Below are 144,179 nucleotides of genomic sequence, written 5' to 3'. Positions count from 1 at the left end.
CCTGGCGTCAATACCTATTAAAATGGCCGCCTCAGCTGCGGCGGTGCAGGCAAGACCATTGACTCCCAGCCATTGTCTTTTACGGCTTTCGAACCAGCTTAACGCTCTAATGAAACTCAGTGAATAGCTAGAAGGACAGGGCGAGTTAAACAGCAGAATAGGGGAGAGCGGCCGGGACACAGAAGTGTGTGGACGGCTGCCAGCTCTGCACATAGTGATCTGTGTGCGGACTCGCCACCATATCCTGATTTAGCCTCCTCCACTTCTGATACTCCACCTTTGACTTTATTTATTTAAATCCAACAATGCAGAAATGTTGAATAAAGAAAAACAAGGAAGCAAATCAACGCGCTGCTGGAGAAAACATAAGACGGCAGGTTACGTGTGAAACTTGCCCTTTGATGAAAGTTTTTTTCTATTCGAATTCAACAATAGAGCCACTCCTCATGCCAATTTGCAGCTTTTACACTTCATGCTGACATTAGTGATTGTCAGGTTGACACAGGAGGCTGACATTCACATGGTGACAGCCTTACCCGACCTCTGACAAAAACAGTCTTTCAAACTAAAATCCCGCTACACAATGGGAATGCTTTTTGCTTCAGAAACATACAAAGAAAAAAAAAAACAACAAAAACAAAAAAACAACAACCACGCCCAGTGAATCCTGGCAGAAATGCTACATGACTCGCCACTGTGTGTACTTGTCACATGCTGTAAATACCGGAGGGATCAGACGGAGCGACATGTTGTCAAGAGCCAGGCCATGCATTCATCAGACACTGTAAACTGTTTGGGAAATATGTGTGTGTGTGTGTCAGGGGTTGGGGTGGGGACGTGCCTGTGTGTGTGTGTGTTAGTGTGTGTGTTAATGAGGCCGGATGGCATTTGCTTTGTGTCCTCATGCATACTGCTGTGTGTGTGTGTATGTATGTGTGTGCCCTTATTTATACACTTACTTAGCGTGTCAGTACACCCACTGTATGTGATTGTGTCCTGTATTTGTATATGAATGTGGACAGTGTGTGTGCGTGTGTGTGCGTGTGTGTGAGAAACGTCCGTGTTTACCTTGAGCTAAAGCTGGGGGTGGTGGCTGGGTTTGGGTGACAACATGCCAGTGGTTTTCCAGAGCTGCGCCATCACCTGTGGTCACCAGTCAACTTCCAGGACAGGACAACAGGGCCTCTGGATGAAAACAACCTGACTGAGAGAGAGAGGGAGAGAGAGGGAGAGAGAGGGAGAGAGAGGCACAGATAAAAATAAGAAGCACGGCAAAACCTAAATCAACCATTTCTTCTGTACTGCAGCACAAACCAGATGAAAATAAGTCAATAAGATCCACAGTTACATAATAACAGTATGAGTATAACCTTGAGTATAACCTGTGTAACACTTGTTGTTTCCTCTCTGTTTCGAGACTCACCATTGGCTCTCTCCGGGACAACTCCCACACAGCCACCAATGGCCTGTAATTAGGACTTTAGTTTGATTTACCTCCACTCTGATGATATGGCACAGGCTTAGAAAAACATAGGCTAACTGATGCAACCCAGCGCAAATGTTTAGTCTCTCACCGACAAGGCTCTGCATCTGCACTCCCACTGCTGGAAGGCGAACTGCGATAACCGATGACGGTTCATGAGGGACGCCGGGGCGACTCTTGGGAACATTTGCTTTGTCGGAGCAAATCATAAATTCTTCCGAAAGCAATTGCAACATTTGTGGGAGTTTTTCCTCCTTTCAGAAATATTCTCCACAGCAACGTTTCTCATTTGACAAATCTAATTTCGTCCCATGAAGGGGACTGACCTTCAAGCATTATGATTTTAATCATTTTAAGATAAGATCAGATCAACTTTACTGAGCTCAGGGGGAAATTAGTCCCAGAGTCCCTGCAACTCTTTGTCATCCACCACGGCTTCAAAAGCATGAAGTAGCTTTTATCATCTGAGTGCAAGGGGAAAAAATGTAATGCAAAACAAAGCACTCCTTCACGGTTGTTTTTATCATAGTAAAGACAACTTGGAGCAAAATTTTGTTGCTGAGTCAGACGTTTGTCATAATGCAGCATCCACATATGACCGCGCACTATAAAGAAATTATCTGACGACAGAACATTAATCATTTAAAAAACAAACACGTCAAAGACATTTTGATTACATTACAAAGAAGCATGCAGTGTTCTCTGTGTGAAAATCAGCTACAATCATTCTTTCACTTTCTCATTAGCTACTCAGCAGAGATTAAGGCCTATTATTCATGGGGGTTCACGGGCAATAAAACAAACAAACAAAAAATCAAATGCAATGTATGACAGACATTAAATTAAAAAAGGTCCAAAATGTGTAACCTTGAGCAAAGACAAAAAAAAAAAAAAAAAAAAAAAAAAAAAAAAAACCCTGAATGTTACATGCAATGTTTCATCCACTGTCCGCCGCCTACATTTCATAGTAAGTGTGAATTCTGCTGCGGCGCACGCTGTTTGCTCTGAGATATCTTCCTGCCTGTCACAGCGCGAGATCACCAGAACATCGGTGCTCTACAAATTCATGGATCCTTTTATGAGGTGGGATTGCTTGGCCGTGAGAACTCGGAGGAATTCAATATTTTTCCGTGGGCATAATACACACCGGTGCCTGGCAATAAAAGAAAGAACAACAAAAGCGTCCATTTTCACTAGAAGAAGCAAGCAGGTAGATTATGAGGGAATGGGTCAGAGAGAGGTGGGGGGAGTGTGTGTGTGTGTGTGTGTGTAGGTGAAGAATCGTTCAGTGCTTTAATATGATGACTGCACCAGCCATTATCAACCTTGTAGACTGCTCTGAACAGAGAGAGAGAGAGAGAGAGAGAGAGAGAGAGAGAACCCCCTTCTTTAATAAAACAGGCCCTTTGCAGGAGTCTGATTAGAAATATCATTTCCTGACGCCTGTCTTTTTTCCCTCCATTAAATTGCTTGGTGCGGTGCAGGGATAGACTGTATATAATAAGCTGGAAGGGAAGAGGGGTGTAAAATAACGAAGGTGATAGACAGGGAATGGACGGATTGGCTGCTCCCCACAAACATCCAGGAAAAACACATGTGCACATGGACACACCCATGAGCAGACCATGTTCAGATGGATCCAGGTGCACAAACTCACACATGCGCACACATTGATGCAGATACACACACAGGAGCACACCTGTACGCACACACTCATGCGCTTGCTAAACCTGGTGTGGTGCAGGCGCTTTAATCTAATTCGGCTGCCCCTGCTTTGATTTGCTTCCATGAGTTTAATCTCCTGCCTCTTCAGCCTGTCCCTCAAATAAAACACAGGCATAAATAAACCAGCAGCTTTTTCAGCAGGACACACACACACACACACACAGGCGCGTGCACCAGGTGACCTACATAACAACCATACGCCTGTTCAGTATTTATTAACTACAATATCTTCTTGTGTCATCCTCCAGTGGAAAATAACAATATTATTTATTCATTCACAGTGTTACTGAGATGATTATCATGCAAAATGTATTCCAGTGCAACATATCCATCACACAGTTTTCTTTCATTGCTACTGCTGTGACTGTAAGTACCAATTAGCATCATTATAATTATTCATGAGCCTAATTAGCATGTCATATTTTACATCTATATGTTAGTATTACTGCCACAACAAATGGATAACTATTACTATTATTCGCTGCTTGCTCGGTGTGTGTGTGTGTGTGTGTGTGTGTGTGTGTGTGTGTGTGTCTTTGTATGATTACATTATCATCACGAGGAGAAATGGCCGTTTTGGAATGAAACAGTCAGTGCTTCCCAGCCGAGTGAGGGAGATGGCCTGATAAGTGGGGAGGTAATAAATAGCCTGATCCTGCCGTGAACAGCATGCAGACAGGCGTACACACACACACACACACACACACACACACACACACACACACACACACACACACACACACACACACACACACACACTCATTCCCTCTCTCCCTCTCACTCTCTCCAGCCCCTGTGGCCAAAAAGGCATCTGCTGCTCATGCTGATGTCATCTGGAGATAATAACCAGGCCCAGCATGGCACCAGGCCACAGCCAGCGCCTCGGACCCCCTCCACGCTGCACGGACTATCTGCGATCTGGCAATCCACATCTGGGCAAGTGAGCACCCGGCGGGACACAGCTGGGTGAGAGAGGTGGGAGAGTGGGGTGAGGGGTAGACATGCATGGCTGCTGGGCTCAGGGGCACCGACAGTGAACAGCTCAGAGTTGCTGTGAGGGTGTTTGGGCTCTGGCAGCCCACACCTGGAGCGGAGATTTTCTCCCCTGCGATGAGGCTCGTAGTAGCTGCAGAGCGGAGGGAGCAGCACCGGCTACCGCTGAGGGGGAAAATACTGCAAACAACAGGGACTGGAAACCTGTGGCAAGGCCAAGTGCAACCAATGTGTGCTCATAAACATAACTTGGATGTTTGCCTTTGGGTGCAAAATGTGTATTGTGGTGTCTTTCTACTAGTGTGTGTGTGTATATGTGAGTGTTTATGTGTGTATGTGAGTGTGTGTGTTGGGGAGAGGACTTCACAGATCAGGTGACTGTGTAAAGGGGTATGTTCAAATAGCCTGGGCAAGTCTACCCTATCTTTCATCGAATATCTCCATACCAACAATGTGACAATATTTTGAGGATGAATATTTGTGTTTTCAAGAAATGAATGCATAAGACAACAAAGAGAACACTAATGCATTATCACGATATCCAAAATCCCAGACGATATCTAGACTAATCTTGTCTAACACGATATGGATATAATATTGCTTTATCACCCAGGCCTCATATAAGGTTGTTTGTATTGTTTATGTTTAGGATAATGTGGATTCAAGTGTAAGACCCTGGCTTAACAAGGTTCCCCACTGTACTAATGCAGCTCAACAGCATTACTGCACTCTCCACTTTGAATCTCATATTCTGCTATACTCATACATGTACAGTATACACACACACACACACACACACACAAACAAATACACATGCATTCACACATGTTTAAATGTACACATGCACATTGACACATGGGCAAAATTAATGCTGTACACATATGTAAACACACATGTGCACAGACACACACAACACAGCCACCCACACACACACACACAGACACACACAACTCAAATTGACATTACATTACCACAGGGTCAGCCACTCTCACCATAATTCACCTTCTCAAAGTCCTTGGTGGGTTAGTAAATCTATCTGTGCTCATGAACGCTGGGTGTGTGTGTGTGTGTGTGTGTGTGTGTGTGTGTGTGCGTGCATAGTATCTCCTCATGGCCCTGCTGTGCTGAAAGGAGCTGAAACGAGAGAACAGAACCGAGGAATTGAGTTACTTTGGACAGGACGGCTCCCTCTCCTGCCGCCCACCTAAACCGTGGTCCATTATAGGAGCTATTAAAGGAGCTAACAGGCGTCAATCTGTCCATTTGGACAGCAGCGAGTGGGTGGACTGTTAAGTGGCCGCCTGGATGGCCTCTCCTATTGTCTTCCTCCTCTGTTTTTCTCCAACTGACATGCTCAACCTTTCACTCGCTCCTTTATTTTCTCTCTGGTCACTTATATTCTTTGGTGTTCTCTTTTTTTTTGTGCCAGTCTTAATTACTGCCACCTTTTTTCTCGGGTGTGCTTCTAATTGCCTCCTTTAATTCCTTCTTTCACTTGCACTTTCCATCTCTGTGCTTATCATTTTTTTCTGTCCTTTTCTATCTCTCAATTTTCAGACCTGCTTGTCTCCTATCTGCAAGCATCATACCTTTGCTGCAGCCTCTCTCTGTGTGTAGGAGAGAAGGAAGCCTTGTAGACGAAGAAATCAAATTGTCTGCTGCCGTCTAATTCCCCTCGACATCCACTTCAGGCTGGTTGTCTTTACCCACATCCTGGAGGGAAGAGAGGGGAAGAGGAGAGGAGGGGGCAGGGTTAGGAGGAGGATGCGGGGGTTGGGGGGGTAGGAGCTGTGGAGGTAGTAACCAAAGGAGCAGAGGTGTGTGTGTATGTTTGTGTGTGTGAGTGCGCCAGAGAAAGTGCATGTAGAGCAGTTGGCTGCAGGCAGATTCTCTGACTCCCTGTGTTTCTTGTCAGATCGACCGTGGATCAACCAAAGGCTCAGGCCTCACCTCAGCATGAATTTACAACACACCCGCACACACAGCACTGCTGTATTTCTTCAAGAGTAGATGGTGTCAGGCCTACACACCGGCATTGGAAGCAAAACATACCCATTTCTATTCTTGTGCAATAACTGCAGATGAATCCTAACAAAATTAATAGATCTGCATTGTTTTTTTCCTTATTTTTGTAATGTCCTATAGTTGTGCAAGTCATACAAATCAGTTCAATCAATCAAAAATGAATGTTGTCATATATCAGCTGAAAGAACATAATCACCGCTTGTCTGGGATAAAAAAAAAAATTGGCAACTCTACTCAAAACCGATAACACACATTATATTACAGTATATGGCTCTTTGTCTGACAGCTTCAATTAAAAATTATTCTAATAACGAATGTGAAGTGGTCTTGCACAACAAGTCATGCCAGCATTGAAACAAAGCCTTTGAAATGAGGTAATAACAGGAGACCTTTAGTCTCATCATTATCTGGGGTTTACTGTGAGTAAATGACATCATTATCACAGGGTATTGATTGTCTCCTGGCTGGGTAACAGCAGTGCGGCTAATAGATGGTGGTTATTCCAGCCAAGGCTACCTTTATAGACTGAAGAGGGCTTTAGGAACACATTACAGGCTTCAAACTGCAAGGCGTGATTACTTTTTTTATATCATGCAGCATCAAAATGATACTGACTTGAAGATATCACTTAATGGAGGACCCAAAGATTTTCTGAAGCTATAACATCATTGATGGCTACATTACAGTGTTCTATGTAATTCCCTTATTTCTCTAAACTCACATCCTGCATGTGCGCACACATGCCTGCATTGATCCATGCAGGTCTACACTCTTATATACACATACATGTACACACAAGCATGTACACACAAGCATACCCACATGCCCACACGCAGGCACAAACATTTGAAAACGAGCCCACTTTACCAAAGAACAGGCCACTCTAACCACATTTCACCTTCCTGGAGTCCCTTGAGTGGGAAGGAGAACCAAGACAAAAGATTTCTGTGTGAATAAATGGCAATAACAGAATGAAGAAATGAAAAGCGGCACGACTAACACAAGTGTCCTATTCATTTTTGCTAATCAAATCTCATGAATTTTCATTAACTATTCAGCATGCACTTTATATTCTTTTATTTCATATTCATTTTATATCCTTTTTATCGACAGCACCTTATGCGGATGATGCCTGTACGTTGCCTGTACAGTGGCCGTAGGCTAACATATACATGCTGGCACTGTCATTTCTGTATATTGTACACTATATGTATATTCACTGCCACTGTGTTTTTTTATACGACACTGTGTATTGTTGTGTGTTGTGTAGTGTGGCGTATGCAGCTGTTTATCAGCACCTGCTCAAGGAGCTCAAGACAAATGTCCTGTAAGGACAATATAGTTTATTTGATTTGACTGATTTAATATATAGTCCTCTCCCTCACGACTATCCCTTTTTAATAAAGAAAGTTGTTCACTGGTGTTATATTCCTTCTTCTATACATAACCAGTTGAAAATATAAAATTTCCAAGACATGTCCAAAATTTTCTGCATGTGTATCATGCTCCATAAGTTTTCCAAGCCCAACACACTTCATCATTTCCCTGATTTTTCCATGTATAGAATCCTTGAATCCTACATTTTTAAAATATTTGTGTCTACAACTTTGGGATTACAGTCATTTTTTTTTTTTTTTTAAAGATTTTTGCTAACCTTACATTGTTGTCTTCTCTTTTCTATCCTTAAATTCCTATATCATCTATTTTGTTTTTTTCTTTAAATAATAATGCCTTGTCACGCTTCTTGTGCCTCTTGTCTCACTGCTCCACTGTTTAAATGGGAATTAAACTGAAACTGTATTTCAGACTATCATTCTGCAGACCACTTTGTCATGGTTTGAGAAATAATAAATCAAAACAGACAAAACAGCAACGAAAATGCCATCTTTTACAGAACAAGAACCCAAAAGTGTATTTTCTCATTAAATCCAAAACACCATGAATTGCTGCTTCCTGTATTTACTGATTCTCCTTGCTCTCACTCATGTTCTTTTCCCTCATTTTTTCTTCCCTCTGTCTTCCCTTGAATCCTCCTTTTTCCCCAGAGTGTCTGCTTTGCCAGCGCGGGGGTCCGCTGCTTCTGCCAAACGGCCCGGCCCTTGCCAGAGTGGCTCTGACCCTGGCATTGTGTGTCTCTGACTCTCCCTGACCTTCTGCCTCAATGGCTCCTCACACAGCCTCACAGCCAGCCTCAGCCCTCCCTGCACCCTCTGTATCAGCTAAGAATGGGAGCGAGCCACAGGGAGAAAAAGAAAGTGGGGGGTGATGGGGGTGAACGCATGTGAGTGTTAAACTGAATGAAACAGTGATGACTGCCATTCTAGTGCTTCTACTGTACAACAGAAATCTTTTTAAGAAGCAAAGCGCCCAACATCGGCCTTCTGCTTTATAGGCAGAGGTGGAAAGAGTACTAGAAATGACTACTTGTTACTGTGCTGACAAGTAAAAGTACTCTGGTAAAAGTTGACTTAAGTAAAAGTAAAACGCAGCTCATTTGAAATGCACCTAGAGTAAAAGTTACAGAGTTACATTATTAGAAACAATAACTTTGTTAGATATGATCTTTTCCATGCAGTTCCAAAAGGATGAGAGTACAAAGTTCAGGCTGCATTCTTTTAAGAAAATTTGAAAATTATAAAAAAAGTATACAAACAAACTAAAAGCAGATAACTTTTCATCATTGCTGACTGACCATTTACTGTGTAAGGCTCTGCAATTTGTCAATTTACATTGGTCCAGTTTGTGATGCTTGAAGAGATCTTGTAAAATTTGTACTCTGTAGTGGATGAGGTTGAAAATGTAGCTGAGTACAATACTGTTACAAAAAATGTACTTGAGTTAGAGTAAAATTAGTAATTTAAAAAATACTTGAACATACAAGCACACAAAAAGCTAATCAATTACAGTGAGATGAATAAATGTAATTAGTTATTTTCACCCATTTATACTGTAGGTATCTGTAAAATCTCTTTTCCCTTAGAAAAAAAAGAGATGACTTTTTGATTTTGTTTTAAATCTCTTAACCACAAATTAAATGGAAGAGAAATCTTATTCCAAAGATTTACTTTAGATTTTAAAATGCTATTATTTATTCATTTATTTTTTAAAAATAAAATACTGGTGTTGTCGGATGAGTCCTTGGGTGATCATGCTGGATGTCAATAAAAACATTTATTGCTAACAATGCATGCAGTTTTGTAACCATGGTGAAGGCCGTACTTGTTTTTAATTCGGATGCCAGGAATAATTGTTTGCATTCCTTTGGTACTTGATAATGTGTGGCATGCAATGACTCAACGACAATCAATACTGAAACTGGCTGAACGGTATCTGCATGGAACAGGTCACAGTTCTGCTACATTGGCTCTGAGGCACCATCTTGTTTTTTTTTGTTTTTTTTTAAATCTCAGAACAATGCTGATTACGCATCTAAGCCACATATGACTGTCCAGGGTAGCACCCATGGATTCATGCACTATGCAGGAGTTTCAAGGTTGTTATAGAATTTCTTCCAGTGCACAGTCCAGCAGGAATATATTTACAAGTGCACAGAAGTTGCTATGGAGTACCAGCAATATCTCAATAAAATGAAAATACAATGAATCCATTTACATGTATCTGTAAAGTCACACCTGCTTTAATAATCCGGTTTACACGTGACATGTGCAGATTGTGAGGACATGACAAAAATAACATTCTTGTTCACCAGTTACACATACACAGCTTAAGCACACAGGTGTGTCTGAAGTGATTACATGTTTAAAATGGTTTCCATTCATGTAAGTTAAACAGTTCTACTACACTGTATACTATTGTTAGTCTGACTACAGACTAGGAGCACACTCTTTACATGGGTTCTGGCTTCCTTCTACGATTGCCTTGATCAAAAGGCACATTTTTGCATGCATTGTTACTGCATTGTCACATAAGATAAGAGATAAGATACTTTTATTGTCATTATACACATATGTACAATGAAATTAAGGTGCACAGTCAGGATGTGGACTAAAATAAAAGAATAACTGCATTGTCACATTTGGGCTTTGATAACATTTACATTTAAAAATGACACATTACCTAACATGAGGGCCCACATATTATGAGCTGGACAGCACAAGATGCAATGTCTTGTAGCTTCAAACGGCGACCTGTCATAAAAGCTGCTGGATTGGTTGTTGATACGGTGGTTGTGTGTGGAGAAACTGTTGACTGAGCAGAATTACCATGTGGGCTTAATCCATGCTGGTGCACAGGGAGATACAGGAGTGTGCTCAAGGTGAGCACTGCGTGTGTGTGTGTGTGTGTGTGTGTGTGTGTGAGAGAGAGAGAGAGAGACAGACAGACAGATGACTGCCTGGAGAGACTTACACGTGTGGTTGCAGACACTCCTATCTCACGTGCTTCACACCATGCCAGGTCAACGGTGGGTCAACTCTGTGGGTGGGTGAGAGAAAGAAAGAAAGAAAGAAAGAAAGAAAGAAAGAGAGAGAGAGAGAGAGAGAGAGAGAGAGAGAGAGAGAGAGAGAGAGAGAGAGAGAGAGAGAGAGAGAGAGAGAGAGAGAGAGAGAGAGAGAGAGAGAGAGAGAGAGAGAGATTTCTATTTCAGTTATAAATCCCATCAAAGCAGGCCACAAAGCAGCAAGGAAAACTAACAACAGAAAAAGCATTCAATCATCACAGTGTGCACTGGTTATGGTTGCTGCTAATCAACAAATCATCAAAATACCATTATTGTTATCTGCATCAGGCAGTAGCCAGGTGGAGATATTGCGTTTGGTAGTGTGTGTGTCTGTCCACAGCCTATCCCGCATAACACGCTGCCTATCAGCCTAATACTTCTTTGTGCACAGTTATGAGGGTAAGATAAAGGGCCTCTCATGGTTACAGTGATTCAAAACCTTTGAAAAACCTATTTTATATAACAACTGATTGCTAACTCCTCAACTATTTTACTATTTTTTCACCAGCCTAAGCACTGGAGAAGGGGGCACTCGCAGGCAGTGCCTCTGTGTTTTCCTTTCTCCTGGTAAATGAAAAGGCGTGGTTTGTCACCAAGTCCGAGCACTGAGAAGTGATATGCCTTGCGGAGATCTGCATGCCACTGGGTGAACTCTTATTTTATTTTTATGAAAGGGAAAGATGTTACAAATGGCCTCCTGACTGATCTTTTTCTGGTGCTGTGTGAAATCCCTGGTGAACAAATTAAGCTGAACGGTATGAAAAACCATTCAGTATATTCATAATGAAATAATCCAAAGCATTACCATCACAATTTACAGCTTTTTTGTCAGCATTTTCACTGTTGAAAATTACACGTGTCTATTCTTACATTGTTTTTGAAAAATTGGCATATCACTCTGCCTTGAACTTTGAGTGGAAGACAGTGAGTGTTTATTGCTTGACATCAGCAAATACATTTTTGATGGCATAGGGACAACATGAAATCCTTGTGTTTGTTTAATGTTAGATACTATTATGAAAATGTTGTAAAAAGGCCTACCATACTGTAAATGTGTTTCTAAATATCAGCCTGCAGCCTCATTCCTACAACTGCAGCTCACCAGTGTTACCAGTCATGATATAGGACTCTCTATTGTATGTGTTGTATGGTATAAGTGAGTAAATTCTGTTTAAAAATAACTTACATCGACATGTATGGCCATTAATCCCACAGCTACTACAAAACTGCTAGAGAATGCCAGCAATCTTAGCTCTGTTGCTGAGTAAATAACTGTATAGTGTATAGGAGAGCTCAAGAAAGGCCCTGTTGTTTTTAATTAAACTGACAGTTTTATTCTCACATCTAGAAGAGGGGAATTTGGCAGCAAAACGTGTTTCTGTGATGGACTGTGCGAGAAACTGTGGTATAAAACCATACACACATACGCCCAGGCACGGCTCACGGCTGTAAATTTCACACACACAGACACAACAAATCACACACATATGGACACAGACAGACACACACACTCAAATGCACAGACGCGGACTTCGAATAATTGCAAATAGCAGGCCTGCTGCACTGACATCCAACCTCTGTCAATAAACATCAAATATTATTCTCCCCAACAGTTTTGCTGCCAAATACATTCTTCATTCCTTTAATCCCAAAAGCTGAAACTCAGCCCAGTTAAAAAGTCAGTGGAGAGAGAGAGAGAATGAGAGAGAGAGAGAGAGAGAGGAATCAAAGGACATTAATCTAGCTTCATAGTGCTGCAATTGAGACAGTGTGGTGTGTGTGTGTGTATGTGTGTGAAAGACGGAGACACTGCAAGATAGAAAGCAAGGCAGAGACAGTGTTGATGTAGATGTAGTCATTTTCCACCGTGTACCCCCCCCTCTCTCTCTATGTCACTGTCTATAATGCACTCTGACAACACACAAATCACTGGAGTGGTTTCCCAGCAACAGGGGAGGAGGTGCTGGTGGTAGTGGTGATGGGGTTGCTTTGGGGGGGTGTATCCTCACGGAGCCAAAAACGTCTTCCAAGAGAGGAAATTGATTCAGTGGAAATCTTAAAAAAAAAAAAAAAAAAAAAAAAAAAAAACAGACCAAGTCAATAATCACCACCAGAGCAATGAAAAAAGGGAAAAGAAAAGGAGAGGTGGAGCATTGATTATCCTTGTCTTCTGCTGCCCAGTAAACAGAGGCAGTGAAATGAGGAGTTGGGCAATAGCCAGAGAAACAGCACGACAGGCTGATGAAACACAGCGGTGCTTACTCGCTGTGCCGAGAAATCAAAGTGTCCCCTCATCCCTTTTTGCTCTTCCTCCCCTCAGCGGGAACCATGTTTTCTTCTCCTCCCAACCACTCCCTCTGTCTGCCATTCACTTCTCTCTGCCGCCTCCGTGTGGCCACGCAACATTATGGCAGCCCCTTTCTTTTCTTTCAAATCTGCAGCCTGGAACATAAATATAATGCAAAACGCATAGAATAGGCCTATAGCTGGATGCTTATTATCAACTGGTTGTGATTAGCTCGCAGGTGTAAGGGGAATATCACCGAATTCAAAATGAAAATACAGTCTAAGCAGAATACAAATGTAACATTGTTATGCAGGTACGCCTTTCAAAAAAAAAAAAAAAAAAAAAAAAAATCACTGTAATAGTGCTACAATGTTCCTATGAGGTCTTGTTGATTGTCTTAAGCTTTACTGACCTGCTGCGGGACATTTTGCTGTGTTATTTGTTGGCTGTAGCGGGCCTATGTATTTTTCTAAAATGTGTATAGGGGTTGCTACAGTTTGGTTTGACTACATGCCAGCCACTTCCTCAGGCAGCCAAAACACAAGAGCTTAAGACTCTGTAATGTCGTCAAGCCACACATTCTGGACCAGCTCCAATGAAACAGAACAGGATATAAATAAAAAGCCTAACTGTAGACTTAAGGGGGAAATAGGGTGTTGTGCAATTTGTCTCAGGACTCTGCGGGCCAACGTGGGATTTCTACTCACATCTCAGTGAATGAATACAAATTTTATATATATCTGTATCTATATTTATCTCTATATATATCTATCTATATACACACACACACACTCATATACATACATACACACACACACACACACACATACAGATAGATATTTTTATGTATACACATATATGTATATATAAAAGTAGGCATATCATTCAAATTTAACTACACCTTTGGGCTCGTCTTACATTGAGTGTTATCCTCGGAATGGGTTAATTTGCTCACACAGTTTCAGTTTCCTACTGTAGCTGAAGCTTTCAGACGTCACATGTAGAGATTTCCGGGGCAAAATGTCAGCTAACGGTGAAGTTGAAGTGTCAGGACAGGAAAACCACTCAGGCCACCTTCAGCTAGGCTCCAGTGAGCTCAGGATATTCATGCCCGCTCAGTTGGCTAAGTCATTATCGGGTTAGGGTTAGGGTTACATTTGCCCAAAATACAAAATATAGTTTTAAAAATCGCCAAATGCTGAGCAGAAACCGAAGGAAGCCAGTTTTTTCCGGCTCATGACGTCTTGTCCAGCTCTCACCGCTGAACAACAAAAAGCAGAAACTGCTGCAGGTCAAATGTATGAGAGACACGGGCCTATGCTAAACACGGCGCATTCACCTCAGTAAAAAGAAAAAAAAAATCCCAGTAACAGCAATATAAAGTTATGTAGGGTTGGGCTGCAGGGTTTTCCCTGGCCTGACATTACCTGTCCGTCGTGCGCCCTCTGCTGGGGGCGCGGCTGGGAGAGCCAGGAGAGCTGATCCTTTGCGCATGCGCCCTGAGCTCTGCTCGTTAAAGCCTGAATTAGTCCCACCTGGGAGATGATGGAAATCTGGAAATCTGTCCCTTTAAAACTGTCCGTTTATCGTAGCTTTCTATCTATCTATCTATCTATCTATCTATCTATCTATCTATCTATCTATCTATCTATCTATCATTATTTAAAAATTACATAAAATAGCAGGCAAGCACTGGACTGCTTCAGCTAGTCCACAGCCTACTCTTTCTGACTAATTAAGCTTTTTTTTAATCTCTCAAGCTGAACCTGATTGTGAAGCTGAACAAATTATAGCATGTTACTGCACAGAGGGACCTTGGAAATAATGCAAACATGCCATTAAAAAAAAAAATCACAGATTTATTAATAAGTTGAAGACCCATGAGAGGCATACAAATGGAAATAATTTAGGCAAATAATATAAAAGATGCTCTGGAGAAACAGAACTGAAACCTCATGTCTTCTCAGTTTCTTTCAAACCACACTGCACAGAAAGACACAGGTACATATGTAACAAGAGCTGTCTAATGTTTTTTTCCATGACAGTAAAGTCGTGGGTGGTGAATGTTTATGCCTGGCGTGGCTACGTATGAAGAAGAAGAACAGGGTAGATGAGATAAGGAGGAGGAAAGGAGGAACTGTTTGTATAGATGTGGGAGGAGGGAGGAGCTGATTGTAAAAACCTCGGTCAATCCACAATCACCTGTTAACGGACAATGACACCTGAATCTGAGGTAACCAACAGTAACCTACCTATAACCTACAACTTCATTCCAAAATGCCATGCATCTATTTTAGGAAAGAAACTCTCCCTTAAGAAGTACATTCTTTAGGCTGTAAATAAGGAGAACATGTGTCACATTTTTCAAATGGTGGATATCTCATCCCGCCATTTTGCACATGGCACAATTGTGTCCCACCATTTAATCCTAATGTCTTGACAAAATACTGTCTCAAATGCATTCTGTCTCAATCAGACCATCAAGTATTCACCCCTTGTGAAAGAGACACAGGCTTGTTATGTGAGAACCCCTCCTAGTTGGAGCATGTTCATTATTGAACTACAACATATTGTGGAGACAAAGTCCATACGAGTCACAATACACAGCATTAAGTGATAGGTTTTCATCATAAGTGCCTTGAAATCAAAACCCCTGTAATGCCTCACATAGAGAGGCAAACATAATGTAGATAAAATTTCTGAATCAGACATGTTATGGCACAATAAAAGCATCATACCACTAATTCCTTCATTTTTCAGTTACTTAAACAGTACGTATCATAGACACATACTCAAGTTTAGAAAAAAGTGCTTTGTAATGCTTATGTATTCTAATCTCATCTATTCATATTCAACAAATCCTAAAATGCTCTTTGTGAAATAATTTATATTCTGTGAGTCTATCATCTGTGGTTTCTCATATTTCTTATTCTATAGTATTCTATCCTCCTTTTCACCAAAGGTCAGGCTCCACCCAGACGATCTTCTTCTGCTCCTCCCAGATAATTGTGTGGAGGCTGTTGACGAGGGCGTTGCTGTCGCACCAGGAGTCTGAGGCCACACTGCGATACAGACATGGCAGCTTGTCCAGTAAGGGCTCCTCGCTCTGGGAACACGCCAGCAGCTGCTCCTCAGACTGACCGTGGCGGTGCAGCTTTGACCTGCAGGTGTTGCAAGAATGAGCGGAACAAAGCAGAATCCAAATTAAGCGCACGTTTAAGATGGAAACTGTCCTTGACCTCGTCTTGGGATACAAGGCAAACAGCAGTTCACGTGTTACACACATGAAAACATAATGCATGTATTCCTGGAAGACAGAGGGAACGCAGGAAGAGTGAGAAGTAAATTACAAAGCTATAGCACAAAATGGCCTTGAAATGCACTGATCATCACAGATTGATGTTATATAACCATGCAAGGGTGTCCAAGGAAGGAATTTTTCCACAAAGCATGTATTAATAGATCATTTAAAGGTGTGAGCAGGGGAAAAAAAAGAGGCTGAGAGAAAACAAAGAGATCATGACAGTTTTATACATGATTCATAATGCTTAAATGTTTGGCATGCTGTCTATTGTATGTCTTGCATTCTTCATTTGTACTGTGAGGCTGACTTTGTAAATGTATGTCAGTATGTATTCACATTTTAAGTGGTAAGATGTCAACTTAAAGGGATGAGAAACACTAAAACATTTTTTTTTTTTTTTTCCAGATGTTAACATGCAATGCACTCTCCACCCAGTGTGTTGCATTTTTCAGATCAGTGAGATTGGCATGGAGGAACTGAAACCGGGCATTTCATCACACTTTATCTGAAGTTGTCAACAGTTTCTGCACCAGTGAAACCAGCACAACGAGGTCAGCGATTTCACAAAGCAAGAACTGCTGTCCTTATACTGTGAGTTTACCTGAGTTTACGGGCGCTCCGTGCAGACTGGGCGATGAAGATGATGATGGGGAAGATCTCAGCCCTGTGCAGCCGACGCACGCAGTCCAGCCCCAAAGGAAGCACACAGTGAATCCCCTAAATGATGAAGGAAATTTAATTCTTTAATAAGTAAGATACCAAATGTGTCCTGCTGAATTCCAGGGAATTTTTCCAAAAATGATGAATAAGACATTTTCTCTATTTGATGTAATGCTGCAGCTATAAAGCAGTGGCACCTTTCGGTTTAAAATATGTCACTCAATATAAGCGTGATGTAGCTTCAATGAAGCACTGCAACCAGCAGATACAGAATATGTATGTGCCACTGTTGTACAATATGGAAAAAAATACTTGAGGGAAAAGTTAAAGAAAAATCAGAAATTATGGTTTTAGGAGTAAAGGAGCATGATCTGTAAAAATAACATACATTGCGCATTGCCAGTCATTTTTTTTAAAACTAGGTTGTTTAGTGTTGAGTACTGTCATATCTGTAACCATAGTTCACTGAGCCATGTCCTCCTCAGCTTTCCAGTGACAAATTGACAACGTTGCAACCTTGCAACATCACTGGTGTGTCAGCACCATGTTCTTACCTTCTGCATAACTTTCTCTACGCTCTGCAGAGTGTAACAGCGGTTTCCTCCCTGCTCACACTCCTCCAGGACCTCAGACCTCTGCAGCCGGGCTGCATGCTCACTGGGGCTCAGTTCCTCTGCAGGAAGGGTGTGGGTCGAAGTAGAGAGAGAGAGAGGAAGGGGAGAAAGAACATCACGATCACGAGTTCATCACATTCATCATCATCCCTATCTTCTGAGCCAGCAGCATTCTGTGCTACCATGAAGACACTGTATCTTTATCTTCAATACACTCTAGTTGTAGTTTTATCTTCAGTATGCTGTGTTGTATTACCTTAAATATGCTTTGATTTTTTTCTTTATACCCTGTTCTTTTTTCTTCTCCATAACCTATTATTTTGCTGCCGCCGCACCCCAGTTTCGCCCCCGAGATCACTGAAATTTTCATTTTATCTCATCATTTCATCTTTGCAGAATCCAACCACATCAATCCACCCTCTCTGCTTTTTGTTCTTCATTATTATGCATTCACAAAGTTTAGGTCTTCTTGGCTCACAGTAAAAATATCTAGCGATGTATGAGTTTGATGGATGTGGATTTGGGGGGGTAGGCAGTGTTCACCTGAAATGGTTATGAGGAACAAACGCATGGCTCATACAGGTGTCATTTCAGATGAGAACAATCAAGTATTTTCAGATCTCATTACCAGGTTGACAGAGCTGGAAGCCCTGCCACGCTGCCAGCTTCTTGTCCAGGATGCGTCCCAGAACGGTTGGCAGCAGCAGGATGGGCCTACAAATGGGTGGGTAGTGGGGGGTGACCAGGGTGTAGGGCATGAGGGTAACACAGCTCCTGGGTGCAGATGTATCAACTGGAGGGGACAAAAATATACACTGTAAGTGTAGTTGCAGCATTACTGTGTGTTGTGCCTGTGTGCTTTATTTTTTTCTTTTTCTCCTGATCCCCTCTCAATAAAGCAGGAATAAAAAATACTAAAGTCCTTCAGTGGTTTATTCATAAAAGCACTTTAGATTAAGTGCCAGCATAGAAAAAAAGCAAATATAAGAGATCTCTAAAGTAAAGTAGGAATGTACTTGTGGGTTCTTGTACCTGGTTCTGTGCTCTTGGCCTCTCTGTCCTCCACGCTGACCCACAGCGGGTTCCTGCCCTGCCGGCCGGTGCTAACAATTCTCACTGCCTTCTGCTTCTCCTTGGCCACCACACGCTCCACCTGGAGGGGGGAGATGAATATAAGAATCATGTAAGAATAAGTTTCGGAATCTCTGCAGCACAATTTTGGATGACTTGACATGGATTAATGATGTGATTGTTTTTACTTTTCGGCAGGTTTTGGTTTGGAAGCTCATGTCTTCAATCGCTCTGATCAGCAGACGCTGTGCCCTGCAACATCAGAAATAAGGATCAAATTATATTTCAGACGTGACATGGAAGCATCATATTGCTGAAGGAGGTCAGTGTTAAAGAGGAGGAACACAGGCTGTTGCACGTCACACTTTGTCGCACCAAGTCAGTTCAGCTGAATTCAGTTTTAATTCACTACATTTGAAAATGGAATGAATAGAAGAGCAGTCCCAGTCATGTCAGTTTTTCCCATTTATTTTATTTGTATACTGAATATTTTAAAACTGAGTCATTTTATTTGAGCATTGTAGGGGCTACAGTAAACTTATGAGAAAGAAAAAACAAAATAGACAGCATTTTGCCTCTTGTGTATGATGACTCAGTCTTCCTTCCTCTGTTTACAAAAACCCTGGGGAATCTATGGGAACGGTTTAATGCGGTGTGTATTGCTAATAAAGATTATTATGGCACACCCACATGTCCAGGTTCCTCATCAGTACATCAGTCGCAGATTCCATCTATGTAAAATAGCTGTCTGACCTGTAGTAGTTGGGCACTGTGCCACTCTGGAGGTCCAGTTGCTGACTGGTGTGGACGTGGCTGGCGCACCAAGAGCCCTCAGTGCCAGCAGGCCATGTGTTGGTCACATGCAGGATGTCGTTGCAGGACACTGCCAGGGCTCCCCCGGGGCCACCAGGGAGCGACATGTTGACACGCACATAGAAAGAGTCTCCAGATGACAACTCACTGCTCTGCAGCTGCTGCAGGAGGCTCTCATAGGCTGAGGACAGAGAACAGAGGTACAGGACCCCTTGTTAGCAAAATGACCATAAACAGGGGCAGAGGGGCTGTTTAGTTGTGTTAGTCTAGTCAGAGTGGTCGCGAGAGGATCATACAGACACACTGCAGCCTGTAGTGTTCCTATGATTTTCCTTTAATGTTTCTATGGTCATTCTGTAGCGTCTGCGCTGCTGAAAATACACCCCAGACTAACCCTAAACTCACCATGTTGTATTGTAACTGTCTGGTCAAATAGTTAAAATAACCAAATACTCTGACCCTGTTTTATATTATCAGTGTGGGTTCAATTAATTCCAGGAGTTATTTTGTGAGTGTTTATCTTTAATTAAATTAAATTAATTAATTAATTAAATTACTACAAATGTTATTTTTGTTATTTTTGACAGAACTGTGACTGTGCACTGTGAACTCATTTGCAAGCGCTTCATAATTGGTTCGGATTTGATACAACACATTACATGCAGTGCAGCTTTTCCTCTCTAATAGAACCTGCCTTAGTGCATGGTAGGAAATTAGGTGTTGCGTCACACACCAAATACAGGTTTGTAACTGGTTAAAAGAGGCCTCATACCTTCAGGAACAGGCTCGTCAACGTTATTTCCTGTCCTGATTTAACACTGTGCAACGTGAGAGGCAAATCAGTGGATGGATATCTCCACAACCTCAAAAGGACCAGACTTACCTCCATAACATCATGGCCTCATTTCAGCGAAGTGCACACCTCTCAAGCAATTTGTGATTTGTTGCAACATATAGTGCAGTGATGCCTTTGGACTTTCTCCTTGCATGGGTGTGTACATGTGAGATAACATTTTTTTTCCCCAAAGATACTAAATATACCCTGCTGAACTTCATGGACGTCTATAACATGATGCACAAAACATGTAGATGTTCTCTATTTGATGTAATGCGGCAGACATAAAACAATGGTGTTTTGGGTTTTCAATATTTCACTCAAAAGATGTGTGAAGTAGCTTCAGTGAGGTTTCACTGAACCATCAATCTATAGAATATGTATCTTCGTCATACAACAGGGAAAAAGCTTTTTCTAACTTTGAAGCTACTTAATGGGAAATTTAAGGGAAAATTGGAGTTTGTGGGGTTAAGCATGGAGAGATGTTGACCAGCCAGATGTAGGCCTATCATCTTACTCATGAGAATGCAAAAATGTTTTGTAATGAGATGTACAACTTTGGTTAGGAGGATGGAGGAGTTTGTGATTGTGAGCATAGAAATAATTCATAAGGAGATGAATATCTTTGTAAAAAAAAGATGTGGAATGCTTTACTGTGGGACGTACCATCTTGTCTGGGTCGCAGGGAGAGGTGGCAGAAGCCGCTGACCTGGTTGAGAGCCCACAGAGCCTCCTCTAACGTGGAGTCTGCCAGCACCATCCTCAGAGCCTGGTGGTTGTGCTCGTACTTCACCTGCACGAGCAGCAGGACAGTGAGAAACACTCCCAGCACCCGACACACGTGCAGCTCTCTGAACAACCGCTCTCACCTCCACTATCTGTGCCCCCGGGCTTATGCCAACAGAGTGGGCAGCCGTCCCCTCTGTCACCTGGTGCACGAACACACCCGTCCTGTTGCCCCCGACCACTGTCAGCTGGCTGAGCAGCGCCTCCCCCTGGAAGGAGATGGTGACGACGCGGCCGGTGATGCGGATGGCCTTGGGGCGAGAGCGCATCAGGAAGGGAGGGGCCGATGTTCTCGACAGACTGAGGACAGAGGAATGACACATGAATGTTTCATCAATCATTTTAACTATTGTGAGGATGACAGTTTCCTGTAATGACACACAAAAATGTTCCTCCACACTGAGCACAGATAAAGGCCATTGAAATCTGCGGTCTGAATTCTCGTATCACACCATATCATAAAATATAATATAATATATATATATATATATATATTTTTTTTTAATCTAAATTGAGTTCTTATATTTAAGGAGAGATAGATTGCTGGTACATGGATTGAGGGTCGGTATGTTAGTCAAACACATTTAGAGGGACCAAACCAGTGATTTTGAATGTTTGGCGAATTTTCTATAATATAATCACATTTTACATTTTTTCAGTAAACCATTTTGCAAATCATTAGGGCTGCTAATCAAAATCTCTTGATTTTTAAACATGAATTTTGAGTTAAAAACCTTATAGTCCCCTGCTTTTGGAGCTAACAAAGTCATCTCCATTCATAAACCACAGACATGATAATAGCAAACGTTTCCCCAGGGGCTATTTTCCAGTGGAGAGACTGTTTCACTCTATACAAATGTCAAGTCATCAAAACTCAATCGTGCTGCTGCTTTTGGGGAAACTAATGAGGACGACTTTATTACAGTGATGGAATACTGGTGTGAAGAACGTTTGAAGTCTCTGAAAGTTCATTTTCATATCATAGTGGAATGGATGAAAGCCAATGGCTGGATAAAAGAGAGGAAAAGTATATCTATATTTTACTCTTAACATGTAGAGTCACTGGTTTGGTGCTTTAAGAACTGATATCTGTCCTACATTTAATACACTTATTATCAAAGGCATAATGTTATAAAATGATTTCCATGTGCAATAATCTGATAACTAAATTGAAGTGCCTCACCAATCAGAGCTTTTGCCACAGGAAGAAGCTTGCCTGGGTGACTGCTTGACTTTCCCCTCTGCAAAACAAAAGAGAGATTGTCTGTTGATTTGGCACCAAGCAGCTCCCCCTACCTCCCAAAAAACGTCCCAGAGTTAATGTGTCACTTCACATTCCAGGCAAACATCCAAAATTATGCAGTGACTAATGCAGAGCCTGGAAGCCAAATGCACGACTTTGTGTTTTGTTTAGGAAGCGCTTTTTAATATGGGTTTTCCCTCTCACACTCACACACCCAAACACATACCGTATAGGCTATACACACACATCTTTCAACATCTTTCAAAGAACACTCATAAGCCTGTGATGTATGTATGCATGTATGGATATATACCACAGGGGAGGAACACAAAGTCGTCCAGCGTGGAGTCAGTTTCACCCATGTCCACGCTGAAACCAAGACAGAAAAAAGAGAGAACACTTTTATAAACACTTCTCGCTATCTCAATCAGATTTCTGTCTCTTCCTGTCTCCACGCACTTGCTAGTGTCTTGAGGGAAGTGCTCTAATGCAGATGTTACTGTGATAACTAAGTCTGTGGCTGTTGTGCGGCACGCTGCGACTCAGAAACTGGTTTAGCGGGTGGCTGCATGATGACAAAGCAGTATTTTTTTGTCCAGACTGTAAACATGAAACTACAACAGAGCAACAGCAGCCGCCTCGGGAGAAGAGCCTAGAATTAGCTCCAAATAAAATGTGAAGCCGTGCAAAGACTCGTGAAATCTGTTCATTTACTCTAACGGCGTGCTGCTCACTGCGGGTCGTCCAGATCATTGAAACAAAACCATATGTGATTAACAGTCTCGAGGTGTTCTATTAAACTGTGTTTAATTACATTTTGTTGTGCTCGCTTGTGTCTTGCTCGGTATAATTTGATCCCAGTTAATCCCAGTAATTACCCCTGTAAATGATAGTCTATGTGAGGCCCCGTGGGAGATGAATGTCATCATGTCACAACAACAAAGACTGAGGTCAGTCAGACCTTGAGATAAAGCTTCTCCTGGCAAATTGTCCATGCGACCTTGCTGGTTGGATACCAGCTTAAAGTATGAAGCCTGGCACATGAAAAACAAGTTCAACATGGTAAAAAAAAAACGAAAAAAAAAACATGTATCATATTTCATATGCCAGGCTTTCGAGTTTTTTTTCTTCCATTTACAGCTCTCACAATGGGACATTTTTAATTGTTGTTCAACAGCAGTTTAAGCATTTCATTTGTCATTCTCTTCCACAGTATGAAGTTTCTTCAGTAAATTGCCAGAAAATAGTGAAATTAATACATACCGGTACATCTGTTGTATATATTGGTATTTCTTTTACCATTTTCTCTTGACATTTCTAAGATGGCAACATCTTTTTTTCTATTATTGAGACGATAAGGAGGCATCCATGTCATGATTGAGCAAAAATTCATGTTTATTTTTCACAACCATTACAACCACCCACCGCTAAATCTTGGCATTTTGTGCATCCTGAAATCATTTTAAATTCTTGCCATGAAAATGCTCACCGAATTTTACTTAAGCGACACCAAATGCAGCCTCCCTGTTTATTATGGCAACAACACACACCTCTGGGGCAACACAGGATGATGATGCTGAGCTCAGCCGAGAGCTGTGCATCAGCAGGTGGACACAGAGGCAGGAAGCTCTGGTTACTTGTGATATTAAATATTTAATTTTAATTTAATACGTTCATTTGACCACCCAATGAATTTTCTCTGAAATACATGGGATCAAGGAAGTGGCATATTTTTGCCTCTAAAGCCTGGCATTTCAAATTGGATGCACATTATTTCAGTGGCATTGCAGTTTGGCTAAAACATAAACAGTTTGAAACAACAATGAGCGAGCCATGTGGCACAACCGCTTGCTGGAAGCTCAATGCGCATCTACACCCAGCAAGCGGCCATCTTTACTGCCCAGTAAACACGTGTTGAGTTCTTGTGATGGTGATAACAGATCTAACAAAATGTTTACAACAGGGATTCAGGCCATCGCAGTTTAACAGAGTGAAATGTGACCCTTGAAATGTGCATATATTATGTCATTTTATGGTGATGAAATGGTGCCAGCACTTCAATCGGTACAAATACTGCACTTTCATTTGCACGCACACAGGCACACACACACTCGCACGTGCACACATACACACACACCTGCTGTCTGCATAGAGCGCCTCCTCCCGCCTGCGGAGAGACTCTGGACAAGGCGGCTCTGCAACTCGTGATCGTATACTGCTTGGTACAGCATCTTCACACTAGACACACACACACACATGAAAACACAAAATTATAAAATTAAGATGTCATTTTGTATTTTTTCACTTTCATTTTCATTTATTTTTTTCATGCACACACACACAGATGCACACACCTCTGAATTACAGGAACTTAGAGATGCAGGATTGATTGCCTGCATGCGGCGCAGTCTGGGTCGAGGTGGGGTGCTGCATTCTTCACTGCTGGAGCCCTGGCTCTCCCAGCTTAGCTGCTTATCACATGTGCATACACACACACACACACACACACACACACATGCATACATGCAGACAGAGAGAGCAGGGCATGAACCTCATTAGTTGCCTGCCACATGTGTGCTGTGTGTGGAGACAGGTGTAGGTAGGTGTGTGTGTGTGCTCACCTCAGACGTGTCTATGCGCTCTCGGTGACCTCCTCTGGTTCGCAGGGTGAAGACCTTCTCCTGCAGCTCCACAAGCTGGCACCTCAGGATGTCCTTCTCAGCCAAGCTCCGAGCTATCTGGGCCTGGGCTTCGTCCCTGGAGAGGTACGCCTGCAGGCACAGTTTCACACCTTCACTTAACGTCCAGTGGACTGTCTACACACGTGTGTGGGGTTTTTCAGACACTCCTCGTCTCACATTCGCACCGCCACACACACTCATCCCGGCTCATACCTCCCATGAAAACAAAGACAGCTGAGTGCATGTGATAACTGTGGCTCAGACAGCTGGGTGTGTTGGCTGCACTGCTAACAAACCACCTGAAACCTGAAACAGCCCAGAGCTAGATGAGCCTCCGTCCAGGATTGATTGAACAAAGATGAACCGGAGCCAGTTGCTGATGCTGGTGGTGCCCCAACACCGGGGTACATGACATTTTAATGCTGTGTGTCTGTCTGCCTCTCTGTGTGCAGACACACACCAGGACACCAATAATGTTACATACAGCATATTGTCAGAAAGTTGCTGGGGGATGGTTGGAGTGTTTCCCAGTCCAGTCACCACATTACGGCTATAATCAACAAAGCAAGCGTCAGCGGGATGTCAACCTGTCCTTCTCTTCACATGCTCTCCAACATATGGAAACATGCGCTATTGATCAGCCTGTTAAAATGGTAATCCTTGAGATTCTTGTTTTTCTTGATTTTGGGTGTCACCAGGCGCTGGCCCAACATGCTGTGATAATAAAGTCACTATGTTGCTCTGTTTATCTGTTTATACATATTCCAAATATAGCTTAAAGATAACACATCACTTCCCGCACTGCAGATGATTTTTCCTTAGAAAGAGGAAACCCCCAGCCCCCCTCTCCTCCTCCCCCATGAGCTTGTACCCGTTGATTCACTTGTATGCTGTCATTCAACAATATTGCATTACAGAGACATTCATTTATGTAAAATATTCCAAATTATTACTTTAAGTGCACTCTTAAGTAAGACAGAACAGTATCTCCAGTAGGAATGAGTTTAGCCAACCCTGTCTCACAGCAGATTATGCAGTAGTCACAAAATTTAATCTACAGATTGATGTCCAAGGACACGAATTGTCCATTTTTTTCATGCACATTGTGTCCAGGACCATGAATTTGCCTGTTCATGCGCCACAATTTTTCCTTTAATGGAAGTGGCTAAATTCTTGTAGCTTTAGTCAATATCACAGCTTGGTTAAGGTTAGCGAAAGGAAATGGTTAAGGTTGAGAAAATGTCATGGTTAAAGTTACAAAATGTTAACCCTATATGATGTAATGGGAATCGAACAATGAGCACGAGACTTGAAGTCCAAAAATCGCATTGACTGACATCCACCACCCCACATTACCTCAGGTATGTGGTACAGGCACCAAGCATGTCCCAGTTGAAACACATTACTTTCAACGCTGTGCTGATTGTCACAAAACAAAACAAAAACTGACAATTCACACCCATGTACATGAATCTATTGATTTCATATTAATTTAATTGATTTTCATATTAATTTACATTAATTTCATTACTGTATCGCAAACTGCCATGACACTGGTTTGGTTTAGCAGATGTGTTCAACTTCATCAAGTGACATAAATAACAATAAGTGCACAATATGACAAAGACAAGCAAGTCAGTAAAAATTTAGACAGCTGGCTGACACCCGTCACTCTCAACAATGCAGCACTTTGTAATCCAGTGATGGCTGACTGACATTCAGACAGGTAGGAGAGACATGAAGCAACGGAAAATTAATTCAAAGCAAGCTGAGAAAACACAGTGACAAAAAAAAAAATGCTGCAAAATCTGAATTACTGTTCACTTGAAACATGACGCATCAGAGGTGTAATTGTTCTCAGCCGCTTACCTGGTCTCTCTCTGCCTGCAGATCTCTCATCTGGCTCTGGATCACGGTGCTCTTCTGCTGGTACATGTCACAGTCCAGAGTCAGCTTCTCCACCTGCAGACTTAGACACTCCTTCTGATCCAGCAGCTGAAAGTAAATACAAATATCAACCTGACAAGGCTGCAGAAATTTCATGAATGTCTTATCAATGCACAGGATCTGACAAACGATGTTTACGGGAAGAAGAGGGGGGGGGGGGAGTAATGTTGAGTGGGCACTTCCTGTGACTGATGTGATGCTAAATTAGACACATGACAAGACATTATCGGTGTTGACTGGGGAAACCCACGCACCTCTTCTTTCTCCCTGAGCAGCCGTTCATTCTCCTCTCTGTAACGCCTGAGCTGCTCCCCGAGCTCCCTCTGGCCCTCCTTCGCCTCCATCAGGTCCTGGACCAGGATGTCCTCATTGGCCTGACAATGCGAGGGCAGACATAGTAGATGTTTTCAGGAAACTAAGAAAAACACAATAGTAATCTTACGCCACTGCGTTCTCGGCTCACCGGTTTGAACTTTTCGGCCTGCAGCAGTTGGCAGCGCAGACTTCTGACTTCCTCTCGGAGCTGCTGTGTTTCGGCTGGAGAGGCGCACCTGAGCGAACGTCGCTTCTGGAAGTCAGTCTCAGTTTGGGCCTTCCGCAGCTCTGTCTGTAGCTGGTACACCTGCTCAGAAAAGTAAAATCACTCTGTTTTCACCGTGGAAAAACACGGCATCAGTTTGTACTCAATTAATCTCAAATTTGGAATTCTGACCTGCAGGTTGAGGTCACGGCAGCGGATGTTCACCGCTGATTTCTCCTCGATGGCTGCCGTGTAACGCACAAAAAAGTCGCACTTTTCGTCTTTCAGCTTGTTGACTTCTCGATGCGCAGCAGCCAGGTGTCTTCTCATGCGCTCGCAGTCTGTCTGGAGACATCTGGACTTCTCCTCCTGCTCCATGACCTGGCTGATCTCCGACTCCAGAGTGACGCAGCGTAACTTGAATCTCTGGGCCTCTTGTCGGGCCTCGTGGAGCTCCTTCTGCATCCCTGTCACTGCTCTGACCAGATACTCTGTCAGCTCGGAGTACTTTATCAGGCCTGACAGGAGAGCATTTCAAAGCAGACATGAGTTAAACAAAGCGGATCACAAGTTTTCCCGTAAAATTGAGGAAGACCTAATAAAGCCACAGACCGCTGAATCTGGAGGGCTCGGCGCTCGGCTTGCGTCCTGTGACCTGGGTGTACAGGTTGGGGTAGTGGATCATCAGGCTCTCCAGAAGGGCCACAGCACCGTTTCTCCCCTGGGTCCTCAGCAGGTCCAGCATGTGGCCTGGGAAGGGCAGAGGATTAGGACTGAACACCCAAACACCTTTGAATCAAAGCCTCTAAAGCCAGGAATTTCTAAGCCAAGCCAAACAGTATAAACATATGTTTGTCAGATTTCATTTACAAAAGCCATGCAACAACAGTTTCCTTCAGAGAGAAAAAACTGATAATGAGCAGGACATTCTCACCAGCCAGTGTAAACAAGGCTGAGGCTGTTTACCACCTGAGCAGATTCATCATTTCAAACAGAATTTGGACTTTTCCATGCCAATATGTGCACGTTTCAGACAAGTTTCAAGAGCTTTCTTAAAGGACCAACATCACAAAAGCAATAAATCAAAGCAAGACACTCACTGGTTCTCATGGAGCGGTTGGCGAGGCTGGGGCATGTGAGGATCTCATCCTCATCCACCTCGCTGAGCACCCTGGCCTGCCTCAGGTAGGGGATCAACATGCACGGCTGGACCCCCAGACAGATCCGGTGCCGGTTATCATTGATCAGTTCCCACAGCTCTTCCTCATCCATTTCCTTCACATCTCGACCCTCAGGAACACACTCTCCTGCCATGATGAGTGTGCGTGTGTGTGTGTGTGTGTGGGAGACAGCAATGGTTTCCTCTTGCTGAGACAGCTGGCAGAGCTAAAGCGTGTCAAGGAAACATGCAAACACACACTTGGTTGCACCCGCGATCACAGTGTCATTTCTGAAAGAGGAACAGCAGACTGACTGGAAGAGTCAGAAATGCTCCAACCTTATAAAAGGGCCAGGTTTTTCCACGCCCTGTGGGTGTCAAAGCATGTGTTTGTACCTAGGGGGAGGAAACCTGAAAGACAAGACCTTTGCAGTGCAGGGCAGAGGACTAAAACAATATGAGGGGACAAACAAACACTGCTGCAAAAAGGACAGAGGCACACACCCACCCTCTCTTTTTCTCTCCCACACACACAAAATCACACATCCGGTACGCATACAGATGCCACACAAAATAAAACCACACAAGTCTGTTCCATTCACACTCTTGGTGGCTTTGTTACGTATATTTGCTTTCAAGCACTCATTCAATATGTGCTTGAGGCACAAGCCTCTGACTCGCTCCTGCAATTACTTATGAATGAGGCCATATTCTACTGTTTGCTGAATGGAGTTAAACCACAGCCAAGGCACAAAGGCTCTCTCAACCCAGAAACATTAGATGACATGCAAGCTCACCTTAATAATTCCTAATCACAGACAAGCAAACAGAAAGAGCCGACCACTGACAGGAGCAAACACTGAGCGCTTAAGTTCAAAGTCCTTTAAAGGAGGAAATAAAGTGTGAGGCATAGTTGACCAAGGTTGTCAGCGGAAGGTCAAAGGGTTTTACTCATACTGTCACCCTTATTATATAGAGGCTATTGTTTACTGCACCATAAATGGTTTAGAGATGCAATAAAGGCCATATGATACAAAAGACAAACTAGCAAGATGTATGAATATGGCCATTGGGGTTTTCCATGGATTCAAGGTGGCTCAAGACCACATTTTTCAGCATATTATTTAAGGCTGACAGTGACAGGCCTTCCACATGTAAGCAACAAATCTAAGTGTAAAAGTGTAAAACACAGCAAAATATAAAACACAGCAACAGACACAAAGCTATTTTGAGTGTTCCGATGAATAGGGGTGGGTGAAAGATTAAAAGGAAACTGCGCTGCTCATCTGAGTTACCATAGTGAAAGACTTGACCCAAATAATGATTCACACATGATGTCATCTTCCTCAATAGTTGACTAAAAAGCACTCAGTGGAGTGCATACCTCTGCCATCACTATGCCAGTGTTGAGATATGCCAGTTCCAGTTCCAGTTTGAATATTCATGAAAAGTTAAGCACACCCACTGCCGCACCCCCCATTGGCCAATTGGGGTTTAAAGTGAGTCACTTCTCCTTTGCCAAATGACCAGCCTTTCCATAAAGTTTCATTAGCTTTTTGAGATATCCTGCTATCAAACAGACAGACAAAATGAGTGGGACAATAAAATAATCCCAGTCCAGCTTTATTGGCGGAGGTAACAAGTAATCACATTTTGATGTGAACTTTTCCATTCATACGGTGGATTTTAGTTGGGGTGAACCCGACAGAAGACCTCAAGACTGTTTCAAAGTTGCAGTCAAACAGCATGACTGTGCTGTTTCACAGCAAAATATATGACAGTACAATAGCGTGTCCTGATTCTATCAAAGAGGATTTAAAGCAGCAACACAGCATGATCCTCTTTCCCTGGCACAGCATCTAAAGAGCTGAAAATGTGTTGTTTTCTGTATGATCTGGCATTCTCAAAACTGACTCTCTAAATTATCTACATGCCTGCATACTTGGCTGCAGATGAAGCAGAACTCCATACAAAGACCAGTGATGCAGGCAGTCTAATGACATTGACTGGATTAGGTTATGCACCAGGGAACTGGGGAATTCTGCAGGAGAAGTTGTTAGATACCAAAGCACCCTAGAGTGAGGGGGTGAGCTCCCCCCTTGTGCTCATAGAAGATGCATGGATTTGATATGCAGCGATGTAATGGTTTTTTAAAGTAAATTATTAAAAAATTCTACCTGCAAGAGAAAGGGTAAGGGCGAGGCAATTTATTTAACACCAATAACCAAGCTCAAACAGTTCAGCTTTATAAAAGATTGTTGGGGGTTGGTTGCTGGACTGAGTTTCAGAGGGATTATTGTGTATTAATCATGTTTAAGTGCATTAATCATAGCACATAAACTTGCAGGTGACAGGGAATAATGGAACAGGCTAAACATGTAATGAATCTAAGTTAACAATTTCAGAGCATATGGATAGCAAGGTTTATTGGGCAAAACAGCAGCTGGGAAATCTATTAAGTGAATGTGACTGTAAAATGATAGTAAAATATGATTTAATTCCAGTCATGAGCACAGTATAGGGCCACTGACCAGAGTGTTTCCATATTGCCTCCAACTCTCAGCAGTGAAAGAAACCTCTGGGGATGGACTATAGATCTATGATTTTATGCATACACACCGCACAGCCTCACCAGCCTCAACACCAATCACTGAAGTTGCATGATGGGATTATGATTTATTAATATGTACATTTCTCATGGTAGAAAAAAGTGCTACCCCAGCTGGAGTCATTTCCATAAACAAAAGGTTGCCTATAAATAGTACAAAGATAAAGGGAGGCACCTGTTCTCTGTGGTCTCCAGTGTGAGAGCTGGTCCAGCCTGACTGCTGGGACTTTTCTATGAATGTTAATATCAAAACCAGTCAAGGCACATTTTGTCTGCTTTTTGGCTTTCAATCAACATCCTTTCACACGTAAGAGAAGGCTGTGTAGACCATAAATACTACTGTTGTTTATCTAAACAAATAAATGGGTGTGGTTCGAAGGTGAATGGAAATTTGTAATGCCCCTGCCAATTCTGATTCAAAAAATTATTATGCATTTCACCATTATTTGCCTTGGCAAATGACAACAGATTTATTTATTTGTTTATTTATTTATTTTTACATCCTAACCTTTAATTCAGAGCTGTACAAATTATAACCTCACTGTTTTACTACTACTCACTGGGCATCAACACAATCCAATGCAACAACAAAACAACAACAACAACAAAAAGAAAACAAGATGCTGTATATCTTCATTTTAAAAAAAACAGGAAGCTCACAGTTCAGTCAGGCTTTTTTGTGTCTTCTACTGAAAAAGTAGTTGCAATCCATGCTTTATCATGTTGTATTGATTTATTTTGCACACCTGTTCTCCTGGCTCCATCCTTGTCCCAATTTGGGTTTGTATGGGTTTTTCACGTGCAACCGAAATGTGAGGTTCCCATTTTCAAAAAGGATATATCAAGTATCGTACAGTACTGTTGTGAAGGCCCCACTGGACTCCTTTAAGGACCTGTGATGAAATGTATCACCACCGAACCTGAATGGGGTAGAATGGACACTGAGCTGTTTGCTGCTGTCATTTGGCTGGTTCAGAATAAAATGTCTGTTGCGATCATTGATAACACACACATGACAACGCACGTGTAGGGCAATTCCCCTCTGAACTGAGAGGATATGCTGTGCTGTGGGTGCTTGCTAAAAATAGTAAATAAGTGTCAACATTTACCACCAACTGGAACATGGAGGTTAGCCTGTTCTTTGCAATGGCAACCATGCACAGCTGGATGGCTGCCCATCAGACAGTCCTGCCATAGTGGTTTGAAAGGAGAAGTGCGTTCCACTCCAGTTCAAATTCTGCGTACAGCTCAGTCCTAGGTTCCTCAGTATCAGCCTTGGCGTAAAATACATGGAAAAGCCCACTTACACTGTATAATACTGTCAGGGACCAAGCAGTAAGGCAACGAGGAAACAGGAGTTTCAAATGAAAATGGGGTTTTATTCACCCAAAAGCAAACTTAAATCACAAGCAAATGTTACAAAATAGGCCTATAAAGGAGGTCAAAGAAATATAACTGAACTCAGTATAATAGCAACTAAACCAAATGTGAACCAAACAAACTGACCTACCACAATGACACACAAGGGAACTTATATACTGGCTTGGCCAAACCAAATAACACACAAGGGGTCAACACAATTAACACAAACTATACTAAACACAAAGAAACCTAACTAAACCCTGAAACCCCCCCCATGACATCTGCAGCAGTGGTTGCATCCAATCAGCTGGCTCCAGTATTTAAGGGCTCCTCACCCACAGCCACACCTTTTTCCTCAGCAGCCAGCAGACCTTCCAAGCAGCACGGTAACTCAAACAAAAACAGATTAATAGAACAAATGATTGCTAACTAACTATACACTGTAAAAATGTGTGCACTCCATTTAAACAATGTAAAGCTAAAGCAAATAAACAAATTCTAAATCAGACAGTGTGATGTGAATTATTTAAGTATGTTTGACTGCAAATGAAATAAACCTGTGCAGATAACAAAGTAATGAAACTAAACTGAACTAATATGGTGAAAAAGTGTGGTGTTGTGGGGCAATGTTACCCTGTGTGGCCGTGGCCATCACACACTCCCCCCCTTCAAGGACCCTCGCTGGAACAGCGAGAGAGATAGTCAGCTGTCAGGTTGTCCCTGCCTGGGATGTGCTGAATGCTGAAGCGGAATGGCTGCAGGGCCAGGTACCACCGGGTGATTCTTCCGTTGGTGTCCTTCATCCTTTCCATCCACTGAAGCGCTTTGTGGTCCGTCTCCAGGGTAAACTCTCTACCCAAGAGGTAGTACCGGAAAGAGTCCAAGGCCCACTTGATAGCCAGTGCCTCCTTCTCCACCGTTGAATACCGAACCTCTCTGGGGAACAGCTTCCGGCTGATGTAGGCGACTGGATGGCGATTGTCTTGTGGTCCTTGGAGAAGCACTGCTCCCAGTCCCCTGTCGGAAGCATCAGTTTGCAGAATAAAATGTTCATCAAAATTTGGACTATACAAAACAGGTTTCTTACTCAGTGACTGCTGGATGTCATGGAAAGCCGCCACTGACTCCTCTGTCCACTGGACCTGATTGGGACACCGAGATCCGGTCAGGTCTGTGAGTAGGGCTGCCCTGGCAGAGAACCGTGGAATGAAGCGGTGATAGAAGCCCGCCATGCCCAGGAAGGATTTGAGCTGCTTCCTTGTTTGTGGTAGGGGACATGACTCGATGGCCTGGATCTTGTTGACCTGTGGCTGTATCACCCCATTCCCGATGACATGGCCAAGGTACTCCGTCTCTGCGGCTGCAAAGACACACTTTGATGGGTTCACAGTCAGCCCGGTAGAGTGGAGACAATCCAACACAGTGTGGAGATGTTCCAGGTGCTCCTCCCAGGTGGCGCTGTAAATGACAATGTCATCCAGATATGCTGCGGCAAAACCAGAGAGACTCCGAAGTACCTCATCCATGAGCCTCTGGAAGGTCGCCGGAGCACCGTGCAGCCCAAATGGTAGGACCCTGAACTGGAAGAGCCCCCATGGTGTCCTGAAGGCTGTCAGCTCCCTTGACCGCTCAGTGAGTGGAACCTGCCAGTAACCCTTGCACAAATCTAGTGTGGTCAAGTATTTTGCCTTTCCCAACCGTTCAAGCAGGTCATCAATTCTTGGTGTTGGGTAGGAATCAAACAGAGAAATTGAGTTCAGGTACCTGAAGTCGATGCAGAACCTGATGCTGCCATCCGTCTTTGGCACCAGGACCACTGGGTTACACCATTCGCTTCTCGACGTCTCAATGATCCCCAGGGACAGCATCAGGTCCACCTCCTTTCTCAGAGAGACCAGCAGTCGCTCCGGAATCCTGTAACTGAGCCGTCTCACAGAAGCACCTTCTCTCACAACAATGTCATGTTCAACAATATTTGTTCTCCCAGGATTCTCTGAAAATACTTCAGAATTGCAGATTGATCTCACCTGAAGCTGTTTGTCCTCAGAGAGATGGCTGAGGTCAAAATCCACTGGAGTACCAGCAGGAGGTAAGTACTGCTCTTCCACTTCTTCTTCCTCTAGCACCTCTCTGATGAGCATCACTTCTGCCTTCCTGTCAGGTCGCTGCACCCACTCCTTCAGGAGATTTATATGCAGAACTCTACTGGAGCGTGGTTGCCCTGGGGTTGACACCTGGTATGTGGTAGGCCCAAACTTCTTCATGATCTCAAATGGTCCTTGCCACTGTGCCAACAGCTTGTTGTTATCACTGGGGAGGAGCACCAGCACTTTTTGTCCGGGGTTGAAAGATCTCTGCCGGGCTGCCTGATCATACCAGGCCTTCTGCTGTTGCTGTGCCTCCGCCATGTGTACTTGGGCAAGCTCACCCATTCTCTCCAATTGGTCTCTCATCTGGACAACATAAGATACAATATTAACAGACTGCCCCCTCCCCCTGTCTCCCTCCCAGATCTCTCTCAGCAGTGAGAGAGGCCCTCGTACTTCATACCCATACAAAAGTTCGAAGGGCGAGAAACCAGTGGAGGCTTGGGGTACTTCCCTATATGCAAAGAGGAGATATGGCAGCCACTGATCCCAGTCTGTACCACTGTTGTTCACAAACTTCCGAAGCATCTGCTTCAGGGTCTGATTGAAGCGCTCCGTCAGTCCATCAGTTTGGGGATGATAGGGTGTGGTCCTCAAGCTCCTAATGCCAAGCAACTGGTACACCTGTTTCAGCAGAGTGGACATAAAGTTAGTTCCTTGATCTGTCAATATTTCACGAGGGAAGCCTACTCTGGCAAAGAACTGTACCAAACAGAAAGCAACTGATTTTGCTTTTATGGATTTCAGCGGAAAGACCTCTGGGTACTTTGTGGCATAATCTGTTATAACAAGCATGTAACGGTTCCCTGCCTTGCTTCTCTCAACCGGCCCAACAATGTCCATCCCAAGCCGTTCAAATGGGGTGCCAATGATGGGTAGTGGTTGGAGTGGAGCTCTGGAGGGTATTCTGGCAGATGTCATTTGGCACTGAGGGCAACTTCGACAGAACTGAGCAACATCTCTGCGCAGACCAGGCCAGTGGAAATGCTGTCTAATGCGAGCTGTGGTTTTATGCTTACCCAGGTGGCCAGCCCAGGGAACTGAGTGCCCCAAGGTGAGTATGGTGTCTCTAGCTCCTTGGGGAACCACTAGCTGCAACACTGACCCCTGTTGACGATACAGCATGCCATTTTGCAGAATGTACTCCTCTCCATTGAAGTCCAGCTCAGCTCCTGGCTCCTTCCCCTTTGCCCTCTGGAAAAGAGAAGCTAAAGACGGATCAGTTTTCTGCATATCAGAGATATTGGCAGGCATTTGAAAACCTAAAGGTAACTCTGGCTCAGCATTGGTTGGTGGTCTCACAATTGTATGTCGGAATTTTTCCTGCTTCCTCTGTCGGCGAGTTTTCCGAGACTTCCCGGGTTTAGTCTCCAACTCTGCATTATAGAAGGGCAGGGCACTGAGGGTCTCAGAGTACTCACTGGGTTGTTTGGCCTGCGCTCTGGTTACAGCAGCATTACATTTGCTGCCTTGTTCTGGCTCCAACAAATCAAAGAGCACTGGGAGGTCACGCCCCAGTATGGCTGGGTAAGGCAAGTTATCAGCAACCCCAACATTCACAAGGTAAGTTTGCCCCTCCACTTTTATGTACACGTCAGCTGTTGAATAACTCTTCTCATCTCCATGTACACAGCAGATTGGGATGGTGTCTCTGATATTGACAACGTTGGGTGGTATAAACTTCCTGTGCACAAGAGTCTGATCACTCCCAGTATCAATTAGAGCCTTGAGACTAATTCCATTAACTTCAATTTGTGCAGTTCTAGTTGGCTGGTCATTCTTAAGCTCTGGCTCAACATGAGGGCGTGGTACAAAGCACATCTGTGTTATCTTAGCTGAATTTTTAGGACACATAGGTTTTGTATGGCCTTCTACTCCACACAGATAGCAAATAGGCTTTTTACCAGAAGGTTTTGATGGCATACTGGCTGGCTGGCTTTCCCACATGGGTGGCTTACCCTCACCGGCCGCTGGTCTCTGATGGGGCTGTTGAGCTGGTTTACGGCTGTCCTTGATGGTTTTCCACAAGTTGTAGCTCCAGGGTTGTCCCCTCTTCCGAGCAGCCACAAAGACGTCAGCCAGCTTAGCAGCCTCCATTGCTGAACCTGGATCATGCTCTCGGATCCACACCTGAAGCTCAGGGGAAAGCATTCTCAAATATTGCTCCAATATGATCATTTCCCCAATTTCATGGGTGGTTTTACCTTTTGGCTGGATCCACTTCCCATAAAGCTCCTTGAGCCTTGCATACAACTCCTTGGGGCTTTCATCAGGATTGACCTCTAGGGAGCGGAATCTCTGCCTGTAGGTCTCAGTGTTAATGTCATACTTGGAAAGAATGGCGGTTTTTACCTGGTCATAATCAAGAGAGTCATCACTGTCCATATGCACATAAGCACTTCTAGCCTTGCCAGTCAGCAATGGTATTAAATGAAAAACCCAGTCTGATTTCTGCCACTGGCATGCTACAGCAATGCGTTCAAAGGTAACAAGAAAATGTTCAATGTCATCATTATCAGTTAATTTTTCTAATTTGGGCTCATAATGTGAGCGAAACCGACCTGCTGAGGCCATGGCTGGACTTGCAGTAATGGTGATGGGCTCAGCTTGGGCCTGAGGTTGGTGCATAGCCGGTAGACCTTCCAAGTCAGACGGTTCAGAATCTGCCAGCAGAGGATCTGGTTGTGGAGAGGTTCGGGCCTGTACCTCTAACTGCAACAGCTGAAACTGGTGTTGAAGTGCTTTGAACCGTTGTTCCTGTCTCGCAGTTTCCTCCTCCCTCTTTGCCTCCCTGGCCTCCTGCTGCCCCATATGACTCTGGAGGATGTCAACCAGCTGTGACAGGGTCGGCTCCTTACCTTCACCCTCAGTGCTTTTTACCCCTCCAAGAGCTCCATCGCCTTGCTCCTCATCACTGGCTTGCGCCTCCTGGGCTGTCTGCAAGCTTGCAGGCCCTCCTGCCTTCCTTACACTTTTTCCTCCACGCTGCATTTTTTTTTTTTTTTTTTTTTTTTTTGTTGTTGCTGTTGTTGTTGGGGGAGCAACAAAGAGAAAAAACCACAGAAAAATCCCAAAATTTAAGAAAAAAAAATCCTGTCCTCTACTGAAAGATCCCACCACTGCCACCAATTGTCAGGGACCAAGCAGTAAGGCAACGAGGAAACAGGAGTTTCAAATGAAAATGGGGTTTTATTCACCCAAAAGCAAACTTAAATCACAAGCAAATGTTACAAAATAGGCCTATAAAAGAGGTCAAAGAAATATAACTGAACTCAGTATAATAGCAACTAAACCAAATGTGAACCAAACAAACTGACCTACCACAATGACACACAAGGGAACTTATATACTGGCTTGGCCAAACCAAATAACACACAAGGGGTCAACACAATTAACACAAACTATACTAAACACAAAGAAACCTAACTAAACCCTGAAACCCCCCCCATGACATCTGCAGCCAAGGGCGCGGGAAGGGTGGTGCTGAGGGTGCTGCAGCACCCCCTGCTGAGGAGGGGTGGAATAAATGTCAAATTAATTTTACCACATTTCAAAGTCATTTTCTTTTGAAAATGACTTGATTGTGGCAGTCACTTAGGGTGTGGACAGGGGGAGAAAGTAAAACGTGTATTAATCTACTGCACCTAATGCAAGGAAAACGAAAAACATGTAAAACTGCAGAGGGGCAATCACACCGAGACACATCAGGCGGCACCATCAGTCGGCATCAGGCGAGCCGGCCGCGGCACCGGCCAGCATGAGGCAACTCACCTGTCAGATCCGGCAGACCTGACCGGGTGGGCGCGGTATCGGACGGTGCCGCGGCCGGCCATCCTGATGCCGACTGATGGTGCCGCGGCATGTGCGGGTCAATACGGTAGTCTAGAAAACTGGAGATTTTTTTCTTCCCCCCCCCCCCACCATACGCAGCACCCCCTGGCAAAAAGTAGTTCCCGCGCGCATGTCTGCAGCAGTGGTTGCATCCAATCAGCTGGCTCCAGTATTTAAGGGCTCCTCACCCACAGCCACACCTTTTTCCTCAGCAGCCAGCAGACCTTCCAAGCAGCACGGTAACTCAAACAAAAACAGATTAATAGAACAAATGATTGCTAACTAACTATACACTGTAAAAATGTGTGCACTCCATTTAAACAATGTAAAGCTAAAGCAAATAAACAAATTCTAAATCAGACAGTGTGATGTGAATTATTTAAGTATGTTTGACTGCAAATGAAATAAACCTGTGCAGATAACAAAGTAATGAAACTAAACTGAACTAATATGGTGAAAAAGTGTGGTGTTGTGGGGCAATGTTACCCTGTGTGGCCGTGGCCATCACAAATACCATGATAAAATCCTATTTAGAGCATGGTAGTAATGCACATAATTAATATAGAATTTGTCTCATGGTTTTACAGCAGCAGTGCCATGGCAGTACAATTACCACTGTAGCCAGTCAAATTACCATGGCAGACCCATGTTAGAGGTCACGATCGTTGTGACTGTCCATGGCCTGACTAATGGGTCACGGTCCAGCCCAAACTTTACACAGGAATCTCTTCCCGTCCTCTGGTTATTTGTGTAAAGCTGATGAGCCAACAGAGCCTAGACCCAGAACTGAGTCCGGTTCAGTCGAGGACCCGTCTTTGCTAAACAAACGTTCACCAAAGGCTGGAACATTCCCAAGAAGCTGGTAGCAGCCTTGCAATCCACAATGGCTGGCACCTGTTTTTGCTCTGTCCAGACCCACTCAGTGTTATCTGCTGCTGAGGAGGATGATCACATGCCAGTGTTGGACTCTGGCTTGATGCGAATGTACAGAGAAGCAACAATCTACATCCAGACATTCAGGGCAAGCAAACACCCGTGGAAGCTGATGAAGACAAACATGCAGATCTGAAAGGTTATGGCAAATCTTTTATCCAAAATCCACAGATGGGAAAACTCGTCTTCTCCTTTGCCCACACACTTTTTGAAGGTTTTAACCAAGCACTTAGTTTACTCAATGGTCATGAGCGTTACAATATTTATGTTCATATCATCAAGGGATTAATTGAAGCGGTGAAGGTGTGTATAGTTTTACAGTTAGAGTAAGGGTAGGCTCCTGTGGGTTGCTGAGAAAATGAATAGAAATGATTCTAAATGTATTTTTGTCTAAGTCGGATTTTTACTTGACTTTGGCAACTGGATTTTGTGCAGTTCCAATCTATGCTTTAATCTGATGCCAAACTCTCCCAATGAGCACCGCTCTGCAGAGGGAGAGTTTGGAAGCAGCTGTTTCAGATTCCATCCAACAAAGTGACTGAACTCAGCTGATGAGCAACAAAAACTCCGATGAAGAAGAGGAACAACACTCCTTTTGTTTTTCACTACCATGCCAGCACTGCAGATAAACACTTTCAAAGATAGTTACTGTACAATTTGTTTCTTTTTTCTTTTTTTCTCTCTTTTTTTTTTTTTTTTTTTTTTTTTTAAAACAAAAGCAGTTCTGTTATATTTGGGGTACTTTCACATTATAAACAATAATATATTGTGTCAGAGGTATTATTGTATAATTTGTGTAATATCTTTGCCCGCAGTACTATTTTTTCCCCTAGTTTCTGAAACTGGATTGTTATGGCAACCTGAAAAGAAAGGGAATGTAGAAAATAAGGGAAATACCAATACCATTATATTTCTTTTGCAGTATTGCTGCGGTACTTCTTTGAAGGTACAAACAAGTTTTGTTATTACAGTTTTAGTCTTAGTAGAAAGGTCAACAACAGCCCTATGTATTGCGTGTAACACCATTTGAACCACAACTTTCTGCATTGGCATTTCCACACAGGCCACTGACTTGAAGAAACCAAATACTAAGGGAAATTCCATTTTTGTTTCATGTACCGCTTTTATTGATTTTTCCACACTCAGTATTTCACATCATAGCCAGATGCATGCATTCAAACAAACTGGAGACCTCATTTTTCCTCTCATGACTCCACTAATCTCTTCATTCCCAATAGCCTTCACCTCTCCTTTACTCCCTTCACTTTCCATCAGCATCAACAGCAGCCACTTTTCATTGCTCTCACCCCACAAGCCCCAATATTTGACTCTACATCTCCTCCCTCTGTTCTCAGCCTCAGGATGTCTCTTACTACAGCGTCTGTGTGCGTGCTGCCAATGCTAGTGACGTCCTGCGGAGCGCCCCCTGGTGCTGGGGGAACTCTTGGCAGAGCTGGTACGAGATGGTGCTGAGGGAGTGCACGTGCTCCTTCTGGCGCTGAAGGGTGGATTCCACAGCCTCACTGGTGGATAGAGCGGCGTAGCGGCCTTCGAGCACCGCCTGCAGCTGCTTGGCTCGGTTCTGTAAAGCCACCAGGCGGTCCAGGTTCTAGAAAGGTTGAGGGAAAGGTGAGGAAAGGTAGGAAGGTGGGAAGGAGAGGATAAGAACTGATAAGAACTAAGTTTAAATGCCACGCTTCCAAGGGATTTTAGGACTAAGGACAATCATGCAAGGTAAGTCAGTGGCCTTACACATGTCAGAATATTTAAAGCTATTGTGTTAATTTAGTTACTTGTGGTGGACTGCAAAACAGTGCAAAATCGACACCCTTCTATTTGAGTTCAAAATTAAATGAATGGGTGAGGTTTAATGATCATTGCAAAGGGTGATGTCCTGCCAGTAAACTGCAGCTGTCATAACCTAAAAATGTACCACACCTTGACAAATTATGCCATGACAAATGATCACCACAACAGTCAACATGTAGGAAGAAAAAGAGTGCAGATTACAGTTTTGGGTGGAGAACGTGCTGACAGCTACCAAATTTTACTTTTTATCCAGCAGGGTCATTATTATGTACATCAAGAAGTCATGAATGAGTCACTTTTCTCACACTGGTAACACACCATTGTAATAACAAGGAACGTTGTTGTCGTGTATTAAAGCTAAAATCCCTTTCTAATTAAAGGTGCACTGTTCAAAAATGGAGGGATGATGGAAGATGACATTGTTCAGACACAATGGACAAAAAATAAATAAATAAATAAAAACAGGTTAATCAACCGTAGATGCAAGCAGTTTCAATGGCAGATGCATATAGAAACATTAGTTAGTGCTACAAGGAATATAATCTTAGAACAACAGACAAATATAAAGAGCTGTACATATAAGTTACTGTGAAGCTACTGCCCATGCCATTTTAATTTCACATTTTGACATGTCTGTAAATAATCCATCCAAGTTCATGCCACCTGGTCAGTCAGTGACATTTTTACTTTGCTACACATCAGATGCTCCTCCCACCTTTGCTGTAGTTCACCACCGATGTGCAGAAAGTTACATATTGCAGCTTTAACGCTCCTTACCCTGTCTTGGGTTTCCTGGAGATTAAGGAGGTCAGAGTCGAGGACAGAGCTGGTCTCGTGCAGCTCGGTCAGCTGCAGCTTCATCTGCGCCAGGCTGCTGCCCAGACTCACCTGGCCCTCCTGTAGCTCCCGCATCACCTGCTCACTCTCCACCATTTGCTGGGGACACATATGCATCTATGTGAACACACCAATGCACGCACAAACACAGACACAAGCGCAAACAGGCATCATCTGATCAACCTGCGTCCCACTACCTTGTGTGTGTCCTGGATCTTGTGCCTGAGGCCTTGGACGAGGCGGTTCAGCTCGCTGTGTGTGGTTTGTTTCTGGGAGTTGCGGGCCTGCGCCTCCCTGCGCAGGACGATGGTCTCCCTCCTGGCCACGGTGGCTTCACTCTCCTTCAGCAGCCGCTCCTGCTGCTTCAGCAGCTGGTTGTGGCGCACCTGTATAGACACACACATTGTGCAGAGTGTGCAACATGAACATGATGGATGCACACACGCACACACAACATAGATAAAAGCATATAAATCATGTTAACCATTACCAGTAGGGATGTGAATCTTTGGCTTAACAGCAGTGCAGTTTGATTTATGATTCACTAGTTGGGAATTCATAACTTTCAGCCCAAATTTCATACTCATTTGAGAAATGTGCAATAATGCAACAGTCTCCTTTTTCTTCTGGAATGTGGGAGAAAATTTGACAAAATAATTATTTAAACATTATTTGCTGTTAAAAAAAAAAAAAACTGTTGACAAAAATTTGCAATTCATAGTAGTTTGCTGCATCAGTAAAATGCAAAATCCTTATTTCTTTTAGCAGACTAATGCAGTGACTCTGCAGAATTTATTATTTTTTGGCATTTCTGCTTCATTTGACAGTCACAGTAGAGAGAGGGACAGGAAGGGCAGGGGAAAGAGAAGGGATGACATGCAGTAAATGGCCTGAGGTCAGATTCGAGCCCAGGACACCGCGGTCAGGACTCAGGCTTAGCACATGGTACAAGTTCCTATCCGGTGAGCTAACGGGGCGCCTGACTCTCTGAGTAAATCGTTTCACCTCTAATTACCAGGTTCTAGTGCCTTACTGATTTCAGCAACTGAATGTGCTTCCGAAACCCAGACGTTGACTGTTGTCAGCTCTAGACAGCACTTGCTTCTCCCTGCCTGCATCCTGTTGTAGTTCAAAGATACATTTCAGTGATATTACATCAGGGGGCACAGGACCACGACAACTTCCTCTTCCAGGCTTTACAATACCACATACATTCCAATTTAGACATTATTCTGCCTTTGTTATCGCATGTGAAAATCTTAGAAACAGTTCAATTCCGCTTTTAGAGATGTGTATCTACCCTTACACTAAATATAATACCATGTGTACACTGCGGTGGATGGTAGGATTTACTGTTGTTGTTTTTTTGAATACTTGTTACACCAAAACTTGTAGGAGCCGGCTCACAGAAAGAATTTTAATGAGATTTGTTGAGGAGATGCAGGCATAGACCTGTCAGGTGAAGAAGTTCCAAAAGTGTTTGAACAAGATGAAGAACTATAGAGCTCAAAGGATGAGGTATCACCTGGGGAGGCACAGCATGCTGAAGCTGTCTGGCATCCCGTGCAGACAGAGAGTGAAAGCATGCTTTGATTATGCAGCCAGCATTGCATTTCTTCAGATTTGGACTTGATGTTTGAAATGTCCATAATTATGAGGGCCAGTGATTTGTCTTGATGATATAATGTATGAAACACAGAGATAATTTCCGTATTTAACTAGTCTTTACGTCTGCTACAGTACGCATAATAACTTTCTAATAAAATATGGTTTAGCCCTTCTAACTCCTATTTTGCCTTAACTTTCCCTTAAGTGGCTTCAAAGTTAGAAAAACATGTTAAATATTGTATGACAGTGTCCCATACATATTCTATATCTGCTAGTTGCCTCATTGACATCCACTTGCAATGAGTGAAATATTAAAACCCAAGATGCCATTGGTGTATTGCTGCACCATGACATCAAATAGAAAAATTCTCTAAATATCCTTTTTTTTTTTTTTTTTAATGTAGAAACATTTTTTTTCTGTGTCTATGTCAGGAAAAAGTGATGAAGATGATTGTGAAGGTTAAAGCAGGATCTTCAAGTCTTAAGACAGACTGTTCAAAAAGAAGAAGGTGGAATTTGGAGTACGGGAATGGTGACCTAATTTTCGGTGCACTCAGCGTCCATGCACATGCAAATGCACACACATACATAGGGACAAAGATGCATAAAAAGAGAAATCCAGCTGTTTATTTGACAGACCTGAGAGTCCGTAGCGGCACTGTGTTTACCTCCATACGGTGTATCTCAGCCTTCATCATTTGGATGTCTCCCTGGCCCACGTCAGAGTCCACAGCTGAGCGAGTCTCCTTTGCAAGCTGGATCTTCTTCTCCCACAGCATGATCTGACGCCTGGCATATGCATACAGGAGCCGCACATAAATACATGTTCAAAGAGACCAAAAAAAAAAAAAAAAAAAAACTCATGGTATGTGAGGTGCAACAGTTGTTAAAGGAAAATCCCAGCCTAAAAACAAGAATTGGTGACTATTCTACTGCTGCTTTGCTGTTTAATTCTGTTTTTAGTGTGTTAACTGCCCCTCTGCTAACCTGGATTCTTTTCTCTTATCAAACACCACTGTAGCTATACTCAAGATATCTTCCATATCTTCCACCAAACACAATGTAAATCAGCAATGTAGGTTTTTAAATAGTGTTAATGGGTTTGACCTGGAATTTCCCTTTAATGTTGAGGCCTAAATACAAAGACAGTGAAAACATGAGAGAAACTAGACTGAACTAGATTGATAGTTTCATCCCCAAACGATACATAAGGTATTTAAACTTGAAAAACAAGTTTCCTGATATTAATTCATTAGTTGCCCATTTCAGAAAAAATAGCCTTTAAATTGTCTCACATGTTCCTGTTTGCTTGGCAGTGGTCTAAAGTCAGCAAACAACTTCAATAACTTGCCATCATCCATTTTACCATCAAGCCCACAGCAGTTTTGTCACATTTTCCAGAGAATATCTTATTTTGGAAAAAGCAGAAAAAGCAGAAAAGGAATATGTGACTGACTCAGCCTCAATCAGACTGTTGAGGAGTCTCTCCTTCTCCTCCAGGGTCTTCTCCAGTTTCATCTGCATCTCTATAGACTCCTTCTCTGCCTCCTAGACACATTATATACATGACAATGATGATATACCAAAGGGCATACAGCGACGTTCATTTTTAAATGAGCACAAAGAAAGTAAAATTAGACATGAATATGCAGTGAGGTCTTGCCTTGAGTCTGTGAACGAAGTCCGTCTCCATCAGGGTGTTTTCCTGCTCCAGCGCCTGGCTGAGCTGCCCGTTCTTGCTCAGCAGGGTGTTGAGCTTCACCGTGTCTCCCCTCAGCAGCTTCATGTGCCGCTCCAGCTCTGCCTGCTCACGCTGCTCCACCTCGATATGACCTGGCGTGTGTGGAGTAGGAGGGATCTGACACTGTTATTTACATCTTCGTTTGATGAACATGGATTGTTTCACCACAAAATGCAAGATTGTACATTTTGGAGAGGGACCCGAAGGCCTAGTTTCTGTCTGTGCACGTGCATGCTGCTGGCTGTGTGTGCTCATGGACATGACATACCCTCTGTGCGTAATTTCCTCTGCTGATAGACAATGTGCTGTGTCTGTAGTTTGAGCATGTCCTTGCTGTTGGCCTGTCTCTCCTGGGTCAGTTGCACTTGTACCCACATCTGCTGCATCCAGCGCGCCTGGTCACTATTGATCTTTGCTGCCAGCTCCTCCAGCTGCTTGCTCAGTGACTCGGCCTGGATCTGCAGTGGACTCAGGTCCGCGTGCTGGGGGATGGACACACACACACACATTTTTCAGCGTACAATCTAATGTCATGTCATCACAAAGGAATTTTTTTTCCAGGGAGTTGTTTCTTATCTGAAACGAGGGTCTAAGGACAGAGGATGTTGTATTGCTGTAAAGCTCCTTGAGGCTAATTTACAATATATAAATAAAACGGACTTGACATCTCTTTTGTCCATGTCTTGCCTGAAAATGTCCTCTGCTGCTTCTCTGTAATTCTGTCCCGAATTAAAATTCTTTTTAAAAATTCCCTTTATAGATAGCATTCTGAAAATATGGAGGTTTCATCTATTTAGGCGACAGTTTAAAAAAATCACATGAAGGCACCCAGTAAGCATCAATTTACATCAATATCAATTTATATCAGTTTAATTTGTCTATTTCTCTACATGGAAATGCAGTTTTAGAAAGAAAGAAAGAAAGAAAGAAAAAAAAGAATACCTAGGTATACAAATGATAGCAGCAGCAGAGTTGGCCAGCCCCTAATTATTCCTTTGACTCTGTGTATAATGGCAGACTATTACATAATACAGTGAATGCCAAGAGGCGTAGGCAATCACATACAAGTATTTGACTATAACTACAGTGCACTATTATCTATTATACATTATAGTTTCCAACGCCCCAGGTGTAATGTTGTAATATACATTATATTACATTTCTCATGTGGATAAAAACAAATGTCAGAAGCTGCCAGAGCTATACATCCTTTGGAGATCACCAGCTGAGTGCTGCTTCTGACTTTTAAACCAGATAAAGAACCATTTGCATCAAATCAATAACTAGTAGCTACACAGGGACCTCAAACTGTCTTAATTCCATTCATAACTGTCCATATTAAACACCCAGAGATTTGCTCATGTGCAGATATCCACTGACTCCCTGTTCTCTCTCACCCCAGTGCTGGCTGCTATTTGCTGGATCTTCTTGTTGTAGACGATGATGGTGGCCTGGTTGCGCTCGATAAGAGTGACACTGTTGCTGTTCTTTGCCTGGCAGACATTGAGCAACTTGTTGTGCTCGGTGATCTCCTTCTCCAGGGCGTCCTGGGTGAGGGCGAGGCTGGCCAGATGTTGGCTGATCTTGGTGCTGTCCAGCTCCACTTGCGCTACATCGTGCTCGATCTGCCACAGCTGGGAGATCTGATGGGCAGAGGCAAACAACGACACTGTCACTTTGGCTTCAGTCTGTTACATCTTGTGTTGTGTTGTGTTGTGGCAGTTTAATGCTTTCTAAGACCTTTTAAAATCCAATGTCAATGAAACTTAAGGCCGATTTTTTGACAAATCAAGATGCATGCTGGCAAAACATTATTTGAAAAAAATCTGAACATTCATTTAAATTCAGAACCCAATAATCTCAAATTTAAGACTATTTAATGACTTTTAAGGCCTAATATTTGTAAAATTCAGTTTAAGACTTTTTAAGGATATGCGTGTGTTACATTCCTGGTGGTGTATTGTATATCTACATTGCATTATGTATTTTACAGCATGTGGTCTGCTGTTAAATTTTTATTTATGTTTAGTATGGAAAGAGTACAATGCATAAATAAACTGTCAATACAATATTTAAAAAAAAAAAACTCCTAAGCTTTATGTTTGTGTCATGTTTATGTCACATTATGCTACAGGCTATGTTATGCTTTGTTATGTTATGTTATGAGTCTTGCTATTTAATCTAGGAAACAGCGCTAAAAATGATCTGTACTTTCATTTAAGGAGACTGAAAGTGTTAGTCTTGCTTTTATTTCATCCTGGCTTGACTTCTGCAATGCTCGGTACACATGGAAAACTCCCGATGGTGCAAAATGCTGCAGCAAGACTGCATACCGGAGCAGTCAGGTCACATATTGATTTTAAAATGATCTTTATCACACATACAGCTTGTTGTACCTTATGAACCCCGGAAACCCCTCAGATCTGCTGATAAAGCTCTGTTAGGAGTTCCGAAGTCCAGGCTGAAAACAAAAGGTGACAGAGCCTTTGCAGTTAGAGCCTCTAGACTTTGGAGCAGCCTTCCTGTCCATTTAAAAACAGTTGAATCCGTCTCCAGTTAAAAATCCTGTTTAAAAACACTCTTTTACAGATTTGGTTTTACTTATTATCAGTTTTATCACAGCCTTTTACATGTATGTTTAACCCGGGTTGTTCAATTTGCTTCTTATATGTATAATTTTATTTTATTTTATTTTATTAACTTAATTTTTCATTTCTTTTAATCTGTTTTATTACTCTTTGTATGGTTTTATTGTCTGTCCTCAGTTCTTTTGTACAGCACTTGGAGCTCTGTTGCTTGAACAGCGCTATGTAAATAAACTTTTTATTAAATGTATTACGTTACGTAAGGCTTGATGGGAATGGCATGGATGATGAATAGACAAATGCAATCAGCTTGAGGGCAAAAACTGGGAGTCTGAGATTTAACGTCCATATTTAGTAATTAAGCCGATACCTGGTAAATAACAGTATGCTTCCTTGTAGCGATCAATAAAATCTCTAGGGAAATTCCCTTTTCCTTTGCCCGCTCCGCAGAGGGTTACCTACAGTGTATCAGTGTGCTGGAGCTGTGAGGGATTCAGCTTTGTGGTTGCTGTCAGAATAGCCTGAACCTGGGCTCTCTGTTTTTACCTTGTCCTTCTTGAATGCGGCCATCTTGCTGCTGAGCTGTTGGTAATACTTGGCAGTCTTGTCATGGGTGAGCTCTTCCTGCATCTGTGCCATGATCTTGTCCTCCAACTCCAGACGAATGCTGCTCTCCTTCTCCAACTGCCTCCTCAGGTTGTTCACTTCCACCTGATGGGCACTGCTCTCCTGTGGCCATGAAGGAGAGAAATGGAGCAAAAGAAAAGAAGCGGGAGGGTGAAAGGTGGAGGAAACGGAGGATGGGGAAAAGGTGAGTGGATGTCATCACCATCAATGTCAGTATTTGCCTATGAGATTCCTAGGCCTATTTCAGTTTAAACTTGTAAAGACATCGGCTATATAGAGCATGTACTGTATATATGCATATGCATTTGCTAATTTCGATCCATTATCCAGAGCTGCTGGGTAAAACAGTTTCAGAGCTGCTAGCGCTGGCTGCTCTCTGGCTACCGTGGTGAGCCTGGCCAGCGTGCGCTCCGTCTCCTGCAGGGTGCGGAGGCAGGTGCTGTGGTGGGCCTGCAGAGCGTCCTGCTGGGCCTGGCTCTGGTTGATCATCTTCTTGAAGGTGGCGTTATTCAGCTGGGCCCTGTTCAGCTGCATGGTCAGTGTCTCGTTTTGCTCCTCCTCTTTGGTGATGGATTTCTTATAGCCCTCAGTCTCCCTGTCCAGCAAGATCACCTGGTTTTCAGTTAACCTGCGGGAAGGAGAGAGGGACAATGGAATGAATGCATGCATATAAACAGATTTATTCTCCACAACAAAGGGCACCTCATATTTGAATGTGTCTCTCTAAAGTTTATTATTGCATGTGCTACATTATTGCAGCCAGAAATCACATTCACTCATGCTAATTTTTCATGAAAAGATGAAGTACGAGAGAAAAAGTCATTGCAGAGAGATAATATTTTAGGATGGCCTTTGTGAAAGATGTAGGAGCATATCCCACACTGAGAGAGGCAGGCAGCACAATGTGGCCTTTCACTTTGATCCCCGTTGCCCTGGAGATTACTTTTGTTTCTGTCAGGCCACTTCTCATTTCCCCGTTTGGTGAGTAATCAAGGAACGCTGCTCTCTCAAGTCTTCTGACCAAATGGTGACCTTTAACTCTCCCCTCCATCTCCGCGCCCAATAGGCAAAAATTTGTCGAGGTCTGCATATTACACTTAGAATGAACAACGCTGCATATCAGCAGTAAACTCTGCTGGCTGACAAGCAGAACAATTCACATTCTTAAAAACACACACACATACACTGACACACACGGACAGGGAGCACAGGCCTCGACCTCTGCTATTAGCGCACCCTCCAAATAAGCAGACCTAAGAACTATTCTATGTCATGAAAAAACAGCTGTTCCGCCTTTTTCTCTCTACAGAGGAATTCCACACCTAATGCTGGACTGTAGAGCACAACAGCAAACACGACACACAGGTTAACGCCATAAAATGGTCTTTTGGTTTGGTGTTTTTTTAGAATGACTTTACAAATCTGATAAAGATCGGGACAATTATACAGAGCTGTTTTTTGTCTGGCACGTCTTTCCCATTTCATTTATCTATCCTGCTGTTTGTATTTGTGTTGTTTTGGTAATAAAGTGTGTCTAACCCACTTTTGTCTAATCCATTATGCTTGCAAATCAATCACTTGACCAGTGTAGATCTGATGCATTGCTTAAAACTACTGAATTTAAGGTCATAATAATAATTAGGGCAATATCTGCTATCTTAAAATATTGTTCTTGTTTGGCCAGCAAGAAATGGAGTCTTTTCTCCATTGTTATATGGAGTCTCACTGGGTGCAAAGTGACATGCGCCTCTAGTGTGCATCGACACAGTTAAAGCCGATCAGCAGCATGGTAACGTTCAGCCTCCACTTGCCCACACCCTCACCGCAAAGCGTGCTGCATGGCAGTGAAGGCCTCGTCTTGCTTCCTCATACCCAACAGGCTGCTGTCCCACTGCTGGAGCAGCTGTTTGCGCTCCATAGACAGGGAGTCCATCTCCATCTGGGCCTGCACACACACACAAACACGATAAGAAGTATACCACCTCTGTACTTACACACTCTCTGAGGTACATGCACAGGAAGTAAAATATATAATTGTGAAAAATAAACTATAACAAATGTTAATGGTTATTGTGGTGACAAAGCAATTTCAAAGGTTTAAAGCATTTCAAAAAAAATATGATTTTTTTTTTTTTTTTTTTTAAATAGTTTCATTAGATACTGAATGTTATATTGCCAATAATTTGGCAGCCCACTTGCAGTACCCTTGAGGAATACTAGGCACACAGGTTGGAAAATACTTCAATAGAAGGATATATAATTATCATGTGTTTTTAATATTCTAACACATATATGCAGTATATTCATATATACCTCTACATATAAGTGCGCGTATACTATAAAAGTCGTAATACCTGTTTTCTTTACTGTGATTGTCAGTGCTTTAATGATGCCAGCAGTACTTGGCTGTGTCTTGTAGCGTATTTCATCACTATAGTTTCCATAATAATACACCATAAAGAATACCTTTAGTATTATTATCGTAGCATATAGAATCCATGTACTTGAAAGTCTCCTTTTTTGCCATTTGGCATTACAGAGGTATTATTTTTCACTATCTGAGTCTACTAACAGCAGCGTCTACCTAGCTAGTGAGTTTTTTTCCACATGAGCTCAAGTCTGTATGTACTGACTGATGAGAGTCCAGCAAAGCCAGTAAACTCTCAGTAGATAGTGATAGAGGCCTTGCTGTTGTCCACTATACATCTGCACTGTCCTGTTGTGCCTGGGCCATGTGCATCAGCATGTGCATCAGTAGCTGTGAGAAAACACTGTGAGGGACTGTGATTCTGTTTTCTCCAGTGATGTTCTTTGTCATGCTGCAAATACCTCTGACAGGGCCTCCATGGCAGCCTGGGTCTCCTTTGCTTGGGCAATAGTCTGGGCCTCGTACATGGCAATCTGCTCCGTCAGCCTCTCCCTGTCCTTCGTTAGACGCTCCACGTACAAATCCTGTTGGCAAAGGAACATTTTCAACCAACGGCAGTTAAAGGCAGACATCAAAACATAAGATTCAAGACAGACATTTAAAAGTGTTACATTAATTCTATGGGTTATTAGTCTGTGCATGAACCTGACGGGTTTTATCCTTCCTCAGCCTCATCCTTAATATCAGTAAATAAAGTGGTGTGTTCTCCAATCACAAACTGCATAGTGTGCATTTATCCTAATAAAGTAGAAACTGGGAAAGTTCTGACTTTTTTTTTTTTTTTAAGTGCAACTAAAGCCTTCTCACCTGCTTGTACTTCTGTTCCTCAGCCTGGGTTTTCTTGGCCCCTGCTTTGCGTGTAGCGTTCTTCATGGCGCTGATGTCAGAGCTCAGGCCTGCGCTGCTGCTTTGCATGTAGTGGAGACATAGCATCAGGTTATCAATCTCCGCCTGGAGTTTGGACACTGTGGAGAAGACACACACAGGGGAGAGGATCATCGGAATGCCTCTGTCCTGCTGTTTGGTAAGATGGAGAACTTGGACTGCCGCTAAGATGTTAATGGTCATCCGCTGGACGAAGCCAGTGAGTAACAGGCTCACCTTGTATTCTCTGTTTGTTGGCTTGGCTAGTACTACTGTGATACTGGTGCCTCATTGCCTCCAACTGCTCCTGTGCCCGCTGACGTTCAGCTGCCACCTGGGCAGCGGTCTGATGAGTGTCATCCAGTCTGTCCTGGCGTCTGGCCAGCAGCTCCTGTACTGTGTACAGCTCCCGACCCAGCTCGATCTGGTGGCTGCTCTCTGCCTTCTCCATTGCCAACTAGGGCAGTGGGACACAGATTCATCAAGACAGTATTAGTTTTCTGCAAGTCTAGTTGTCTTGAGGAGTCTTAAATTTGATTTCTGTCTTTGTCACAGATGTATACATTCCAGGGTTTTGGAAGTTGGGTGATTTGAGCAGGTTTTTGCTGCGGCTGGGCTTGTTTTACTATATGCCCTATATCTAAGAAGCAGCATAGTAATGAACTGCAAGTGAACTTTCTATGCAAGACAATGGCGCCATCTCCTGGACAAAAGGGGACCCCAAACAAGTAATGGGAATCCTAAGTGGAAACTGTGTGCTGCTGTGTGCAAGCTTTGATTTTAAAATACACATTCTTGCATCAGATGAAAAAGCAACGGCAGATAAGAGAGCAAAGACAGAAAAGAGCAGAAAAAAGAAGAATTATTATTTGGTCTTGACATTCAAGAAGCCGACCTTTTCCCTGAGGCCAGCGTTGAGTCTCTCCAGCTGCTTCCTGAGGAGGTTGCTGAGAGCGGCCTGGAGCCTCCTGGCCAGCGGCTGCCAGCACATGAAACATGACATCAGACCACAAGACATCCAGCAGCACATTTAACATAACATTGTCTCTGGGTCTTTGCTCAACTCAAATTTGTTTGCATAACTATTGAAGAAGCTGCTAACATGGTCAGAGTCGAGGATGATCAACTCCTCCTCCTCTTCCTCATCGTCTTCCTCCGGCTGTGGCCCCTCATCCTCCCTGTCCTCTGACATGTTGAGATACGAGAGGTCAGGCGTCACCGCCAGCAGGTCAACACCTTCCTGCACTGAGATCCACAACAAACACAATTTGGTCTTCAATTAATCAACAACTTAGAAGGCATGTATCACAACCAGTAGCACTACCAGACCAAATGTTGATTTTTTTTTTTTTTTCATATGTTGTCTTATACTTTTAATGTTCTTTTATACACTTTATTCCATACAAATATCCTCTGGATAAATCTTTCATAAATTCATTTTTAATTAACTAAAGATAGTATTTAAGTTTGTTTTTCCATGAAGCCATGGGCCATGTTCTCTAAGTGAGAACCTGCACTATATAGCTTGAATTAAATGTAATTTGCACTATTTTCTGAGCTGGACTTGTAAACTGAATTTCCTGCGACACTGTATCCCTCCCACTTTTGTGCAGTTTTGTGTCATGTTATGTGTGATATTGTAGCATATCATATTGTGTTGTTCTCTACTGAGTTTTAAATTCACAGCATGGTTAGCGTGTGACTCACCTGAGTTTATGGCTGCAGGCTCGGCTTCATCAGCGTCACTGTGGTCAGAGTGAGACTGGGGGGCTGGGCTGTCAGTCTCTTGATCCGGCTGCACTCTGTCAGGCTGATCCACTGAGCCACCCTGGACACACACAGAAAGTAGTGCCAACACACTTTCGGTGTCAAAATTGCACACTTCTCCAGAATTGAATTTTGAAAGCGTTGTAAGTAGGAAAACTGAAGAAATCCCTAAGAAACCGGACTACGAAAATATTGAGGAACTTTCTCAAGAATTTTCTTAAATTTCTTCCCATGTTATTTCTTAAGATTTATCGTAATTACACTTTGCCCTCAGTTCAAACTCTTGCATACAGGCCTATGTAACTTACAGACTGAATAATGAAGGGAAGCAAAACGATGAATACTGTCAGGCAAGTTTCTTGTGGTGAATGAATGAATGAATAGTTTATTTTCGGTCATTATAAAGAACAATACACTTTGTGTGAATTTACAACAAAATATTATCACACCTGTTCACACTGATCTGTTACACACAACAAATTTCTCACATCAGTGACGGAAAAATGGAACAGGCTGAAGCCCTAAGGCTTATTTTTGCCTGTCCGGTACAATCCATAAAATAACCCAGAGCACCATTATAACAGAAAGAAATATGAAAGAAAATTGACTCTAATTTATAATCCTTAATCATTTTACACTTTAAGGCTTTTGTTATATAGATTAAGTTAGCTCTTCCTCGGCGTTTGTTGTCAGACAAATTGCACTTCTAGATTTTCAGCCTCTAGCTGACGATGTTGTCCTGATCAGTTTACTTCAAGTGCAACAATATAACAAGCTTGTTCACTCAGATTATAGCACCTGATAGGAAGACGTGCAATGAGTAGCACTTAAGCACCGTGAGGAAAGATTCCTGCATCTATGATCATGTATGATACAAAGTGCAGTTAAACTGACAGGCTCTTCTTGGTGGTTAGGATGTACAGTGCATTATGGATTTCATCCCCCAGATACTGAATTGTACCTCTTCTGCATGTAGGGCAGCCCCACCAAATTCTTCTGCTGCCGTATCACATTCATCCTGCAGCCTGCTGTCGTTCTCTTCCTGGGTGTGGGCTTCCTCCCTTCCTTCCTCACCTCCTTCATCACTTCCACCTCTCTCCATTGGACCTGGGATGGGAAGCTGCCTGGTTTTCTAGGCTATTTGTTCTTCAGTCCTGAAAGAAAAGCAAAGGGAGCAAGCCTAAGATAATGTTAACAGTTTCCAAACTCTTATGCTTTATTATTAACACACAAACAAGTTCAAAAAGGCATAGCAGTGCATAAAGTAATGGCCTTTCAACCTCTGCAATGTAAGGCTGGGGACTATTTTTTTTTTCACTGTTGAGACGCGAGGCAGCGTCGACACCACTGTGAAGTTAACGCTAAAGCTAAGGTCAGCTGCCAGTGGAGGAGCTATAGACACCAAGCCAGTGTTGACAGGTTGGATAATGTATGACCATTCCGCTCCATTAAATGATCAATTCAGGAGCCGCACACATGCACAGCTTATTGACTATTGATATTAAAAATAAATCTGAAAATCCAGCAGAAACTTACCACCGTCGATTAGAATATGAAACTCGCCTCCACGTGTTGCTAGGCAACCGTAAACTTCCGACTCAGAAGGGGCAGGGCTCACCTCATGTTGCCTTTGGGTGCTCTGCGGGCTGCTCGGACATCTCAGAGCGCATGTTCCTCAAACATGATAACCACATGGAGCCTGTACAAGAAGCAGTGTTTTGGTGGCTGGTGCTTTACATAAGACATCCAGAGGTACAGTGCTGTTATGCTGTGGTGGCAGACGTGAGGCATAGAGTTGACACCTTAATTTATTAAACACAAAAAGGCATGATAAATAAAGACAAGGAGTGGAAATAAAAATACAAGCCAGTACCAAGCTGTTTACATGTGATGCAAAAGATGCAACCTGAACAATTATGGTGATATCATCAGTTTTTTTTCGCCACAGCTTGCCCCATTCCAACACCTTTACATATCAGCTGCAGTTCTATTAATTTGTTGGGTCCATGGAAAATGGTTATAGAAACTGAACATGGGTTTCAGTTGCTGTGGTTGGACCAGTCATTTGCACACAACCCAACAAATAAAGGAAAGATTACTGGTGGTCTAGGAGTAAAATAGGAATTGACTGTCAAGACTTGTGCAATTAGACAGATTAAAAAAAGACTGCCTGAAAAGGTTCACTAGAAAAGAAAATCTTTATTTCAATCAAGGGCAAATAATTATAAAGCAAGCAAGTTTTTTTTTTTTTTTTAAATCCATTTGTACCACATTTTTGCATTACAATTCAGAATACAAAATGTATAAGAGATTTGTCTCCATGAGAGAAAAAGGCCTATGAAATAAACATTTGCAAAAGCAAAAACAGATTTATTAAACAGATTTATTTTGCTCTATAAATAAGAGGCAGATATACATAATCACTGGATTTGGCCTTAAAATTACATGGCAATATTAAAAAAATCATCGACATTTCACAAATACAAATCACAACATGATCTTCATATATCCTCAAAAATCTTATTTCATTTCTGTTTATTCCAGAGAAGCAGACAAAAACACATCCTTAATCCACCTGATGTAGTCTTTCACAAAGAAATACTAAAAGAAACCAAAGAACCTGGGTGAAAAAGGAAAGATAAGCATTGAGATAAATCAGTGGTGCCTTACAGTGCTTTAGTTTCCTAAGAAGAAAGCAGTAAATGAAAACAACATATGAATTCCTGTAAACAATGCCACTGCAGATATTGTGCATTTGCAAAAAAATATCTCACAAGGCTTTCAATATGGGATATGTACTTTAAAGCAGAGAGAGAGAGATCCGGCACTTTAGGCCTTGTCCAAAGATTTTGGTTAGAATTATAAATATGGTACAGCTAAAAGCTATTCTCAGTAAAGAACCACTTGATGGGCCAAAGCATTTTTGGTGATGAACTACACATTATGTACCATAACTTCATCTAAGTGTCGTTAAATCACATTTAAGTGTTACAGTAGACTCCTTTCAAAGCTTTGACAAATATTCAAATTGGTCATTAAAATTGACAGCCTACATTATTCATGAGCATCGGAGACTGATGCATAAATAAATACACCACCTGGTACTCCACAAATAGAGCCAAAACAATGATTGAATAGCACATCTGCAAAACATACCTGTTAGATGAGATAGTGTTTATTACAAGAAATCAAACCAAAAACAAAAACTTCTTTCATTTGTGTCTGTGCAATAATTTGCATACCCCAGTCAAAAGGTGGCTGGGTAAAAACTGTTTTCATACGTAAAAAATGGACCAAAAACATCCATCCATACATTCAACAGAGGTGTTAGAGGCGTCAAACATATTTCTTCTTAGATATATATTTATATATTTCAATATAGTGTCTTTACAAGACCACGCTACCACCTATATAGCACTTCTATCATTGCACTTATTGTGTCCATGTTATTGTAATTAGCATGGAATTTACATGGTGAACTGAAGACACTTAGCCTAGATAAAATAGGTATATTCTTTAGCCTTGGCTTCCAGCGTCCCTCCACACAGACATGGATAAGGTTGTCACTGGCATGAAAAGGCGGGTCTTAGCAAGTCACAGGGTTTAGGGTGTGTGGTCCCAGCGCAAGTGAATACTGTTAGTTTACACCTGATCACAGACCGCCAACAATGTCATCTGCAAGTGTTGTGTTTCATATGGCAAATAGCATCAAGTATCTGAGCTTTTCCAAATACACTTTTCTATTACACTTAAACGGAACCTAGTTCTTTAGAATACTAACTCCTTCTACACACACGCACGCCAGTCAGCCAATTGCTAAGATACACCCCTAATTTCAACATACTACCAAAACTCTCAATTCACAGCATTTCTATAATAAAAGAAGACTTCACTATCCCCATGACATTCTGCTACAACAGTGCAGGCTGCCAATCACTCGTTTGTCAGATAAGTGTGCCAGTCTACGTGCTGTTTCATCTCATTCTCTACTTATTTCTTGCAAGCTCAACAGAAACTCTGATTTCTGCAAGCTGTAAGGTAACTGGTGAATGCTTCCATATTAATATGTTCATAGGACATTATGCAGTTTCTATATATATATATCCTCATACCCACCCTCCATTCTAGGTCAAGTGTATTTGTCCCTAGTAAAAAGGCTGTTACAGTTATATGACTCCTTTAAAGAAAAATCTTTTAATCTGATGTGATAAAAAAGTACTGAACAGAGCAGCAAGCAACAGTTTGTCTTTAGTGTTTCCTTGGTTAACGCTACCTTTCTCCTTTAAAATTCATATGGCCTCCACTATGGCAACTGAGATACCTCTCTTGCTATGGGAATGTGTTTGCATTATGGTAGCGTCTGACCCATCGGCTTTGGCTCCAGTCCCCGTTTTGAGACTTCACAAGCTCTAAGAAATACTGTAAACAATTCTTCACGGCTGGCTGGTGGCACCCCTCTCCTGCTGGGAAGGCTCCGGCTCATCTAAGGAGCCAGTCAAGGGTCCTCCGGCAGTGCGCGGGTCCATGGCCGAATGCATGATGGTCAGCCACACGTCATCCATGTTTGGCATTACAAAGACTTTCTAATGCAAGAGAATAGGAAGGAATTAGGGGGCTTGACATTGCACTTTTTAGAAATCTTGACAAATATAACAGCTTGGGATTAGAACCAAAAGCAGTAACACAGTAATTAAACAAATCTACATTTACTAGGATCTTGCCAAATCCATTCAAACTCCAACTTTATTTCTCTTCCTTGCAATTATCTCTGATGTGATAATTTTAAGATCATAGGACTACACATTTGTTAAGATACTATGGCTCAAACCTTAACACATTTTTACCACTGGATACTTAGTATTGTTGGCAGTTTGGATACTGAATTTTACTCGACTATTTAATTCACTGCACGTAGATATATTTAAAAAATGTAAAAGAAATGGGTTACATTTATTATCTATATGGATGAGTATACATGCTGTTTCATTTCTTTCTTTCCTCCTCTTTTCAGCTCAATAGAAACTCTGATATCTGCAAGGTGTAAAGGTAACTCATGAATGTTTACATGGTTATATGCTCATAGGACATTATGTACTTTATATATCCTCATACCTGGAATTCCTGGTCCAGTTTTTTCTCTATCCAGTCTGTGACGTGAGCCAGAGTCACTTCTCGTTCTCCCAGTTTAGGTCGTGCCTTCAGTTCCAGGTGAGGCGGAGTCCTAAAGCCATACCTGCCAGAGAAGAAGGCTCAGTAAATTACTGACAATTATTATCAGTATACAGCTTCAAAGAGTATGCCTAGTCACCAGCAGGGGGCATCTGCACAATTGCACAAGGGCACAAATGGCCATAAAAAGAGCTCTGCATGTTACTGAAAACACACGCAGACCACAAGATCATTTACAGCACAGCCCATTTTCTTGAACTCATGCTTCTTCGAATTATATCAGCAAAGCATCGAATTATAACACAAAGTTATCTTTCGCTGCTGTGCACACAAATATCCTAATTTTATGGTTCATTCAAAAATGCGTCAAGATAGGAAAGTACATCGTGGATTACCAGTAAGGTCATGAGTCATTTTATGTATCTATGACTTTAAGGACAGAGTCAGTTCTGGGAAAATACAAGCTTTGAGGAAGACAAATTGCACATCATATCCTGATGAGGGGAACTCCATATACCATATCCTGTCGGTGGGGGGAGGGGGAATGTTGACAGCCAGCGTCCCTTGCAGCTCCTGGACCTCCACTGTGAGCAAGAGGGGTGTGTTGGACACTTCCTCCATCTTCTTTTTGATGAACTCTGTCTCTGTGGCCTTCTGGAAGTATTTGGACTTGGTGATCTTGTCCACAAACCGCATGATCTTGCTGGGTTTGTGGCCCCCAACCAAGCTATAGATTTAATGAAAGAAGGGTTAAAGACAAGGATATGGATTTATTTAGTTGAGATAAGAATAATAAATCTGCATTAACATATTCTCACCCCTCTGCTCCAGGAGAGTCATTTGTGAGCTCTGAGGTGTCCTCCTCGTCTGATGAGCCCGCGCTGGATGACTCCTCGTCACTATCGGCCAGGCAGTAGGACCGTGGCCTGTATCTGCACACACACACGCACACATCAGTATGAGCACACAAAAGTAAATGGCTCAGTGGGGCTTTACTGCTATTGTACAGTACATATAAAACCGTACCCACAGATGATCAGTCAATACACAGAAACACATACGTCTGCACACACAAACTAGAGAGCCGCAGACATCTGACAACCTAATTTGTTTTGAGAAACAATTCAGTTCTCATGAGACGCAGTCCTCATTAGAGCACCAGACGGTGGCGAAATGGAAATCAGGACGAAGATTAGCAGATCGTGAATGGACACTGTTTGGACTCCTCAAATATGTTTTGACGTGAGGCTGGGTCTCATGAGGACAAACACATGAGGACAGGCACGCGCACAACCACAGGCCAAGTCAGCAAAGACAGTTCATTTATGTAGTCCTTTGTTATAAGCCTGTCTCAAAGGGCTTTGAATACCATGTCGTATACATGTTATAGACCATACTACATCACTATATGCTATACACCATATACTACACATGCACACACACAGTAATGACATGCTTTTGAGAGCACTGCAGTCACTTAGATATGTTTAAACTGTTAACCCTTAATAGCTGCATACAGAAACCTCAAACTAAACCCTAATTTAACTCTTACTTTAACCTGCGATTATATAATAAATAGGGATGCACCAACATAGTTTTCTGAGGTCGAGCTTATCTTCCAATCTAAAATGGCCAATGCAGACATGCAATTTTGTAAGAAATACAGTTCAAATGTAGGTGCAGAACAGCTTACAGCTTAAGCTTTTCAGACAAGCCTGTCTTCATATAATTATGTGTTGTTCAGACAAAACATCATGCTGCTAATTTGACAGTGGTATTAAATGAGACATTATGAGGAAAAAAGGTCACACAAGTGCCAATTTCACAAGTGACTGTAAAAATGATGCTGGACTGATAGCGGTGTTGCTTTTGTATTGCTTTTTAAAGATCAGCCAATACTGATATATATGCTTATGCATATTCTACTGATATACTGGCCAGTTCCTAAAATTTCATTCATTTTGTGGAGAATGGCTTAACTACTCAATCTGGTAACAATACTATCCTTGAGAGGTATCTCAACACACACACACACACACACACACACACACACACACACACACACACACACTGGAGTAAACATATTCTGACCCTCTTTACTTTTGTGAATGAGTTCAGCAGTGAGTTCAGGAGATGCAACATCCAAAGACACTGAGCCAAGCACTGATGCAGACACTGAACACATTGAAAAAAACAAAATAGTTAATGAAATGGAAGCACTGGGTGGGGGAATGAAAACCTGACAAACCCCAAAAATAATGACACACAAAGATGGAGATTAAGAGCAAAACAGAAGAAATGAATGTGGAAAGTCAAGCAGCACTCACCAAGGGCAAAAACACATCCGATTAACATCCGCATAAAGGTAGAATCCAGAGGGCAGAGCGGGAGTGGGAAGAGAATAGAAAGGAAATCAAAAAAGAAGAAGATATAGAAAACAGAGGAGAGGTGGCAGACTTTTTTTTGTCAGACAGAGGTTAATACACTTTAGTGCCAAGAGGAAAGGAAACAAAAAGTCTTTTCAATTAAATATTCAAACGAGGCACATCCTGTTTTTTTTCTGATAAGCGTATGTGGTAGAATGTAGTTTGGTTGTTTTACCCTTCTTTGCCGATGTCTCCTATGCGGAAGCCCTCGCCCTCCTTGCCCAAGCGGATGAGGTTCATCTTGGTTTCCAGAGTCATCAGGAAGGAGCCGCTGTAGGAAATCTCGAGGTCAAACCACAGACCTGATAGACACACAGGGAGAGGAAACAAAGATGTTACTGCAACATATATTTGAGAGAAAATGAGATGATATTACAGGTTGGAGGGTCAGGGGGTAGGAGCTGAAAAACAGATTTTCCAAAGTCAAAGCACTAAGGCACACATGCACATCCATGATACGTAGCAGGACTGTGTATTGGCGATATATATTGCTATATGGTCACAATATAATTTGTATCATGACACAGTAATACAGAACTGACTGAGGATGTATAAAACTACTTAAAAAACAACCTGCTACATAACACCTAGGTAGATTAAAGGTAGGCTAAAATCGGGTGACATGATGACTCAACACAATTCAAGATTTCAGGCCAGTCTCCTTCATAGACAGAGCCCTTTGAGGCCACAGCCCTCCTCGCTGCCTGTAAAGCCTGTTTTTGTTTTTCTGCCCCTCCCTATTTTTGCCACCTCTTCACTTCTCCCTTCGCTCTGCTGCCCTCTCTGTGGCACCAATGCCTCTCTCTCTCTCTGTCTCTTCCCCAAAGAATCTCAGATGCGGAGTCCCCAGCAGATTTTACTTTCTTGATCTCTCAGTTTATGTGAGAGAGACACACAGCGAAAGACCCGGTGAAGTGAGAGGGGAGAAAGAGGGAGAGATCACAGGGCCCTTTGAACGGAGGAGAAACAGTTGGACAGCGTGCAATCCTCCCCCTAGCCCTCGTTTGATATCAGCAGGGGGCGACTGGCTGCATAAACAGGGTTCTCTCCCTCCCTCTATTCCTCTAGCTCTTTTTTCACCAAACCTACTGTAATCTGGATTATATAAACCTCACCAAAGCCTTTCTCCAAAAGCCTGGCTTGCATGGGGCAAACTGTGTGTTGTCTAACAATGGGCTTCTCTTTTTATTTTGCTCTCTTTCCAGCACACACACACACACACACACACACACACAGGATCACATTTTCTCATGAGCACTTGAGCCAAATGTAACCTAAAACCTAGGGTATATTTTTCCTAAAACCACTGGGGGGCAGCGAAAGTTGACAGATGATGCAGGAATGAGTGAACTGAAGACAGTGTCAGAGAAAGAAAAAAGGAACCTGTGAGAGATTTTCCCCAACACACACATTCCTTTACAACAATTATGGCACAGGTGTTTGCACATACTGGTATATAGTATGTTCAGAAACATGTTGTGCCATGTGCATTCCTGCACATGCACATACAGACACACACCAAACCAGTCTTTACACAATAGTGCTGATTCATTATCATATAATATTCCTTATTTGATATCACAATGTCACATGGAAAAGTAAATTCACTACTGTACTGATGGGTTGTCTGTCATAACCCCAATTACCAGTTTACATGTTATTAATTTGGAAATTAGCAACTGTATCGATCAACCATTTTTACAAAACAACTACAAAATAAGCAAAAGATGTGCAATACACATGCAATAACACAGCAAATGAACCATCAAGAAATTTCAGCAGCATATTGCACATTTATGTCCTGGCCCAGGAACATGAATGGACAAGGTTTGAAAAATAAAATAAAAATGTAAAAAGTTGCTCAGATAGGAGCAGATGATGCAGTGTGGAAAGAAGAGTCCAAGTGTACCCCAGACAGACACTGCAGAGAGGAAGGGTGGGTCACTGAAACTGGATGACCTCCTTCAGCCCTGTGGACCGGACGCCAGCTAGCTGTGCTGAGCGACATGATAATGCAACGAACCTGGTGGACTGGTGTGAACAAACCAGAGGGCGAGTGGGAGCCAGCGCATTCTGATGAATGATGGATGACGAAAGGCAGAAAAAGAAGGTGGAGCAAAAGAAAGAAAAGAAGGTTAGAAAGTCAGATAAGGTTTGTTAAAGCTCAGAGGAAAAACGGGTGGTTAGGCAGTGAGACAGACAGGGAGAATGAGCTTGCTGGATATGCTGAAGCACAGTTGGCCTTCCTTCGCCCGCTGGCCCTGGGAATCATGGTGGATAATGAGGCTGTGTATGGCTGGGCCAGGGTTTATGCAGGGCACTGAGCTCTGCTAGTATGGGGGAGAGCAGAGAGGAGCCCTGGTGCAAGCTGCTGGATCAGGACAGTGCTTCTTTAATTGGGGTGAAGCTGCATGGTGAGGAGTCAGAGGAGTGTGCATCACGCATAGGAAAGTGTACTTGTCCATGCAGTGGGCAGAGGGGAAGGTGAGTGCTTGTGTTCCTTATGTTTATGGCACCCAGCATGAAACAGACTAAGACACAATGCACAATAATCAAAATCATATCAAAATAATATATGGGTGATCACAACATCCAAATCGCAAACACATCCTCATTTTTCTAGTTTTTTTTTTTTTTTTTTGTCCAGTTAAAGAGAGAATTATGATGCAAAAAATGCAATCACCATATCTGTCAAAATAATCACAATGATTTTTTTTTTTTTTTTTTTGCTATATCGTGCAGCCCAAAACAGAGCATATAATCAAAAACAAACATGAACAAGGTCATGAACGCACAAGCATGCGCACATAAATATTCCTGTAGACATGCACGCAAGACACAGCCGGAGAGGTTCATCGATCTGCAGCACTCAGTGTGCTTGTTCCAGGAAGGAGCAGGGGAAGGCAGAAAACTCGAGATGCCTTGAGGATACAGTCTAGTGTCTGAGACAACACACTAATACTTATGAAAGTTTCCAGTGGAAAACTAAACTGAACTGTTCCACTAGAGGTTTTTGGTTAATAACCACTTCAACATAGACTATTGATAATGGAAAATCACTCTTTTTTCATACAGTCAGCAGTACAAAAACCTGCATGGGGTCAACTGAAGCTAATCCTCTTCTATTAGTCAATAATAAATCTTTTACCTGAGAAAGTATCAACCCCTTTCCTGCTTACAGGGATCTCTACTGATAGCAAGTTCAATATGACTTCATTTCAATTTCAAGACATATTTGTAAAAATGAGGCACTTTGCTTATTTGGCTTGTCAGTGAGCAATCTGGATCAATTCACAGGAAATCTGCTATAAAACACTCAAAACATTTGGCAGCTGATTTCTGTTTCTCAATGTGAGTGCTATTAAAGCTGACAACTTATCACTAACAACAGCAAAATGGTGGCCTGTGGAAAGTGATTGTGCTTGGAGTGGCTACTGAGGTGTGTTTTGCCTGGAACCGTTCCAAGAGTTGCTGTTCCCATCTCAGTTGGACGCGCAATCAATTTCTACTCTTATTACAGGGTTATGGAGTTATAGGGGTGATAAAAATGAAACAGCATCTATGAGTCATAGAACAGCATGGTGGTAGAAATAGGCAGACGAGAGAGTGAGAAAAAATGACACAAAAGAGGAAGATGAAATGAAAGGGAATGCAGGGGGAAGAGGAAACCAGGAAGAGACTGAAAACTGTACATATGAAACAGAGACATGAAGACCTAGAGAAATGCCATGTGTGAACAGTGACAGAATGTAAGGGAAAGTGACAAATGTAAAGCGATGGGGCACAAAGGAATGGAGAGCTGAATTGTGACGTGTTTCTGAGTGATCGTGGAAAAAGTCCTTTCTGAAAATGACACACAAGGCTCCTTTTGATCAAAACTAGAGCACAGTTAACTGCTTGAGCTGACGTAGTTGTGCAACTGCAGCAACCAAGTCTATGTGGCCTCACAAAGCTGAGACCTCACATAGCTAAGCCACAACTTATCCGATCCACAGATAACCTTAGACCTACTTAAGTGTTTGGGCCTTGACTGTACTGTACTCAGCCAAGAGTTTACTACCCAACCAAATTCCATATCACTTGCATAAACAAGGCTGTCATTTATGTATTATTAGTCCTTCACATGGCACATGTTGAGATATTGAGGAAAGCTTGTTTATTGTTTTGCTTTTTTTATTTTTACGATATATCGTAAAAATAAAAAAAGCTTGCATGTGTAACTGCGTATATGCAGTTACACATGCAACCTTTGGTAGACCACATCATCAGCAATTCCATGATCTATACGCCTTACACAAAGGATTTCTTTTTACCTTTATTTGCTCAGGTGAATAAGCACACATACTCTTTCCCCTACACATTTACATAGATACACACTTTCATAGCTGCAGCAGTTATAGATGGCAGGAGCAGCTTTGCATTTCACTTTCCCCAGCTGAAGTCAAAAACATATCTAACCTTAAAGCTACCACCTCCATCAAAGCTGTGAATGTACAAAGTCTATTATGCTCCAAACAGTGTGGTCTAAAGTAAACCTCATTTTGCCTGTGCTTGCTGATAGTAGTAGCTGTTGCTGTAACTGTCTGTTCACTGGAACTGTAGCCATATGTTTGTGGTGTTCGCATTGCTGTTAAATTCAACTAGTTGCCCATGGCCACCCACCCCAGCCACAGCCTGTTCACCCTGCTGCCGTCAGGAAAAAGATACAGAAGTATCCGCTGCTGTACCACCAGACTACAGAGCAGCTTCTTCCCACAGGCTGTGAGACTACTAAATGCACCATCTGCACTCCTCCATGTTTAATAATTTTATTTTTTATACAATCAATTAATCAATCAAGAGGGAACCACATTTTAATTTCATTATACAACCTGTTGTATAATGACCAATAAACTTCCTTGTTTCCTTGTATCCTTGTATATCTACCAGAAATATTTTTACACGTCCAAACTTTTAGAGCTGATTAATGACGTTATGTGTGTCATGTGGTTGTTGAGTGCATGAACCTCCTACCACAACTTCCTGTTTCAGCTAAGAATCAGTAACGAAATGACAACATGTGACTCACACTATCATTATTGTTCCGGTTGATGTTTTTAGTGTTAGTGCTTACTGCTGTTCCTGCTGCCATGGTATGTTGTTATCAGCACTGAAATCCATTTTTAGCACTGAGAGCCTTGTTAGCATTGCTAGCATCTCATTTGGCACCATCAGTTTGTGTTGTTTTCAATGTAGACTTGATGCTGTTGTAGCCAGTGGTGCTGTCCTCAGAGCCAGCCACTCACACTGTCAGTATTGCAATCTTATTAGTCACAGCTAGGAGACTTGAGTAAGAATTGGGGAGAAGGCCAGTCATAAGACATATTGCCACTTCTGTCTAAGCTCAAAAGTGCATAAGTGTGCTGTGTATTTATTTACTGTGCACAATATGAAGGAAATGAATAGAGTTCTGGCCTGCACAATATGGAAAAAAATCAAAGAATGTAAATCTGCACTAACAGTAACTGTGTAGGAGATAAACTGGTCATGATTAGATGGTTTGGCTTACTCTGATGTGCCTCCTCATGTATTAAATAAGAGGTAGAGCAATGTTGACTTATACATGCACACACCAGTTGGAAATCTAACCGGAAATTTAACAGCATCTATGTCAAATGATAATTTATACTGAAACTACTACTGAAACTACACTAGTACTTTAGGTTAGAGGCCTGCAGGGATCATTTTGGGACAAAGTAAAAATATGAATTCATACTGCAATGACAAACTCAGTTCATTACAGGAACACAAATGTTCATTCATGACTGATAATGATGTAATCACTATGAACGCATGTGATAATTATTTATAAACCATCCATCAATTTTCCATATAAGCCTATTGCTTTTCAGGGTGACAGAGGTGTGAAGCCTATCCCAGCGTACATTGGGTGCAGGCAAGGAAACACAATGGAAAGGTTGCTGGTTCACAGGGTGAGCACAGCGTCAGACAAACAAATTCACACTGAAATACACAAATATAACCAATAAAGCAGCGTAGCCGGGCTACATGTCCTTGGACTGCGGGAGGAAAGCCACACAAACACACAACGTGCAAACTCTACACAGAGGGGAACAGGACTGAGACTAGAGCACAGGACCTTCAAAACCAGGACCTCAACCATGCATTTATTCTTTCACATGCATCACACCTCTCAAAACAACAATGAAAATTAAAATGATAAAAATCTGTGTGTAAGGCAAGAGAGGGACTCCAAGTGAGGGTGTGAATGTACGAGGGCCCATGAGTGCACGACAAATACAACTGTACACTTGGATTTGTATGCAAACATGTTTATCAGATCCTCTAGGTGGCATACTGATTGTAGCAATGCAGCAACAACATATACACAGTATGTGTGTGTGTGTGTGTGTGTGTGTGTGTACATATATGAATGCACACATATATATCTATGTGTATCATCGTGGAAGCCACTGTGTATGTGTTCATGATTATAAAATACTTTGGCCCTTGCCTTGATGGTCAATGGAAGGTTCGGAGGCCCCGAGGATTGTGGGAGTGGCCACACCCATATCCAGTTCTGTCAGTGTCAGCTCATTCATGAAGTAAGGCAACTGAAACAGAAAGGCAAGCATATTGTCAAGCTGACAATCTGTATATTAAAGAATAAAATACAACCAATCCAGAAAAACAAAACATTAACTAAGTTCATAAATGTACATTTTTCAAGGAGGATATAGAGGATCAAGTCTACTAAAGACTTACATTTTGAAGTTCTTTTTAACTGTACCATAATTTGATTGATTTTGCACTCTTTTTAAAATGTATAAAATGTTTAAAACTGGCTCTAATTCCTAAACTGTTAATGCCATATTTTTGTTCAATCCCTTAAATGTGAAAGTCTGCACTTCAATCACATCTCAATTACTCCATTTCAAATCCACTGTGGTGGTGTACAAGGACAAAATTATAAATATTGTACCACTGTCCAAATACTTATGGACCTAACTGTATAGTAACGTGCAAATACAGAAACAAACATGAATACATTCTCACTCACTTGTGCAAGTATGACATACTCTGCCCTTGGCCACACCTTATAATCTACTGCCACTCTCTGGTCCTTATGGATTTAACTGTGTTGAATCTTTTTCAGCCACAAAGCTGAGACTCAGTGTTACCAGCAACGAGCACCACAGGACACTGTGGACAGTCACAGTGACTGGAAAGCCAGACCAAAACCCAAGATAAAACAGTGAAGATTGCTGAGGGGTAGGATCAGAAAGAAATGGCAGGATGAAGGGAGAGAAGCGAGAGATGAGGTGTTTTCTCCCTCCCTCTGTCCCTCAGCCCAGTGTGAGCTCACTGGGTTCTTTTATAGAGCCGCAAAGTGCTAGAGGCTGACATTTAGCAAGCATGTCTATGTATGTGTGCGCACACACATGTGCACTGTTTCTTCAAGGCAGCAAGCATGACTCCCTTAATTTTGCTTCTCTGTCTCACAATACCTTTCCTTTTTCTTTTCATCTTTCTTTCATTCTCTAACCCTTGACAGCTGCTTCCCAAAATCCACTAAACTAGAGGTGTCTGAAATGTATCTGACAACTACTTAGGCAGCTGAGTGCCACTATTTCATATATATCGTCAAGCAGTTTCCCGCCTGAAACAGTCCTAAAGTGAAAGACAAGAGGTCACCAGGGGGTCACAGTCCACTTACCCGGATCTTGCTGAGCTTCATCTGTATCTTCTTGGAGACCAGTTCAGCCCAGTAGGGCTCTTTCAGGAAGTCCCAGAACACCCGACCCACAGCCGCATTCACCCAGGCAACTGACTCCTCCTCCCTGGGCTGCACCACGGGGCTGCTGGTGAGCTGACAGCAATAATCATGGCCACATTCATATCAGCAAGGAATTATGACTAATGTTTACATGATCAACATCTAATACCTCATAGTATAAACTAACTTATTTAACTGATCTTTTCCAAGGACATAAAATCATGCTACCGCTCCTTGTTGGAGCTGCTTGTAAGGCAGTGAGGTTGTAATGTTGGAGACAAGAGCAGCCATTTTGCCACTAATAAAAAAAGTACTGTAATTAGCGAGGAAATTAAGTAGTGTAAAATGGAGGTTTGGAGTGTATGATACCTTCTTGTTGGCCCCAGGGCTGCTCTGTGGACTCTGGAGGACTGGGCTGGCAGCAGTGGGGCTGACCGCCTGCTTTGGCACCAGAGTGGCCATGTAGACACTGTAGTCCAGCAGGGGCTTGGTTCTGGTGCTGCCTGCTGCCACTGAGGAGACTGAGGAGTCCTTTGACCTGGGCTGACATGCTAGTGCCTCGTCCAGACTGCCGCGGCTGCTGCTGCGACTGTGAGTGTTTAGGGCTGTAGGCAACAGCCAAAGAAGAGTAAGGAATGAGATGCTACTTTCACAATTTCTGGTGTTGTCAAACCCTCAGGACCTTACACAAGAGTGGAGGTATACTACAGTGAAACTATCATTAGGCTTATGGACAGTCTAGAAACATATTCTCATTAAAAATCAAGCCTGGGCAATATGAACAGAATTAAAAGGTATATTATGGGAAACTGAGGCTCAACTGAAAGTCCAATTAGACTCAACAGACAAAAAACACAGAATAAATACAATCTATTGGTGAATCTGGCAGACAGTGAGAATCATATAGACTCAACCATCAAATGTTGTGCTTATTGCACATTTTCTATTAGTTGACTAATACTAATACTAATACTTTAGATGTCTTGTCTTTGACCAAATACCTTGATATGGTATTGTGACAGTATTGCAGGATGATGATTTAGGATGTCTAGTGAAGCAAGATGTTTACAGACGAGAGATTTTTGATGATCGTAATAAGGTATGTAGACATGATTACCAACCAGTTAGAGGCAAACAACAGAAAAGCTACAGGTACACAACAGTCTTGTAAATTCAGAAAACTGTATGCAATTACTTTCATGCGGGCTTTAAAACCAAGAAGAACCAATATTTATCATGATATTACAATACCCAAATTCCTGGACAATATCTAGTCTCATATCACCATATCGATATACTACTACATTATCCACCATATCGATATACTACTACATTATCCACCATATCGATATACTACTACATTATCCAGCTCTGTTAAAAATACAGCTGAATACATAAGTTATTTTATCCTGGAATTGTGAATTAAAAGACATGAAATTTGCAGTGCTGCACTTGCTAGAGCTAGCATTTGCTCACCATTTTTACTTCCCACAGCACTGGCAGCTTTCTTCAAATCCATCTTCAGCTTGGAGGCTAGCAGAATCCGCCGGAACCACTCTTCCTTCTCCCTCCCAGTCCTCCCAAACAGATAGAGGGTCAGGTCTCTACTGGAAGATGATGACCAACCTCGCTCCTGTGCTCCCCCAGCCCCTTCCCATCCATCCCCTTTGACTGTGGTAGCGGCTGTCCGGCCCTCTGTGGTTTCCAGCCGGTCAGCCTCAGCCTTGGACATGAAGTCGTCCTGTTTGCCAAGTTCAATGCATATAGGGTATTTTTTGTTCCATATACGCTTCCTGGCCAGGCTCTGAGGCACTAGATATACCTAGGGGAGGATTTGGGAAGAGAGCCATAAGTCTCAGAAAAGGTGGGTTGAAAAATATATTTTACTGGGTTAGCTCTTAATTTAACTAGATACAAGAGTTAAGTCATCTGGAAATGTATTTGTGTTATTATTCCTTCAAAGGTAACCAATTAAAAGGCTGACATTATGCACTTGACCTGTTGGCAAGAAGAATATGAACAAATTCCAATTCAATTTCCAAAAGCTTTTTTATGAATGTCATTTCACAGCTCCTGTAGGTCTGAAAAACACTTTTCAAATTCCATGTTTATTCTATTTCTGTCTATGATGATAGGAAAAGTTGAATGAGCAAATGATAAACTTTTTAAAACAGACAACTAGAATCACATACTTTGCTGTCGGTAAGGTCATAGATCTTCTGACTGATGTAGGTGACATCAGCTTTGGGCTCATTGTGTGCAGCACGGCGGGCAATGTTGCGGTTGGGTTTGGACAGACGAAGGATGGAGCCCTCCAGGCGAACATAGACAGTGTGTGTCAGCGTGGCATGGTACGTCTCTGGGTCATAGTTCGCTATCTCATTCATCCACCCCTAGAAAGAAGACATTTAGTTAGACTACATTTGAAGGCCTTCAGTCTCAAACACTCACACTAGACAAAGGTTGCTCTCTTAAATTCAATAACTCAGTGCCCCCAAAACACACATCATTCAATCAATTCAAAAATCAATTTGTAAGCTAAGGTCTAAAGATGGCTCATATGTATAGTAATCCATAAGGTGTTTCAGTTTAATGTCAGCAGTTATTTTGTAAGATCAGCTTTCAATTTAATCAAATGGTGGATATTTCCATTTAGAACAAAATTCTTCATTTTACAGCATACAAAACAACAGCACTATATGTTGGATATCAAATTCGGGAGGAGACTGAATTTTAAAGACAGTATGGAGGACAACAGTCCTTCATAGTGCACTGTGCCAACTTTAAGAAAGAAAAAAAAATAAAAATAAACCAACAAATGGGCATTAGCAATCCAGTGTATCAGCTTATAAGTTGTTTGGCTTCACCAAAGTAAGATGGCTCTACTTTGATGGAAAGGTCATCTTATGTTGTGTCTCTTGTTAGGAACTTCACTCTGATAACAGAGATTTACTATACTTGCATTTGCCATTAAAGTGGACTGAGAAACAATTTGTTTTTATTGGTAGACTTTAAAGTTCCTGGCTGTATTCAGCTTAAGGTTCCATATAGCCTGTTTATAGCTTTGTCATTTCAGCGCACATGCTGTTAAGGTAATATACATCTTAGACTGCTTGTTTGAGTTGAAAAAAAAAAACAAAACAAAAAAAACAAAACAAAAAAAAAAACTGCTGTCCAGATATCACATTTTACATATAGCTGAGCTACATACACTCAGTGGCCACTTTATTAGGTACACCCGCTCAATCCAATACAATCCAATGCAAATCTTCTGCCACAAAGTTTACATTTATAGATAGATAGATAGATTTACTTTATTGATCCCACATTGGGAAATTCTTAATTTATGATGCCTATAATACTCAGGTTTTCTTTTCATCAGAGTAATAGAGGTGTTAATTCAATTATATGTTTGGCATTGAGGTCCTAGTTAGAGGTGCTGTTGTACTGGACTGTATTTTATTGAGAGGTCTAATATTCTGTCCCCCACATGTATATAAATAGGGAGGAAAAAAATTGTATTCTGCATTAAGGTCTCAGTTTCATTTCTGAACCCATTTTTCTGTGATTGTGTCAATCATTTCCATAAAACAGAAAATACACAGCCCTATAGTTTGCACTGGATATGAACAGGTTTCGATTTTAGATTTTGTCTGACACATTAGCTATGAAGTTTGTTTTTTGCCAAAGACAATTCAGACAGCAGTCTAAAAAATCTCTCTCTGACATCCTGTCTTACCTTTCTTCAGACCAGAACAGCTACTCTTATTTATTTATTTTTTTAAAAAATATTTTTTATTTTTATTAAATATTATTATTTTCATCTGCATCAGAAAAACATGGATCAGTTGCATGGTCTTTGTGTCCATGAGATGTCTATATATTGAACCAGCAAAGTTATCAGTGCAAGGGGTCAAACTAGATATCCGACCTATTCCATTATGCCTCCTGTTCTTTGCCATCAATACAAAGGTGACATCATCTGGAAGGCGTCCATGGACTGTGGGGTGACCAGACTACACAGCCCACTGCTTGTCTCTGGGGGTCAGACTGGCAGGCTAATCCTTGGGATGAGCATTAGCAACAGACAAAAAGTAGACAAACAGGCTTTGCCCCTAAAATACGACCCACATGGGCTAGAATCCATTTGAGCTGTAATGTAACTAAATGAGCTCACTGGCTGGTTTCTGGATTTCTCAGTTAATTTATTGGCCATTCATACCGACAGTACAATCAATCACAGCACTTCGGGAGAATCACAGGCCCCTTCCCCAAAAAAGGTTGAGATCAAAGTAGGGGGAAACCTGAAGGAGAGATTACCTTATTAGATGCCCATAACAGATGTGTTTCTTCACTGAATTATGTTTCTTTATCAGTCACAGTGCTGTACTTTTAAGCTCTGGCAGAGAGGGCCTTTATATTAATGTCAACATGAATCAGGGTTAGTAGCATAAGCTGGAATTATGAGACAGTCACTGATAGGGATGTCACTTAAATCAATTTTCATAAAATGGGTCTACTCTATTATGTATTGCTCCTGATAACATTAAACATGTTTCTTTTCACCACTGAATTAAAGTATTAACACATTAAAAGTCTGAAGTCAAGACTAATCAATTGGCAGTACTTTTGGGCAGCTAAAGACATTTCTATCATGGCATGATACAATGAATTCAAAGAAATTTGAGAATTTAACTAAGAAGGGGGAAAAAAGACTCACTGACCTTAAAGATTTCTGGCTCCTTAATGTCCAACTGGGACAAGTTCCACATCTTCCCATGACGCCTGGAATGTCTCAAACTATGGCCAGAAGGTTTTGGTCCTGCCAACCACACCACAGCTATGGCTAAAAGGAATCCCAGCCCAATCCCAAGCATCATTCCTCCAATGTAAGTTGGCAATGGTAGCACAAAGTACCCATATACCAATGCAGTTAGGATCACAAGAGTATAATGTGGAATACTGGGTGCCAGCTCGATACTCTCTGATTCATCTTCACTGTATGGTTCAGTACTACCACTCAGTGGCACTTTAGTTCGACTACCACTTACAGTATTGTCAGTTCTATCACCACCATCACCGTCTGTTTCAATACAAGTCTCAAAGTCATCACTGTACAGGATGCAAAAGTCCTCATCCTCCTGTTTGGCTAAAGCAGACATAGAACACTTGTCCAATGACATGGAACCTAAAGATCTGTTGGGGCTTTTAATGTCAGTAGAGTTGAGGGCAGGTGATTCAACCTGACTGGAGGCCCCACTATTGAGGCCCTCATCCTCCCAATCACCTCCTTCCTCCTCCTTGATGGAGTAGTTGTTGTTGCTCTCAAGGTGGCCGTTAATGGAGGCCATGTTAGAGAGTTCTGAGGCACTGGCAGAGAGGGCCTTGGGCCGGTAAATGCTGCTGCTGTTAACTACACTGCCACTCTTTTCGTCCATGATCTTACTCAGCAGCTGAAGCGGCTCATAGATGACCTCAGAAAGACGCCGCTTAGTGTCCTCAATACGTGCCTCAACTTCTGAGACCTTGAAGAAGCTACGGCTATCTGGGGAGGTTAGTGGAGAGGAAGGGGCAGTTTTAGAATCACTGGCAGATGACATGGTAGCAGCAGACATCCGAGATTGTGTAAATTGCTTGAAGACTTGAAGATTGAGGCGGGATTCTGGGAGACGATAGGGTGACGATGAAGAGGATGATGAGTCCTGGGAGGTATCCGAAGATAAGGATTTGACCAGGGTCTTCATCAGATGCCTATGCCTTACTGAAGGATGGGCAACAGGAGAGACACCATCACGAGGCTCAATATCAGAAGAGAGAGACTTCACCAAGCTGAGGAAGGGTTTGTCACTGGAGGGAAAACTCAAAGATTTAGTGGGAGATGAATTTACACTTTTCTGCTCAGCAGGAGGCAACGATGGACTTTGTGCGGGAGAACTGTTATTCTGATGTCCAGGAACTGCAGAAAGTCTGGATGATGGAGGAACCATGGGAACCTCAGCTGTAGAATCTGACGACACTCCTTCAAACATTTCCTCACTTGCCTCTAAGGCTGTCACAACATTTGAGTCATCCTGAGCAGCAGAGGTAGTTGAGACATTTGTCCCATATAGTTCTTCTTCCTCCTCCTCTTCCTCCTTGCCAAGAGCTGAGAAGTGGATTGTGATGGTCTCCTTAGACAGCGAGCGCTGGACTTGGAGCTTGGGGGCCACGCCAGCCGGCCGTGGGGCTGTGGAGTGAGCTCTCTCTGCATGGCTATTATGCCGGCTGGTCATCGCAGTGCTCCTGCTGAGTCACAGTCTGTGGAGAAGGAAAAAAAGGAAATGCATGGCGATTGATATTGTTTATACACACACACACACACACACACACACACACACACACACACACACACACACACACACATATATGTATATATATATATATATATATATATATATACACACATCTATGAATCCAAAATGGAATGCAAGATAATTTCATAACAATATGCCATGATAAATGAAATTCCCAAATGACAATTTTTGCCCTCCAAGAGGACACCAAATTGCCAAGGGGGCATGAAAGCATGCAAGGAATATGATTCAAAAGTCATGCTTCCTATTCTCAGAAAATAAGTGTGTGGCTGCATGTGAGACTGTGTGTGGGTGCTGACAAAATGCCATCCTGTGGCTCTCCAGCTTGTTCTGCGTCAGTCTTCAGATCTGCAGTTCCATAGCAATACGGCATCTTAAGTCATCACACACCTAGTGATTATAATCCCCAGTACCCACTCACCACCTGCTGACACACTTGTGTGAACACCTACCCCCAACCACGCTCAAATGTCTGGAAAAATAAACACATAATACTTTCTGACTGTTATTTCTCTTTATCATACATTTCTTTATTTTTTCTTTTTATATAAAATACTCCATCTCCAATAACTGGTTCTCTTACTTTGCCTCATTTATAATATTATAGCAATCTGAGGAGTAAACAGAAACAAATGCAGCAGGGGGCAAATACGCTAAAATGAAACAGGAATAGAGACCTAGGCTTAAATCCTACAGCTGCTTCTTGAAAACATGCAATAGATTTGACAGAACTAGAATTTGGACATGACACTAGTTGATTCATAGTGGTGCTGAGCACACTCTTATCACATTACACAGCCTTGTCTTGTGACTATGACTATTTCTCTCTCAAACCTTGGCCAACAAACACTCGACTATTGCTGTAATTTTCCTCTAGTCATAGGTTTTTATTACTGAATTACACTGTTTTGGCATATATTCTGGCCTGAAAAGCAGATTATAACAAAGGCTTCAAGGGCACCTGTCCAAAGGTTCAAGAGATCAGCTAGAATCCAGATAATGAACTGAGGTTGCAATGATGTAACACAGCATAATGATGTAACAAGTCATGCCAGCAATACAAGGCTTATAACAAAGTATAGACTGCATAACAATGCATTTGTAATTTAAGGTACAGTATAGGCTTTTGGTATTGGACTATTCTAAGGATCCAGTATTATATCAATATATAACATAAACAAAACGAACAGACAGACAAACAAGCCGGTGTCAATGAGGTATAAAGAATAGACAGTTTGAATGGGAGAGAAACCTCTGTGAAATAACTGGTATTTTTCTCAGGGGGAAAATTAACGTGAGACCAGTAACACACTGTCAAAAATAAAAGCACTACTATAAATTGACATGTCACCTATATAAGCCCAATCTATCAGTCTATCAACTCATAATATGGTGCAACATATTGACTTAACCAACATGTGAGTTTATGAGAGCTGGTGAGGCAGCCAATAAATGCTCAACCACTTAATTAAGTAATTACACTTCAAGTTTGGTCTACAAGCTTATAGCTATTGTGTCACCACAGAATCAACTCTATAGCTTTAAGCTGCTAGGCTAGTTGGCAAACAAACTTTTTGGAGCCATCTTATTATAGCTTTCCCTCATCATTACAGTAACTGAGTTATAAATAAATAAATAAATGCTAACACTCAGCGGTAGTGTTAGCTCCCGATTCTTTTGTTGAAAGCCCAAGGACAGACCGGAGTCAGTCTTCAATTTTCTGATGCAATATTTATTATGGTCACATATAAAGCAAAGCAGCGCTGGTCTCAGTGTGACAGAGCTCCCGCAGGATCTCAGTCAGAAAGCGCCTCGATATTAGGAAATGGTACACATTTATGTTCTTGGGCTTGGGCCTGCCCCATACAAAGGTTGGACTTAAACGCAACCGAGAATAATTGGCCAGTTACCCGGACATGGACAGGCCAACCACTGTCCATGCCTGGTTTCTGGAATGTGCTATGCTATGTGTGTGAATGTTGACTGGGCGTGTATCTAATGCAACAGACCTAACTAACAAGATAGAGAAAGTACATCTGGCTCCTGCTGTGTCTATCCTCTGCTTAGCAGCCAAGCTGTCCTGAACTATGTAATACATTGGATAATGCAAGAAACATTGAACTATATGGCCAATTGTAACAGTAGCTACAACATTACTAAGCAGTCAAGCAAAGTGACCTACTTTTGAGAATGAGAGCATGCCCAAGAATTCAAAACAGACTGGTTGAAGGTTTCATTTAAAAAACACTGAGTGTGTCTGCAACCTATTCAAAGTCACATCATATGGCAACAGGACCTTTTACAATACACTAGAAAAGCTATTACCACTTCTTAGCTAACCATTGTCAATGACTGTCCTCCATGGTCATTTGAAGACAGCATGAAACGTCTGTGCGCTGGTTATTGCATAAGGCCTAATTTAGGAATCAAGCTGGCTTCAAAGAGGCTTTCACATAAGGCTCTACAAAATATCTCTACATAATGATCTACTGGTGTGTAATGGTGGTTAATCAGCATTTGATTAGCACAGGCCCCATGCACAGTTGATGGTGCTCAGAAGAATGATCTAGTAAACTAGAAGAATTTGAAACTGAATACAACCAGTTTTAAATATTTTTGAATATTTTTCTGCAATCTACAAAAAAACAAACAAACAAACAAAGAAAAAAAATACAACTACTGCTAGCCCTTCACCGCTGGTGTCCCACTGGATAGGTGCATGTCGGGGGGAATGCAAGTAGGCTAGTGGGAGTATAGGGTTTTTGCATTTTGGTCTGATGGTGGCACTAGAGAAGAGGTAATGAGGTCGCCAAAGTTTATAGGTTCCATCGAGTAGCATAAATAGACCCAATTTCATGTCAACATGCCATGATTAGCACTAAAACCATTCAAAAATGCAACGCATTTCTCATACAAATCAATTGAACATCCATGCAAACGACAAAAAAAGTCATCCCACAGTGGGGGAAAAAAAAAAATAATTGCACCGACTGCCCACATATGCGAAGGTCAGAGTTCATGTTTGCACATGCAACCAATAAAAACACATCTCTCATTGGTGGTCAAAACAATGTAGGACTCTGATTTTGCCTGTGTCCCATTACGTGTTTCTGCTATATAATACAGCCTTCCCAGATTCTAATTATATATTACACAGCTACTACTACTACCGCTACTCCTATTACTACTGTTACTACTACTTTGGTGTGATGAGTGAAAAATATCCATGGACTGAATTTAGATATGACCATGACCATCTCCTCATCAGATATGAGTCTACTCCATTGAAGTTGCATGAGTTTCCTGGTGGGCCCACTCCAGAAAAGAATGTATTGGATATAAGTCCATACTTATAATAGTGGGAATAAAGCCAGATAATGAAGTTACATCCCTTGTAACTCTGGTTTGATTAAATTTTAATTGTAAAATTATGCCTCAAGACTAACACGCTGTGGATTTACCCATTTATAATGCCCAATGACTTGAGGACAGACAGATAAATATGGAGTAGCTCTACAAACAAGCTGCTCACTGTATTGTAGAACAATGCTCTTATGATAGAAAGGCATTAATTTCAAATCTGCTTTTTCTTTGGATATATACACGGTGCTGGCTATTCCCTGACATAATGCTACCTTGTTTCTCCCATTGGTATTTGACATTTTAAAAGATCAGTTTATGAAAAGCCTAAAGAAGTCTTTGTAGAGGACAAAATGAATGCCTTATTTCTTGTTTATATTTAATGGTCACCATTCATAGTTATATCCAGATTAACAAGAGCTAGAATAGAAGTGGAAACTTTTTTTCCACACCAACAGAAAAGAGATCATAGTAATGGAAGGACATATTTGACAGCACAATCTGATTTAACTGTTGCCTCTTTTTGCCTCTGTGGGCAATCAACTGGGAATGACAACAGAATTATGATAATAGCTTGTTGATGGACATCTGGCAATAGTGGCCTTGTACCTTGTCCTGACAGAGGTAGCATGAGGTCATAGCTGGCTTGCTCAAATACAGGCCCAACTTGACCACTCATTGTCACATGGGTCACGAGTGAGCTAGTTACCCAGCCAGGCAGTCTGCCAGCCACCTCCGTCTCTAGCTGGCCAGCTCTAAGGGTCAGCAGCAACACAATGAGACCACTGTAGCGGATTACAAGCTGGACTGATAGACTTCATTTGAAAATACAGGACCCATTACAGACCTAGCACTATTTGCTAGCACCAGATCTATCTTTCCCTGATAGATCAACTTTCGGGGCAAAAAAAGTATCATGTGCAGATACTGTGGTTGAAATCTCCAGTAAAGCTAGTTTGTTGTTGGGAAATGTTATCTTCAGTTCAGTAGAATCTTGAACTCTGACCAAACTATTTGAGTTGGTGGAATCAAAAAAAATCTGATTAGAAAAATATGTTATAATCTGTTGATGCTGATTACTGTTAACTGATAGATGGCGTCATTTGTAAAACTATTGTATAAAATCAATGCCACACGAGAGGGAGTGCTGTTATAGTGAATATCAGCACAGCTGTGATTTTGCTGTAGGCACGAGGGCGCAGGAACTGTATTAGTAAACAACAATGCTTGGAACAGTTTCAAACATAATACATGTGGATACATTATGTTGTGTGTGGACTAATTTCACCGTAGTTCAAATGCTGAGACACCATCATAGTGAGCAAATGGCTGCCAGCCAGCTAGCTGTCAAATATAGCAGCTTCTCCATGACTCTGCAGACAACTACTGGTTCAGCTGCACACATCATCTTGTGTCTAACTGCTAAATGGTTTTACTAGCATGGCTATAACTCAGGCAACCTTTTTTTTTTTTTTTTTTTTTAAAGATCTTTTTTTTTTTTAAATTTCTGCTTTATTTGACAATCACAGTAGAAAGAGAGACAGGAAAGGCAAGGGAGAGAAAGAGAGGATGACATGCAGCAAATGGCCTTAAGTCAGATTGGAACCCAGGACACTGTGATCAGGACTCAGCCTTAACAAGTGATACATGCTCTTCTCCAGTGCTCTGGCAATCTTTAAACTTTAAAATCGATTTTAAGGTTTTTGCTCATTATGTTTTTTAAGGCATGTATCATATGACCATTACTTCCATCTTTGATGTTTTAACCTCCTACCCTTTGAGGAAATGCAGAGCCTTTCTGTCACTATGGCTGTACTTTTGTCAAAATGATACAGTCCCACTGCCAAAGAGGTAAAAACCTGTATGCTACTTTCCAGGGTGCAGCCTGAGATCCTCAGCCTAGTTCTGTTCCAAAATCTGCGGGTTGAAAACTAAGGGTTACTTGATCTTTGCCATTAGGTTCCTAAGCTTCGAAATTATGTGATCATGAAAGTCTTGAGCCTCTTTAAAATGACTTCTTACAATTAATTTTCCAGAATTGATGTTTTTGTAACATTTTATTTTTAATCAGTAATTCATTGATGTTCCATAATTTAGCCAATCATTATTATCATTATTATTATCTCTGTGTTCATGTTTGCCTGTACATGTGTCAAAAGCTGTATATTTACACGCTGACACTTGTGTCTTCGGTCTGTGAGGGAGTTTGTCTGAGCCAGTGGACAGACTGAGACACTGTGGGATGAAGTCAAGTCGCTGATGCTGATGACACTAATTACAGAAGCAACTCAGCCTCATTAGTCCCCCTGTTATGCGCTCATTAGGGACATGTTCACAGCTCACTCCCTCTGTATCAAACACTCACTGGTAATGAGAAGAGACTCGCAGAGCTATTACACACACTGCTGACATCCATGGACATGCATGGATGGGATAGTCAGACAGTAAACATATAAATTGGCATGTGTTTGATGTGCCAGTTCAGCGTGATGATCCTCTCCATTTTGAGTCATTGTGACTTACCAAAACATAATAGCTCGACACTGAAATGCAAAAAATTGGACAATCAAGGACACATTGCATCATGTTATAGGCTTTGCGAATGTCATAGCCATCAGCTGTATGCATCAAGGTTCAGATATTGCAAGTACAAATGTGTGGGAAAAAAACAACTATCCATGAACATTCAATTGGTATGTCATGCAAACATGGTTATTATGAATGTTTAAACAAAGATTGGATGCACAGAGCAACTGAACTGAAGAAAACAACTGTCATTTAAAACCACCACCACCAGCAACAACAACAACAACCACAACTTATGTTAAATTAAATAAAAAAATAATAATTGATGTGCAAAAATGTAAAATCTGAATCATGTCAGGTGACTTGACTTTACAGGACAGATCAAAGCAGGGAGATACAGTAACAACTGAAGAGAAAGGACAATGATATCACATTGTCCTTTCTCTTCTTCTTTCCTATCATATCACAACCCAGATATCACATATCTTAGCCAAGCAGGTTAATTTTCTCCATTTTGTCCCTCACTTTGGTAGTATACTAAGTAAATTTTATTACTGCTACAAGATCAAGTGTAAACATATCAACATATCAAGGCAACAAATGTGGAAAAACTATATTGGAGCAACTGTGGGGAAAAAAGAAAAATGAGAAAACGCATTAGAAAAATTTGAAAATGATTCTCACAGACAAAAAAATTATTGGCAAAAAGGGCCAAACTAAGACTGCAGAATGTAGACTACAGACTGTTAATTGAGAAAGCTACAGTGTTTGTTATGAAGGCCAAGACTTGAATCAGTAATCTCACTTGGCTTCCCAACTGTGATGGTGCAGATAATGAGTGATTTGGAAAGTAGACTGACCTAATTTGCTGACCCAACATTCTCTCAATATGTCTACACCACTGACTTTGGACTTGTTGTCTGGTCAACAAAACACATCTTGAAATGTAAACAGGACTTCATTACTTCAGTAGGGTCAAAGGTCAAACTGCAGTTTTTACAATGACTACTTAATTTAATCTGAGTGAGGTGGTGGAATAGTTTTTGTTTTTGATAGCGTGCATTAAAATCTAATGAACTTTGCTTGGGGAAATGTTCTCCATTTCCACTTGTGTGTTTGACTCCTAACCAGAAGACACTGCCTTGGACCAGTAAGAAAACAAATATCAGTCAATGGCTCTATTCACAGCTCACTCGGGAATGGGCCCTGAACCATAATAAACAGAACTGTTGTGGGAAATTGCTGCTATGGGTCTCAGGGAAAGAAGATGCCATCTGGGGAACACCACAACACATTAACTCTTCAACAATAGACAATGATCAAGGCTAACGCTTTTTACTTTGTTTTTTGGAGCTGAAAAATCTTGCTTGTCTGCATAAAACCAGGAAATTCTTTTATTTATCGTTTGTGGTTGTTCTTTTGCTTAAAATATGAACAATGAGTTAAGAGTCAACCTGCCCAAAGTCTGGGACTCCACTATCTCCTAATTGTATGTAGGGCCTAAAATGTCAGTAGATCTGGCTGACAGCATTTCCTTTGCAGCTCATTAACTACCCAGTGAGGGCATTTTTGCAAGTCATCCTGCCCATTGCTTTCTGCCAGTGCAATACCACATGCCGGCCCCCTCGGAGCATCTCAAATGTCAAACACTGCTGTTTCAGATGACATCACTGGGATTATTCTAGAGGCACTCAGAGGAAATTTGTAAGTACAGAAACAATAAGATGAGACACAAACTATGAGACAGACGGCTTGCAAAAGGACAGCTTTGTTGTTTTGGGGATTATTTGACAGTAAAGATCATAAAGATTCACAGAATTGTGACTCAGCATATCCCATGGCTTTATCAGTGTTTGACAGACGAAAAATTTACAGTTGTGCTTCCTTCAAGAATTCAACAACACCGACCCTGTGTTCTCCCTGCTATTATGTATGACTAACACAGCATACACAATTCCCTGGGGGAAGATAATATGAAATCCCAGACCACTATACCTGATCCAGGTTGTCAAGCCAGGGATTAAAGGCAATCCCAGTCTATACTCTGCTGTTTATGTACAGAAGTAATGGCTTTCTATGCTGACAATGTAGCTAATGACCCCCACCCCTCTTCATCTGGCTTGTTATCAAGAAGTAAATTTACTACATTGTTTAAGATATTTCCATGTCATATAAAGGTGCTGGTGGGGGGGATCTTTCTCATTACACAAGATTGTGAATGGAAGTCGGCTATGTAACCTGCCCTTGTCTTAAAGTGAAAAAGTAATCCTATGGCTTTGGCACAGTATGTTTAATTTTTGTAACTTTAGAATAAAATTCAAATAAATTGGGGAAAAAAATCTTAATTTATTAGTCTGAAAGATTTTGGTTATGCTTCCAGGTTTTAGGGTTACAGAATCATAAACACTCAAATAACCATAATCCGCTACACACCTCGGTTTGACTCTATCCACCTCCTTTTTCCACCCTGCTGAAGGTTGATTGGTGAATGTAGATGTGTACTGCCAGAAAGGACAAGACACCTGTTTGCCCATAAACACTTCCTGGAATTCATATGATGCGGTAAATGCTGAAAATTCTTACTCCATAGATTACATGCTTTTTACATTGACCTTGGTGGTTAAAAACTACCTGCATGACCTATAATCTTAGGGCCAAGATGTTTTTGGGTCAAATGTTATATGCACACACACACACACACACACACACACACACACACACACACACACACACACACACACACACACACACACACACACACACACACACAAGACAAAAGAAGAAGATAGCAGCTGACTGAAGTGAGCAGAGCAGTGTGTTAGTGCTGACTGAGACTAACTGCATTAGCTGAGACCAATATGTGAGTGTCTGTGTGTTTTTGTGCGCTCGTGTTTGCGTGATGGAGCATTTGTGTGACTGAGAAGCAGTTAGGCTAGTTTATGCATTTCTCAAATCCCTTCCTGATGATGGGTTCTAGGGTAAGAAAACAACAGCCACACAATAGAACAGAAACTGTTCTCAGGTATGCAGAACTGGCGGGACAGGCGGGGAGAGGAATGTGGAGCAGTGAGATCATCATCAGTATCAACTGTCTCCAAGTCCTCCTAGACTTTGTCACAGAAACAAGATAATTGCATTTTATTGATGCACTACATAGATTAAGTTATTGCCTGCAAAACGACAATGTGCCAGTTTTATTTTGTATGGCTGCTGTTGAAAATGCTATTCCGCTTTTCTCAGGCTTCTTTCTGTCTGGTTAAAGCTCATGGGTCTTTTTGTTGCTGTCGTTTTTCTTACTCGATTTGAACTTTTACATACTTTTAAATCTGATGAATGACTCCTGTTACTCTTGGGCCCCAATTAAAAGCACTTCCTATGATTAATTCTTTAATTCTGAAAGGAAATAACAAGACTTTCCTAAATCAATTAATCAACAACAATAATAATAATTTAAGATACAAGCTTTCTATACGATAACAGCATTATGTTAGGGCAAGTCTGTTCTCTCAAACTAGGACTGTGCGTGAAAAGAGCGCCAACAAAGAGACCAGCAAGTGATCATAAAATGTGTGGTGGAGTAGCACCTTACTGTACAAAGCTGTTTGAAACTAACAGTTTTACCCCAGTGTGAAAATATATGCCTCTAGTGACAAAAGTGTGGGTATATGTGAAAAAACAGTGTACACACACTCTCCTGTGTGTAAGAGGCTTCTTAGTGAACACTGAAGTCATCGCTGTTTGTGCGGTTGTTAATAGAACAGGGTGTGTGGTTTTCGGTAACTGCCCTCAGAATAATACCCTGTGAAAGGTGTGTGTGCGTGTGTGCATTTCAACACATAAGCAACTGTAAAAACTGGAGAACTAACTGACAGGATAAAAATAACCTGTGAAGGTGACAGGATCAGAGCAGAGTAAGACCATGATGAATGTCAAGCCACAATTGATGGTAGTTGTGCTTGTTTTACATCTAGTAAAATATATTTCTGAAATGCTACACCTGGCTTTGAAAAAAAAAAACAAAAACCTCAATGTTTACCTTTCTGCTTTTAAAATGTAGAATAGCCGGCTTGTAAAAGTGTTTTTTTTTTTTTTTTTTTTTTGCCAACCAAGCATTCATGATGTTCACTTCCTTTGTGAAGCGACATAAATTCGTTTTCATTTTATGCTACCAGCCTGCAACGAGAGGTGAATACCTGTTTTCTAAACAAACTCTAAAATACAGGATAAACAAGACCTTTTCACAGAGACAAAAATCTATGATGGGAAGTCTCCACTTGACAACCGAAATGTAAAACTCACTGTCATCCACCGACAACATCTGCAACATCCAAGCCATGTGTTGATGTCGATGCTTGCTTGGAAGAGCAACAGGGCCATTTGAATCACATTCTATCTACTGCAAAATGCTAATAAGAAGTAGATAACGCAGCCCTATCTTTTGCCTAAATAATTCTCATCAGAGGATTACCCAATTATTGGTATAGGAAATTAATGGACACAATTCCTCTTTTTGACACATATTTAAGCACTCTGATGAAAAGGCCTTGGATAAAACAGCACTTGTTTTCAAATGGCTTACCAGAAGAGTCAGATTACTCAGTTACTGTGAGTGATGGTTCAGTTGTTGTGAATCACAACAGTGAGACAGGACTTGTGGAAATCATGTGACAGTGTGCCCACCAAGACAAGGGCACTTGTTGCAGGACACCACGATGAGCAAGAGACAGTGCTTTCATACAAGATAGAGCCTAGTTTAACAACCCCAACTCAGAAGTTAATAAGGCCAATATAAAATCCACTCCTGTAACTTGCTAGGATGTTTCTGCAGATAGAAGCCTTGTGTTGCTGAATACCTTGTGAGGTTATATCTGCTTCAGACCAAGTGAGTTCACTGACCCCAACCTTGTTCATGTTAAATAATGCACTTCTCACTTAACTGCTTAAACCCACCAACAAGGCCTCATTATATTTGAATGAACTGCAGCAGTGGCAAAACTGTGACACGGATTAAGCACTGGGATACGCCTCTCTGCTCCAGTTACTGACACAGGCCCATTCAGCCATAACACCAGCAGCTACCAGAGAGACATGTCTGCAGCAGGGTTATCATACTTTTGCTAGTTCTTACTTTATTCTCAAATTTGATTTCCATTTAGTATACAGTGGTCCCTCGTTTATCGCGGGAGTTACATTCTAAAAATAACCCGCAATAGACGAAATCCGCTAAGTAGTCAGCTTTATTTTTTTACAATTATTATAGATGTTTTAAGGCTGTAAAACACCTCACTACACACCTTATACACTTTTCTCAGACAGGCATTTACATTTTCTCACTTTTCTCTCTTGTTTAAAAACTCTCAAAGTTCAAACCTTCGTAGAAAAATAAGTCCAGTATTATAGAATGAACGCATTCTGTACTGTACAGGAGACACAGCACGGAGGAGATTGATTGACTATGGTCTATAGTCCCTTAGCCAATCAGGACGCAGAACACAATGCGTTGTAAAAAAAAAACAAAAAAAAACAAACAAACAAAAAAAAACATGCAAAATTGCACTAAAAAAATCCGCGAAACTGCGAGGCCGCAAAAGGTGAACCGCGTTATAGCGAGGGACAACTGTAGTCTGTTAATTCTCAGCTCATTTTTAGCTTGTTCTCGATTAGCTTTGATTTCTCATAGATGATCAGTTTTACTTAGTTTTCTAATACTTGTGCCTTTAGTATATGGAGTGTGGCGCTAGTACCTGATTTTGTTTGGCCAAATATAACAGCTGATGAATTTAGATTATTTGGCTGAATTTGAGTTACTTTTGCAAGCAGACATTTTAGTTCCTATTGTCTATCTTTGCATTGTTTAGTTTTTGTTGCATTTCATTTTTCTAAAATATCTGTCCTAGCCCTTAAAAATAGCTACAAAATACGAACCCTGAAGGGGTGTGGCTATTCATAAGGATTTCCTATTAGAACAAGTCACAGGTTGAAGGAACAAAGGAGAGTTTTAGATTCACTCAGTGTTGTCAATAAACAAAGGAGGTGTAGGTTTCTTTTGATAAAGCCATGGCATATGCTTCTGACAGGTTGGTTTGATTATGTTCTGATTTGTGGAGGAATTTCTTTAAAAAAAAAATTGTAGTTTTAATTTTATATTGGTTTACATCTTCTAATGGTAGGATATTACATCTGTAAGAAGCACATTAAATATTAAATAGCAGGGGGAAAATCTATTGGATGAATCACACAAACATTTTGGAGGCATATACCTTTGCTCTCGTTACACTCTACTGACCTTTATTAACACAGAGGGGAAAGAAAGATGGGGAAAGAAACTCAGCAGCAAGACCATTTCTGGTGCAATTCGGGGCAATGGAAAACCCCTGGCAGATAGCCCAGTAGGCTTGTAGGTAACAAAAGATTTATTCCATCTATTTACAAAAACAAGCCTTCCAGCCAACATGTGAATGCTATGCAAAGCTGCAGTCTTTATCCAGGCCTTTGGGGCGGCAATCTGTCCTAGCTAGCCACATCTGGTAGCACCCAGGGGAGCAATTGACTCTGACTCCCTGCTATCTCTCTAAATAGACTCTTCTGTTTCCTAAAATCAGTCCTAATTCTAGACAAATGTCACCATATTACAACACACACTGCATTACTGCCGCAAATACACAATGACATGTAGAGCCTCTGTGGGGAGATGGAGAGAGACACACAATTACATACACTTTACTGCTGCCACAGCAGAATGAAGCTGTAGTTCTTTTCTCTGTAGAAATCAGTCCTTGTTTTTTTTTTTTTGTTTTTTTTTTTCCCTTTTCTTTAGTTGGCTGACGACATGCACCACATGTCTGACTGGCTGCCTTATCTGTCTGGAGTAATTAAATTTTCCTGCCACTCAATACAGTTCCACAACAGCAGACTTCCAAGGCAACCATGAGACCTCGAACACTGATGAAAAGCTACCTCGCAAAGGGAAAAAGAATGAAACAAAATCCAGGAATACTGTATTGAAGGTCTGCAGTTATTTTTCTGTAATTCCATAGTGCTGTTTTAGTTTCCATGATTAATGACAGGCACATATAATTGAGAAGATCTGATGTAAATTGAAATCATCAAAGTGTTGATATAAGATGCCAAAAGTTCTACAAAAAGTGCTTCTGTTTCATCACAAGTAATTACTGAAATTAATTTTGATCAGCAAATCTAGTGAAACAATTAGCATTCTAATTTTAGTGACAGCTGTGCAGCCCTGCAACAACAGTAAAGACAAATATAAACATAATTGAGAATGAGCAGAGTCTAGAGTACTGTGAGTTTAGCATGCATGTACTGTTTAAAATACTGTACAAAAAAAATCAACTGGGCAAGACATAGCTCAACCAAATCACAGTGACTATAGACTACACTGTGATCAATAGCGAGGGTGACTAATGAGAGACTGAGTTACATCGTTCTAGTCCAGACTTATCATGTAGCCCACGGTGAAGGCCTGCTTGAATTTCTAAAGGAATGGCTAATCTTTGATAAAAGACAGCTGCACTGCGCCTCCAGGATGAAATTAAAACAAAAGCTGAATTCTCTGATGCTGAAACATCTCTATTTTTGCCAGATTTTTTTCCCTCTCAACTGAAATGCCGCCTGTGAACATACTGTAGCTTTGTGAGCACTGTCTCAGTTTCAAATGAGAAATGGTAACTCTGAAGTAATATTTATAGACAGGCTATATTTATATGTCTTCCCACCACCTCTACTCTGTCTGCTTCCTCTATAAACAAGTGATTATTATGACAGTGGTAGCAAGATGAATGGTACTGCCAGCAAACAATGGAGACACAGTACCTGAGACAGGCCTGTAATCGCTGCTGGCTGGTGGGCTGACGCGTTCTCCTGATGCCTCAGTAATGGTCATTATTTCAGTAGTGGGATGGGAGTGGGAGCAGCACCTGTCTGCATGAACACTGATGTCCTCTGACAACTGAACAGATGAAGAGGAATCTCAGAAGAAGCAATGCTTAGGTAAAAAGCAAAAGACTTACAAATGTCTTCAACCTTGAATGGCAGCTTTGGTGCCCTTGTTACAGTCATGGCAAACTGATGAAGATAACAACAGCACAGCCACAACACTATAGTGATTTATCAGTGAAAAATATTGTGGCTTTGTAGGTGTCACACTGGCCTGTGAGCAATAAGTGTCTTTCTGATGAGGCAGTGGCTGTTCCCCTCTCAGAGCTGAGAAAAGATCCACTGGCAGAAATCCACAAAGACACACCCCGGTGTGGAATTCTGGAAAGATCACACGTCCTTTAAAACCCTGGACATTGCTCTGATAAACATTACAGTTTGTGACGCCTCCGTAATGCACACTCATGTGACAGTGGGCTAGGCTTAATGTTTTTGCACTGCTTTACACCACTGCTTAGCTAAACCTCTGATGCATCAAGTTGGGCCAGCTTTTATGGAGAAAGACCATCACTTGTCTAGCAAGGCCATCACCTCAGAAAAGAAGCATTTCAGATTTCAGAAGAAATGTACATTTCTTATAGGAAATCAGATTTCTAAAAGCTAAAACAGAGATGTGAAACAAAGCAAATGCCTCAATCAAGGCTGTGCAGACATATAAAGCAGAAAGCTTGCCATAGGGTGCATGACAGGAAAGATGAGTTGCAATGAAACAGTGTTAATTTTGACAGCCATTTTAATTTTAGTTTTAGTCTTCTTGATGAAAATGCTTAGTAGTCTTAGTAACATTTTAGTCATTACTGTCCTTAATAGTTTTAGTGGTCTTAGTCGACGAAAATTAAAAAGATTTTAGTCTTAGTCTTAAGTCTTTTAGACATACACACACACACACACACACACACACACACACACACACACACACACACACACACACACAGATACACATACACACACACGTCTTTAACGTTTAAACTAATTGAATCATGCCAATACAGGTAGATTCTCCCATCAGTGGAGATGAAATGCAACCATGCAGTACTTAATGATAATGATGGGACCCCCTCGAAAACGAGTTTGTGACAACTCAACAGGTTTATCATACGAATAAACTTTAAAAAAATAAAATAAAATAAAATAAAAAATGATATACTCAGGATTGTACATTACACACATGTGAAATTGATAACAGTGGAATGAATTGTCATTACACAAAGACAGACAAGAAACAAAACATTCTTTCTTTTCGATCGTGGCTTTATTTCTAAGAACCAGACCCTGACTGTACTGTGCCACTATAATTTAGAAGATGCATTTGACTATTAGGATGTAAAACTTAACAGACATCAAAATATACAACCCCAGTCTATATTTACATGTTTGTTTTAGGTCAGGCAAATTTGCTGACTTGTAAGTGCAAGTCCATCACCATCACCCGTGTGTTACCGTGCTTGTGTGCGCAGGCTGCCTGGTAGCCTCATTTATACTGTGTCATAGGACGGATATGCACGGTGAACACGACTGCGATTGCTGTGGGCTCACTGTACGTCTCTGGTGTACACCACAGTGTAAATGAGGCTGTATGTGCGGATGCACACATTCTCAACCAAACAAGCCACAGGATGCGTTCCTTATATTTTGAGCTTTTGGCAGACAGATTGCACGCACAATTGGAGGAAATAATGCATTTTGAAAGTCCACTACACCACCTACTAACATTTTTGTCCCGTCTCGTCTCGTCATGACGAAAATACACACACATCTCGTTATGTTTCCATCATCGAAGAGCTATTTTTAGCTTGTCTTCGTCCCATCTTCGTCATGAAAAAAGGGTCGTAAATATTTTGTCATCATAATGGTTGACGAAAGTAAAACTGCAATGAAAGTAAGTGCCATTACTTTTACTTACTGGAGAACAGTGTGTCTTAAATAGTGATCTCATGCTACACCAGTAGGTGTGAATAAAAATCAATTTAAAAAAGCCATGTTGAGGCGCAATGGTGGCTCAGTTTGGCCAAGGTGTTTGGGTACAAGGTTGAATACAACCTTGACCTTAATCACATATCATCTCACACGTTCTTCTCCCTTCATGTCTATCTCCACTGTACTATCCAACAAGGAGGCTGTGCTATACAAATATCAGCCAAGTAGGTAAGAGGAGAAGTCTGTCTTCAACTGAATCCAGGTCTGTGTCAGCAGCCTGAAAACAATGATGAATAAAAATATTTAAGAGCACAGGCGTCATCATGTAGGCATATAACAAAACAGGAAGTGAATTAGGCAGGACAGGGAGTTTCTTATCTCACAGATCTGGATGACATTCCAGAGTCACAATGGAAAAACAGCAAAAACTTACAGCCTGTTTTTTTTTTTTTTTTTTTAATCATTTCATTTATTTTTCTTATTAAGTAGACTTAATGGCCTTATGTGGTGAACTGGAATTATAGTGAACCATAAAGAAAAAGATAAAAGCTCAGCCAGGAAAATGCATGGCCATGATTGCAAGATAGACCTAACATCAAGTTGAGGCTACAATGGATGCAGACTCAGTCTCTTTAGAGGTGATTGCTGTGCTGGGCCAAAATAACTAATTATACACTTGCAGTTGTATAAAAATAGGCTAGAACTGACAAGAACCTGAGAGGCCAAGAAGTGAGTCAGGGCTATGAACAGGTGCACAGTCAACAGGGTGTAGGCCGATTCTTATGCAGAGCATGATAAGCAGCACATGTTTCTTGTGTCAGCGTGCTCACTGAGCATGACACACTTCATCTGAGTATTGAATTCTTTAGAAAAACCTCTGAGGGGGTAGGGCTGAAGAGTACTACCAACACAGATTTACTGCAGTGCACAAATGGTTGACAAAATGATTTGGCTCCCAGGGCAAAATGACAAGGTGCCATAGCTTGAGCTCAAATCAGTCAAAATGTCATGTAGGCAGCGAGTGCACCTTTTCTTGTGTGAAGTCTCAAGCTTTTCAATCTACATTGATGTGAGATCCACTCAAGACTTCAACCACTGCATGTTTCATGTGGTCATGGTTAACAGTCACCGTGTACACCACAGGCTAGCCACACATTTATTTTTAACAGAGTCTCACAGAGAGGAAATGAAGGCTTGATCCTCTCCAAATCAGTTTGATATGCTACCGGCTATGCTGCCGAGAGACACAAAAGTGTGACATCTCCCTTCACTGCACCTGCTGTTCAAATCCTAAGCTTCCTTGAGTCTGTTACAGGTGTTGGAATTCTGTTTTGCGTTTCATTTCTCTATCAAACCCACACCTTTCTCTTGTACTAAACCTTTCCAGTATGACACCTCAGCACAGAGGATGTCATGGTACAGTGAAAAATGTCTGTGGCACTTTTTTTTTTTTTTTTTTTAGCATACTTAACTAGACCTGAGTCCATGATGACCACATGATGGCCTGTCTATTCACAGCCTCCCTACCAGTAGTCAACTTTACATCATTTTCTTTCCAATATGTGGAGACTTCATAGCTTTCAGGGAGTTATGAATCTGCAGCATGGATCCATTTGTTAAATTAGGGGACAAGCAATTTCAAGTTTAATTTAACTGATGACTTAAATTTTCAAACTGTGTGAGGCTGCAATTATTTTATCATCATTGTGGGTGCACAAAATAACACACTTAAAAACAGAGAAATTCCCAGCCAACGATTAAGGCTAGCTTTTTTTTTTTTAAATTGAAAAAGTTTCTTGTTTACTGAAAAATATAAAATATTGAAACATCACTTTCCAGATAGGTGATTTGAATGTAGGCATATTAGGGGTGTGTGGTATATATCCTCTACAGTAATGTCTTAATTGTTGTTTTAACAATGTGCGAAATGACAAACTATGACTGACTATGATACTAATTTTGCAAAAAACAATCAAAACATGTTTTCAAAGTCCACATGCATTCACTGCATATGACCAAGCCAAGTATGACGGACTACTGCGCATGCCCATTAAGAACACATGCTGTCTTAATGCATCACAATAAGCTAAGCTAGTGTAGCTGCCTGCATGGCTGAAGTTAAAAATGAGTGACCAAACCGCACCAGGAGACTAAACACAAACACCACCAGCTTTGGAATCGACGTGATTAGATTTCATTACTAGATGTGGATCATCCTCACTCGCATGGAGGTCGTTTGGCTTCAAAAAGGCAAATGTTCCTCAAAAGACATGAGACTGCAGACTATGCCTGGAGGTGGCTGCCGTTAAAGGCAGCTCCACAACTAACTTGTTTCACTGTCTGCAAATTAACCACTGCACAGAATATGAAGAATATGCAAAGCTTCAGGAGTCAGCGATCGACCACGACTGACCAGCTGAGGTCTCAGCAAAACAGAAACACACTCAGCAAAGTTTGGCAGAGTGACTCTGCAAAAAAGTGCCTTACAACAAGAAGGGTCAACAGATAGCAAGAAATAACAAACGCTGTCACCAGTTACATTGCACGGTGCCAATTCAAGCGGCTAAGAGAGATGTTTTCAAACAACTTTTGACTACTTTGGATACTCTGCCTAGCAAGAAATATTTCAGTCACATAGCTCTGCCTAAATTGTGTGATTCATGCCGTCCAACTCTGGAGCATAAACTGCAGAGGGTTTCATATTTTGCCACAACAATGGATTTGATAATATCACTAACAGCATTTAACATACTATTAACAAGAGTGAGCTAGTACAATTCAATACATTTACACACATTTTTGAGGGATGCAAAATATCATCAATTATCGTTGACGGCAAAAATAACAAAAAATATGAAGATATTATTTTTGTCAATATCACACATGTCTAAGGCATATGGAAGAATGCTGCATTCATAAACAGAAACAAAGAAAATCTTATAAACTAGAATAATGTTGCCCATTCATGCCTGGCTAAGAATGCATAATTCAGTGCAGATCTAATGTATCATCAGAAATGTACAAGTACCGATCGCACTTTATAGTATTTAAACAAGCCTCTCTTTCCCTTCCCTTCCCTTCCCTCACAGCTTTTATGGCCCCCACCACATTCGCACTGTGCACTGGGGGAAACCGACGGGGCCCTTACAAAAATAGGAATATTGTTTATTTTCCTAAATGAAAATACTGCAAAGAATGAGTGCCTATAATGATCTTTTTAAAGAAAGAAATAAGAACATACTACCATACAGATCATGCTTCACAGAATACAAAAAGGCCTCTGAAATTACGATTTATGCAAATCCCAAACTTTCTCCACCATTAACTGTTGATCATTAACTCACTAATTTACAAAGGTGAGAGAAAACACACCTGAATCAGCTAAGACTCTCCAACCATCATATCATGCAATTTAGGCATTTAGCTGGTGGTCCTATCCAAAGCACAGTGCGATCATGATAGCAAAACTGCAATGCAAGGATCACAGCTGACATGCCTTGGATATATATATACATATATATGTATATATATATACATATATGTATATATATATATATATATACATATATATATTTACACATATATATGTGTGTGTGTGTGTGAAAATGTAAAAAATGATTGCAAAAATAAAGAATGAGAGATAGAAGGATTTTTAGGGTGCAATTAAAATGGGTAGTGAAGAATAAAAATGATTCAGTGAGAGCAGTCATGAGTTGATTTTGTAGAAGATGGGAAGTGACTGTGGTGGAAAGGTCATTCTACCAGAGCCAGGATGGCAAAGATTTGAGGCCGGCTGCAGAATGTAAAACAAGGGCTGACATACATGGCTGGGCCATGGCCTGAAGGTATAGGGGATATGGATCTCTTCACACCCCATAACAGATTTAGCGATCAATAAATCATCATCACATAACTTAGGCCCCAGGGATATCATGGCTGTTAGTGGGTCCAAAGACCCTAAGTTTGAGATCTGTCTGGCTCAACAGAAGTTTCTCTGGGGCAGCAGGGTGGCCTGATGGGTAGAGACATGGCCCTAAATCAACTTGTAGGTTTGGTCCCTGAAACAGCCACATGATCTGTTGAAAAGCCCCTAAGCAAGACACTGAACACTTAAGTAAACATGTATCGTGAGCTTCTCTACATAAGAGTATCAGCTAAAGGCCAAAACATGTTACATAAAAAAAGTGGAGAACTGTCCCACACCTTACAAGACCAATGGGAAGAGACTCTTATGCATAACAACCTGGTACAGCAAGTTAATCAGCATTTTAAATCTACCTTGGGGTCAGTTTGTACAAAGACCTGTAAAACACCACATTACATTATTTACTTTTGCCTCCCACATGCCAGGGGATAGACAACACCGATACTAAAAATTTGAGCACAAAACGACACTCTACACTCACTCAAGGTTTTGAATTTAATGATATTCCTGAATGGCACTGGGCAGTCTCCCATCTAATGCCAGAGATGATCACAGATCCACAGAGAACCATCTGCAATGGCTTGAAGTCCAGTGCCACTGCAAGTTAGTTTTGCTGCAGGTATCACTTAACCTAGACATACATCTCATATTCTTAAATAATTTACATGACAGCATCACTGATATGTTGACTAATTATACAGACTGCAAACTAACATTCTACACTCATGATCACCATTTGACATCCATCATCATGACTAACCTGAGAAGTATGACTTGATGCGGACGAGCAGGTCCTTGAGTTTTCTTGGGGTGCCTGAGTGCCAGCTGCACATCGATCTCTGTGTATTCTTACTTTGATCTATATTATCCTGGGCTGTGTTTGCCTTCCTTCTCTCCCCCTCTCTCTGGTCTTTACCCTCACTAAGGTCATTTGTAGCTCAGGAAACGGATCAATAATGAGTTCAAATTTACTGGCAAAGTGCTTACCTCGTAGCATCAGTGCCATTCAATCCAGCCTGGGACTTGCATCTGCCTTTGGCAAAGTACTGCAGGGTCGAGTTTCACATGCACATCGTGATCAGAGGGGCGTCTGAGAAGAGCACATCAGCAACACACAGGCAGATTCGTTGGCGTCAAGGCAAACAATGTTCATATGTAAATGTGTAACAGTCATATATTTGCTTGTGGGCGGACCACAGGACTAATAGCCTAAAAGAAAGCTGTGTACCGCGACAACAATACATTTAACATCTATTCCGTTAAAGTCAGGTGTCGTTCTGTACACATCAATATAAACATGCTAACTTGTCTGGTAGGTCTTGTGTACTAAACTTAAAGTGGTGAAACAAGCCTGTCTTGTGTTGATAAGCTGAAACGTTAACCGCCAACTCATTCTAGACTTTTCTGCCTTTATTTTTCCGTCTTACTTCATATTTTGAAGAAAAATGTTGATGTAAAAACAGCACAACTGACCGAAACACGAGACTCCGAAAAAAAAAAAACGGTCGGTTCAAAGTCGGAGAGAAAAAGCTTACCGTGTCCGGGAGACTTCATTTTTGCTGTGTGCGGGCCGACAGGACTGACCGTCCGGTAAACGAAGACGGGTTCTTAACGACACGGTAACGTAACGGCGTGTTATCAGCTCCACGTACGAGGCTGTTTCTACGCTTGGTTTCCTCGCTCAGCCTGTTGACAACTGACTAACTGAATTCACAGTTCCTGAAAGAAAAAACGCTGGAGTGTCTCCTAAGGCCAAAGTAATCGAAGCCGATCAGTGGGATAAGTGACTCACCGTGCGGGCACGCTCTGGCGATCGATTTTTCATTAAGATTGCTTAGTAGGCCTGGGCAGATGTGGGATGGTAAACAATGTAAAAATGTAAATAAGATATTACCATGCAGCGCTATGTTCTCGATGCAACATAACAATTATAAAAAGTAACAAAAGGAAAAGTTGTGTATTTTTTTAATCACTTTTCCAAAATCACTTGTTTCAAAAAGTGACGGAGAGGCTCACCCAACAGCGTGTCTTCAGTGAAAACAACGAGAGGAAATTAAAGGGTGCTTTTCTTTTCGGATTTGGTGATCATTTGATCACAGTCATGCACTATAAATAGAGACCACAATCAGTTAGCTTTACTTCCACTTGATTAGGTTGTCTTTATTCAAAAACGGTATCTACAATAAACCACTGATCATAAGACCAAGTGTGTTTTCAGCTGTACAAAACATTCATTATACTCTGCATTTGAAGTCCAGTCCTGTGACGTGAATAAAGTTGCATGGTAATAAAAGCGTTGCCATCTAGTGTAAATGAATGGTAACTGTTACTCTCCATGATTTTTTTTTTTTTTTTTTGGTCATAATGACTCAGTGTGCTCGCCTCCACTGGCAGTATTTGAAGTGTATGAAACATGTAAAATTAGACTCAAAGTGATTAGGAATTTGTTGTGATAGCACTAAAACATTTTTTCTTCATTATTTCGCACCTCAGCTTTCAACTATGAAGTACATCAAAGAGTTTGACATTCTTAACATCATCAATTAATACTTATGAATATGAACCATATTGTTGTGATATTTGCTTATAGCTACACAGGCTGCTGTTTCTTATGGTTCAATACAGTCACCCCCTAAAGGTCTGGTGGTTATATGCCATAATATGATGTACTGCACCATAAATGTCACTTGTGGCACTTTTACAATTATCATAACAAATCCCTCTTGTGGAACACCAGTTACCATAAGCGCAATATGCCATAATCAGCATGATCAATTTAACACTTTACATTACTATTAGTTTAGCATGGACAAATCTGTTTGGTCCTCATAGATTGTGTCAGCATTTCACAGCTAAGGCAAGCATGTCTACTTGAGTTTGTCTACACATGAGTGATTTCTACCAAAACATCTATTCAAATCACACGTTTACATACTTGGCATACAAGACATGTTTTTCCTATTAACATTTCAGGACTGCATATGATGAGTTTGAACCTCACATGCCATCAACTTGTTGTGCTAGCTCATGCGTGGCTCCTGTCACACAGTAGCTTAATAGAGCAGGCAAGGTCCACTGTATAAGCTAAAAGTGTTATGCTGGCAACCACTGTTTCCAGGACAACCAGCTCTGGATCAGCGTTTGTGGAGTTATGTCTGAGCCGCGTTACCTTGGTAAAACAAATCACTGTGGCAACCATGTAGAGCAACACCCCAGACAGACTGAAGGTGGCCAAAATTCTGTCAAAAGGTATGAGACATCGTCCAGTACAGTCACCCAGTATGACCACCACAGTAACAAGGGACATGAGGACACAGAGACAATATGACATCCCTGATACCCACAGTTGCCAGCCCTCCACTCCACTGGCAGACCTTCCATTTTCTGTTGATGAGAACCCATGGACCGCCTCCACAAGCAGAGGTATCATCTGACAGCCTCCCCAGAATTGGAGTATCTTGAGGAGGCCAGGCATGCTGGCCATGTAGCCCCTTTGCTCTTGAGCCTGGCTGCGAATCACGTACGATTCAGAGGTGTAAGCCAGGGAGGTGAGGCAGGAAGCCACTGCAGCCACCACAGCATGTGGCGAGGCCCGGTCATGATCCATGACAATCCAAGGGAAAACCACAGAAGCACTGAGGCACATCAGCGCACCTAAGACTGCCACTGTCACGGTCAGGTTCTTCCAGGATATGGGGATGAGGCTGTGAAACTGGATGATGTTGAGAACATGGATGAGGAGGGTAAAGATGAAGAAGAAACACCACGTAAACATGCAGGAAATCCTGAAGGTGGTCATCTGGTGAAGTCCAGACGGCGTTCCATTTAATTCCGAGGCTTCCAGGGATGCCACGAGGCTGAAAGTGAGACAGCCAGATAAGAGAGCCCATGTCCGCACCAGAAAGAGAGGACTGGCAAAGTCTCTGGCCTCTAGCACAATCACAGGCATTGTCACTTCGTCGAATTTAAGTGATTCAGCTCCCAAGAGACAGGATTTTTGTAGGTGTCTCACCTAAGAAACTGTCTTGGTTCCTCTAATTCATCGAAAAAAAGTTCTGTGCTTTAAAATCTTTATCATCCAGCTGCAAAAACGTTCCTAAAAAATCCCTGTAATTTTAAGTTTTGGAGATTTACTCCAGGCCACGCTCCAGGATAAAAACCACCAAAAGCATCCAAAAAAGACAAAATCATTTGAACGCCACGCTCATGAAAAATCACATATCAACTCGTGTCTCTCTCTGCGTTGCCCCTATGCATGAGTCAAAACTCTACATTACACAATCTCTCGTCGCACCGTCGCTGCCAGAACAGGCCTCACCTACTTCCTTTTTGAGGCTGCAGCAGTGCACTTTCAGTCTCACTGTGGAGGCAGGTGCAGGTGACCACAATAAAAAATGCATGCAAACAAAGTTATCTTCTTCCTACTCTTGATTCTCATGAAATGTTGTTCCTTCTTTCTGTGGTAGTGGCAATATACTGTACTAATATGGCAAGAGGTTCCTGTCAGCCTCAGTCTTGATCCCTTCATTCTCACTGATGGAGGCATGAAATGTGGTCGCTGGGAGTTCTCTGAATAGTTGTTTACATGGTGTCTGAAGCGGCCCATGGAGCATTTGTGTGAGGGCATGATCTGTTGATGTGTTGAATGGTGTAGATCATCTGATTGAAGTGTTTTTTAGAAGAGCTCGTTGTGGAGCATGGATCTGCTCTACCCTCAGGGGAGACGAATCTGATATTGTGAAGAACATCTCGCCTCCCTTTGCAATTGACAACACTTGGAAGTGTGTTTGAGATGTCTGCATGAAAATGAGTGTTTGTGTATCTGTGACTGTGTGGGTGCCAACAGCAAGCTGTAAATCTTTCATTCTGTATTGTCTGAGTGTATGTACATTCATGCACGTATGCGATGTTATATACATATAGATGTATTTTTTTGGTCTTTGTGCATGTATTTGTGTATATATATGTGTGCGCCTACAGACACACTTGAAAGCCTTCATGTATGTAGGATCAATGTGTAAGTTTATGCTTATGTGCCGGCATCTTCCCAGAGTGCATATGCATGTATGTTCACTGTGTGTATCTGCGTGTTTACACAGGCACAAAGAGCCCTCTGAAGATCCCACACAATCACTTTGCCTCCGTGTATCGGCTCACCTGCTCTCTGTGTTATAAATAGACACTGGATACATCAATTCCCCCGTGTCACACAGCTCAAGTTCAAAAACTCTTGTTTTGACAGAGGGGAGAAGACACACTCCACAAAGACAGACGATAGCTGATAAACAACAATAACCTGCCAATGGAGGAACATGTCTGTGAAGTGTGTATTGGGGTTATGCATTCATTCCTTGTCAAATCAATAAAAGCCATAACCTCATCAGTTCAACAGTGATAAGATTTAGTCAAATAATATGAAATATGCCATTTCCCTGCAGCTGTTTCCCCTGATCTTATTACTCACTTTCTCTATGAAATGATTTAGTCCACTGAATGATTTTGCATAAGAGGATATCCTGGGTTTCTTACTCATCAGAGAATCAACTTATTCAGTGACAAGTTCATGTGATCATGCTCTTATAGATACCAGTCTCTCTTGCATGCTGGGAAACAGTGTCTCTCTGTGGTGGAAAAGCAGATTACAACTTTTCTTGGTGCCTCAGAGTGCTGTAGAGCAGATGAAAGAAGGATGCCACATTTGTGTTCTTTTTTTTTTTTTTTTTTTTTTTTCTTATTGCAATGGCAGGATGTGAACCATTGAACTACTACAATGGAGGGTAAATCCACCTAAACATACTTTACAGATGAATGTGATGGAAGTTTCAAGAGGAAAATCTGCAAAGAATTTTGCATTTCATGTTTTATCTTCAGTTAAAGGCTCACATAAAATCCTACAACATTTGGGATGATAAAAGTCTTTCACAACCAATAGGATAAACTCCAGAAACAAATGTCTGCCAAGCTAAAAATCAAGCTTCCTGATGAAATCAACATTTCAAATAAAAGGGACTGCCCACACAAGACACCGTGTGAAACATCTGACATGAACAGAAAATAAACTGTGACCACATGTGTGATGTTTAGGGCTCTGTGGTGTGGGAACAGGGCAAGCAGAGCTGCTTTTGTAGAGCATTATAGTTATAAAAGAAGAAGAAGAAGAAGAAGAAGAAGAAGAAGAAGAAGAAGAAAGCATATACCAGTCTACCAACCCTGCTGCAAACAAACAAAATTCACTGAGAACAATTTGAACTCTTCCACAATTTTTCGTCATTGTTCAGAATTTTGTTTGATGCTGTTTGTTGTGTTTAACAGTGTTTCATCAAGTGACACAGGAGGTCATGTATGCATCTGTTGAGTATGACTGTGTCCAGTTCACATTGCCTCCCTCTACTTGTTATAACACATGCATTACAAGCTGGAGACGGATACTGCAAGATACTGGAGGAGTATAATTTTTATTGTGAAAATTCAAATGATTGTCTTGTGAATAAAATTTGAAATAATTTGGCCACTCCTTGCTTGGGTATATTAGTTTCATTTTGTCCTGTAAATACCTTTAAATCATCCTGAATATGTTCCATAAAAGGTTGCACTATACCCTCTCAGCACACTGCATGTGGGCAGGCAGCTGCGTCCCTTTAAAGCCACTACAACGTGGATCTCATCCCATCAGTTGCTTTAAAGCCAAGGTAAAATTTTTGGCTAAAGGCTTCCCATTTCTGTAATCACTGATGCTGCATTTAAGTTGATCTCTGCACTCTTACACACCAAATGGTTTTTAAATGTGGACAGCTTTCCCACTGTGATATTGTCTATTGTTGTATGTGATGCAGGATTTTAGTACTGCATGTTTCAAACTGTGATGGTTTTTACTTTTATGTATGTGACATGAGTCTTAGTAATATTTGCATGCATTAGCACTGTTGTTTGTTTCATCTGTCACTGTTACTGTGTTTGCATGTTTCTCACTGTGATAGTGGGAGTGATTTAATGTAATATCTACTTTTATGTCTCCAGTATTTGCTCTAGTGTTTGTCATTTGCGTTTATAATGTTCTTAACCATGACCTGCCAAAGAGTCTGCAGATGAAAATGAGCTCTTAGCTAACTCTGGTGCAGTGCATCAAATAGCAGCATGTATTTTAAATATGATGTATGATCCCTTAAGAAAAAACTAGGGATGCATGTTAATATAGGCATGTCATATTGGCCGATAAAGACTTGAATATCGACATATCAGATATCAGCAAAAAATCCAATATCGTACATCCCTGATAAAGATAAATATAGCATGTTTTACATAACCTAAGTTGAAGTATTTTTCTTAGGTTGCACAGTGATGTGCACATTTTGAAAAGCACTGTATATTTTGTGTGTATCTGCCGGTGGGCCTTCACATTAAGAGCATGCATAATAATGTTAATTCCACTACAGGAGAGACTTGATGTTCTATGCAATCATGTGGAAAAATATGTGCATATCAGTGTTGGCATCAACAATTAGCCAAAAAAGTTGGAAAATATTGGCATTTCGGATATCTGCAAAAAATACAATATCATGCATCTATAAAATATACAAAACTAAAAAATAATAGTAAATTAATTAAAAAGGCACAGTGCTATTAGCCACCAGGCATATAGAAACACACCTGAAACCAGCTCCTGAAACCAGCCTGGTTGCCGATCCTCATCATGTGACCAGCACCCATGCCCACTTTGCATCTGTGAACTGTTCTTGCTATATATTTGATATAAATATTTCTTGCTGTCACAGTTGGTCATTCGTGCAACACACTTGCTCAGCCAGAGATGACCACAACTTCAAAATATTTTCTGATCTTTGACAAGGCATTGCTCTGTGATCGGAAGTAGGGGGGAGGTGGCGGTTGTGAGAGTGTGGTGTGAAGTGTTGCAGTCTGGCTCTGCACTTCTTGTTTCTTTTAATACACCTCACTACAAAACAGTTAAGACTTTATTCACTCGTTGCAATCTGAACCACTCTGAGAAGTTGGGATAAAAGAAAGCAAGACCCAGAGACCTTGCTGGAGCTGGAATAATAATCCATGTAGTGATGACATTATTCTCCTGCACACTGAAAGGTTTCATGCCTGTTCTGTACATTTCCTGTGTCTCTCCAAATATACACAAAACTGTATCTCTCTTCAATAGTACTTCTCTGAGGTCTTAGTATGAGGATTAAAATTCTTTAATTCTTTTTTTTTATTATTTGACTTTTCATTTCTTTGTCATCTGACCACTATTTTATTCTCTTACTTCTGTTGTTGTTATCCCACTTTGATAGTACTTCTGTTTTTTCAGTCTGCCTATCTTGTACTACTTTGTTTTTTCACATTTTTCATTAGATTTTCATGATTTTTACATGCGATTGTATATAATTACACCTACCAGTCAAAAGTTTGGACACACCTTCTCATTTCATGTTTTTTCTTTATTTTCATGACTATTTACATTGTAGATTCTCACTGAAGGCATCAAAACTATGAATGAACACATATGGAATCATGTAGTAAACAAAAAAGTATGAGATAACTCAAAACATGTTTTATATTTTAGATTCTTCAAAATATAGCACCCTTTGCTCTGATTACTGCTTTGCACACTCTTGGCATTCTCTTGATGAGCTTCATGGGGTAGTCACCTGAAATGCTTTTCCAACAGTCTTGAAGGAGTTCCCAGAGATGCTGAGCACTTGTTGGCCCCTTTGCCTTCACTCTGCGGTCCATCTCATCCCAAACCATCTGGACTGGGTTTAGGTCCGGTGACTGTGGAGGCCAGGTCATCTGGTGCAGCACTCCATCTCTCTCCTTCTTGGTCAAATAGCCGTTGCACAGCCTGGAGGTGTGTTTGGGGTCATTGTCCTGTTGAAAAATAAATGATCGTCCAACTAAACGCAAACTGGATGGGATGACATGTTGCTGCAGGATGCTGTGGTAGCCATGCTGGTTCAGTGTGCCTTCAATTTTGAATAAATCCCCAACAGTATCACCAGCAAAGCACCCCCACACCATCACACCTCCTCCTCCATGCTTCACGGTGGGAACCAGGCATGTGGAATCCATACGTTCACCTTTTCTGTGTCGCACAAAGACACGATGGGTGGAACCAAAGATCTCAAATTTGGACTCATCAGACCAAAGCACAGATTTCCACTGGTCTAATGTCCATTCCTTGTGTTTCTTGGCCCAAACAAATCTCTTCTGCTTGTTGCCTCTCCTTAGCAGTGGTTTCTTAGCAGCTATTTGACCATAAATGCCTGATTGGCGCAGTCTCCTCTGCACAGTTGATGTAGAGATGTGTCTGCCACCAGAAAATTTGTGTGGCATTTATCTGGGCTCTAATCTGTGGTGCTGTTAACCTATGATTTCTGAGGCTGGTGACTCGGATGAACTTGTCCTCAGAAGCAGAGGTGACTCTTGGTCTTCCTTTCCTGGGTCGGTCCTCATGTGAGCCAGTTTCGTCGTATTACTTGATGGTTTTTGCGACTGCACTTGGGGATACATTCAAAGTTTTTTGCAATTTTCCGGACTGACTGACCTTCAGTTCTTAAATGATGGGCTGTCGTTTCTCTTTACTTAGCTTTGGTTCTTTGCATAATATCAATTCTAACAGTTGTCCAATAGGGCTGTCGGCTGTGTACCAACCTGACTTCTGCACAACACAGCTGATGGTCCCAACCCCCTTAAGAAGGCAAGAAACTCCACAAATGAACCCTGACAAGGCACACCTGTGAAGTGAAAACCAAGGGTTTGCAGCGCTGTCAACAAAGCAAAGGCTGGCTACTTTGAGGAATCTAAAATATAAAACATGTTTAGAGTTATTTAACAATTTTTTCTTTGCTACATAATTCCATATATCTTGCTTCATATATCTGATGTCTTCAGCATGTATCTACAATGTAGAAAGTAGTAAAAATAAAGAAAAAACATTGAATGAGAAGGTGTGTCCAAACTTTTGACTGGTAGTGTATAATTTTGTTGGCATGGTTCCTCTTTTTAGTGTTGTCATTTTTTATTATGTGCCATATGTTATTTGACAATCTGGATGTTAAGCATGTTGTACTGCACTTGTTCTCATGATAATAATTCATAATTGACTGACTGATTGACTATGAAGTGATAACTGAATGACTGATTGACTGATTGATATAATTACCCATTCACTTATGACTATGATAACACATATACACTATACTAGTATACTGGGCCACACCTCTTAATCATTGAATTCAGGTGTTTCATTCAATCCCGCTGCCACAGGTGTATAAAATCCAGCAGCTAGCCATGCATGAGTTTGGTGTGCAAGAACTTGACTGGCCCACGCAGAGCCTTGACCTCAACCCCATCAAACACCTTTGGGATGAACTAGAACAGAGATTGTGAGCCAGGACCTCTTGCCCAACATCAATGTGTGACCTCACAAATGCTCCTCTGGATGAACAGGCCAAAATTCCCACAAACACACTCCAAAATCTTGTAGAAAGCCTTCCAAGAAGAGTGGGAGCTGTTAAAGCTGTAGAGGAAGGGACCAACTCCATATTAATGCCTATGGATTTAGAATGGGAGGTCAGAAAAGCTCCTGCAGGTGTCCATATAGTGTACTTAGTTGATGAGGATGCTGGTCAGAAATTATTAGCAGTACATTCAAGGAGAGAAAATCCCAGGAATATATGGGCAACAACAGAATATAATCTGGATCTATGCTGAGCACAATTCAAAGTGACTTTCACATTGTTACAACTCTCAGGCGCTCATTGTATATTGTCAAATCCTACCAAGATGACGCATAGGAACGTCTATCTTTTCTGCTGTGTGTTTCTCACAGCTTTTCTTGTGTCTAAATGTAGGCAAAAACAAATTATGCGGTGATTACTTTATCCATTTCCCAAAAAAAATACTTGCTGTTTAATTTCGAAGCCAAAGGCCCTGATGGCAAAACAGTGCAAAAAGAGATAAAAATGTAACCGTTGCAACAGGTAGAAGTGCTCTACACCTCAGCTACTGGACAAAAACTTGAATAAGTCAAATGTTTTCATCTAAATAAGCTCCACTGTCATAAATAAGTTACAGTTTCTGCTTTACATCTCTCTTTATTTATTTCTCTTTTTTATCTTACCATATTTGAGTGTGAAGGAAGTTAAAAAAAAAAAAAAAAGTGCAGTCATATACATCTATTAGACCACAAAAAAAAAAAAAGCCTTGCCATGTGATGTGTGTCATACGCCCCACCTCCAACACAACGGTGCTAATATAGGTCACACAAGGTAAGAAACTGGACACAGCTACAGTTGACTGTGGAGGTAAGACACTTGATAGAAGGATGGTTTGTATTTAATAATTTTTCATATCAAATTCATCTAAAATAAAATAAATAATCCATATATCTATAAATAATCTATTTAAAATAATATTTTTTATGTTGAAGCTGTGTATTTAAAGAATGCATTCTGTAACTGACTTGATTCTATAGCCATTCTGTTTTTCCTTCTGTCACTGTTCATTCTTTCACCAAGATGGCAAGGCTGTGGCTGCTCATTCTCCTGGGCTCGGCGTGGAGTCCTCCATGTCTGCCGTCGAGTGAGTTCACAGAACGCCTCCTCGGTACGCCGCAAGAGTGTAAAGATGCCGAATTTGTCCCAGGTCACAATCTAGGAGGAGAGGGCTTTGACATTGTCAAGATGGAGCGCAAAGGTGCCTATGTCATCGACACTGAGAAATGGGAGCGTGACAATGGCACTTGCATACTGTACAGAAATAGCTACCTGAACAACATCAAGCAGAAGATTCCAGTTGCTATGGCGGACTGGAGAGCCCTCAGCCAGTGTAAGATGCAGGTGTCCAGCACTTTTTACGAATCTGCCGAATCTCTTGTCAAGGACTCCACATCGACTGTGACCAATGATTGGAAAGTTGGCCTTGACATCCCTGCAGGCCCTGCCAGTGTTGGGGTGGCCTTTGGAGGGTCCCACTCTAATGCAGCCACCTTTGCAATGCAGAAGTCTAAACAGGACATGTATACCTTTTTTCACCATGCCGTCAACTGTGGCTTCTACAGGTGAGTACAGTCATAACTATGTGGGCATTTGATAAGGTGAATGACATTACCTATTGATTTAGTGCACAGCTGCTGAATAAAGTAAGAAATGTTCGATTTTAGGGCCATTTGGCTTATAATGAGCATAATGAACATCAACATACAAATATAATGACATTTAATGACATTTATATATATATTTATATACTGATATCATGGACTGTAACCTTATTTTATGCTCCCTGTGCTTTGCAGCTACAGAATGGTAACAGATCCTCCACATAGTCATGAATTTGATAAGGCCATCAATTCCCTTCCTTCAGTTTACTCAAAGAAAACCAAGCCGGCATATTATCATGTGATTGACACATATGGTACACATTATATCATGCATGTGATCCTGGGAGGGGCACTGAGCTCACTCACTTCCATCAAGACTTGCCAGGCCACCATGAATGGACTGACAGAGACAGAAGTCAAGGACTGTTTGACAGTTGAAGCCTCGGCTACATTTCCAGCCACTGCCAGGCTGAGTGCAATGTACAAACACTGTCAGGAAAAGAAGAAGAAGATGGGCTCTAACGAAAGTTTCAACAGCAGGTTCAGTGAGCGGACCACAGAAATCACTGGTGGAAAAGTCAGTGATGCTGATCTCCTCTTTAATGCACAAGCAAACCGCGAAGCCTACTCCAGCTGGTTGGACTCACTGAAAACCATCCCTGATGTGATCCGCTACAAACTGAAGCCCCTGCACACAATCCTGAGAAAAAATCATCCTGCCCGTGCTGGACTGAAGAACGCACTGAAGCAGTACATTATAAGCAATGCACTAGTAAAAAAATGCTCAAGAACCTGTAAGGTGGGACACAGGTCCAGCGCAAGGGACCGTTGTGCTTGTGTCTGCAACAGTGACCAGGTCATCAAGTCCAACTGCTGTCCTGCCGAGAAAGGCCTCGCAAGATTGAAGGTGTTCAGGCTGTCTGCGGAGAAGCTGTACGGTGACAGATGGAGTAAGACAGATGGTATAGTGATGGTCAAATTTGGAAATCAGGAAAAGCGTACCTCCATGATATTAAATAATGATAATCCTAAATGGCCAGAGATGTTTGACTTCGGACCCATCAAAATAGACCAGACAACCAAACTTGAGTTCAGTGTTTATGATGCAGACAAATACTGGAACAGCGATCTCCTTGGCAAGTGCTCATTTTATCTGCACCGTGGGAAAAGGAGCGACAGCTGCATGTTTAAACACGGTACCTTCTTCTTCACCTACATGGTGGTGTGTGCGCCAAGTCTCGGAGGTTCGCAATGTAGAGACCACATCCCCTCTCCCATGGAGCCCTCGCTGGCCAAGGTCTTCTACACCAGAAATGGAGTCCTTGCTGGAGAGAGTGGGCTGCAGCAGTTTAAGTGGTTTAAGCAGTCAGGCTGATTGCAGAATGCTTCGTTAAGATTGGAAGGAAAGAAAAAATGGGTTATTACTCTGTTTCTGTATGAATATTTTGCTATTACTTAATTGAGTATATTTGCCATCTGATCTTTTTTGATTTCTATGTGCAAACCCTTAGTTTCCATCCTTATATTTTTTTTCCAATATTATCAAAAATGTCTGTAACAATCTCCATCTTGATAAATCACTTCTTGCATCTCTTTCTTTGTAACATCAATGCTGCAAACTGCCAGTAAAGCATCAGCAAAGACAACACAGCTGTCTGTCCATTTTTTTTTTTTTAAATACAAAAACACTGTAAATTTGGGGTTCACATGTAACACTCAAGTGCATACAGAAGAAATGCTCAAGCATGCAAACACTGGCCAAAGTTTTTTGTTTTAATCTGTAGTGTGTTGTTTTACAAGCAAATTTATATTTGATTGTAAAAATCAATAACTTTTACAGACAGTGACAGCTGGAGAAAGAGAGACAGGTTGGTAATGGAAAGACAGGGGACTGAGGAAGACGAATGTAAGGATAGATGCATGGATGGATGGATAGATGGATGGCAGGTAGCTCCAGCAACATTCCAGCAGCCAAGACTGGCCTCATTGTCCTGAGTGTGTGTTGCTGCTGCTCTCTTCCTCCATGGGAGGGTTAGGGTTAGGGTTAGTGAGGGTGAGTGTTGCTCAAACACTCGGTATGTAGTGTTAGTATATGTTTATGAGTTGTAGAACATAATAAATTATCTTGAAGGAGCAAATGTTTACCAGTAAGTTTGACTCAAATAATTTAACAATATGTTAAATTATTATTTGAAATGCTGAGATTGTATTTCTGTTGTTGCCCATTTTATGTGGATATACTTTGCCCTTTGTGCCCAATAATGTTTATATTGGTTCTTGATTTCATGTTTCACTGAAACATGAAATATCTGTGTATCACAATATTAACAGTAAAAGGAAGTCAAAATAATAGACTATCATTAAATGAAGTTATTATTATAACTAAGTTCAGGAACAGGACCACGCCTCACTCCTTCTCACTAATTCACAACACCCGTGCCTTGTTAACCCAAATCACCTGTGCCACTCCCAGCCACATACCTGCACGCACATATAAGCATGCCTAACCTCCACCTCTCCCGTTTGTCTCAGTTCTCTCAGACGACTCAAAAAAAAAAAAAAAAAAATTAAAGAGTAAATTAAGATCGCTCATCAAAAAATGGATTACGAGTTGATCCTCGACGCTTCGGACAGTGACCTGTTCGATGACCATTCCGTGGTCACCGAATCTCCTCCACCTCTGGTCAATCCCGTCCTGATGCAGTCAACTCTCCAACCATCTGGACCGTGCTCCATAGTCCGCATTCCGCGGCACAACATTGTCCACTACTCATCATCGAGTAGCTCCGACCGGTCTCCATCTCCACCTCCACCTCCACCTCCGCCTCCACCCCCGCCCCAGAGCAGAGGCCGCAGTCGCCATCGCCACCGTTCCGGAGACAGTCGCTCGTCGAAATGGAGGTCGCCCGACCGACCCGTCTCCCCGCCATCGACCTGCCGTCGCAGCGCGGCCCCCGCACATATCCCGGTATCGGCTCCTTCCCATCCTGTCATCTCGGATTGGACAGTCGCTTGTCTCCAGCGTGCCCTCAAGGACAGACACGTTCCGTTTCGCCGAACCGACAACAAGGCAAAGCTTTTCCAACTTCTCTCTGCTTCCACCTCCACTACCGCTCCGGATGGCCGCTCACTTCTGGGTTCCCCGCCCAGCGTCACCTGTACGCGAGACGCCGATGACGTCACGACGCAGCCGACCGCTCCAGCCCTCTCGCAGGGCCAGGTCGTATCTCCCCCTGTGCCTGCTCCGTCTGTGTCTGATCTGTCTTGTATATTTTCGTCCTTTCTTTCATCCCTGTGTCCACAGGCTGCACATTCGACCCTTGCACATGCATCCCCTCATCCCCACATCCTTTCCTCTTCCCTTCCTTCAGCTGCAGCTACCTCCACACTTCCAGCTCCAACCGCTCCAGCAGCTTTTTCCTCTCTCTCTGGCTCCACAACCACCTCCGGTTCCGCCGTTAACTCGGCCACAGCCATTCAGAGCCATGGTGCTCCTTCTAATGGACCCAGCCAATTTCCCACTGTTCTATCCCTGTTCCCCTCCCTTCACCCTCCCTCCCCCTCCCTTCCCCAACACCCAAATGTTTTTTCTGTGTCCTCAGCTCTCCCCGTCGCCGGTCCTCTCGCTCCGCCCGTCTCTAACACTGCACCCGCAAGCACCTTCACTCTGGCCTCCGCCATTCCACCTGCTCACCCCCTTCCACCGGCACGCCCCTCCCCTGTTTCACCCTCCCTCCGCCAACAGATTCTGTCAGGTAACTACGTCGACCTCGCTCAGCTCCTTCAGCCTTCCGCCTCTAACTTCGCTAATCCCAGAGTGCTTTCCACATCTCTCGGTGCAGCCTAGCTCAGGCACCCTTCTCCATCCTGCGCCAAGGAACTCACGGCAGCAGAATTCGCCTTCGCATTCTCCTTATACCGAGACACCATCTGTTCTGTCTTCCCCGACCGCAGGGCCGAGCTCGACGACTATCTGTCCATCATCTTGGATCTGGCCCTGCGGTTTGGTGGCACTGGTTTCTACACATACCACTTTCTCTTCGTATCCCAGGCTGCAGGTCGCCTCCAGCAATTTAACCAGGGCACTTACTGGGGCGTCCTCGACACCAAACTGTACTGTCGCATCTTTGCCGCCCGCTCTTGCCTGTCTTGTGATTTGTGCGGGGCACCTTCACATCCAGCTTCTGAATGCGTAGTAGCCGCTCCATTTCCCCGCCCTCCCGCCCCGCCCCCACGTCCTCCTTCAGTTTTTTCAAGACTCAGCCCCACTGCACCTCCACCCCCCATCACTCCCAAACCTCCCATCCCTCCTCCTGCCGCCATGCCACTACTAGGCGTTAGTTCGATTCCCCGCGGAGTCGACAGGAAGGGAAGGCCCGTCCTCTACCAGGGCATCAGGATGATTTGCAATAATTTCAATGACCTGGGCTGCAACTCATCCGGCTGCCGCTTTCTCCATACATGCTCCTTTTGCGGTGGCGCCCACGCCAGGCATACCTGCCCTCATAACCCCACTTCACACACCTCCTGACTACGCCAGTATCTCAAAACTCCCATACATATCCACACGCCAGAGTCTGCCCTGAAGGACCACCCTGACCGTCAGTTCGTCCATTTCCTCATCCATGATCTCACTTTTGGCTTCCACCCTGGCATGGAAACCCTCCCCGAATCGTCCTTCACTTGCCATAACCTCCAATCTGCCCTCACAGAACCCGCCACAGTTGACAAGCTCTTAGCCAAAGAAGTCTCAGATGGCTTCATGATTGGTCCATTTTCCAGCCCTCCTTTTCCCATCCACTGCATTAGCCCTCTTGGCATTGCCACAAGAAAATACTCCAGAAAAAAGAGACTCATTATTGATCTTTCTTCTCCTCACGGTACCGCTACCCCTAGCATCAACAGCCTCATCCCCAGCCCGGACTTTTCCATGCACTACTCAACCATCACACACGCCACCAATCTCATCCGTCGCGCCGGCCGTGGCGCCTGGCTGGCCAAGGCAGACATCACTAGTGCATTCAAAGTGCTACCCATCCGCCCAGATTATTGGGGATTCTTCGGAGTCCACTGGAAAGGCCGGTACTACTTCGCTGCCCGTCTAACTTTCGGGTGCAAGAGCAGCCCCAAAATATTCGATTCCCTTTCTGAGGCACTCTGCTGGATCCTGCTGAATAACTACAAACTCCCATACGTCATCCACCTTCTAGACGACTTCCTCACAGTTACCCCACCAGCCTCACCCCCGTCACACGGCCTCTCCACCCTCAAGTCAGCCTTCCACCAGCTCGGTGTCCCCCTTTCCCCAGAGAAAACGGCAGGACCCAGTACATCCCTTGAGTTTCTCGGTATCTCACTCGATTCACTCACCTTCCAAGCCGCCCTGCCAACTGAGAAACTACATATCTAACTACCTCCTAGCCTCCTGTACAAAGCGCCAGCTTCTCTCCCTCCTGGGCCACCTTAACTTTGCCATCCGCATCATTCCCCAAGAGCGCTCCTTCCTTTCCCATCTTTTAGCCATATCTGCCACCATTCCTTCACTCCACAATTTTGTCACCCTGGACGCCGCCTGTAAGATGGAGCTCCACATGTGGCGGGACTTCCTCTCTTCTTGGAACGGCGTGTCCTTTTTCTATGACGACCACCTGACCCAACCCGAAGACATTCAGTTATACACGGACGCCGCTCCCTCCATCGGTTTTGGCGGTTACTACGGCGGTAAATGGTTCGCCTCCAAGTGGCCGCCGGAAATGTCCTCACTTTCTTACTCTTCAGCCCTCTACGAGCTGTACCCCGTTGTCATCGCACACACTTCTTTGGGGGCATGAGTGGTCTTCTAAGGTCATCCTCATTCACTCAGACAACCAACCCACCGTTGACATCATAAACAAAGGCCACTCCCAATCTCTGGACGTCATGAAATTCGTACGCAGACTGACCCTAACTTCCGCCCAACATCAATTCATCATCCGCGCCGCCCACATTCCCGGTTATAAAAACTCTATTGCTGACTCCCTTTCTCGTTTTTCTTTTCAGAAATCCAGAGCCTTGGCACCCAATTCGGACCTTCATCCAACGCCAGTCCCTCCATTTTCAACCACAATCTTCCCCTAAACCATCAGTTTCGCCACCTGGTCAATACATCACAACAAACAATCCTAAACAGCCTAGCCCCCAGCACTCTCTCATCTTATTACTCAGGATGGAGCTGTTTCAAATCTTTCCATAATGTACACAGGCTACCATTTCCATCCATCGACATCGTAACCATAACCAGCTTCATCACTTACTCCCATTCCGTTCTCAAGATCAGAGCATCCACCATCCAAACATACCTTAGTGGTATAAACTTTTTCGTGAAATTAATTTCCGGAGCTCCAGCCCCTTCCATTACTCATACCCACGTCAACATGCTAATAAAAGGCTTAAAAAAGACAGAGTGTCCATTAGCACCGAAACATCTGCCCCTGACTGCAGACCTCCTCACCCGATGCATCCAAACCCTCCGTGCAGGTTATCTATCCCCAACCATTGACTCAACCCTCGAAGCCATGTTCCTCCTTGCCTTTTTCGGCTTTCTTCGCTGCTCTGAATTCACCACCTCCACATCCAATTACGACCCTTCACGGCATGCCAGCCTCTCCGACATTTCCATCCACTCATCGAACATCCTCAGGTTCAACCTCAAACGAAGCAAAACCGACCAGCTCGGTCTCTCTCACCCCATTTTTCTATTCCGATTAAACTCGTACCTGAGCCCTTTTGAACCCATCCAAACATACATTAACCATAGATTAGCACACCATGCCTCACCCCAAGACCCACTCTTCATCACTGAATCCCGCCGAGTCGCCACACGCTTCTGGTTTCACCACCACCTTCGTCAAGTTCTTTTAAAGTCAGGCATTTCGCCCTATCTCTACTCCGGTCACTCCTTTCGCATGGGAGCCGCTTCAACTGCATCCAGTCAGGGAATCCCGGACCATACCATTAAAATCCTCGGCCGCTGGTCTTCTCAAGCATACCAGAGTTACATCCATAGCCACCTCCAAGATATCCACAGAGCGCATGCACGCTTAGTCCAGTGAAGTACTTTTGGGGATGATGAAGCAGAAAAAATTGCTCATCGAGACGTGCCCCCACCCTGAGTCTCCTCCCCTGGGTTCCCAGACGCTCCAGCCTCGACTTCTTCATCTCTCCGCACACGCCATCCACCCTCATCAAGATTCCATCACCCCCCCCCCGACGCTAACATCCATCGTCATCGACCCTCATTTTATCCCTTCCTGAATCTTCTTGTTGATCAAATAAACTATTTAAACTATACACAATGGCGTGGTCCTAGTTAGTGAAATGAAGTTATTATTATAACTAAGTTCAGGAACAGGACCACGCCTCACTCCTTCTCACTAATTCACAACACCCGTGCCTTGTTAACCCAAATCACCTGTGCCACTCCCAGCCACATAGGGAGACTGGGGTAAGATGAGCCATTTTTCATATTTAGGATCACTACATCAAGGCAATCATAGTTTTGTCGCTAACATATCTGCATATATTTCAGGATGTTGTGCATCTCTTCAAACAAACAGAATGAGTGTAAACATAACTGTTTCCATAATATAGCATTTCCAAAAAAAGTGGTCTCGTGGCACAACTTACCCCGTGTATGGGGTAAGTTGAGCATAGGAGCGGGGTAAGTTGAGCCGTATCCCTACTCACCCCCCACCTTCCTCCCCACCTCCATCCCACCCCTCCCTCACCTTCTCCCTCCCTAAATAACAGTCACTTCTTCACATTCATATGTATTTTTTTTTATTAAACACAATTCAGCAGGTACAATAAACAGCTGTTTTAACATGCCTTAAAATGCGCTTGGGAAGAGAAAATTAACAGCTGTGTTTTTGGAAAGAAAACACTAGAACACTAGTTTCTTGGTGTCCTTGCTGACAGTAAGGTCAGTTATGAGCATATGAACGTAAAACATTTGGTGGCAACAGCCACACTGGCCGTGGCCCCATGCCCCCATGCCCACCGGGGGCATGGGGGCATGGGGGAGGGTTAATATTTATTTAATATTTTAGACATATAGGCTACAGCCAAAATACACTTACCCTATACACTTAATAAGTAATTGATATTTATTATTTTATTTATTATTTAATATTTAAGACATTTAGGCTACAGACAAAATACACTTATTAAGTGTATGGGCCTCCGGCTCAACTTACCCCTGGCCAAATGGCTCAACTTACCCCAGAGCTACCATTTTGACTTTTTTAGGCCCCACACCTAAAATGGTGCACTTTTATGCTAGGTTTATGACCTCATGTTGTAGCTCATAGATACCACAATTGATGTATAAAACAAATTTAAAAAGTTCTATTTTGGTCTTAACACAATTCTCATGAAACTGATGATAGACTAAATTCACTTTTAAGAGTAAAAAATGTTTTTTTGGAAATAAATGTCTAACCACTTTACCCATGTGGTTCTTACCTTCACAGACTCCATGAAATGATGCCTTCCTCCTAAACATTTGGTCACATGATCAATATTTTTTATCGTTTCCTAGCAACAGGGGTGGCTCAACTTACCCTTTGGCTCAACTTACCCCAGTCTCCCCTACCTGCACGCACATATAAGCACGCCTAACCTCCACCTCTCCCGTTTGTCTCAGTTCTCTCAAACCCCACCCCCCCCAAACCCTCAGTAATTCTACTCTCTCCCTCATCATAGGAACCACCGGGGGATGATGAAGCAGAAAAAATTGCTCATCGAGACGTGCCCCCACCCTGAGTCTCCTCCCCCGGGTTCCCAGACGCTCCAGCCTCGACTTCTTCATCTCTCCGCACACGCCATCCACCCTCATCAAGATTCCACCCCCACCCCCACCCCCCCACCACCACCACCACGCTAACATCCATCGTCATCGACCCTCATCTTATCCCTTCCTGAATCTTCTTGTTGATCAAATAAACTATTTAAACTATACACAATGGCGTGGTCCTAGTTAGTGAAAACAGCACTTATCACTTCAACCACAAGTGTTAATGTGATATTAGGACCCCACCAAAAAGGGCTAATCTGATAACACTTGGGTGAACCATTTTTAAATTATGTGCAAATGTTTAAAGCAACACTAAGTGCTTCAGATCATCTGATGAGCTACTGTTCTGAGTAATATCCAGTAAAGCTACTCTCACTCTGACTTGAACAAAACTGAACAAAAGGAGACAAATATCAAGATAACTCAGCAGCATGTCAGAAGGAGAGAGACAAGGACACACACTCATGCATACATTTGTTTGTAATAAAGCGTGGCTTTTTTTGTAACCTTTCATGAAATCAAAGATATAATAGCACAAGTTTGAATATGGGTGTGGGCATGATGCATGTATGTGTGTGTGTGTGTGTGTGTGTGTGTGTGTGTAAAGGACATTATACTAGAGGTGGGACCTCAGGAAAATATGTCTGGTTGGGGTCAGCAGATATGGATGATATTCCGGTCAAAGAATATTCCAGAGAGGATGATCAGGTTTATGGATTTATTTAGATGAATTATGGGTTTGTGTGTGTCTGTGTGTGGTCTGAGAAAAGAAAGCTAAAATGGATAAATTAGGATATAGATCTAAACACACGCGCATACACACACACACACACACACACACACACACACACACAAACAAACACATATACATATATCCATCCATCCATTGTCCAAACCACTTATCCTCACGAGGGTCATGGTGGGTTGCTGGAGCCTATCCCAGCGCTCATTGGGAGGAAGGCAGGGAAACACCCTGGACAGGTCATGTATATATACACACACACACACACACACACACACACAGATACATATATATATATATATATATATATAGAGAGAGAGAGAGAGAGAGAGAGAGAGAGAGAGAGATAAACTTGGAGCGGGCTGGTTGGTTTGGGCTATTGGTGAGGAGCAACATGCTGTATTTCTCTTTCTGACAAGTTGGCAGATGCTCTCTTTTCCCTGCCTTGGGAATGTCAGTTTGGTACAAGGCTGCAGCTCGATTGGATATGCGCTTGGCTTGGGATTTAGCCTGCAACCAAGCTGCCAGATCTGGTAGGGTATATGTCCTGACAGTGCCTGAAGAATTCCATGACTGATGCAGTATTCCGCAAAGCCATCCTTATAGCTAGGTGGTAGCTTGCCCAAGAGTCAATGTGAGACCCACAACGAAGCTCATAGCCTTTTTGGCCCTCCAGTGTTCTCAACATGTCTACCAAGCAGTGCACAGACAAAGAGAAGGCATCAATTGCATTGGCATCTCCCATCTTGATGGCAGGGGTGTTCAATATAGCTCCTGACTCCCTCTGAGAGCTGTCTGGGCTGACCATATTTGTCTTGCAAAGCCTGGAGAGCAGTTGTGTATGGCCTGGGATCATGCATGTAAGCTTTGGCTAGCTGTAATGCACTCTTCAACTTCAGGTAATCCAGCAGAACTTGGAATTTATACTACTCACTCAGGTGTGCATGTGGATTCAGTAAATTATCCAATGCCATCTTAAGCAGAGCAAAGTCACTCTCTTGGCCGCTTTCAAACATTGGGAGGGATGGCCTTGGGATGCCATAGGTGGAGGCTATTAAAAGTTCCATGCCAGAAGGGGGCGCAGCAGTAGAGGGTGCTGCAGTTGTAAACACTGGAGCACCAGACTGGGCTGAAGGCACTGAATAAGGGATGTTCTGATAGGGTGCAGCCTGAGCAGTGCCAGGATTTAAAGTACCATGGACTGGGAGCTGTGACATGGGAGCATAGTGAGTTGCAGCTTGAGTGAGGCTTGGAGGGAACACTGCACACCATATTCCTGTATTAACCGGAATATTCGCAATATTCCGGTTGCGCACGTGTCATGTTAAGACGCACCGAACCCGATTAAGGTCATATTCCGGTTGGAGAGAATTCCGAATAAGACCACTGGCATATGCCTGTTCCAACTGGAATATTGAGGCATGTAAACACCTTAGTCGGAAAATGCCCCGAACTGGAATATTCAGTCAAGACTGCGCATGCTCGACTCGCAAGGAATTCTGTGGTGTCTTTGTTGCTGTGGTTACTGCAAGTGGGGAAAACGGCATGGCGAACAGCAGCAAGAACTAGGAGAGTGCAGTCCGCCTTCAGCTAATGAAAGACTTAAATATCATGGAGGATATTGATGGGAGAAAACATAGAAACAGCGACAGAAGAAAAAGAAGAAGACTTCTTTGTCTGTATTTCCGGCAGACCTGACGCCTATACGCGTGCTGCTGCCCCCCGCTGCTGAGTGTCGCATTACGTAAGAGAGTGAAATACGCTGAAACACGGGGGCATGCCAAGTAACATGTAAATGGAATATTCCAGTTGCCGCGGCGCAGTTACCTTAACCGGAATATTGACCCGAACCGGAATATGGTGTAAACGTACTCAATAATTGGGTGTTGAATGCTGGACTTGGGGTTTTATGCTCGTGGCTCCACCCTCTACCATTGTACTTTGGGGAAGATGAAGATAGCTGTCCGGTGTTGCTCTGTCCTCAGGGGAAGCATCATCTTCTTCCTGCTGCAACATGGTGGAGACTAACTTAGCTAATTTCCACTCATTTTCAGCTTTCGTTAGATGCCGCCTCCTGTCCATCTGTTTAGTCAGGTCTTCGTAGGCCTAGAGGGCTTCTTCTTGAAGTCTTTGTGCCTCTCTGGCTTTAGCTTTAAGCTGCTGGCATTCATAATCAGCATTCCTTTCCTCCTCTTCTTGACGACGAAGTTCCTCAAGTTCCATTGCCTTCATCCTCTCCTCTAATATAGCTGCTTGTGTGCTGGATATGTGCTGGATAGCGACTGTCCTGGAAACATGCTCACAGATACAATGGTAGAGCGCCTACTAGATCTATGACTGGAGTGGCTTCCAGTGTTGGAGTATGGAGTCCTCGCTCGGCTGCTGCGCTGGCTGTGTGCGCAGGGGGGCAAGGTTGGAGGCTGATCCTCGTTATAGTGGTATCCCATAGCATAGTCTGTGACATACGCTGGAAGACGATGTGTTCTGTGAGGATGTCCAGTGGTCTCTGGAGCATCAGCAGCGGAATCCATATCATCTGGTGAACCCAATCTGGCTCAGAGGACCATATACTAGAGATGGGAGCTCAGGGAAATATGTCTGGTTGGGGTCGGCAGATATGGATGATATTCCGGTCAAAGAATATTCCAGAGAGGATGATCAGGTTTATGGATTTATTTAGAGGAATTATGGGTTTGTGTGTGTCTGTGTGTTGTCTGAAAAAAGAAAGATAAAATGGATAAATTAGGATATATATAGATCTAAACACATGCATATATATATATATATATATATATATATATATGTATATGTGTGTGTGTGTGTGTGTGTGTGTGTGTGTGTGTGTGTGCGTGTGTATATATATATATATATATACACTATATTGCCAAAAGTATTCGCTCGGCTGCCTTCACACACATATGAACATGAGTGACATCCCATTCTTAAACCATAGGATTTAATATGATGTGGGCCCATCCTTTGCAGCTATAACAGCTTCAACTCTTCTAGGAAGGCTTTCCACAAGGTTTAGGAGTGTGTTTATGGGAATTTTTGACCATTCTTCCAGAAGTGCATTTGTGAGGTCAAACACTGATGTTGGACAAGAAGGCCTGGCTCTCAGTCTCCGCTCTAATTCATCCCAAAGGTGTTCTCTCGGGTTGAGGTCAGGACTCTGTGCAGGCCAGTCAAGTTCTTCCACACCAAACTCGCTCATCCATGTCTTTATGGACCTTGCTTTGTGCACTGGTGCGCAGTCGTGTTGGAACAGGAAGGGCCATCTCCAAACTGTTCCCACAAAGTTGGGAGCATGAAATTGTCCAAAATGTCTTTGTATGCTGAAGCATTAAGAGTTCCTTTCACTGGAACTAAGGGGCCGAGCCCAACGTCCGAAAAACAACCCCACACCATAATCCCCCCTCCACCAAACTTTACACTTGGCACAATGCAGTCAGACAAGTACCGTTCTCTTGGCAACCACCAAACCCAGACTCGTCCATCAGATTGCCAGACGGAGAACCGTGACTCGTCACTGCAGAGAACACGTGTCCACTGCTCTAGAGTCCAGTGGCGGTGTGCTTTACACCGCTGCATCCGATGCTTTGCATTGTGCTTGGTGATGTAAGGCTTGGATGCAGCTGCTCGGCCATGGAAACCCATTCCATGAAGCTCTCTACGCACTGCTCTTGAGCTAATCTGAAGATCACATGAAGTTTGGAGGTCTGTAGCTATTGACTCTGCAGAAAGTTGGCGTCCTCTGCGCACTATGCGTCTCAGCATCCGCTGACCCCGCTCTGTGATTTTATGTGGCCTACCACTCCGTGGCTGAGTTGCTGTCGTTCCCAATCGCTTCTACTTTGCTATAGTACCACTAACAGTTGATTGTGGAATATTTAGTAACGAGGAAGTTTCACAACTGGACTTACTGCACAGGTGGCATCCTATTACATTACTATTACAGCACCATGCTGGAATTCACTGAGCTCCTGAGAGCGACCCATTCTTTCACAAATGTTTGTAGAAGTAGTCTGCATGCCTAGGTGCTTGATTTTATACACCTGTGGTCATGGAAGTGATTGGAACACCTGAATTCAATGATTTGGATAGATGAGCGAATACTTTTGGCAATATAGTGTATATATATATATACACTATATTACCAAAAGTAATATAGTGTATATATATATAGTGTATATATATATATATACACACTATATTACCAAAAGTATTCGCTCACCCATTCAAATGATCAGAATCAGGTGTCCTAATCACTTGGCCTGGCCACAGGTGTATAAAATCAAGCACTCAGGCATGCAGACTGTGAAACAAGACATTTGTGAAAGAATGGGCCGCTCTCAGGAGCTCAGTGAATTCCAGCGTGGAACTGTCATAGGATGCCACCTGTGCAACAAATCCAGTCGTGAAATTTCCTCGCTCCTAAATATTCCACAGTCAACTGTCAGCTCTATTATAACAAAATGGAAGCGTTTGGGAACAACAGCAACTCAGCCACCAAGTGGTAGGCCACGTAAAGTGACGGAGAGGGGTCAGCGGATGCTGAAGCGCATAGTGCAAAGAGGTCGCCGACTTTCTGCACAGTCAATTGCTACAGAGCTACAAACTTCATGTGACCTTCAGATTAGCCCAAGTACAGTACGCAGAGAGCTTCATGGAATGGGTTTCCATGGCCGAGCAGCTGCAGCCAAGCCACACATCACCAAGTGCAATGCAAAGCGTCGGATGCAATGGTGTAAAGCACGCCGCCACTGGCCTCTAGAGCAGTGGAGACGCGTTCTCTGGAGTGATGAATCACGCTTTTCCATCTGGCAATCTGATGGACGAGTCTGGGTTTGGAGGTTGCCAGGAGAACGGTACATTTCAGACTGCATTGTGCCGACTGTGAAATTTGGTGGAGGAGGAATTATGGTGTGGGGTTGTTTTTCAGGAGCTGGGCTTGGCCCCTTAGTTCCAGTGAAAGGAACTTTGAATGCTTCAGGATACCAAAACATTTTGGACAATTCCATGCTCCCAACCTTGTGGGAACAGTTTGGAGCGGGCCCCTTCCTCTTCCAACATGACTGTGCACCAGTGCACAAAGCAAGGTCCATAAAGACATGGATGACAGAGTCTGGTGTGGATGAACTTGACTGGCCTGCACAGAGTCCTGACCTGAACCCGATAGAACACCTTTGGGATGAATTAGAGCGGAGACTGAGAGCCAGGCCTTCTCGACCAACATCAGTGTGTGACCTCACCAATGCGCTTTTGGAAGAATGGTCAAAAATTCCTATAAACACTCTCCTCAACCTTGTGGACAGTCTTCCCAGAAGAGTTGAAGCTGTAATAGCTGCAAAAGGTGGACCGACATCATATTGAACTCTATGGGTTAGGAATGGGATGGCACTTCAGTTCATAGTATGAGTAAAGGCAGGTGAGCGAATACTTTTGGTAATATAGTGTATATATATATATATAGGCAAGGCATAGCTACAACAAGGAACAATAACCAATCAAGAACCAATATTACCATTATTGGGCACAAAGGGCAAAGTATATCCATTATCATGCATCCCTAAAATAAACAAAACTAAAAAATAATAATAGTAATAATAATTAAAAAGGCACAGTGCTATAGCCACCAGGCATATAGAAACACACCTGAAACCAGCTCCTGAAACCAGCCTGGTTGCCGATCCTCATCATGTGACCAGCACCCATGCCCACTTTGCATCTGTGAACTGTTCTTGCTATATATTTGATATAAATATTTCTTGCTGTCACAGTTGGTCATTTGTGCGACACACTTGCTCAGCCAGAGATGACCACAACTTCAAAATATTTTCTGATCTTTGACAAGGCATTGCTCTGTGATCGGAAATAGGGTGGAGGTGATGGTCGTGAGAGTGAGGTGTGAAGTGTTGCAGTCTGGCTCTGCACTTCTTGTTTCTTTTAATACAGCTCACTACAAAACAGTTAAAACTTTATTCACTTGTTGCAATCTGAACCACTCTGAGAAGTTGGGATAAAAGAAAGCAAGACCCAGACCTTGTTGGAGCTGGAATAATAATCCATGTAGTGATGACATTATTCTCCTGCACACTGAAAGGTTTCATGCCTGTTCTGTACATTTCCTGTGTCTCTCCAAATATACACAAAACTGTAGTACTACTCTGAGGTTTAGTTTGAGAAAGGATCATTCTTTTTTTATTTGACTTTTCATTTCTTTGTCATCTGACAACTATTTTATTCTCTTACTTCTGTTGCTGTTATTATTTTATTCCACTTTTATAGTACTTGTGTTTTTTTCAGTGTACCTACTACTTCTTTGGTTACTGCTATTTTTGTTTTCATGGTTACTATTTTTAGTGTTGTCATTTTTTATTATATGCCATATGTTATTTGACAATCTAGATGTTAAGCACGTTGTACTGCACTTGTTTTCATAATAATAAATCATTATGACTGATTGATTGATTGATATAATTACCCATTCACTTATGACTATGATAACACATATACACTATATGGATAAAAGTACTGGGCCACACCTCTTAATCATTGAATTCAGGTGTTTCATTTAATCCCACTGCTACAGGTGTATAAAATCCAGCAGCTAGCCATGCATGAGTTTGGTGTGGAAGAACTTGACTGGCCCACGCAGAGCCTTGACCTCAACCCCATCAAACACCTTTGGGATGAACTAGAACAGAGATTGTGAGCCAGGACCTCTTGCCCAACATCAGTGTCTGATCTCATAAATGCTCTTCTGGATGAACGGGCCAAAATTCCCACAAACACACTCCAAAATCTTGTAGAAAGCCTTCCGAGAAGAGTGGGAGCTGTTAAAGCTGTAGAGGAAGGGACCAACTCCATATTAATGCCTATGGATTTAGAATGGGAGGTCAGAAAAGCTCCTGCAGGTGTCCATATACTGTACTTAGTTGATGAGGATGCTGGTCAGAAATTATTAGCAGTACATTCAAGGAGAGAAAATCCCAGGAATATATGGGCAACAACAGAATATAATCTGGATCTATGCTGAGCACAATTCAAAAAGTGACTTTCACATTGTTTCAACTCTCAGGCGCTCATTGTATATTGTCAAATCCTACCAAGATGACGCATAGGAACATCTATCTCTTCTGCTGTGTGTTTCTCACAGCTTTTCTTGTTTCTAAATGTAGGCAAAAACAAATTATGCGGTGATTACTTTATCCATTTCCCAAAAAAATACTTGCTGTTTAATTTAGAAGCCAAAGGCCCTGATGGCAAAACAGTGCAAAAAGAGATAAAAATGTAACCGTTGCAACAGGTAGAAGTGCTCTACACCTCAGCTACTGGACAAAAAATTGAATAAGTCAAATGTTTTCATCTAAATAAGCTCCACTGTCATAAATAAGTTACAGTTTCTACTTTACATCTCTCTTTATTTATTTCTCTTTTTTATCTTACCATATCAGAGTGTGAAGGAAGTTAAAAAAAAAATTGCAGTCATATAAATCTATTAGACCACAAAAAAAAAAAGCCTTGCCATGCGACGTGTGTCATACGCCCCACCTCCAACACAACGGTGCTAATATAGGTCACACAAGGTAAGAAACTGGACACAGCTACAGTTGACTGTGGAGGTAAGACACTTGATAGAAGGATGGTTTGTATTTAATAATTTTTCATGTCAAATTCATCTAAAATAAAATAAATAATCCATATATCTATAAATAATCTATTTAAAATAATATTTTTTATGCTGAAGCTGTGTATTTAAAGAATGCATTCTGTAACTGACTTGATTCTATAGCCATTCTGTTTTTCCTTCTGTCACTGTTCATTCTTTCATCAAGATGGCAAGGCTGTGGCTGCTCATTCTCCTGGGCTCGGCGTGGAGTCCTCCATGTCTGCCGTCGAGTGAGTTCACAGAACGCCTCCTTGGTACGCCGCAAGAGTGTAAAGATGCCGAATTTGTCCCAGGTCACAATCTAGGAGGAGAGGGCTTTGACATTGTCAAGATGGAGCGCAAAGGTGCCTATGTCATCGACACTGAGAAATGGGAGCGTGACAATGGCACTTGCATACTGTACAGAAATATCTACCTGAACAAGATCAAGCAGAAGATTCCAGTTGCTATGGCGGACTGGAGAGCCCTCAGCCAGTGTAAGGTGCAGGTGTCCAGCACTGTTTACGAATCTGCCGAATCTCTTGTCAATGACTCCACATCGACTGTGACCAATGATTGGAAAGTTGGCCTTGACATTCCTCCCTGTGTTGGGGTGGCCTTTGGAGGGTCCCACTCTAATGCAGCCACCTTTGCAATGCAGAAGTCTAAACAGGACATGTATACCTTTTTTCGCCATGCCGTCAACTGTGGCTTCTACAGGTGAGTACAGTCATAACTATGTGGGCATTTGATAAGGTGAATGACATTACCTGATTTAGCTGATTTGATTTAGTGCTGAATAAAGTAAGAAAAGATCAATTTTAGGGCCATTTGGCTTAAAATACGCATAATGAACATCAGCATACAAATATAATGACATTTAATGACATTTATATATATATTTATATACTGATATCATGGACTGTAACCTTATTTTATGCTCCCTGTGCTTTGCAGCTACAGAATGGTAACAGATCCTCCACATAGTCATGAATTTGATAAGGCCATCAATTCCCTTCCTTCAGTTTACTCAAAGAAAACCAAGCCGGCATATTATCATGTGATTGAGACATATGGTACACATTATATCATGCATGTGATCCTGGGAGGGGCACTGAGCTCACTCACTTCCATCAAGACTTGCCAGGCCACCATGAATGGACTGACAGAGACAGAAGTCATGGACTGTTTGACAGTTGAAGCCTCGGTTACATTTCCAGCCACTGCCAGGCTGAGTGCAATGTACAAACACTGTCAGGAAAAGAAGAAGAAGATGGGCTCTTACGAAAGTTTCAACAGCAGGTTCAGTGAGCGGACCACAGAAATCACTGGTGGAAAAGTCAATGATGCTGATCTCCTCTTTAATGCACAAGCAAACCGCGGAGCCTACTCCAGCTGGTTGGACTCACTGAAAACCATTCCTGATGTGATCCGCTACAAACTGAAGCCCCTGCACACAATCCTGAGAAAAAATCATCCTGCCCGTGCTGGACTGAAGAACGCACTGAAGCAGTACATTATAAGCAATGCGCTGGTAAAAAAATGCTCAAGAACCTGTAAGGTGGGACACAGGTCCAGCGCAAGGGACCGTTGTGCTTGTGTCTGCAACAGTGACCAGGTCATCAAGTCCAACTGCTGTCCTGCCGAGAAAGGCCTCGCAAGATTGAAGGTGTTCAAGCTGTCTGCGGAGAAGCTGTACGGTGACATATGGAGTAAGACAGATGGTATAGTGATGGTCAAATTTGGAAATCAGATAAAGCGTACCTCCATGATATTAAATAATGATAATCCTAAATGGCCAGAGATGTTTGACTTCGGACCCATCAAAATAGACCAGACAACCAAACTTGAGTTCAGTGTTTATGATGCAGACATATACTGGAACAGCGATCTCCTTGGCAAGTGCTCATTTTATCTGCACCGTGGGAAAAGGAGCGACAGCTGCATGTTTAAACACGGTACCTTCTTCTTCACCTACATGGTGGTGTGTGCGCCAAGTCTCGGAGGTTCGCAATGTAGAGACCACATCCCCTCTCCCATGGAGCCCTCGCTGGCCAAGGTCTTCTACACCAGAAATGGAGTCCTTGCTGGAGAGAGTGGGCTGCAGCAGTTTAAGTGGTTTAAGCAGTCAGGCTGATTGCAGAATGCTTCGTTAAGATTGGAGGGAAAGAAAAAATGGGTTATTACTCTGTTTCTTTAAGAATATTTTGCTATTACTTAATTGAGTATATTTGCCATCTGATTCTTGTTTGATTTCTATGTGCAAACCCTTAGTTTCCATCCTTATATATTTTTTCCAGTATTATCAAAAATGTCTGTAACAATCTCCAGCTTGATAAATCACTTCTTGCATCTCTTTCTTTGTAACATTAATGCTGCAAACTGCCAGTAAAGCATCAGCAAAGACAACACAGCTACCTGTCCATTTTTTTTTTTTTTTTTTTAAATACAAAAACACTGTAAATTTGGGGTTCACATCTAACACTCAGATGCATACAGAAGAAATGCTCAAGCATGCAAACACTGGCCAAAGTTTTTTGTTTTAATCTGTAGTGTGTTGTTGCATCAGTAAGTGATGGAGTCGAAAGTTGCAAAACAAACATGTATTTATATGAATATGGCGAGGATTATCCTTTGAGGTAAAACATTCATGAAAATGGGGGGGCCTCACAGTTAAATTTATATTTGCTTGTAAAAATCAATAACTTCTACAGACAGTGACAGCTGGAGAAAGAGAGATGCGAGACAGGTAGGTAATGGAAAGACAGGGGACTGAGGAAGACAAATGTAAGGATAGATGCATGGATGGATGGATGGATGGATAAATGGATGGCAGGTAGCTCCAGCAACATTCCAGCAGCCAAGACTGGCCTCATTGTCCTTAGTGTGTGTTGCTGCTGCTCTCTTCCTCCATGGGAGGGAGTACTAGGGCAAGATTGGAGGCTGATCCTCGTTATAGTGGTATCCCATAGCATAGTCTGTGACATACGCTGGAAGACGATGTGTTCTGTGAGGATGTCCAGTGGTCTCTGGAGCATCAGCAGCGGAATCCATATCATCTGGTGAACCCAATCCGGCTCGAAGGACCATATACTAGAAATGGGAGCTCAGGGAAATATGTCTGGTTGGGGTCGGCAGATATGGATGATATTCCGGTCATAGAATATTCCAGAGAGGATGATCAGGTTTATGGATTTATTTAGAGGAATTATGGGTTTGTGTGTGTCTGTGGGTGGTCTGAAAAAAGAAAGATAAAATGGATAAATTAGGATATATACACTACTCACAAAAAGTTAGGGATATTTGGCTTTCGGGTGAAATTTCAGGATGAACCTAAAATGCATTATAACCTTTACAGGTGAACTTAATGTGACCTTCTGTAAACTTTTGAATGCACATGTCCAACTGTTCAGTGTTTCAGTACTTTTTGCACAAGTTGCTGTTCTCTAACAAGGAGTTTAACGGCAAAATTCACATCAGGTGTTTGATGCTCCAGCTCATCGAGGTCGTATCATTAGGGAACGGCTGCTGGAGACTGGGGTACCTCAAATGGAGTGGCCTGCACTTTCTCCAGACCCGCATCCCATAGAAAACCTATGGGATCAGCTGAGTCGCCATGTAGAGGCTCGGAGCTCTGTACCCCAGAACCTCAATGTCCTGAGGGCCGCCCTTCAAGAAGAGTGGGATGCCATGCCTCAGCAGACAATAAGTCGACTTGTGAACAGCATGAGACGTCGTTGTCAAGCTGTAACTGATGCTCAAGGGCACATGACAAGCTATTGACACTGACATTTTTTGTTGTGGTATATCCACCACTGTTGTTGGCTTTTGCTTCAAGAAATTGTTTGAGATGAGGAAATCACCAGTGTATGCTTCTACTTAAATGCCCTACTTTTATGATATAATATCACTGTAGCGTGAACTTTTTACATTTTCCATAAATTTCACCCAAAAGCCAAATATCCCTAACTTTTTGTGAGTAGTGTATATAGATCTTAACACATGCATATATACACACACACACACACACACACACACACACACACACATATATATAGCGATATATATCGATATCTATATATCGATATATATAGATATATCGATATATAGATATATAGATATCGATATATCGATATATCGATATTGATATATCGATATATAGATATATAGGTAAGGGATAGTTACAACAAGGAACAATAACCAATCAAGAACCAATATTACCATTATTGGGCACAAAGGGCAAAGTATATCCATTATCATGCATCCCTAAAATAAATAAAACTAAAAAATAACAGTAATAATAATTAAAAAGGCACAGTGCTATAAGCCATCAGGCATATAGAAACACACCTGAAACCAGCTCCTGAAACCAGCCTGGTTGCCGATCCTCATCATGTGACCAGCACCCATGCCCACTTTGCATCTGTGAACTGTTCTTGCTATGTATTTGATGTAAATATGTCTTGCTGTCACAGTTGGTCATTTGTGCGACACACTTGCTCAGCCAGAGATGACCACAACTTCAAAATATTTTCTGATCTTTGACAAGGCATTGCTCTGTGATCGGAAATAGGGTGGAGGTGACGGTCGTGAGAGTGAGGTGTGAAGTGTTGCAGTCTGGCTCTGCACTTCTTGTTTCTTTTAATACAGCTCACTACAAAACAGTTAAAACTTTATTCACTTGTTGCAATCTGAACCACTCTGAGAAGTTGGGATAAAAGAAAGCAAGACCCAGACCTTGTTGGAGCTGGAATAATAATCCATGTAGTGATGACATTATTCTCCTGCACACTGAAAGGTTTCATGCCTGTTCTGTACATTTCCTGTGTCTCTCCAAATATACACAAAACTGTAGTACTACTCTGAGGTTTAGTTTGAGAAAGGATCATTCTTTTTTTATTTGACTTTTCATTTCTTTGTCATCTGACAACTATTTTATTCTCTTACTTCTGTTGCTGTTATTATTTTATTCCACTTTTATAGTACTTGTGTTTTTTCAGTGTACCTACTACTACTACTTTGGTTACTACTATTTTTGTTTTCATGGTTCCTCTTTTTAGTGTTGTCATTTTTTATTATATGCCATATGTTATTTGACAATCTGGATGTTAAGCACGTTGTACTGCACTTGTTTTCATAATAATAAATCATTATGACTGATTGATTGATTGATATAATTACCCATTCACTTATGACTATGATAACACATATACACTATATGGATAAAAACACTGGGCCACACCTCTTAATCATTGGATTCAGGTGTTTCATTCAATCCCGCTGCCACAGGTGTATAAAATCCAGCAGCTAGCCATGCATGAGTTTGGTGTGGAAGAACTTGACTGGCCCACGCAGAGCCTTGACCTCAACCCCATCAAACACCTTTGGGATGAACTAGAACAGAGATTGTGAGCCAGGACTCTCGCCCAACATCAGTGTCTGGTCTGATCTCATAAATGCTCTTCTGGATGAACGGGCCAAAATTCCCACAAACACACTCCAAAATCTTGTAGAAAGCCTTCCGAGAAGAGTGGGAGCTGTTAAAGCTGTAGAGGAAGGGACCAACTCCATATTAATGCCTATGGATTTAGAATGGGAGGTCAGAAAAGCTCCTGCAGGTGTCCATATACTGTACTTAGTTGATGAGGATGCAGGACAGTAATTGGGAATATGTTACCAGCACATTCAAGGAGAAAAAAATACCAGGAATATATGGGACAACAACAGAATATAATCAGAATCTATGCTGAGCACAATTCAAAAAGTGACTTTCACATTGTTTCAACTCTCAGGCACTCATTGTATATTCCCAAATCCTACCAAGATGATGCATAGGAACATCTATCTCTTTTGCCGTGTGTTTCTCACAGCTTTTCTTGTGTCTAAATGTAGGCAAAAACAAATTATGTGGTGATTACTTTATCCATTTCCCAAAATAATACTTGCTGTTTAATTTAGAAGCTAAACAGTGCAAAAAGAGATAAAAATGTAACAGCTGCAACAGGTAGTAGTGCTCTAGACCTCAGTTATTGGCCAAAATCATCTAAATTCATCTAAATAAGCTTCACTGTCATAAATAAGTTACAGTTTCTACTTATCCTAGTCCTATTAATACTGTAATACATACCTTTTCATATGTAATACATACCTTTTCATATGCTCATTCTTACATTGGTTTTCTATGCTTTTCTAACCCTCTGTGGCTATATTCCAAATATATTCTTTATGTATTTTTGCTGCATTTCATTACAATTTGCTGTTAAACCGCCCCCAGGGCCAACAAGGTGTCATCTTATATCTCACCATATCAGAGTGTGAAGGAAGTTTAAAAAAAGTGCGAGTGCAGTCACAGACATCGATTAGACCACAAAAAAAAAAAAAAAAAAAAAAAAAAAAAAAGCCTCGACATGTGACGTGTGTCATACGCCCCACCTCCAACACAACGGTGCTAATATAGGTCACACAAGGTAAGAAACTGGACACAGCTACAGTTGACTCTGGAGGTAAGACACTTGATAGAAGGATGGTTTGTATTTAATAATTTTTCATGTCAAATTCATCTAAAATAAAATAAATAATCCATCTATAAATAATCTATTTAAAATAATCTATTTTATCCTGAAGCTGTGTATTTAAAGAATGCATTCTGTAACTGACTTGATTCTATAGCCATTCTGTTTTTTACTTCTGTCACTGTTCATTCTTTCACCAAGATGGCAAGGCTGTGGCTGCTCATTCTCCTGGGCTCGGCGTGGAGTCCTCCATGTCTGCCGTCGAGTGAGTTCACAGAACGCCTCCTCGGTACGCCGCAAGAGTGTAAAGATGCTGAATTTGTCCCAGGTCACAATCTAGGAGGAGAGGGCTTTGACATTGTCAAGATGGAGCGCAAAGGTGCCTATGTCATCGACACTGAGAAATGGGAGCGTGACAATGGCACTTGCATACTGTACAGAAATATCTACCTGAACAAGATCAAGCAGAAGATTCCAGTTGCTATCGTAGACTGGAGAGCCCTCAGCCAGTGTAAGGTGCAGGTGTCCAGCACTGTTTACGAATCTGCCGAATCTCTTGTCAATGACTCCACATCGACTGTGACCAATGATTGGAAAGTTGGCCTTGACATCCCTGCAGGCCCTGCCAGTGTCGGGGTGGCTTTTGGAGGGTCCCACTCTAATGCAGCCACCTTTGCAATGCAGAAGTCTAAACAGGACATGTATACCTTTTTTCGCCATGCCGTCAACTGTGGCTTCTACAGGTGAGTACAGTCATAACTATGTGGGCATTTGATAAGGTGAATGACATTACCTGATTTAGCTGATTTGATTTAGTGCTGAATAAAGTAAGAAAAGATCAATTTTAGGGCCATTTGGCTTAAAATATGCATAATGAACATTAACATACAAATATAGTGACATTTAATGACACACACACACACACACACACACACACATATATATATATATATATACACACACACACAGACACACACACATATATATGTTTATGTATGTATGTGTGTGTGTGTGTGTGTGTGTGTGTGTGTGTGTACATATATATATATATATATATATATATATATATATATATAATACATCATGGACTGTAACCTTATTTTATGCTCCCTGTGCTTTGCAGCTACAGAATGGCAACAGATCCTCCACATAGTCATGAATTTGATAAGGCCATCAATTCTCTTCCTTCAGTTTACTCAAAGAAAACCAAGCCGGCATATTATCATGTGATTGACACATATGGTACACATTATATCATGCATGTGATCCTGGGAGGGGCACTGAGCTCACTCACTTCCATCAAGACTTGCCAGGCCACCATGAATGGACTGACAGAGACAGAAGTCAAGGACTGTTTGACAGTTGAAGCCTCGGTTACATTTCCAGCCACTGCCAGGCTGAGTGCAATGTACAAACACTGTCAGGAAAAGAAGAAGAAGATGGGCTCTAACGAAAGTTTCAACAGCAGGTTCAGTGAGCGGACCACAGAAATCACTGGTGGAAAAGTCAATGATGCTGATCTCCTCTTTAACGCACAAGCAAACCGCGAAGCCTACTCCAGCTGGTTGGACTCACTGAAAACCATTCCTGATGTGATCCGCTACAAACTGAAGCCCCTGCACACAATCCTGAGAAAAAATCATCCTGCCCGTGCTGGACTGAAGCAAGCACTGAAGCAGTACATTATAAGCAATGCGCTGGTAAAAAAATGCTCAGGAGCCTGTAAGGTGGGACACAGGTCCAGCGCAAGGGACCGTTGTGCTTGTGTCTGCAACAGTGACCAGAACATCAAGTCCAACTGCTGTCCTGCCGAGAAAGGCCTTGCAAGATTGAAGGTGTTCAAGCTGTCTGCGGAGAAGCTGTACGGTGACAGATGGAGTAAGACAGATGGTATAGTGATGGTCAAATTTGGAAATCAGATAAAGCGTACCTCCATGATATTAAATAATGATAATCCTAAATGGCCAGAGATGTTTGACTTCGGACCCATCAAAATAGACCAGACAACCAAACTTGAGTTCAGTGTTTATGATGCAGACAAATACTGGAACAGCGATCTCCTTGGCAAGTGCTCATTTTATCTGCACCGTGGAAAAAAGAGCGACAGCTGCATGTTTAAACACGGTACCTTCTTCTTCACCTACATGGTGGTGTGTGCGCCAAGTCTCGGAGGTTCGCAATGTAGAGACCACATCCCCTCTCCCATGGAGCCCTCGCTGGCCAAGGTCTTCTACACCAGAAATGGAGTCCTTGCTGGAGAGAGTGGGCTGCAGCAGTTTAAGTGGTTTAAGCAGTCAGGCTGATTGCAGAATGCTTCGTTAAGATTGGAGGGAAAGAAAAAATGGGTTATTACTCTGTTTCTTCATGAATATTTTGCTATTACTTAATTGAGTATATTTGCCATCTGATTCTTTTTTGATTTCTATGTGCAAACCCTTAGTTTCCATCCTTATATTTTTTTCCAGTATTATCAAAAATGTCTGTAACAATCTCCAGCTTGATAAATCACTTCTTGCATCTCTTTCTTTGTAACATTAATTCTGCAAACTGCCAGTAAAGCATCAGCAAAGACAACACAGCTGTCTGTCCATTTTTTAAAAATACAAAAACACTGTAAATTTGGGGTTCACATGTAACACTCAAGTGCATACAGAAGAAATGCTCAAGCATGCTCTTTTTGTTACACTTGCATTAGGTCATCTGGTGAGCTTGGAAACACAATACGAGGGACTTCACAATCAACATGAGGAAGTAATCAGGGGTGGAAGTAACTCATTACAATTAGTGTACTTACTGTAATTGAGCAGCTTTGTCGTGTAATTGTACTTTTTGAGTGTTCAGTAATTTTAGTCCAACTGAAGTAGGTTTTGACTACTGGCAATTATTTTGAGTCATGTACTTGGCTACATTTTAAATTACATGCTTTACAGAGTACAGCTTTGGGGGCTGTGTATATGAAAATTGCATCAGAGACTGGCCTTTGGTCACATGTGAGGGTATTTGTAATGAATGGTTAGCCATGGAGGAAAAGGTAAAGAGTGGCTTTATTTTTTTAGGTTTTTTATTAAAGGAATATTGTTTGACTTTGAATTGTATGGGGAAGATCACAACCAATAATATCCAAAAATATAATTGAGTAATCCAACTTTAACTCTCAGTACATTTTAGTCATTTCTTTTACTTTTGCTTTGTTTAATTTTTACACCAGTAAGTTTTCTTATTTTCAGTGAAATTTCAGCAAAGTAACAATACTTATAACACTATTTTGCTACTTTCCCCAGTCCTAAAAATAACTTTCAAATAAAATAACTTGTGGCTTTGCAGCCACAACTCCAACTACGAGTGTCTTCCCCTCTGTTAGGTGTAGGTGTTGAGGGGAACAACAGAGATGTTAACATTATGAATCAGTCAAATTATATAGGTGACAAGTCCCTTAAAGAGGAGCTGAAATCCATAACAAAATGAAGAGGAATTAATTAGATTCTAAGAGAGAGGACAAGAGTGACAAGAAAGAAAGAAAGAAAGAAAGAAAGAAGAAAGAGTTGAGTTGAGCTGAGTGAATAATTGATGTGGGCCCTGCCACTGATGCTGGTGGCAGTGGCTACTGCTATCTCACAAAGACATTTAGCAGTGTTTCACATCAAAGCTCCCTGGCCTCCTGCTGCTGAGCTGAAAGGTGAAGCCTGCCGATTGCCTTTTCTCCCCAGCACTAATAATATCATCTGTACGCTGCTAATAACTTGTGCACTTCAGCCATCTGTTGTATCATTATGGTCCAGTGTCCAGAGTTAGTAATTTAAAAGACAGGCAACAACCCCTGTTCTGCAGACACTCAACTATGCAACTTTAGGTCCCATACACAGGGGTTAAAGGGTGTGTGTGTGTGTGTATGTGTGTGTGTGTGCGTGTGCGCGCGTGTGTGTGCGTGCTGCGTGCATGCGTGTGTGTGTCAGGCTGGTCATCAAAGCTTTGCCACAGTATGTGGTAGCAGCATGCATCAAGCGTACACACACAGTGTCGTCCTTTGGTTGACAGAGACATAAAAAACACTTGAAAGTGCGAAGCTGTATAGTACCACGGGGGGTTATTAAGTGTAAACATAGCATATGAACACATAAAAGGACACGCATACACATATTTACTAGCAGAGGTAGAACCCTATGTGCAAAACTCTAGTAAAGCCAGTCATAAGAGTAATATGTGCTTTTGCTTTAAAACGTTGGAGTGCTTAAAGTTTTATTTAGTCTTCAACAAACAAAACAGAAGGTATGCAATGCACATAGAATGTGAGAACACAAACAAACACACACTACTATTTCAAGCACATAGGAGGCTGAGAGCATTTTAGTTGAAGTAAAAGATAACAAGATACACATTAAAGAAGACTTAGTACGTAAACTATATCACTTTAAGAAATGTTTTTTAAGCATTAAATACTGTTCTTCTACATTTCATTAGTTCTAGACTTGCTCTAATGACCCTGAGGAAAGTCCAAGATAGAGTAGCCACTGCTTAGTAACGTGTTAACTTTTTTTTCTGCCCTCAGTCCTGTAGGCAGTTCAGTGCAGCTTGCATTCACTTAATAAACCTCTGTGAAGATGACTGGTCGCCTCTGTGTCACACCAGTGGTCCTGTAAGTGTTACTGTTCATCAGAATAAAAACCATTTCCCACAAACCCCAGTTACTTCCTGTTGCAAAGAGGTTTCGCATAAAAGATGACACACAAATTTACTAGCAGAGGACTGGCCTTTTGAAAAAAACAAAAATTCCGAACAGATTCTAAGGTTGCGGTTGTTTAGGTAAATTATACTGGCAACACACATGAATTTGGTTATAATGTATCAAAACAATATACAGAGCATATTTGTGTATTTATGACAAATTTTACATGAGTACATTTTATTTTATTTTATTATTATCATTATTATTATTATTATTATTATTATTTTTATGAGTTGGTGCTTCCAGATGCCATGCACTTTGAGGACAATGGAAATAAATCTTTTTTGTGATAGATCTCTGATTGTCTTTAATCAAGTGCAGAATGGTGTATGTGCATTGTGGATTATTAATGATCAAATAAATCAAAATCAAATAAAGATGAACTCTCATAGCATTTGCAAGTTGCTTTTGTTTGTTTGCTTGTTTTTACTTTGATCTCTTTTAGCCCAGGGGCCAATCTTCCAAGAGTCCATCATATTAAACAGAATACATAAAATCAGATATCAGAAAAGCATGCATGACACTGAAACATCTCTGTGTATCACAATATTAACAGTAAAAGGAAGAGAAAAAAAATAGACTTATCTTTAACAGCCCATCATTAAAACAGCACTTATCACTTCAACCACAAGAGTAAATGTGATACTAGGACCCCACCAAAAGGGCTAATCTGATAACATTTGGGTGAACCATTTTTAAATTATACACAAATGTTTAAAGCAACACTAAGTGCTTCAGATAATCTGATGAGCTACTGTTCTGAGTAACATCCAGTAAAGCTACTCTCACTCTGACTTGAACAAAACTGAACAAAAGGAGACAAATATCAAGATAACTCAGCAGCATGTCAGAAGGAGAGAGACAAGGACACACACTCATGCATATATTTGTTTGTAATAAAGTGTGGCTTTTTTTGTAACCTTTCATTTCATGAAATCAAAGGTATAATAGTACAAGTTTGAATATGGGTGTGGGCATGATGCATGTATGTATGTGTGTGTGTGTGTGTGTGTGTGTGTGTGTAAAGGACATTCTGAGGACATATTATCACAATGAAAGTACTGCTGTTTACATTTACATATTATCATCACCTCTTTCACTAAGACAGAAAACAAAGCATGAAACAAAGTGGGATTTTTTTGGAGCACAGGATGGGAAGACAACAAAAACATGGAACGCAATCGCACCAGTAAATCAAAACAGGAAATAATTCCACACACCCATCTGCGCTGTGGTACTGCTTTTATTGCAAAAGTTAAATCACTGAACTGCTGTTCAGATAACAATGAATTCATGACTAAAGCTCCTCATCTACCAAGGTCAACCATCAATGCTGAACACTGACAATCAGGAATAGTGAATCAAGAGCAGCCTCATTTACAATGTAATCATGAGGCTGTGTGTGTGTGTGTGTGTGTATGGACACACAGCGTGCACATGTGCTACAGACACAGGAGGGGTGGGGGGTGGGGGTGTTTGTTTACGGGAATACTCACAAACCACATGAACTGAACCGCTTGACATACAGAGGTGAAAATGGTATCAAACATCTTGTCTCAGTCTGAGTATGCCAGAAAAAAGGTACTTTAGATACTCAAAATGTTTCCTTTAAAGGGATATTTAACTTTACTATACAGAATGAAACTTTTAGCTGCCTTACCCCTTTATTATGCACTTCGACATTAGTGACTCGGTTGTCTGTCCTAACGCACTGCCATTAATTTTGAGGATCTCGTGTAAAATAGTTCCCAAGAACAAACTAACTACAGTAACAAACCTTTCGACAGAATAGATAATTCTGAATAAAACATATCTACTTATTTTGATATTTGAGATACAGTGGGCTGTACTTTATAGTTCAGAGCAACAGCAGTTTTAATGGTCGCGATAATGATAGGCAGCAGATACCCGTACAGATTTAACTGATTTTATAGCTCCTGCAGTTGGTTTCTACCTATGAACATCACTTGACAGTGACTAAGTTGATTTCTAAAAGGAGCTTTGTTAGATGGATCATATGACCTATCAGGTCAACACCTTAGGTGTACAAGTGTGGATGTGTTTCCGGGAATGAACACACACACACACACACACACACACACACACACACACACACACACACACACACACACACACACAACAGGGACTCCCAGCTGCAGGTGGAGGTCAGCAGTCAGGTTGGTATGGCTCTACTTCCAAATGTCCAGGTGGAAGCAACACAAGGGTCAACACACAATGACTCAGGCCATTGATTCTGTATTGTGGGGGTTTCTACCCAGGCTTCCCTCTTGTGAGCCTTAACCCACTCTACTTAACACACCAGGAGCAGGTGGAGACATATACCTCAGTAATAATATAAATAAAAAAGCTAATTCCCGGACAAAAATGTTTTGAATGATCTTACCTTTAATCCAGAAAATGTGGTCAAATAGGAAATGGGTGCAAATGCAAATAGGAGTATGCCTTTTGCACTTTCAAATGATGAGCTGGTTGGGTGATTTGTTGTGGGATTGGCTCATGCACTAAATATTTTGGGGCTACACCATGCTGAGAAGACACATTAAGTCCTGTGATACTTTTTGGAAAGAGCTCCCATGCAACTGTGTCCAATTCTCAAATATATTGGGACCAGACTTTTATAGGAGCAAAACATTTGGACTGTAGTGATGTTCTCTTTACAATGTGCTTGTTTGGCTTGGCTCTGCCCATCCGTAGGTTACATAAAAGAAAGTGCACACCAAATGAAATGACAGCTTACCTTTTGTGTCCAGTGAGCTAGCCACATACAGTTCAAGCTGAGGCCACGGTGCAGAAGACAATTTGTAACATTTTCAGTTTTATTAAATTCCACTTGACATGAGGCACATATTACTGCTGATTTGTCAACCGAGCTGTTTGGGAATCTTTTAAAGTTAAACCATTCAGCACAACATACCTCCATACATACATAGGGGAGAATGGGGTAAGTTGAGCCACCCGCTGTTGCTAGGAAACGGTAAAAAACATTGATCATTTGACCAAATATTTAGGAGGAAGGCATCATTTCATGGAGTCTGTGAAGGTAAGAACCACATGGGTAAAATGGTTAGACATTTATTTCCAAAAAAACATTTTTTACTCTTGAAAGTGAATTCACTCTATCATCAGTTTCATCAGAATTGTGTTAAGACCAAAACAGATCATTTTAAATTTGTTTTATACATCAGTTGTGGTATCTATGAGCTACAACATGAGGTCATAAACCTAGCATAAAAGTGCACCAGTTTAGCAGTGGGGACTAAAAAAGTCAAAATGGTAGCTCTGGGGTAAGTTGAGCCATTTGGCCAGGGGTAAGTTGAGCCGGAGCCCCATACACTTAATAAGTGTATTTTGGCTGTAGCCTAAATGTCTTAAATATTGAATAAATAAATAAATAAATAAATATCAATTACTTATTAAGTGTATGGGGTAAGTGTATTTTGGTTCAATGTTCAAATGTGTTACGTTCATATGTTCATAACTGACCTTACTGTCAGCAAGGGCACCAAGAAACTAGTGTTCTAGTGTTTTCTTTCCAAAAACACAGCTGTTAATGTTCTCTTCCCAGGCGCACTTTTTTTTTTTTTTTTTTTTTTTTTACAAAACAGCTGTTTATTGTACCTGTTGAATTGTGTTTAATAAATAAAAATACACATGAATGTGAAGAAGTGACTGTTATTTAGGGAGGCAGAAGTTGTGCCACGAGACCACTTTTTTTGGACATGCTATATTATAGAAACAGTTATGTTTACACTCATTCTGTTTGTTTGAAGAAATGCACAACATCCTGAAATATATGCAGATATATTAGTTAGCGACAAAACTATGATTGCCTTGATGTAGTGATCCTAAATATGAAAAATGGCTCATCTTACCCCGGTCTCCCCTACATACGTACAGTTGATAGATAGATAGTATGCTGTATATTTAGATATACAGTAGATTTGCTCTACATAATATACACTATAGGGTATTATCGACTATCATGCCCAATAAAAGAAAGCAGGAGGAGTCACATCAAAGCAGAGACCAACCCCTGAATCCTTACTTCCCCCATGGCCTGTTATCAAAGTGCGACCCCGTTTGCCAGCCCCGATTATTCAGTCTCACCCCTTCTTCCACCCCTTCCAAAACAGGTCATCTTAGTTCTTCAACTTGACAATCTCCTGCTGCCCTGGCTTATCCACACCCCATTCCTTTCTCTTTCCCTTTCCCCTGGAAGAAAGGAGACAGAGACGAGGGGATTTGCCTCACGGTAGGTAGCTGTTTTATGTGGAGCATATGAGAAAAGAGAGAAGAAAGGAGAGAATTTTTTTGGTGAGGCTTGGCGAGGAGAGCCAGGAGCCCACTTGAGGAGCAGTGGATCTTAGAGCTGGATGATTTGTTTGGAGAAGCCCTCTCAAGCCAAAAGGAGGATTAGCTGCACGCAGGTTCCCATGGAACCAAGGCGAGGTGGAGAGGGCTTGTAGCGGTTATCCCTACATGACTACACATGCATGCACAAACACACATACACACACATGCGCACACACACAAATGCATGTGCACAAAACACACACCCACATGCACTCAGAGGTACACAAACACCTGCCTTCAAAATATTTTCCCATGGGTATGAAAAAACTGGTTGGGCCTAGCGGTGGCTGAGCTATTCTCTTTGGCGAAACCGACTATTTACTGTTTATGACTATTTACTGACAACAGTCTGTTTACCATGGTGTTATCAGTGATATTCCACACTGATTTATAGGCTGGTGTTGTGTGGGTGCGGCCAGCGGTGAGTGAGTTGCGGCTACCAGACACAAAGATATCATAGCAACAATGGTGGGGAGTAGTGAGGAATGAAAAACAATGCTGAATGTGCAGCAGACAAGACCTGGTTAAACACACGGCTGAGCACTGAAAGATATACCACATGGTCAGGTGATTAAAATACATCCACAATCACTATTGTATCCACCAACCGATAATTCTATAAATTTTAGATTATTTCAACATGAGGCATGTGATTGCTATCAACTTCTATTAAAACATTTAACCTTGTTCGCATAATACTGCTGGCACATTATCTCTCCTCATTTACTGTCACACCAAGTAACACCATTATCAGGTACCCAGCATGCATCACACCTACTTACAATGCTGAGGTCCCAGCAAATACCACACAAAAAGGATTAATCTACTGGTTTGCAGAGGTTGCTGCTCCATATATGATATTGCCTCCTAAAAAAAATATTACTAATTGAAGCCTAACTAACTTGACAGCCAAGTGGTTAGATGACGTCCAGCCTCACTGCAGTGTGATCAGTCTGTGGCCAAACTCTGACCCAAACTGTAGACAGACAGATAGATAGCTTTTGTGGTGAACTGAGATTGATGAGACACAGGAGGTTCATTCATGCACAGCATATTAAAATTGAAAAGCTGACCCTGCCTTATTGTTTGGTGAGTATTCTTGCATGTTTTGCCAGATGGACGACGGAGGGCATCTGAGGCTATTTTTTTATTCCCAGCAAATTGTGAAATTTGATGTGTGCACCTCTTCACTTGATGGCTTATGCTACATATTCAGTGTAAGCATTGCTTGACCAAGAAGCTGCCACCTGCTTGATTTTGTATATTAGTCTTGTATTGTATACACTGGCCTGCCAAGCAGAGGCAGGATCTCATTTACCGGCTTTGAAGTATGGGTAGTGCCAGCCTGGTAAGCAAGTAGCAGCTAGCCAAGACATAATTGCCTCACTGCCAACTACAAAGAAGGTGATTCATTAAAAAAACAAAACAAAACAAAACAAAAAAAAAACAGTGGTGATGTGTGGGAAACTAGTATACTCAAGAAACTTGTATACTCCACGTGAATGCAGGGTCAGAATCAATCACCATGTAAAGAAATGCAAACAACCTAAACATGTCATATCTTGCTTTACACTGAAGGGGATGAACATGCTTCCCCCTGCTGGCCCAGCCTAAAATTGCAATTTTTTTTTATTTTTTTTTTGGTGACTAGACAAGTCTCAAGAACTCCTCTGCTACTTGAGAAGGGTGTGTGACTAAACTGAAAGAACACACCTGAAGCATTTACTATATACTCATAACAAACTTAAAACAAAACAAGAAAACAAAAAAACGCATGCAGGGTAAAGTAATGTTATAATGTTATAACACTTACCAAATGTCTATTTAAGTGCTGTGGGAAAATAAGGATTGGTGATTATAATGATAATAGTAATAATAAAGGTTATCTGTGCAGAACTTTTCTACACAGTTACAAAGTGCTGCACAGAAAACAAAAGAAATCACAATAAACAATAAAAAAAAAAAAAAAAAAAAAAAAAAAAAAAAAAACGATACCACAAAAGTATACCAAGTCTAACGGATCAATGAGATTAATAACGAATAAAACACCTAAAATATAACAAAGGAGATCATGGACACAGAAACCAATAAAACCGTAATAAAACTATGAAAAGGTGCTAGTAGTAGTCTTAGTTATACACAAACGTTTGAATTTTGATGTGTTTACGTGTCAGCAATTTACCAAAACTATCACAGTGGGCAGTCCAAAGCCGGGCGAGTCCGTGCGTGTCCATCTGCGTGTCCTGTAGCGGTGAACCCCCGTGGCGATTTTGCCACCGGTGCAGCTGCCATCATGAGTCGACTCCCTCCCCCCAGTTGCTGTGCCCGTCCACGGCAACCAGGGAAGGCTCGCGTGCCTTTGATCTCCCAGTGCCACCCCAGTGGAGGATCGAACAACTGGTAGCGCTACTGTCAACACCTCTCTGTACATGCCCTGCACAGCTTAGCCTAGCCTAGTGGCAAACATAGCATAGATTACCATGCCAGCAGTTCTCTTCCCAAACATCTCTGACAGTATTAACACATGCTAAGTCAAGGGCGTCCGTGAGAGCCAGCTGTCAAGTGCGGGGAATTCTTCGTGCTTTGCCCAAGGTCGCTCCCACCATTGACAGCAGAGGGGTTGTGTTATGGCTCCCACGCAAGGTGTTAACTTGGTATTGCTAACAGTTTAGTTTGGCCGTCCTGGCATGCTGGAAGGAGGGCCTTAGCTGGTGGTTTACATTCACCCAGCAGGGCCGCGGCGTGTGATCGTCACCTGTCACACCTCGACACATCTTACCGTTTGAGGACACCAAAGAGAAACTCGACAGGCGACTGGGAGAAGGGAATAAAAGAACTAAACTTGCTATGAATGATAATAAACAATAAACTTGCTTTAAATAGTCTTGTGGTTTGAAAGCATGGCGTGCAGTGGCAGTGTGTTGCGTATAGGCAGGCGTGTTTATCCCGATTTCTCCAAACACAAGAGGTTGTGCAGCGAATGCGGGTTCAATTGTGTAGGTTCGTGTCGGACAAATTCAAAAATTCATGCTGATTCTAATTACAGCAAACAGGGCAACGCACGCAACATTAAAGGCAGCAAACACACAGGGCTACTTACCAGACAAGTCGTCCTCTCTCTGTTTCCCTCCCGCCTCACTCTTTCTAGCCCTCCCTCCCTCCGTTGCCCCCTCCTTCACTTTAATCCAGTGGCGGAATTTCACTCGACAAGTGATCAAAGACCAGTCGCACGATGCCAGGTGCGGCTGCAGCTTCAACCGTTGACAACCACATAGCAATTTTTCCCCCCTTCCTTTTCTCTTCGCTAAAAAAAAAAAAAAAAAAAAAAAAAAAAAGAGAGAGAGAGAGAGAGAGAGAGAAAACCTAAACAAAGCTGGGCGAACCGCTGTTTGTGTTTGTGTCTGTGAAAAACTGTGTCTTCTCCCCCACCGCCCCCCCCTTACCATTATTTCTGAAGACTTTTTTCCTTTGTTTTTTTTTTTCCAGAAGGGGAAGGAGGAGTATTTTTTTTTTTCTTGTCTTCTTTTTGACGGTGATCTATGTTACCTAGCCCCCCCCTCCATCCCCCTCAGCGCTCTGTATGGTGGCCGGTTTGAGGAGTTCTATGACAGTAAATTACGGCACTCTTGAGACAGGCGACCAGCAGGAGCTGTGGAACAGAGAGAGGATGCACGGCAGGAATTAGGCTTTATTAAGACTCAGTCACCACGGATGGGCACAACAACACAGTGTGTGTGCTTGTGTGTGTGTGTGTAAGCAAAGGATATAGCACAAAGCAGCTTTCTCCACCTTTAGGTGGTCCCCCACTAGAGGAAGATACACATCAACTATAATAAGTATCTCGTGTCCAAAAGTGTTTACTATTTAGAGAATGTAACCACACTGTACTATGCACTAAGTGTGGTTGTACCACCGTATACCAGTGATACTGCAAACACTGTGTGCAGATATGGGCAGAACTAAAAGGATTGGGCATGACTAAAACAATGCAATCAAACATCTTTTTTAATAGAATAGGATAGAATAGAATAGAATAGAATAGAATATTATTGTCTACTGTCTTTGGCCTCACTT

At 42.0% G+C, this 144,179-nt stretch overlaps 8 protein-coding genes across 18 annotated transcripts in view; 3 read left to right on the top strand and 5 right to left on the bottom strand.

Annotated features, from left to right (window-relative positions):
• LOC115364623 (E3 SUMO-protein ligase CBX4) overlaps positions 1 to 14,486 on the bottom strand; it is a 72,200-nt gene extending 57,714 nt beyond the window's left edge. For 2 of the 9 annotated variants that reach the window (XM_030059184.1, XM_030059200.1), the window contains exons 1-4: positions 14,400 to 14,485; positions 10,595 to 10,660; positions 5,791 to 5,914; positions 1,069 to 1,200 (exon numbers count right to left, since the gene is read on the bottom strand). The gene's annotated coding sequence lies outside the window, so the exon portion shown is untranslated. Of the gene's footprint in view, positions 1 to 1,068; positions 1,205 to 5,790; positions 5,915 to 10,594; positions 10,661 to 12,947; positions 13,128 to 13,890; positions 14,354 to 14,399 lie in introns of those variants that run through there. The other 7 variants (XM_030059158.1, XM_030059151.1, XM_030059168.1 and 4 more) reach the window with 7 other exon arrangements.
• Positions 14,487 to 15,738: 1,252 nt separating this feature from the next.
• On the bottom strand, positions 15,739 to 28,902 carry card14 (caspase recruitment domain family, member 14). The gene is made up of 20 exons (XM_030053992.1): positions 28,547 to 28,902; positions 28,059 to 28,196; positions 27,639 to 27,964; positions 27,390 to 27,548; positions 27,181 to 27,300; positions 26,849 to 26,974; positions 24,920 to 25,069; positions 24,653 to 24,766; positions 24,436 to 24,536; positions 22,612 to 22,667; positions 22,239 to 22,296; positions 21,139 to 21,355; positions 20,936 to 21,062; positions 19,375 to 19,615; positions 18,810 to 18,873; positions 18,583 to 18,703; positions 18,179 to 18,343; positions 17,491 to 17,609; positions 16,878 to 16,993; positions 15,739 to 16,133 (listed from the first exon to the last, which is right to left on the bottom strand). Exons 1-20 carry the CDS (start codon positions 28,758 to 28,760, stop codon positions 15,926 to 15,928), a joined length of 2,940 nt encoding a protein of 979 aa, XP_029909852.1. The 5' UTR covers positions 28,761 to 28,902; the 3' UTR covers positions 15,739 to 15,925.
• Positions 28,903 to 40,858: 11,956 nt separating this feature from the next.
• On the bottom strand, positions 40,859 to 54,854 carry ccdc40 (coiled-coil domain 40 molecular ruler complex subunit). Its single transcript, XM_030056400.1, has 18 exons — positions 54,714 to 54,854; positions 53,693 to 53,813; positions 53,088 to 53,230; positions 52,881 to 52,964; positions 52,223 to 52,442; positions 51,929 to 52,086; positions 51,523 to 51,645; positions 50,517 to 50,638; positions 49,078 to 49,321; positions 48,613 to 48,795; positions 46,879 to 47,124; positions 45,750 to 45,963; positions 45,404 to 45,573; positions 45,197 to 45,288; positions 44,409 to 44,529; positions 42,330 to 42,518; positions 42,073 to 42,231; positions 40,859 to 41,095 (listed from the first exon to the last, which is right to left on the bottom strand). Exons 1-18 carry the CDS (start codon positions 54,852 to 54,854, stop codon positions 40,859 to 40,861), a joined length of 2,967 nt encoding a protein of 988 aa, XP_029912260.1.
• A 1,113-nt stretch (positions 54,855 to 55,967) lies between these two features.
• On the bottom strand, positions 55,968 to 96,886 carry LOC115360897 (testis-expressed protein 2-like). Of its 2 annotated transcripts, XM_030054077.1 has the most exons (14): positions 96,697 to 96,886; positions 96,149 to 96,251; positions 89,197 to 89,332; positions 73,849 to 75,421; positions 71,317 to 71,517; positions 70,601 to 70,946; positions 69,494 to 69,729; positions 69,065 to 69,217; positions 67,862 to 67,961; positions 61,523 to 61,649; positions 59,740 to 59,853; positions 59,439 to 59,648; positions 58,865 to 58,985; positions 58,186 to 58,335 (listed from the first exon to the last, which is right to left on the bottom strand). In XM_030054077.1, exons 4-14 carry the CDS (start codon positions 75,394 to 75,396, stop codon positions 58,186 to 58,188), a joined length of 3,306 nt encoding a protein of 1,101 aa, XP_029909937.1. In that variant the 5' UTR covers positions 75,397 to 75,421; positions 89,197 to 89,332; positions 96,149 to 96,251; positions 96,697 to 96,886. The 2 variants fall into 2 exon arrangements, with proteins under 2 accessions (XP_029909945.1, XP_029909937.1); XM_030054085.1 differs by lacking the exon at positions 89,197 to 89,332 and having other exon boundaries at positions 55,968 to 58,335.
• A 426-nt stretch (positions 96,887 to 97,312) lies between these two features.
• LOC115364609 (myeloid-associated differentiation marker homolog) lies at positions 97,313 to 99,414 on the bottom strand. The gene has a single exon (XM_030059120.1). The coding sequence runs from the start codon at positions 99,108 to 99,110 to the stop codon at positions 98,187 to 98,189; it is 924 nt and encodes a 307-aa protein (XP_029914980.1). The 5' UTR covers positions 99,111 to 99,414; the 3' UTR covers positions 97,313 to 98,186.
• A 7,058-nt stretch (positions 99,415 to 106,472) lies between these two features.
• LOC115366276 (perforin-1-like) lies at positions 106,473 to 108,665 on the top strand. Its single transcript, XM_030061663.1, has 3 exons — positions 106,473 to 106,499; positions 106,690 to 107,231; positions 107,466 to 108,665. The coding sequence occupies exons 1-3, from the start codon at positions 106,497 to 106,499 to the stop codon at positions 108,643 to 108,645; spliced, it is 1,725 nt and encodes a 574-aa protein (XP_029917523.1). The 5' UTR covers positions 106,473 to 106,496; the 3' UTR covers positions 108,646 to 108,665.
• A 15,798-nt stretch (positions 108,666 to 124,463) lies between these two features.
• LOC115366148 (perforin-1-like) lies at positions 124,464 to 126,654 on the top strand. Of its 2 annotated transcripts, none has more exons than XM_030061559.1 (3): positions 124,464 to 124,470; positions 124,684 to 125,216; positions 125,454 to 126,654. In XM_030061559.1, the coding sequence occupies exons 2-3, from the start codon at positions 124,684 to 124,686 to the stop codon at positions 126,631 to 126,633; spliced, it is 1,713 nt and encodes a 570-aa protein (XP_029917419.1). In that variant the 5' UTR covers positions 124,464 to 124,470; the 3' UTR covers positions 126,634 to 126,654. The 2 variants fall into 2 exon arrangements, with proteins under 2 accessions (XP_029917419.1, XP_029917335.1); XM_030061475.1 differs by having other exon boundaries at positions 124,467 to 124,493.
• A 4,555-nt stretch (positions 126,655 to 131,209) lies between these two features.
• On the top strand, positions 131,210 to 133,335 carry LOC115364116 (perforin-1-like). Its single transcript, XM_030058549.1, has 2 exons — positions 131,210 to 131,751; positions 132,132 to 133,335. The coding sequence occupies exons 1-2, from the start codon at positions 131,210 to 131,212 to the stop codon at positions 133,309 to 133,311; spliced, it is 1,722 nt and encodes a 573-aa protein (XP_029914409.1). The 3' UTR covers positions 133,312 to 133,335.
• Positions 133,336 to 144,179: the final 10,844 nt, after the last annotated feature.

This window comes from Myripristis murdjan, chromosome 1, assembly GCF_902150065.1.
Source record: "Myripristis murdjan chromosome 1, fMyrMur1.1, whole genome shotgun sequence".
Taxonomy (NCBI): domain Eukaryota; kingdom Metazoa; phylum Chordata; class Actinopteri; order Holocentriformes; family Holocentridae; genus Myripristis; species Myripristis murdjan.
Note: the sequence above shows the minus strand (reverse complement) of the source record. Positions and strands in the feature narration are given on the sequence as shown.

Bases quoted from the DNA above. Each gene is read 5' to 3' on its own strand.
- card14 (XM_030053992.1), bottom strand. From the start codon at position 28,760: ATGGCAGGAGAGTGTGTTCCTGAGGGTCGAGATGTGAAGGAAATGGAT. The intron at 19,616-20,935 runs GTACGTCCCACA...CTCTGTCCTCAG, and splicing joins CCTGCGACCCAGACAAGATG to CCTATGAGAGCCTCCTGCAG. The intron at 16,994-17,490 runs GTAAGAACATGG...TTCATCATTTAG, and splicing joins TAGAGAAAGTTATGCAGAAG to GGGATTCACTGTGTGCTTCC.
- ccdc40 (XM_030056400.1), bottom strand. From the start codon at position 54,854: ATGGAGAGAGGTGGAAGTGATGAAGGAGGTGAGGAAGGAAGGGAGGAA. The intron at 49,322-50,516 runs GTGAGGGTGTGG...TCCTTCCCGCAG, and splicing joins GCCATGCAGCACGCTTTGCG to GTTAACTGAAAACCAGGTGA. The intron at 45,964-46,878 runs GTGAGAGAGAAC...TCCATCCCCCAG, and splicing joins AAATAGCAGCCAGCACTGGG to CACGCGGACCTGAGTCCACT.
- LOC115360897 (XM_030054085.1), bottom strand. From the start codon at position 75,396: ATGACCAGCCGGCATAATAGCCATGCAGAGAGAGCTCACTCCACAGCC. The intron at 69,730-70,600 runs GTGAGCAAATGC...TGTTGCCTACAG, and splicing joins TGCTGTGGGAAGTAAAAATG to CCCTAAACACTCACAGTCGC. The intron at 59,854-61,522 runs GTAAAACAACCA...GTGTGTGTGCAG, and splicing joins GGAGACATCGGCAAAGAAGG to ATACAGGCCACGGTCCTACT.
- LOC115364609 (XM_030059120.1), bottom strand. From the start codon at position 99,110: ATGCCTGTGATTGTGCTAGAGGCCAGAGACTTTGCCAGTCCTCTCTTT.
- LOC115366276 (XM_030061663.1), top strand. The intron at 107,232-107,465 runs GTGAGTACAGTC...TGTGCTTTGCAG, and splicing joins GTCAACTGTGGCTTCTACAG to CTACAGAATGGTAACAGATC.
- LOC115366148 (XM_030061475.1), top strand. The intron at 125,217-125,453 runs GTGAGTACAGTC...TGTGCTTTGCAG, and splicing joins GTCAACTGTGGCTTCTACAG to CTACAGAATGGTAACAGATC.
- LOC115364116 (XM_030058549.1), top strand. From the start codon at position 131,210: ATGGCAAGGCTGTGGCTGCTCATTCTCCTGGGCTCGGCGTGGAGTCCT. The intron at 131,752-132,131 runs GTGAGTACAGTC...TGTGCTTTGCAG, and splicing joins GTCAACTGTGGCTTCTACAG to CTACAGAATGGCAACAGATC.